General features: G+C 45.6%; 2 protein-coding genes, 1 long non-coding RNA gene and 1 pseudogene across 9 annotated transcripts; 2 read left to right on the plus strand and 2 right to left on the minus strand.

Moving 5' to 3' along the window:
* Positions 1 to 3,333: 3,333 nt before the first annotated feature.
* Eif2ak4 (eukaryotic translation initiation factor 2 alpha kinase 4) lies at positions 3,334 to 89,985 on the plus strand. 7 transcript variants are annotated; one of them, NM_013719.3, is made up of 39 exons: positions 3,368 to 3,603; positions 15,286 to 15,398; positions 19,798 to 19,900; positions 23,103 to 23,255; positions 25,634 to 25,714; positions 27,686 to 27,834; positions 31,978 to 32,093; positions 35,469 to 35,623; positions 36,714 to 37,249; positions 41,316 to 41,422; positions 42,579 to 42,736; positions 45,547 to 45,974; positions 46,962 to 47,031; positions 49,374 to 49,457; positions 50,914 to 51,036; positions 53,717 to 53,821; positions 55,913 to 55,970; positions 56,766 to 56,845; positions 57,876 to 57,977; positions 61,011 to 61,064; positions 63,027 to 63,263; positions 65,061 to 65,136; positions 66,163 to 66,284; positions 69,579 to 69,628; positions 70,527 to 70,695; positions 71,877 to 71,993; positions 72,577 to 72,642; positions 76,478 to 76,648; positions 76,975 to 77,109; positions 77,415 to 77,522; positions 78,697 to 78,825; positions 81,104 to 81,190; positions 82,913 to 83,025; positions 84,995 to 85,053; positions 85,587 to 85,684; positions 86,641 to 86,709; positions 87,393 to 87,437; positions 88,783 to 88,901; positions 89,754 to 89,985. In NM_013719.3, the coding sequence occupies exons 1-39, from the start codon at positions 3,460 to 3,462 to the stop codon at positions 89,809 to 89,811; spliced, it is 4,947 nt and encodes a 1,648-aa protein (NP_038747.2). In that variant the 5' UTR covers positions 3,368 to 3,459; the 3' UTR covers positions 89,812 to 89,985. The 7 variants fall into 7 exon arrangements, with proteins under 7 accessions (XP_017174398.1, XP_006499688.1, XP_006499689.1 ...); XM_017318909.2 differs by lacking the exon at positions 25,634 to 25,714 and having other exon boundaries at positions 3,334 to 3,603; XM_006499625.4 differs by lacking the exon at positions 19,798 to 19,900 and having other exon boundaries at positions 3,335 to 3,603.
* A 608-nt stretch (positions 89,986 to 90,593) lies between these two features.
* On the minus strand, positions 90,594 to 94,447 carry Srp14 (signal recognition particle 14). Its single transcript, NM_009273.4, has 5 exons — positions 94,342 to 94,447; positions 94,129 to 94,201; positions 93,672 to 93,784; positions 91,578 to 91,610; positions 90,594 to 91,058 (listed from the first exon to the last, which is right to left on the minus strand). Exons 1-5 carry the CDS (start codon positions 94,363 to 94,365, stop codon positions 90,969 to 90,971), a joined length of 333 nt encoding a protein of 110 aa, NP_033299.1. The 5' UTR covers positions 94,366 to 94,447; the 3' UTR covers positions 90,594 to 90,968.
* A 3,441-nt stretch (positions 94,448 to 97,888) lies between these two features.
* Gm13983 (predicted gene 13983) lies at positions 97,889 to 98,997 on the minus strand (annotated as a pseudogene).
* Positions 113,628 to 116,155, plus strand: Gm32684. The gene is made up of 3 exons (XR_374913.3): positions 113,628 to 114,209; positions 114,867 to 114,977; positions 115,797 to 116,155. It is a non-coding gene; the product is annotated as a predicted gene, 32684 (long non-coding RNA).
* Positions 116,156 to 116,600: the final 445 nt, after the last annotated feature.

The raw sequence follows: 116,600 nt of genomic DNA on the forward strand, positions 1-116,600 counted from the left end.
AGTAAAGTAATGCTGGATAAATTACAATCTGTATGTGTACAACATTGAACCCTAATATAATCTATGAAACTTAAAGGCAGCCTCTAGACAAAAAATCCCACAGCTCCTGCCTTAAAGGGAATAAAGGACAGTTCACTCTGAAGCTATTTTCAGTGGTCATGGCCCAGGAAACCAGTTCTAGGTTGTATGTTCCAGCTGGAAGCTGTTTCCTTGTGTTTTACTGAATAAAGAAAGCCATAAGTCACAAGTTTTAAATACATTGATGATAATCAGAGAGGTCATTACAGCAAGACAGGGGAAGGTTTATAGGCGTCAGATGCTATCTGATGGCATTCTTAGCTCGGCTTAGTTGTCTACAAAATTAATAGATAAGAATTATCTATTAGTCACAGGATACTAGTTCTAACATAGACCTGGGTAAGGAATGGTATTCATGGCGCTCAAGCTAGCCCCAGATGAGATAATTAGCTTCTGGACTTGAAACAATTGAACCTCACATCACTGCAGTTTTGACCAGTCAGTCTCTGCACATACAGTTTCTATCCTGGGATTCTATATATTCAATAGCAACACTAGATGACTGTAATAACAAAGTTTGGGGAAAGCTCTGGAGGGAGAGAGCGTATGGGCACTCTCTAAACTACCTACCTGAATGTCTGTAAACTTGGAAAAAATAAGGTTGCTTTTTCAAACCAGTAAGTTGAAACATTGCTGCACCTCTGTTACAATGTTTAAAATTTAAAGACTAACAAAGTTCCTGTCAGGGTCAAGGACCAGAACTTTGGGACACTAATGGTAACACAAAATTTCTACTTTGAAATACAGTTGACAGTTTCTAGTTTCTTATTTTGAAATTGTGACATTAAATTAATTACAAACTTATATTAGGGTTGCAAGAATCACTCAAAGAACTCACATGATCTTTCACTTAAACTATCCCATGGTCAACATTGGATACTTATGGACATTTGTGTCATAGATATATGGACAACAAAACTCTCTTCATTTTGAATTACTTGGTAGCAAATTGTTGGTTTAACATTTCTATTATCCATTAATGATACAGTGAAATTTTCTTAATAAGCAGGACCCTTTTCTACATGTCTATATGGTCACTTGTTCTATGAGTTCCCTCTGAATTGAAACATCACCTCCAGGTGAGAGGCAGATGCTCACAATCCCAGGAAATAAACAACCCCCCTCCCCAGCAGTAGAAAAAAAAAAAAGGTGAACAACTTCTAGGGAGAAGTCTCTGGCCTGGGTAACTCTCAGAGATACTAGGACTGTGGAGTGTGGGGCTCCCTGCAAGCTGTGCAGGTAGCTCACAATAGTAGCTTCCAGGGTCTTCCCTCTTGCTGGGGTGTGCTTTTTGCTGGTGTAGCTGCTTTTAAGTCATCCCTGCTCCTTTAAGTAACTCCTCACCCACATTTCTATTAGTAGCACCAATAACAACCCCAATGGTTCATCAAGTTATATTGGTGCATTCGTTACTTTGGGGTAAATTGTGTGTGTGTGTGTGTGTGTGTGTGTGTGTGTGTGTGTGTGTGTGTTGTGTCACCCCAGGAAAAGACTGTCACACAATAATTATTGTTTTATTAAATAAAAGTATTTTTACTATTTTGCATTTTTACTATACAGATATTAATAACATAGAAAGTGTTACACTTTAAGGTGTAATGGGTTTCAAATGTCTTTTTCTGTTACACACATGCTTCTTTATAAACAAAGTCCACAATATTTGATATTTAAAGCATTCCTAAGGATGGAGAAAATGAAACAATACTGGTGACGACATCTGACATTGTGGACCTGGATGACAAATACCTGGGGTTATTATAATGTTTCCTCTGCTTTTATGTTGAAAAAAATCCGTATTGAGTTTTTCTTTTGTAGTAGAAGAAGAGCAGTTGGAAACTGGAAGGATTTTAGAGATTAGTGTGGCCATATTCGTGATTTAGGAACTTTACTTTGGCTACAATAGGAAGAGCTGCTTAACATGGGGCAAGGATGAAGACGGCCGAATAGAGAGCCAGTGAAGAGGTGGTAAAAATGGGCTGCAGCTTAGGGGGAAACTGAGGACATGATGACAGTTTGAATGTGAGAGCTGAAAAAAAAAAAAAAAAGGCAGCACTCAACAAATATCTTCACTGTTTGTTGAGTTCTGCCATGTATCCAGGCAGGGGTCCCTGGAAACAGAACAGGTCTCCAGCTGAAGGAGGGAGGAGGTGGTTTCTAAAAGGCCTTTGTGTTACCTTGTCTGATCAGAGTGGTCTGAAGGTGAGATGCCTAAGTCAACATTACTAAGTGAACAAGATAGATGCAAACAAGATTGACAGAGACATGTCACCTAACCTAACTCGAGGCATGATAGTGCATTTTTTTTCTGAATTAAGCTACAGCAGGTAGACAACAAAGCAATAGCAATGTCTGAATAGATAGGTTACTTATATGCGTGAAAAAAAAATATGGTCAAATAGGGATGGTGGCACAGTCTCATGATCCTAGCGCTGAGAGGATAAAGTAGGAAGATTACTATGAATTCAAGGCCAGACCATGCTGCAGAGGGAGACCCTGACTCATATGGACACAAATACATCCCTTAAGTATGTAAAGTAGGGTGCAACATTTTACATGAATGTGAATGCTCAAATTTACATTAAATGAACTGGTCGGATAATTCTCTTTGTGGGATTTGAAAATGCAAGGAGAGAATTTCAGAGAGTCCAGAGAGCATGCATGAGACATTTAATTAATGATTCAAGGGTAACGAATGTGGGAAACAGGGTTTACGGTTTTTTCCTCCCAGTAGTCTCATTCTGGGAAGGTCAGGTAAGATAAACGATTTAACTCATGACTGCGCTCTAAAATTTTCCTCTCTCTAGCCAGGCAGGGTGAAGGAGTTCCAGCGCCTGTTTCTGCTACATACTTGTTTTGTGAAAACTAATATGTGTTGTCACTTTGACCTAAGAGACTGGCTCTCCAAAGTGTGTTGGCAATTCCTGACTCAATTTCTCCCCTCAGGAAGAAGGCAAAGCTTTCCCCTACTCTTGTTTTATTAGAAGTCTTGGGCCATGAGAAGTTGGAGCAAAACCCCGCCCACTGGCCTTCTCCGGAGTGGGCCAAACGAGTCAGCCGCGGAGAACCCCGCCTTCAGACCCGCCTCCTGGCCTAGGCTCCGCCCAAGGCCCTCTCACCTGCTCAGAGTCACGCCCCTAGGTCGGTCTTCAGCTCGAGACTCCGCCCCCAGGTTCGTCTCCCGCTGGAGATCCTGTCTTTAAAGCGCCTCCCCAGAGCAGAGCCACACCCCCTAGACCTGTCATCAGCTCGAGGCCCCTCCCCCAGACCCGACTCCGACTCGAGGCCCCGCCCTCAGTTCGGTCACGGCGCGGGCTGGAGCTCCCCTACCCACCCCAGAATCACCGCTACCTCGCCTAGGCCGCTGCGCCTGCCCCGGCCGCCATGGCTGGGGGCCGCGGGGCCTCTGGACGCGGCCGGGCTGAGCCACAGGAGAGCTATTCGCAGCGACAGGACCACGAGCTGCAGGCCCTGGAGGCCATTTACGGCTCGGACTTCCAGGATCTGCGGCCGGATGCGCGCGGACGGGTAGGAACGTGGTTGGTCTGGCCCGGTGTTCTCCAGTCTAGGAACCCAGCCAGACGCCTCCAGTCTGGGGCGACCACTTAGATCCTAAAGGCTTTTCATATTGCAGTTCCACTACCCTCACTTTCTGCCTCTGCGCCGCCACTGGTCTTGAGAAGGCAGCACCTGGCCTGAATTCTCTTTTTTCCCCGGTCGGGCTCCTCTCTCTGCTGTGCTTCTTATTCCCACTGACGTCCCCTAACCACCCTTCGTCCTTCCAACCATTCTTCCCCACACTGACTCGCCCCAGGCCTCGAGGTGGGTTGTGACTGCACATTCATAGTCACTCATTGCTACTTTGTGCTGGGGATGCTTAGGGGGCGTGGGTCCAGGTCTTGTGCTCTCAGCAAACAAACTCCCAGGTCACACTGTGTAAATCCCGTTTCCTGTGTGGAAGAACTTTTTGTACCTTCCTCCGAGACTTTTGAGGAATAGGTATAGAACATGTTTATTGTCGCTGTAATGCAGTGTTTACCGAGTTCTATTTAAAACATCACTTTCCTTTTTTGTGTGGAAGTTAAGCTGAGGGCAGTGACAGTCTCTCCCTATCCTTGAATAGTGTATCTGCCGAACTAAAATGTTCCTGAAGTTTGAAAGTACTTCTTTCCTCCATCTGCCTTACTTCTTTAACTCACAATGTCTGTCTTTTCTCTATATCTAGTATTTCTTTAGGAAAAGGCTTTACTTAAGCTGTCAGGGCCAAGATTCTCCCACTAAACCAATATACTTTTTAATTTAATGATTTAGACGCTAGGAACACAGTCATGGGTAAAACATGCACAAAACCCCTGCTGCCGGCGGGAAGCTTACTTTTTTAGGCCTTATTTGTAACTTTACATACAGTTATACATGCTTCTTGTAAATAGTAAGATAACCTACAGGTCATCTGGCAACTTCTCTGTTTCCAGGGAACCAGGAAGTAGGGCCTAGGCCACCAGAATAGTGTTACAGAATGTGCAGGGGACTCAGGGAGACCCAGCTGGCTTTTTTTTTTTTTTTTTTTTTTTTTAGTTTTTTTAGTTTTATGTTCCCAAGGTGCAGGAAAATGGAAGGAAAACCATCAGCCACTTTTAGGTAATGATACTGATAATCCTAAGAATTTACAGCTGATCCCAGTTAGCCCAGGAATTTACAGCTCACGGTGGCCTTTATAACCAAGAAGACTTAACCCAGAGATAGTGTAAAAGGCAGGTAGAGTTATTCAGTAGTAGACTCTGGCTCTGGATCACAAGCAATATCACCAACACTTTCTTTCATAGGCCTTTCAGGCAAATAATTGATGCTCAGTCTGATGAGTCAGAGGTTACGCTTTGAACAAGCTCTCATTAGCACCCGCTACTTGCCTTTCTTCAGGGAAAGGTTATTCGGTGCCACTATCCTGAATCTAGAACCCTTGAGGCCTAGTAGTTTTCAGAATACAGAAGTGTTCTTACACATAATCCGGGGTGTATGTTCCTCCTCCTTCCATGCCTGTGGGGGTGTGTTCACAATGTAAACGCAATGAAATAAATGTATGAATATGCAAATGTCAGCCTGAACACAGTGAGGACAATGACCTCTTCTCATTTCAGGTCAAGTTTACTGCCAGTAAACTCAGATCACTTTTTTTTAACTTTTGGGGGATATGTCATGGATTAAATGTCAGTTTTGAAACATTTCATTCATGGATAGTCAAACAGTTCAGAGTGTATATCAAAAATTAATTTACACATTTAAAAGTTTGGGTATCAATCATTTAAGATATAGTTTACAATTCAAGGACATTTAAAAAATACTACTTATTTATCTTGTCTAGCTTTCCGTATCAGCAGAGGGTCTGCTTCCTCCCTTGGGAGGCATTGCAAACCCTCCCTCCTTCCTTCTGTCTCTGGGTCCACTGGTTGTTTATGAGTGCACTTATCTCTTTAGCCTTTGTCAACATTGCATGCTCCGTCCTTTCATTTTGACAGTAAATGAATGAAAGCTGTCCCATCTAATTTGTATTTCATTGGTTAGAAACCATGTTCATGGTTTTTCTTTTTCTCTGAACTGTTTTTTGTTTGTTTGTTTGTTTGTTGGGTTTTTTGTTTTGGTTTGGTTTGGTTTTTTGGTTTTTCGAGACAGGGCTTCTCTGTATAGCCCTGGCTGTCCTGGAACTCACTCTGTAGACCAGGCTGGCCTCGAACTCAGAAATTCGCCTGCCTCTGCCTCCCGAGTGCTGGGATTAAAGGCAAGCATCACCACTGCCCAGCTCTGAACTGTTCTTATTCATTGATTTATTTTTCTCTTCTAAGGTCTATTTTCTTACTCAATGGTAAAAATGTAGATGTATGTTAGGGAAATTTTATTTGTGGTAACATGAAACAAAAATTTTCTCCTAAATTAATCATAGACATATTTATGTAATTTATGCAGTTAAAAATTTTTAACAGAATCAAAATGAACTACTTGTTTTCTGAACCACATGGCTATTTTATCTCCCTCTTCCCCATCTACAAAGCACTTCCCCATCTGAGGGCGGGTGCTCGCCTAGCACATCCTAGGTTTGATTTCTCAGCACTAAGAAACAAAAGTGGGGGGAGGAAAGACCCTCCCCCTGTTCCCGTGTTACCATAAAAAAAATAGAAGGAAGAAAGAAAGAAAAGAAAGAGGATAAATCGTCAGATGTTTTGTTTAGTTATTTAAATTATTTAACTATTTCATGACACACACGAGCACCACCTGACTCTAACTACTGAGTGTTGGGACTAAAGGCGTGTGCCACCACACCCAGAGACTTCATGTTTTTAAAGCTTCCATCAAATAAATGTAGAAATATCTTTTTCAAGAGGGTCTAGATCATGTTCTCCGGGTGCTGTCCATTCTCACAGTCTGAGAAACACGTGAAGTTTCCACTTCTGCTGCCAATCTGAAGTGCTGCCTCTACACACACACACACACACACACACACACACACACACACACACACACACAGGTTGCTAACCCTTCCATTTCAGTGCTTGGTATAAAGCTTTCCAAAGTTGATATTAGCAATTCCCAAATGTATTTGCATCTATTCCTTGCCACCATCTCTTTAATTTTCAATGCTGTTATAACATTGTTTTAAACTATTATAAATTCTTAACAGTCCTCGGTGTTTAACATTGTTGCCATTCACTGTACCGAATTTTCCTGTTTCAGTGTGAATGTTTAAATGGCCTTGCCTGATACCTTCTTCTTTCACTTTCTGCTGCTATAACATGCTACTACAAATTGGAAACTTTATAAACCAAAAACAAAGCACAATTTATTTCTTACAGTCCTAGAGCCTAGAAAGTCTAAAATCAAGGGGCTATACCTTGTGAGGACCTTGCTGATCATAAATAGCAGAAGGCATGGCATGCCAAAGGAGGGTATTCCTGTGTGCTTGTGTATCTCTTTGTCATCTTATAAAGTCACTGATCTCATGATTATGGCCCCTCTTCTAAATATCAGACTATATTAGGATCGATTAGTTTTCTAATACTTTTGAGGGACACATTGAAACTATAGTACCTGGTCCAATCCTGTTCGAATTTTTATTAAAACAAATTCTGAATGTTGTGATGTTTGTTCAAAATGGAGCTGAAGGTCATATTAAATTTTAAAGAATCTAATGTTTGTTTGTTTGTTTGTTTTAATTTGATGAGCAAATGTTTGAGAAAAGATAAACTTGGTCATTATAAACAAAGTATTCAGTTTTAGAGATGGAGGAATGAGGGAAATAAATATTTAAGGCATTTCATATAAATCTAGAGGAATGTTATCTAATTCCATTTTCTGAGCACTTGCCATTAGTATCTTTCTGGCTATTACTGTGTTCATTTTTTTTCCTGATATGATGTGTGTGTGTGTGCTTACACACGCACGTGCATGCATGTGTGCACGTGTGCATACTTACAGTGTACCGCAATATGTGTTGAGTCCAGAAAAGGATATCAGGTATCTTTCTCTGTTGCTTTCCACTTGTAGTCTTTTGTTTGTTTGTTTGTTTGTTTGTTTTGTTTTGTTTTTAATCGAGACAGGATCTCTCACTGTACCTTAAGCTCACCATTTGACTAGGCTGCCTCCACTTATCTCTGCCCTCCAAAGCTTTGATTATTGGCACACATAGGCATGTGGATACGTATGGGTTTTCTGTGGATCCTGGGAATTCACTCAGGGCTTCCTGATAATACAGGAGGCCCACCTAGCCATTCTTCCAGTCCATTGTCTCCGTTTTTTGGTTCTGTACAGATTTACAAGCAGGCTGCCCAGATTATCTCCCTTCCCCCATGGCTCTACCCTGGTCTCAAGTAGGCTGCTTCCATCTGAATGCTATTTCCATCTGGAAGAGAAAAAAAAAGAAGCTATGCTGATTAAAGTTTACCTTCAAATGCAAGGAGGACAGATAGCAGGAAACTAGGTAACAATTCTAGACAGATACCTCAAACTGGTTAAAGTGTGTGCCTTTTTTCCTTAACAATTATGATAGCTACATATGTATACACAGTAACTACTGACTCGTAAGTGTACTCAGCAATTATTCACACTGGGTTTGATGGACATTTATATAACAAATTAATTTCCCAAACCTCATCCTCACTTTGGTGCCTGTTTTATAACCCAGTGAAGTCTAATGATGGGACTGTCTTTCCATACCTTTGAGTCTTGGAACCTGAAGATTTTCAGCTTCATGAAGTTAAAATATTCAGCTTTTAAGGATATTGACCCTTTCCTCTAGTATGTATAACAAGCAAGTGTTTAGGAGACAAAGGCACCTGAGAGAAGCTTTGTTAAGCAGCTCTTTTAAAAAGTAAAAAGATTGGGTCTGGAGAGATGGTTCAGTGGTTAAGAGCACTGACTGCTCTTCCAGAGGTCCTGAGTTCAATTCCCAGCAACCACATGATGGCTTATAACCATCTGTAATGGGATCTGATACTCTTCTTCTGGTGGGTCTGAAGACAGCAACAGTGTACTCACATACATAAATAAATACATCTTTAAAAAAATGAAAGAAAGAAGATTTAGCTCAGCACAGTTGTAAAGCTTTTTTTTTTTTGTCAGCCACCTTTTGCTTTGGGGTCTGTATTGTTAGTCAAGGTTCTCTAGAGTAACAGAATTTGTAGAATGATTATCTATCTATCTATCTATCTATCTATCTATCTATCATCTATCTACTGTCTATCTACACACAGAGAAGAGGGGTATTAGAATGACTTAAAAACTGTGGTCCAGCTAGTCCCACTATGGCTGCCTATGAATATAAAGTCCAAGAAGCCCGAAGTTGTTCAGTCCACACGGCTGGATGTCTCAGCTGTTCTTCAGTACATGCTGGAATCCTGAAGAAGTAGGCTCTAATGCTAATGAAGGAATAGACTTGCTAGCCAGGGCTAGAGCAAGCAGGCAAAGAAAAAGAGCAAGTTTTCTTCTTCCATGCCCTTTATATAGGCTGCCAGCCAAAGGTGTGGTACAGTTAGAGGTGGATCTTCCCACCTCAAAGATCTGAATGACTTCTCACTTCTAATGGTTTAATTAGAAAAATAATCCCTCATAGGTGTGCCCAGTCATGTAGGCTTTAGTTAATCCCAGATGCTGTCAAGTTGACAACCAAGAATAGCCATCAGAGAGCCTTTGTCAAGGCAGTGGCCCATTGTGAGATATGTATGTAGCAGAGGACCTTTCACTTCATGGTCGTACAGAGGAAGAGAAGGGCTGTATATATATGAACCCTGGAAAGTGGGAAGGGCTTCTTCTTAGGGTGAACTTTCAGTTGTTGAGGTTTAAGGTTCTTTGTGTCCTGAACATACCTTACAAAAAGCCATTTCCTGTCTTCTTGAGTGAAACCTAGGAAATATTCTGGTCTAATCTCTGAAAGAACTCTTCATTGAGTTATTTCATTATTTGAGTTCTACATTATTGTTTTTGACATTTTTCTTTCAGTAAGTTGGTGGTGGTTAGTATTAAATTAGCTACACATGAAGAGAACCTAACAGTGATATTTATTACATAAAAGCCTGGGGCTCAGGAGCTCTTCCTTCTTGCTAAGGATGCTCTGTCCTTGATGTGCCCTTGTACTCTAACACTGTTATCTGAACTCCAGCCTTCGTAGCTTTATTCCAACCTGTTTGAAAAAAAAAAAAAAAAAGGTGTAAAGAAACTGCATATGAAGTTGGGCACAATGGTACAAACACATAATGCCAACCCTCAGAAGGGTGAGACAGAAGGATCTTGAGTTCAGGGCTAGCCTGGGCTATATACCAAATCCCAGACAACAGCAGAAACTGTTGTATCCTTTTCTTTTGTTTTTGTTGTTGTTGTTTGTTTGTTTGTTCCATTAACTTATTTATTCACTTAACATCCTGATTGAAGCCCCACCTCACCTCCCAGTACCCCCCTCACCCAGCCCCTCCACCATACCTACCCTTTTCCTCTGAGAAGGGGGAGGTCCCCCTCTGGGTACCAACCTTCCCTGACGCATCAAGTCACTGTAGGACTGGGTACATCCTCTCCCACTAAGGCCAGACAAATTTTCTCTTAAGATAATTTTCTCTAAATTTCACATGATCATTCTTTAAAAATAAACAAAACCCCAAAAAAGACTTGTGGTGCAGGGGACTAAAATCAGGGGACTAAAATCATGTGCCAAACAACAGCTCCATCACTAGCCCAGCATATGACAGATCTCGATTCTCTTAATTTTCCAGAAATTAATTCATTGGCTAAACCTAGCTGCAAAGTAGCCTGGGAGATGTACCCAACTAAACTGTCCAGTTCTATTGCTACAAAAGTAAAGGAGAGATGGATAATGAGGATAACTAATAGGCTTTTCTGAGAAATACCCCAAAGTCTGTAATCTGTAGGGGAAATACTACAGGAGCCATTAAATTCTGTCAGCCAAAATAAGGACCTTAAACATAGCCAGCCTGTTGCTTCTGTGGCCTGTTCTTCCTTCTTTGGGTCACCCTCACTTGGAACTCACACTGTGGCAAGTTGTTAGGCTTCATCTCAGCTTGGGTCATTCCTAAGTGGCTGTGGTCTGTTCTTACATCTGAACCACCATCACTCGGCTCTTGGGCTCTGGAAGTGGAAAGCTTTATGCCAGGTGTCTCCTCACTTCAAGTCATGTTCTATCCTGGTTTCTAAACATTGGTTTTGGTGTTAGCTACCCTGGCCCTTTCATCCCTCGTGGTTCTGTGGTGTTGCCGCACTGTGGAGTTATCTAGACTGTGACCTACCTGGGGCTCTGTGGCTGCTCCATCCAAGGAATATTTACTGGATATGTTTTATTCAGCCCAGAATTCTACAGACCATTACCGTTCCATGATCCCCAGTGGTCCTGGGAGCTGGCTCTCAGAAGCCTCTCCTCTAGTTTTCGAGCAGTCCTTACATGGATTCATTTGTACTTCATTAAGTGCAATCGTGTCTTAGTGTTGTATAGTTCTCCAGTGAACTACTGCCTCCTTAAGTTTGCTTCCTGCTTCAGTGACTCCAAGCATTTAGCCATGGCCTGCAAGACCCTTTCCCAAGGAGGTTAGTTACATCCAGATAGACTCATTTTCTGTGTGATAGAGATTGGTCTGAGCAGCTAGAGCCAGGCTCACTCCAGGAGACCTGATGGCCCCAGTGTTCTAGGGAAAGTTCTGAATGTGCAGTGCTCTTCTCCATCTCAGTGGTCTCTATCAGCTTTGCCTTCACTGTCGGCCTGGTTCCAGCGTAGTCATTCTGAGGAACTCAGAAAGGTCAGCATGACTTTTCACAAAGCAGACAAGACAATCCTTGGCTTGGCCATCATCAACAAGAGTGCCCTGGCTGGGATGCTCTAGCCATGCAGGCATGTGCACTCAAGGGATGTTGTGTGAAGCACCTTCAGCACCACACAGTCCAAAAAACCTAAACAATTCAAGTGAAAGCTCTTTGAAGGTGATTTTATAACTGGAAAGTTCATTTTGTAAGACTTAGAAAAATGCATTCTTAGAATTGTTCATAGTGTGGGATCTACAGTGTTAACTATAGATGTTTTTTTTCCATGGGTAATCCAGTATAGATGCCAAACCCTTCTCCTTCCTACTCAGTAAGAGGACCAACCACAGGTATGCTGTCTGTATCAGCTAATAAGCATTGATTCAGCACTTGTCAGAAAACTGACAGGAAGGAATGTTGATCTGCTTTCAGAGATAACTTAGTCTGTATACCATCTTCCTGCTTCAGCATCCCAGAAACTAGGATTAGAGCCGTGAGCCATGGTTCTTGGCTCTCCCTTTGGTATTAAAATATCTGCCCTCGGAGGATAGCTCAGTGGAGAAAGCATTGGGCCTCGAACTTGAGGACCAGAACTTGGACTCCACAGGCATGGTGGTTGCCTGTGAACCCAATACTTGAGAGACAGAGACAGGGTCCCTGGGGCAAGCTGTCTGGTTAGTCTAGATGGAATTGGCAAGCTTTGAGTTCAAGAAACCCTGCTTCAATAAATCTAGGGTGATCAAGAAAGATACCCTGACATCAACCTCAGCATCTCTATGAAAATGCACACAATGTGTTTTCACTCCCCCTTACACACACACATGCACCCATACATACACATGAACCCATACACACACATGCACCCATACATACACATGTACCCATACATACACGTGCACCCATACACACACACGCACCTGCTCATCTCACACATACTAAAAAAATTCTGTATTGTAAAGTACTATATATTAGAAGAAATAATTTTTAAGATTTATTTATTTAAAAAAAAAGATTTATTTATTGTATGTATATGAGTACACTGTAGCTGTCATCAGACACACCAGAAGAGGGCATCAGATCCCATTACAGATGGTTGTGAGCCACCATGTGGTTGCTGGGAATTGAACTCAGGACCTCTGGAAGAACAGTGAGTGCTCTTAACTGCTGAGCCATCTCTCCAGCCTCCAAGAAATAATTTCTTAACAGAATGTTAATTGGTGATTGTAATGTCTTTTCAAAGTTTATGTTCAGTGAGATAATAGTTTATAAAGATGTGTCTTGATGTAGAAAGCACAGGTAAAATTTTGACTAGCTTTCTCTCCATGTGTCTATCTCTAAAATGGAGCCGAATAATCTTCTAACTTTGCCAGACTCTTGTCAGAAAATAAATAATAATATAGGTAAAGAGTGATTGATAGGACTTAGAATAAGCTAGGCAGGTAAGAGGAGTAACCTCAGCTAAAAGATTGGCTGTAAATTGGTAATTGTAGAAACTGTATGGTGGGTACAAGGTTCTATCCTATCATTATCTCTACTTACCTTTGACATTTTCCCTAATTAAAAACTTCAAAAAGAAAGAGAGGCTATTTGGGGCTCAGCCAAAGGACCTGCACTTCCCAGCCCAGGACTGCCTGTAACTACAGCTCCAAGGGGGTCCAACACCTTCCTTTGGCTTCTTTAGTACCTGCCCACAGGTGGCATACATTCACATAAACACACACATAACACAGCTAATTTTTGAAGTAATGATGAGAACTCCTTGAAATGTAGCTGTGTAAGAAGAATGGTCACATATCCTCAGAAGCATCAGATAGCCACTTTCTCCCTATCAACAAAATAACTCCTGTGCCAATTCTCTTGGCATCTTAAGCCACAATGCTGTCCTGCTGTGGTGGAGAGTGGTTCTGCCCCACCCTCTGGGCTCCTCTAAGGAAACCCCAGCCTCTCCTCCTCACTGTCTCTCCTTTTTGACTCCCTGGATGCTGACCTTCCCAGCTGCCTTGCTGGATCCAGGATCCGCACTACGCCAGACTGCTCTTCCGGCTGTTCCCACCAGCACCCTCATGGGCTTTAGTATCTTTCCTATCTTTAAAATCAAAACACCACCAACAACAAAATCTCTCCCTTGAGTTCATATCATCCCCCCTCTCTCAATCACTCCCAGCCCACCCACCTCTGCCGTGTTCCCTGTCCCCATTCACATTCAGCCTTGAAGGAGCTGTCTGGGTTTGCAGTGTCCACTTGTTCACCTAGCTGTCACTCCTCAACATACTCTCTTGTGTTTGATGCCCATAACACTGATGGTCAAGATCACTACCTGTGGCCTCCATGGCCCCAGCCATAAAATCTGCTCTCATCTTTCACTACCTGAGGGATCAACGGGCACAAGACCCTTCCTCTCCTTTGTGTCCTTCATTGCCTGATCTCTCTTAGCTTGATCTCAAATTCATTTTCTCTTCCCCCTCCCACACTCCCTCCTTCTGTGGATGTCCAACATTGGCTTAATCGTTATAATGATTTTCTTGTTCGTTTGAAATTTACAGTGCTGGGAATATAACCCAGACCCTTATACATGCAAGGCAAACACTCTACCACTGAGCTACATCCCCAGCCCTGTTCGTTTTTATTTCTGCCTTCAGTCTTCCCCATTCATTCCTTATTCAACAGCCAGAGTGTTTTTTTTAAAAGTGTATATTGTATCTTATCATTGCCCATCTTTAAATCCTGCCGAGTTTGTTGTCTGGCTGACCTTTCTCAGTACACCTGCTTTCCTTGATCGCCCTTCACACATATGCCCCAGGCCCACTGGCCTCCTTTTGGCCTTTGGGGGCACCCATCTCTGCTCAGGATCAGCTTATCTGCCTAAACCTTCCCCAGTGACCACATCTGAGCATGTTCCCTCATGCCTCAAACACATTAAATGATCAAAGTGCTCATGTAAGAGTCCTGTAGAGGCAGGAGCTAGCTTCTTGTAAGAAGTACTAACAAAAAATTGCCCATTGAGACAACTGTAAGCCGCTCATAAATATTTTTGGTGAGATCAGGCTGGGCCAATTCTGTTCAGATTTCAATCTAAATACAGGATGAAAACATCCAATGTCTAAAATATGAATTCTAAAGTACTCCCCAAAGAAAGTTTTAAAAATCTACAACTATTTCAAAATCTAAAACCTCTACAATATGAAACACGCCCCAGGCATTTCAGGCAGGTATGGTTGACCTGTGTCCCCTGCTCATGAGGTCTTTTTACCGTACCTGTTCAGGTCACTCAGCCCTGCTTCCTTTGCGGCTCTCCCCGTCCTTTGCCTCTGATCATCTGCCCTCTAGTCTGTATGTGTTTGATGGGGCCAGGTCTGTCTAGATTCACCTCCCGCCTCCAGGCCAGCACCTAGCACATAGTTAACCAGTAACTTCTAAGGAGTGGAAGCCCAGTGGGTGTTTTTCTTCAATCCTTTGATACCTTTGACAGGAAAATGTATTTTTTTCTGACATTTTCACTTTTAAACCATGCTTTTGGAAACATGACAGAATACTTCTGTAAACCATAAGTACTTTCAAAACTTGGGAATAGAACTTTTCAACTAAGGTGATCATTATCATTCTCATTAAGATTGTTTCTCCAGGGGATAGAGAAGGTGGTGCAGTGCTTGTGAGCACTGTCTTTTCTTCCAGAGGCTCGGAGTTTGATTCGAAGCTCACAGCTGTCTGTAACTCCAGTTCCAGGGGATCTGATGCCTTCTTCTGCCTCCACAGGCACCAAGCACACATGTAGTGCACAGAGATAGATGAAGGCAGAACACCCATACACATAAAATAATAATTGGTCCTCCAATTGGCTGGGACGGTGTCAAGCAGCTGTAACTTAGTGTACAGGGACAGGTGGGGAGAAGGAAAAACCCTACGAGATGTGTTCTTTTTCTCTTTTAGGTGAGAGAGCCTCCTGAAATCAACTTAGTTCTTTACCCTCAGGGCCTAGCTGGTGAAGAAGTATACGTGCAAGTGGAACTGAGGGTTAAATGCCCACCTACATACCCAGATGTGTGAGTACCTGTATAAGAAGCTTCCGTGTCATTTCGCTTTTCTGTTTTGACAGCATAGGAATATTACAGTTGGGAGCATTTCCTCTTTCCTTCCTTTGTCTGCCAATGTAAAGTTTCATTTCCCATCACCTATATCTCAGTAACACTATATCCGCCCTAGACTTTTTGCAAAGCAGCCTTTAAGTCTGCATATAGCTGTAGAGTGCTCACTACCGATGCTAATATTCACTCATTGACCGGATGCTAGTATTTACTCATTGACCACCTTTTTGCTTTTGCAACTTTCATGCTTATTTAATTCTTTGTAATCTAGAGAGAAGGAAGGTCTATACATATAGGATAAAGATGTGGCGAGCATTTAAAGTGCTTCCTTTATAGCCATTGGAGATGAGATGACCTGACCTGCCCGGCCTTTTACTGCCTGGAATAAAGAGAGGAATGGAGCTACTGTTTTTCTCAGTGGAGCAGCATAAGTCTGACCAGGTGGTACAGGGTTGTCCCCTGTGCTCCAGGGCTGTCCCCAGCCCTTCAGACCTTGACCATCCGAGCCCCTCCCCACCAATACCTTGAGTATTCTCCAGTGGGAGAGGCAACCAAAACTACACATAGATGTAAGCACTCAAGAAGCTGACATCACCACTGGGCATGAAGCTAGAACAAAAGCATCTCCATGAGGACTCAGCGGGCTCTTCTGTAAGCATCCCCAGGACCTCCGATTGGCTGGGACAGTGTCAGGCAGTTCTAGCTTAATGTGCAGGGACAGGTGAGGGGTCGTGGGGAGGGTGGCAAATGGAAGGAAGTGCTCCTTTCCTCAGTGGGTGGGGCATGAATGGAGGCTGTGGATTTAAGAAATGTCGAAGAAGAATCTCATCGATTCAGTCTGAGCTTCCTGAAGTCAGTAACTCCCGTGCTTCTTGAGAGAGCGTGCATAGATGCTTGTGGGAGGTTGACTCATGAGAAATGTAATTAAGTTTATGAAATAAAATTAAGCCAGTGGCTCTCTGGCTTTTGTTTTGTGCTTCATGGTGCGGTATACATGGTGTCTTTGCTGACACTGCGTTAGTGCAGATGGCTTAGGTCAGGGCTCACTTTCTCAAGAATGTTATTGCTTAAATGCCAGGTACAAGCCCCCATGCTCTCGACGTATAAGTTGTGGTTGTAAACATGAGCATTCTCACAACCTCCTTAGATTAGATAATTTGCTAGAATGACTCACAGAACTCAGAACAAGTAATTTTCTGGTTTGTTGTAAAGGATTTGATCTAAAATAGCCCAAGAAGGCTGCATAGGCCAGAGCATAGGAAGGGGTATGGATCTGAGTGTCCTCTCCAGGCCACCATCCTCAGCTCTTCCACATGCTTGGCAGCTCACAGTACCCTTGAGCCCTGCTGTTCAGGGGGCTGGGCGAGGTTTTGCTCTCTAGGCATGACTGAGCAGTAATTAAGTCCATGTAATTAAGCAGTAATTAAGACCATGGGCGATTGAGCTCAGTCTCTAGCACCTCCTTCCTCCTTAGGGGACTGGGGTATGGTTGGAATATCTCATCCCATGGTCAAGGCTGGAGCTATCCTAGCCACCTTCATCCTCACACTGTGCTGGCACCCAAGCAAGCATTAACCCTTCCTCATAAACTCTGCTCTGGCTGAAAGGGTTCGTGATGAAGAACATAATATGCTCTCCTAAGCTCTGCCACTCAGGAAATTCCAAGGGCAGTGGGGCCTTTGAGCCAGAAACTGTGGCCAAAGATCACAGGTAACATATTCTTTATTGTGCCATAGACTCAAGCACTCAAATGTTTGTTCTTGAAAAGTCAACATGAAAAGCCCAGATATGTGCGTACTGAAATACTAATTATAGCGTAATTTCTGAAAGCAAATAGACTAGAGCCAGGCAGCAGGCCCATGCCTATAGTCCCAGAATTAAGTCAGGGAGATTGTGAGCCTGAGACCACAAAGGAGAGCCTTTGAGCACAGTTTCTTGCCTTGGAGCTCCTGTTGGGTTAACAGGAGATGTTTGTTAGTTGAGCTCTTCTGTGCATGATGGAAGGTTGAGTCACAATCCTGACTTGCCTGTTAAAAGCTCGTTCCTGGGCTGCGATAACCTAGAGTCTGTAGATCTCCATAAATGTCACCTGGGAAACTAAAACTCCCCTGGTCGAAAAGCTACTTCAAAGAACTAGGCAGACAGATTATATGTCCATTTGATACGAACATGGAATGACTTGGGGCTGGAGAGATGGCTCAGTGGTTAAGAGCACTGACTGCTCTTCCGAAGGTCTTGAGTTCAAATCCCAGCAACCACATGGTGGCTCACAACCATCTGTAACAAGTCCTGATGCCCTCTTCTGGTGTGTCTGAAGACTTCTACAGTGTACTTACATATAATAAATAAATAAATCTTAAACATAGAACAACATAGAAATGCTTAGAACTTAGAAAGTTTAAAAGTAATCTCATCAACCACACAAAACTATCATGTCAAGGACATAAAGTATTAGTATGATACATGACAAGTTTGTTCTGTTAATATTGCTGTATAGTTTGTTTGTTTGTTTGTTTGTTTTTTGAGACACGATCTCGTTGTGTAGCCCTGGCTGGCCTGAATTCAATATGCTGACTACCTAGCCTCAAATTCACAGAGATCCACCCACCTCTGCCTGAGACTGAAGGTGTGTATCACCACGCCTGGCCAAAGAGGAGAGGCTGGAGAAATGTCTGAGTAGTTAAACACACTGGCTGTCCTTCCAGAGGACCCACATTCAAATCCCAGCACCCACAAGGTGCTCACAACTGCCAGCAGCTCCAGTCCTAAGCGATCTGACACCCTCTTCTGGCTTCCATAGATACTGTGGCATACAGACATAAATGTCAGCAAAACAACCATCCATACACATAGCATAAGAATAGATCATTTTTTAATTATGTAAGTGCTGGAGGGATAAATCAGTGCTTGAATAAGCACAAGAACCTGAGTACTTGTTTCCAGCACATAAATAAAAAGCTGAACATGCTGGTGTGCATGGTATTCCCAATGCCTGTGTCCCCTGGAAGTGCTGGCCAGTGCTGGGACTCACCTGATGAGGGAGTCCCAGGTTCCAGCGATAGAGACTGTCTCCAAAATCAAGGGGGACAGCTCCTAGGAAGCAGTACCTGATGTTGGCCTCTGTCCTCTACAGGCACAGACACACATGCACACATTCACCTACACACATTCACCTGCACAAAGACACACACAGAAACAATTGTGTAAGGCTTGATTCTAGGGACTGCTCCAGTCAGTTTAAAATAATGTGATATAGGAGAACACTTATGCACAGTGGTCCTTGATTCCTCTGTGTGAGAGAATCCTGGGTGTGGTAGGCCATCTGTGGACTCGACATATTGGCATTACTAAGGTTTTTTTAAAAAAATATAGAACCTGAGTACTTGTATCTCCCAGATTTTATCTGTTCAGGAAGATCCTGACTGTAGCATCCTGTTCTACAGGGGGGTAATAAAGCCTTGAGAGAGTGCACACTAGGTGAATTCGCAGGAAGGCTTCACCAAGGTAAAATGCTAGGAACCCCTTAGAAATGCTTAACAGGAAGTGATGAATCACCTTCTCATCAGGAAAATGACGTAAATTCTGTTTAATCCCAGAGAGCTATTAATGGATGTTTATTGGTTAGGAATAAAGGAAACCCGGAGGCTGACTGTGTAATTTCCTTGAGTTTAAAGTGTTTTCTTAGATGAACTCTGAGGGATGAAGCAGCATGCAAACTGTGGGATAGGCAGGTTTCTATGATGCACTCGACTAGTGTTCAGGAGGCATGCACACGTGAGAGCACACACACACAGACACACAGCAGAATGGAGTGACAGGTGTGGACCATTGTGAGACTCCAGATGGATCATGATGGCTGCACTCATCAGGCATTCTTGTGCTTCCTGCTGGAGCCCAAGGATGTGCAGAGAATTACAGTACAGAGGAGCACATAGCCAAGTCAGCAGTCAGACAAGGAGCAGAAGGAGCAGGACGCATGCTGTGGAGGGCATCGGAGTCAGCAGCAGCAGGGAATGGTGCTGGGGCATCTTAACCAGATCGTTAAAAGACTATCAAAGCAGATGAGTTGGGAGCAAGCCTAGTTAGGGGCAATGGGGCTTTGTATATTTGGGCCTTCCCACTTCTCCATAGGGTACAGGGTTCTCCATGCCGAGCACTGTATCAGCTGGAATTGTTGGGCGTGTAGTTGAAGGCCTTCTGAGGTTAAAGAGATGCATGGCTGGTCACAGGGGAGTTTCAGCTAGGAGGTCTGGATACCGGATCCTCAGGTGCTCAAACAGGGACCCTAGCAGACCTTAAAACAAGCTGCAGACTTCCTTCTCAAGTAACTTCTTTCTGTGTGTGTCTGTTTTTTCAGAGTTCCCGAAATAGACTTAAAAAATGCTAAAGGCCTGTCGAATGAAAGTGTTAATTTGTTAAAATCACACCTGGAAGAACTGGCCAAAAAGCAGTGTGGAGAGGTAAGGGTGGCCAAGCTGGAGCTTTGGAAACAAAACAGAAAGATCCCACTCACCTCTGCGCAGCCTGCCCCAGTAGTAACACTCACAACACTGAGTACATGATCACAGCCTCCATCCTGACAGTGATGCTTGGGGTCAAGGTGGTGGGTAACTCCATCCCCATAAAGATCTCAACGCTATGTCCTTCTTGGCCTCTTCCCAGTTCCCTTACTCTCTCCTTCATACCTGGCAACCACTAGTCCATCCTCCATTTCTATAATCTCATTTGAAGATCTTTCATACAGTATACAACCTTAGGAGAGGTTGGTAATTTTTTCAGGTTCTCTGAAGAGTTTCCCAAGTGGTTAAATATAACAATAATTGTTACATTTCATAACTGAATAGTATTCCACCTTGATGTTCCTTTAGCCATTTACAAGATGAAATACATTGAGTTTTCCAGTTTTTAGTTATTATAAATAAAGTTGCTATAAATACTCCCACACATGTTCTTCAAGCTAGAGTGATAAACCTGTCCTGAGTAAAAAGGGTGTACTCATCCTACAGAGTAGCACAGCCTAGTCACATGGCTGCTTCCCTTTGTGATCGCGCACCAGCCAGGGAGCTACAGCGTCTGCTCCACCCAGTATCTCAGCTGTCAGCCACAGGTAGTTAGGCCAGGAGGTCAAAGTGCAATGTAGTGTTGTCCAGCCTTACATAGGAAGGGAATTCTGACATTCACCACAACGTAGTGCAACCTTAAAGAAGTTGGAATAAGTGAAATGAGCTGGCTGTAGTAAGACAGGTACTCCATGACTATTCCAGATAGTCAAACTCACAGGACAGAGAGGAGAATGGTAGCTGCTGGGGCTGGGAGAGCAAGGAATGGCAAATTTATTCAGTGGGAATGGTTTCAAGTTGGAAAGCCTTGGAAGTGGGGGCAGCGATGCCTGTCAGTCACGGTTGCCAGGCAGCATTTCTGCATGTCTCAGTAGTGGACAGAGTGCTGTGGGAGTCTGCCCCAAAAACTGGAGGAAAAAAAGCTTACGGGAGCCATCCTCATGGGAAGGGGTTGGAGGGGCATAAAGTGTGGGACTGTGCTGTGCAGGTCCAGCCTGTTTATCAAAAGTTTGTCTTCATAGCTCTGAAGTCCTGGCAGTTAAAAATACAATTCTAAAGAATTCATTTATGTTTTCAAGTAAAATGGAGTGTAATGAAACGTTAGCATAAGCTTAGGGACTGGCTGTGGTAGGGTCTTCCCTGAAGGCCGCCTGTTAAAGTACCGAGGCTTCATTCTCTACACGGAGGAGCACCAAAAGCAATGATTAGGAACATTCACCTTTGCCCCAGTGATGTTTTGGGGGATGAGGGGTGCTGGGGGACAGAGTCTCACTAGATGGCTCTGGTGGCCCAAATCAGAGGTGTGTGCCCACATGCTCAACACTCCTCTGAGTGACTTTTGATCTACATTAGTAGATCTTGGTTGGTTGGTTGGGTTTTTTTGGTGGGGGTTGGGGAGTGGAGGGTTGTTTGTTTGTTTGTTTGTTTGTTTTTGAGACAGAGTCTCACTATGTAGCCCTGGAGCTCACATAGAAACCAGGCTGGCCTCACAGACATCTGCCTGTCTCTGCCTGTCTCTGCCTCCTGAGGATTAGTCAGGGAGTGCACTACACATCTGGCTGTGTGTTAGCAGGCCTTTATTAGTCGTGGAAAGTGATCCAAAGTGTACCAAAGATTCTTTTTTTTTTTTTAACTGATAAAATCAAACTCCTGGGTTCCTCCCTGAGTCAGTCAGAAGTTATTTACTGAACATCTTATGCTGGGGAACTATGGTGTTCAGACAATTTGGCCTCCATGAGGGGCACAGACAAAGCATTGTCTAAAACCATGGCCGACTGGAGACTAATGCTCTGGAGAATCATGATGAGGTGTCCAGAGTGGAAAGAGGGCAGGAGAAGCCCTTGAGCAGCATCTGAGGCCAGCCCTGGATGGACAGGAGAGAAGCACTCAGGAAGACTCACTTTGGAATATGCTTGCTTTTATGCAGTCCTACAAATTGTATCAGACTTCACTTGCTCAGAAAGTGCTAATAAGTTAAATCAATGAGAACAAAACCTTGACAGTTGTGGTCTTGCCTGGTTCTGGTTTAGAAATGGTCTCTGGGAGTGGTGGGAACATCTTGCTTTACCCAATGTTATTTTAGCCCTTGCTTAGCCTCTAGACTGACATTACTCAACCCTAGGTCAAGATATATTTAGTAAACACCACCGCTTCTGGTATAATAAAAAAGTATATCACCTCTACCGAGCGAAGGCTGCACTTTCTTAGCACATACTTCTGGGAAGGCCAACTGTGAACAGACTCACAGCTTCTCGAGGAAAGCGTCATCAATGCTCAGGCCCCTTAGAAGCAGCATGAAAGAGTAAGATGTTTAAATGCTCTCTGGTAACTGTGGGGGAAAGCGCCTCGGTCCACATTCTTCACTGACAGAAGCAGCTTGGCTATGGTACCCTGGGCTGGATGCCAGTCAGTGTGGTCTCAGAACCCCTGAACTATTGATTGCCACCCTACTGTGGCTTCTGGCTTAGCCCAGAGGCTAGAAAGGTGACTTTCTCTGTTCCCCTATGGATGTTTGAGGTTGCCTTCCCTTCCTGGCTCTGTCTGGCTGATTCCTTACATATTGACCAGCCTCTTGCTTGTTCATTGCCAGAAGGGAGGGAAGGAGAGGTCTATAGACTTGCTTCTGGGCCTCTGATCAGTGTGCTATCTGGACAAGTGACAGCACTGATTGATGCTCATGGGACCGTTCTGTCCAACCGTCAAGTAAACAGGCTCTCTACTTGGCAAGGTAGCCACTCCCTTTCTACAGTTGTACATAGTTTTCAGCTTTATTTATACAGATGATTAGATGTTAGGAAAATGACAGTATATTTGAGTAGATCTTACCCACACACACATACACACATACACAAGAAGAGACACTTTTTATTTATCTCAGCAGCGATGTATCTTGATCACAGACTCAGTGAGCCCTCTAAGCGCTTTTTCTACTGTGACTGTGTCATATACCTAATTCCAAAGATGTCAGAGCAAAGTGACAAAATGCTGGCACGGCAGGTGAGTCTGGCTGCCTGCTCATCGTGTTGCCGGGTGGCAGTCCCTCTCCAGGCCCTGCCCCTTGCCATCAACTGATCATTTGTGGTTGTTTTGTTTACATGTGTAGGTGATGATATTTGAACTGGCACACCATGTGCAGTCGTTTCTCAGCGAGCATAACAAGCCCCCACCAAAGTCTTTCCATGAAGAAATGCTGGAAAGGCAGGCTCAGGAGAAGCAGCAGAGGTTGCTGGAGGCCAGGCGGAAGGAGGAGCAGGAGGTGAGAACCAGCTGTTAGTGCTGGCCCCAGCCTGGAGGCCTCCATGTGTCTATTCCCACTCTCACTATGAGTATGTCTGTGAGTCTTACTCATCACTTCATTCAGGAAATGTGCATTCATGTGAGAGAAATCACTACAAGTCACTGAGCAACACTACCCAGCTCTCTCCCTGCAGCCATCACTGGCTTGGAGCCCTTCTCTAAGTGGCTCATATGACTGGACTTCCTGTGTCGCTAAGCCTGCCAACCTGTACAGGAGTTCACTGAATCTGGAGGCTTTTTCCTCCTGACTGACAGATGTGGCTGATGCCCAGTGGGTAGAAGAGCCAGGAGTTAAACTTACTTTCATGGTCACTAAACAGCTCTATTCTTCTGTTAACTTCTCCTGAGCAGGAACTGCTTCCTGACTTTTAAAAATCCTTTAAGATGTTTTATACCCTGGGTTTCCTTCTTGATTTTTAACTTAAAATTGTTTTCTTTTTAGCCCCTTGATCAACTTAGTAAGTACTTATGTGGGTGCAGGTTAAAAAAGAAAGAAAGAAAGAAAGAAAGAAAGAAAGAAAGAAAGAAAGGAAGGAAGGAAGGAAGGAAGGAAGGAAGGAAGGAAGGAAGGAAGGAAGGAAGGAAGGAAGGAAGAAAGAAAGAAAGAAAGAAAGAAAGAAAGAAAGAAAAGAAAGAGGTGTTTCCCTAACACATTCCACAGCCATTCCTCATTCAGTGATCTGTAGGATTCCTCTAAAACAGTAGTTCTCAAGTTTCCTAATGCTACAACCCTTCAATACATTCCTCATATTTTGGTGACCCCCCATCATTAAATTTTGTTGCTGTTTTATAACTGTAATTTTGCAGCTGTTATGAATCATGATGTGGATATCTGATTTGCACACCCAAGTTGAGAACCACTGTTTTGAAGTGTGTCTTAATTGCTTACCTATGCTAGAATCTATGGGGAAATTTAAGTTCATTTTCTTGAGTATTCACATGCTCTGATTTTTTTTAATCTTTGCATGTTTTTAATATTTCACAGGCCAACCTACCCTTCCCCGCCCCCTCATCTTCCATTATTTTTTCTTCCATTCTGTTGCTCTTCATTTTCTTCCCCAGCTTCCTCTCCTCTCCCTCTCTTACCTTGGTTCTTTTTCCCGAGGCAGGGTCTTACTGTGTATCCCAGTGTGGGTATCACAGACATGTGCCATGTACCAAGTGTCACAGGTGAACTATGGAATTGTCCCTTCAGATTCTACAAAACGGATAAGCCTCCTGAGATTTTTGACTGATTAGAGCAAATTTGCATATTCTTTGGGGAAGAATTGGTATCTTATCCATACTAAACTCCCATCTAGGACTGGGTTTATGTTTATTTCTTGGTATGAAAGTCTGGTTTTCTTTCTTGCTATAGATATTACTACTCATACTTCAAGACTTGGATTTTCTCCCACTTTCTTTAATGGTAATATGTCTCCTAGTGGCATTTTATGCATACACATGACATACTTTGATCACATTCACCATGCTGCTATCCTTTCTCGTCCCTCTCCTTCTCCATCCTCTGGCACCTTTCCTCTTTCCAAATAGCCCCTTCCTGCTTTTAGGTGCTTACGTCTGGTTCTTGTTTCTGCCTCATTTTGTCCACCCTATGCTATACTAACATCCTCTGTGTGTTTTCTATAGCATGTTGTTGTTCTTGACAGGGCAAACATTCTCCATCCCTCATATTCCATTGAGATGGATCTTACCCATATTGCTTGGCTCCTATTAAACCATGTCAAGTCCCCAGTTAGAGTGCATAGTTGCTCAGTATTAGATGTTAGTGGGCCTTTAACTCACAGTCTTTTTTGGTATACTGCTGTAACTACCTGTAAATTTAGATTATGTTTTTTTGCATTTTATTGCTATTTACATTTCTGATGACTTAATACTCTTGATAAAATTTACAGTTGTAGGGAACTAAGAACAATTGACGAAGATCAAAATAACTTAATACTCAAAAGGATGATGTGAGAAGGCATATTAAGGTCATGGTGGGCTGATGTGATACCTGGGCCTTTGCCACCCTAGGCCCAGGCTCTGAGAACGTCCAACTCCACCACACCTGTATAAGTTCATGGAAGACAACAGCCCCTGCACCCAGCCTCTGCACATGGGCAGATGTTGAAGCTAGAAGAGTGAAAAGGAAGACAAACCCAGTACCTCACAGGGAAGCCTGCTGCTCAGAGACACTGGCAGCAGACATGAGCGTGGCTACTCCAAGTTTTCATGTGTAGATCTCAGGAAATGAGGGCCCTGGCATGGAAATTGAAAAGCTATGTGAGTCCAGAATGGACCTGCTGGGTGCCTTCTTATATAGATTGGTGTCTGACCTGGTCTGATTTATTTCAGCAACGTGAAATCCTCCACGAGATTCAGAGAAGGAAAGAGGAGATCAAGGAAGAGAAGAAAAGGAAGGAAATGGCTAAGCAGGTGCCGTCCATTCTGTACCAAAGGATCTACGTGTCCTCTTGTAAAAGCCCTAATGTCCACAGGAGACATCTTTCCCTCTCATGTGCTAAAGCTAAAGCTCCGGCCTTTCATTTATTACGTTTGGGGTCTGTTTCTTTTGTTTTCTGATTTGTGGTAAAAGGGGCTTGAGACAGGGTCTCACTATGTATCCTTTGCTTGCTTTGAATTCATAATATGACATAAGCTAACCGTCTGCTCTTGGAAGTTCTGCCTTAGCCTCCCTCGCTCTCAGAGCGCGAACATAAAGAAGCACTGGGCTCTGCTTATCAAGTATTTTTAGATTTCCAAAACAGGTGACAAAATCCAGCGTTGTCTATTGTCTGTAAATAACTTTGGTTTATATAATTACAGTAATTTATCAAATGAGTCCAAAGGCAGGAGATTGAAATTTTAATTAACCTGGAATAGAACTTTTATTAAACAAACAAAACAGTTTGTTCTTACTGAAGAGCGAATGGGAACCTTACATACCTTCCTAAAACTCGATTTGGTGATAGAAAGAATGATTCGCCATCAAATTAAAGAACAAACTGGATGTGCTGGGGACATTCCTCATTCTTTTCTGGACATTGCTGGCAGGGTCCCACGTGGTACAACCAGAAACAACACCCAAGCAAAGCTTTCATGTTTCTGCTGTCCTGCTGTAGCCTTAGAGGTGACACTCTTCTGTGGCTGTCTTTCCGAATATCAAAACAAAGGGACTGTAGTGCCAGTCTGCCCTGGGTAAAGCTGAATCCAAATCTGACATTTCTGTTGCCTCCACCCTCCCATCTTACCTCTGCACTGCCTCCTGTCAGCCGCTCTTCTCTCCTCAACCACCCAGTCTCTAATCATCTCCAGTCCTGTCTTTTTAACTTTCCAAGCAGATTCTAAGCTCTCGCACATAAAAATCTCATGCTCTTAAAGCTGTGATGTGGACTTCACTTGTTGACCTAGAGTTGGCTTGGGTTGATGCACTCTATTGGATGTGTACACTGCCTTCACGCACACAGGTGGAGGCTGAGGTCGACTGCCTCAATGGTTTGCCACTGTTTCTATCTGTAATTTGTAGTGTGTGGTTTTCATGCTTGCACATCCATGTGCCACAAGTGTGCAATACCTGAGGAGGCCAGAAGAGGCCATCAGATCCCCTGGGATTAGAGTTAGAGACAGTTGTGAGTTGCCAAGTGGCTCTGGGAATCTAACCCAGGTCCTCTGAAAGAGCAGCCAGTGCTCTTAACCCCTGAGCCCCTTCCACTTTATTTTTTTGAGATAGGGTCTCTTACTGTGCAGGGTCTAGACTGGCTGGCCAGTGAGCCTCCAGGACCATCCTGCCTCCTTGGTGACACACACACCACCACATCTTTTTTTTTTTTTTTTTTTGGAATGTAGGGGATCAAAATTCAGCTCCTGTGCTGCTCGTTCAGCTATCCCCTGGTGCACATTGCACCTTTTAAGTTGAGTCTGGTTGTTACACTGTAAGCTGTGATAGCTGTTATTGTCAACCTGACACAACCCTGAATCACTGGGAAGAAACTCTTATGAGAGATTGTTTACATTAGGTTTGGTGTGTGGTGTATCTATAAGAGAGAGTCCTGATTGCCAGATAACATGGGAAGGCCCGGCCCACTGTGGGCAGCATCAATCCCTAGTTTGGGGCCCAGGACTGTGTAAGAGGAGGAATCATAGCTGGTATGAGGCATGCTCACCTCCACTTCTCTGCTCCTGACTGTAGGTTCGTGCTCTCCTCCACTGTGGCCTAACCACCTTGGTGGGCTGTGGACTTCTCCCCTAAGCTGCTTCTTGATCCAGTATTTTTTCACATCATCAGAAATGACACTAAAACCTCCCGATCAAATTAAACATTTATTCTGTACTGAGAGGGTGATTCCAGCTGAGCGTGTCATCCGCTTGTATGAGCAGCTAATGTGGATTTCATTCTCCCTTTCCTAGGAACGTTTGGAAATCACTAGCTTGACAAACCAGGACTATGCCTCTAAGAGAGACCCAGCAGGGCACAGGGCAGCTGCCATCCTCCATGGAGGCTCTCCTGACTTTGTAGGAAATGGTAAAGCCCGGACATACTCCTCAGGAAGGTCCAGGTGAGTCCCTCAGCCTTCTCGCATGCAGGGTGGAAGATGGGGAAGGATAAAATGGCCTGCGGCGAGCGGCAGGAATGCTCAGATAGAACCTTCACCAACGGCTCAGCACGTCTATCTCCATCTGTTAGCTAACTGTATGAAACCAAGTCTTTATTTAACGCTTTCTAAGTACCGTCACATATTTGCTGTGTGGTGCTGGTGTTTGAACCCAGGGCCTCACACATGCTAGCTAAGCTCCACCTCAGAGCTACAGCCCAGCTCTCTGTTTCACTTTATTTTGAGGCAAAAATCTTACAGCCCAGACTGACCTCGAACCTGTGATGCCCTTGGTCTTAGCCTCCCACAGGGATAGATTAACAGGCATGCATCGTCATGCTTGCCTCCCAGTACCTCAGGAAGCCAGTCATAAACCACAGAACAGCCTACAACACTGCACACTCTCACCTTCAGTACAATTTGATTTGATTCAATGATTTAAATTTTTTATCCATCTGAATCATCACTATCAATTCAAATTTCACTTTTCATACTGTGTGTGTAACTTCTTTTTGTGCAGTGGTGGTGGGTCTGAGAAACAGGGTTTTAGATAATGTAGACTGACTTCAAACTTGCTCTGCAGCCAAATTTGCCCTGCAGTTCCCCTACCTCTACCATGTAAGTGCTGGGATTACACCTGGCCTGGTTTACTGGGTTCTGGGAATTAAATGGAGGGCTTTCTGTATTCTGGGCAAGCACTCCATCAACTGAGCTGCACGGCCTGCTATAGTTAGGTACAAACATAGACAGAGGTGTGGGATTTCCCAAAGTGGATTCAGTATAAAATACCCATTCCTAGAGGAGAGAGTCACACCCTCTGAGGTAGGCTCCTAGGTCCTCTGTCACCAGAGGGCACTGGAAGAACACTCCTTCCTCCATATTCTTACTACTTAGAGATTGTCTCTATCCATGTGAATTTGAGTGCAGAAGCCATGAATGGAGAGGTTATTAAATATTATAGGTTCTTCAGCTCATTTTTAATTAAAGTTTTATTTATTATTGGGAATGTGTGTGTGTGTGTGTGTGTGTGTGTGTGTGTGTGTGTGTGTGTGTGTGTGTGTGTGTGTGTGTTCTGTGCACAGTGGGACATGTGGAAGTCAGAGGACCACTTCTCAAGTGTCATTACTGTCCTGCTACCAGTCCCACGGCCCCATTTTATTTAGGGCTCCAGTGAGTCAGCACATGACAGTGGAAATGTACAGCACAGCAGCCTGCTCACCTCACAGCCAGGCCACAGGAGGAGGGATGGAGGGGCTGAGGGCCCTCTAGGCCCTGCCTTAGAAACCACCAGTGCCCAGTAGCACAGAGTGAGGAAGCCTTTAGCACATGGGACTTCTCGTGCATCCTGGTTTAAAACTAGTGGCCGCTCTCAGCCTTGGTGGTGGCAGATCTTGGACAGCCGTGAGCACCAATTATTTTTTTATTAGATATTTTCTTTATTTACATTTCAAATGTTATCCCCTTTCCTAGTTTTCCCTCTGAAAACCCCCTATCCCCACACCCCTTCCCCTGCTCCCCAACCCACTCACTTCCATTCCCAGTCCTGGCCTTCCTCTATACTGGGGCATAGAACCTTCACAGGACCTAGGGCCTCTCCTCCCATTGATGACTGACTAGGCCATCCTCAGCCACATATACAGCTAGAGCCGCATGTCCCCCCATGTGTTTTCTTTGATTGGTGGTTTATTTCCAAGGAGCTCTGGGGGTACTGGTTAGTTCATATTGATGTTCCTCCTATGGGGCTTCAGACCCCTTCAGCTCCTTGGGTTCTTGTCTCTAGCTCCTCCATTGGGGAAGTCTTTCCACCGTCTCTTCTACAGTGGTCTAGGGGAGAGGAGAATGTGATATAGATGTCCATTTAGGGCTGAGCATTGTGGTCACTGATGCTTTGTGCCTTTGTCAGTTGTGGCTCTCTGTGCTAATTAGCATCTATTGCAAAGAGAAGTTTCTGTCATGATGGTTGAGATATGTACTAATCTGGGTATAGCCCTGTTGATAGGAATTGATTTACTATTATGTCCATTTAGCAAAATCTTGATCCAACAGTGGTGCCAGGTATGGGTGTCATCTTGTGGAGTAGGACTTAAATATAGTCAAAGTAGTTGGTTACTCCCTGATGTTGATGCCACTATTACACCAACATGTGTATCTTGGCAGGGCTGACCTTATTGTAGCTCACAGAGTTTAGATGTGGGCAAGATCAATGGTGACTTTTTTCTCTGGTAGCATGCACAGCTTCTCCTAGCACTCTGAAAGCTAGCCAGGTTAGTGCCAACTTAATACCTCTGTGTTCTGTGACTCAAGTGTGTGGTGATGAATATTCTAAAATACCTTCAAACCTGTCCTCTCCAGGACATTGGGATGGGTTGGACTAAGAGGACTGAGTAGCACCATTTGCTGGCTAGGGCAGAGCTCATACCAAGGGCTGCTAGATTCTTCATGTGAGTCTAGCATATGGTTTTGAATCTTTGCTTGTATTCTTTTCTCCAAAAATCTCATTGTGTTCTTATTTATACAAGAAGCTTAAACAGAACTATAATGTAATGATTATGCCCCAGCATTTAGAATATGTGGGACATGTGGGTGGCATAAGAGACCCACGAGGGAAAAGGTTGAGGAAGGCTAGAAGTCTCGGGATTGGAAGCAGAGACACTGGGCTATGACTGAGCAGTGTCTGTATGTAGGAGAAAGTTGAAGGTGTCCAAAGTTGAAGGCTCCTCTGGATGGGGAGCTAGTGAGGAGATGTGGGGTGGAGGTAGGGTATATAGGACTCATAAAACACAGTAGGTGATCATGCCACCAACTAAATTCAAAGAACCACAAGAAAATAAAACTGAAGTTGACAGTGGAGGAGGAAGGTATTGGTTTATTTTCGCTGCAGTGGTAGAGACATGAATGATAGAGGCTGGACTGAAAACACAGGGCTCTAGTTTGAATATGAAGACCCAGAGTAAGTGTGTAGAGAGTGCAGCCTGCAGTGTGGGGATGCAAGGAACAGATTGAACATTGAGGATGGAAGGACTAGCCGGTGGGCCAGTATCTGGCCAGCAGGTCTGTAGGGGATGGAACTGAGGCATTGCCTACAGTCCGTCTTCAGTGTTGACTTAAAGACTGCTGCCAGCACCAGACACCTATGGGTAAGACTGTAGGGACTGGGAACTTCCTTCCCTCTGTGCTCCTTGTTTTCAGTAAAAGAACGGGTCTCTTCTCCTAGAGACCATGCAGATCTCCTGCAGCAAGCTTCATCAGAGCCTTTCCAAGGAACGTTCAAGCATAATGAGCTCTGTCCTTCACTGCTCACTGTATGCTGTCCCCCAACTTGTTCATTGCTTTTGCAATCTAGTTTCCCAGCGTGTGCTCCCCATCCATGGCAGGGGAAAGAGAGGAGAGGAGAGAGGAAGGCAGGGAAGGGAGAACAGAAAGGAGAAACAAAAATATAGAGAGGTTAAGTGTTTAGGGACAGTCACAGGGAGTGTCTGTCAGAGACAGTGAGAGAATGAATGGGCACTCCCTGGCTGAGGCCCATGCTGGGACAGTGAGGACTCTGAGCCCCTGCCTCTGAGTGTTCTGCAAATGCACCTGTGCCTGGGAAGTGAGAAGCTATGGGGTCAGTGAGGGGTGAATGTAAACTGCCACGGCCAGCTGAGCTTGCTACTGTGATGGACAGCCAGTAGAACTTGCTGCAGTGATGGACGGCTGAGCTTCCTATGTAGATGAAATGCTGTGTCTCTGCTGTTGGTGTGTGATTGTTTGGAGGTCAGCTATGTAAAGTCAGCTTTTTCCTTCCATGTTCCAGGGATCAAACTCAGGTCGTCTTGCTTTTAAGACAGCACTTTTAGCGGCTGAGCCTTCTTGCCTGACCAGGATCTGAATTTTAATTTCAGTGTAAATAGGAGTGGTTGGTGCATACCACTCTGAATGGAGTTTATGGCATTCATATGTAAAAGGGAGCAATGAGAGTGGGCAGGAATTCATTTTCCCATTAGCACCTTCAACTCCATCCCCCATAGAGACTGGACTCAATGGGCTAATAATTAGGAGGGGTGAGAATTTCCTGTGTCAAACTGTAAGTTAAAGGAAAAAACATTGTCCACATTTATTTTTCAGGCGAGAACGTCAGTATTCTGTGTGTAGTGGTGAACCCTCTCCTGGCTCGTGTGACATCCTCCATTTCTCTGTGGGTAGCCCTGATCAGCTCATGGTGCACAAAGGGAGATGTGTTGGTGAGTAAACTAGCCAAGGCCATTAAGTTGGTTTAGTGACAAACGTTAACCCTGATGTACCAGAATGGACTACAGGTTGACATCTCAGCCAACACAGTGTGAAGAGGACCCTCATCCTAGCAGGAAGCTGTAATTCTGGGCCCTAGGGTGAAAAGCTACTCAGCTCCTGTAATGTAATATGGAAATACAACTGTGCTCTTGGAAATATATTAGCGGACAGATAGTTCTAAGTATTGCGTCATGTGCATCTGGTTACTGAGAAAGTGTGTATAAACAAAATGAGCCCTGATACTTGTGATCTTTGATAACCAAATCTCTGCTTTTTCCTTCCTGGTACTTACTAGGGATTGAACCAAGATCCTTGTGCATACCAAGCAAGTACTGAACCACTGAGTCCTATCCCAGCCCCCAAATCTCCTTAAGTTACCTACTGTCCGTCTGCTTGGCGTTATCCTACAAGGCACATTGTGCCTGGCCGGAAAAAACACCTTATTTTCTCTACATCTTAATTTGGCAGTTGTCTCTGGTGGCTCCTTGAAATGAACCGTTCTCTGCAATTTGGGATTTTAATTATTTATTGAAAAATCTAGTTTTCTAAATTGACTTTCTTAGCCATCTAGATGAGCTGCTAGGGCTTGCTGCTATGTAGTGAATTGAACAGTTAACTTCTATTTTCAATCCTATAATTGCCAGAATTAATGGATAGTATATCGGAGGTCAAGCTCACTTGCTTTCAGCTTTTTTCCTCCTTTTTTAAGGTGGTACAAATAAACCAGAGAGCAGCTAAGGAGAGGGCAGCAGATAAAAGGGGCAGAAAGCAAACATCTGAAGAGCCTCTGGTCTGGACACTCAACCTGGGACTGTGTCTAGCGGCCTAGACAGACTAGGATTCACAGACAAAGGGCTGACATAGGCCCCAGCAGAGGTGGTTGGCCTTGGACTTGAGATTGTCCTTGATTCAGACATTCCGAATTTGTGAGCTGGCAACATGAAACTCCCGCTTCAATAACCTGGGAAATCAGAAAGACAGTACCTCAGGCTTAGTCTCACTGTGTGCTTATCAGTTAGATGCACCTTTTTAACTAAATTATTTATTTTCTCATTGGAAAATAAAATTTCCAATTGGTCTGGCGTTGGAAATAGACCCTAATTTCTATGAAGTATCTGGGTTTTTTTTAAACTATTAACTAATTAATTTTTTAATATCCAATAAGACATTTCCATTTTGAGAAGCAATATATAATGTTTGTTTTTCAGTTGAAAGTTGTAGTTTAGAGACTAGAGGATGTTTCTGGCTGTAGGTGAGGTGCTGACAGCTGTCTGGATAAGTAACTGTTGCTGGCTCAGCACAGCTTCAGTCTGTGTCCTGTTCACACTTCTTCAGCCTCAGCATACTTGCTCTCTGGGTTGCCTCCACCAAGAAAAGGGTGATATGAAGGTAGCAAAATGAATTTATAATGTAAAAGCCCCAGCAATTATAAAATGTCAAGCTGTTTGCACACAGTGCCGTCGAGGTAGCTTAGTGGATAGGGGCACTCACCTAGCAACCTGAGTGACACCCAGAAGCTCCATGGTAGAAGGACAGGATCAACTCTCAAAAGTGGTCTTGTGACCCACACACAGATGCTGTGGCATACACCCGTAGGTGCACACACATATTACATGAATGTTTCATGTAAGTATAAGTGTTATACATACATGAATGAATGCCAGTGCACTGGGATCACACATATGCAGTGAGACTTCATGTGAGCCATGTTCTTCTTCGTCCATCCCATAAATTCTTGGTGTCACCATCTCCAGTGAGCTACTCAACACATGATCCTAAAGTTGCTTCCCTTAGCTGACAAGTTTTCAAACGTAAGGTCTTAACCGCTTAGGCTAAGACTTTTATAAGTCATTATGACTAGCAGATAACTAGGTTGTTTTCATTAAAATCTCTAAATTGCCAGCATTTCCCTGAAGTAAAAACTGCCTGACAAATGCAATGTCTAGGTGAGCAAATTCAGCCATAATTCTCCAAAGTACTTTTGCTAAAACTGTCTTATATATGCAGGTTATTTTTGTTCTGATTTTTCAAATGGAAAATGTAATTATCAACAGCTCTTAAATTATTTGTCTCATTAGGAAAGTGAAGCAATATCATGAAAAACTAGACTTTTTGTACTAAAAGGGTACAGCTGCGGAGATAGCTCAGTGCTTGTGAGAAGGCGTGACTCCAACCCCAGAACCCACAGTTAAAATAACAGAAAGCAAAGCTTGATGGCATGCGCTCGGAATATAAGTGCTGGGAAGGTGGGGCAGATTCTTGGAGCTCACTGGCTAGACAGCACTGTGAGGCAGGAAGAGATCCTACCTGAACAGCAGCTGGGAACCAGCACCCAAGCCATCCTGTGCACACCCATACACACCCATGCACACACACATCATATGCACACACACACACACACTCACACACACACACATCATATGCACACATAGGGCTAGATCACTATATTATTAGTGGTTCCAAGCTGGAGATGAGTCAGTAGCCTGGCATCATTTGGTGATACCTGAAGACTACTTGTTTTCCATGCTGGGGACTGAACCCCACACCTAGCACACACTTATCCAGTACTCTACTACTGAGCGCACCCAGTCTACAGGCGTGTTTGACAGTTGATGCTGTGGTAGGGGTGCTACTGACATCTAACTTGTTGACAGCGGGACACAAAGTGTCCCCTACAACTAAGGTCTGTGTGGCCTGGGCACTTCAATGCTACGATGAGACAAATTAAGAAGAAAAAAGCATGGAGGAAGGAAAACAAAGTAAAATACAAGCGATGCTTTCTTCTTTTGCTATTATAATCTTTAATGGCAACAGAGAATTTTGTACAGCGGGGTTTAATGTTATAGCAGTTCTGATCCCCAAGGAGAAAACGTGCCTGATAGTTAACTAAGTGCACTGCTTTCAGCCTTAGCTCTCATTCTGGTTCTTTCCCTCTAAAACACAGGGCAGTGGGCTTTGCTGAGCATATACAGAGTTTGTGCCTCTGATGAAGCCACTTTTCAAATTAGACTAAGCTGTTGTGCTGTGCACACTAATCTATGTTAGTGGGATGACAGGGCAGCTGTGGTCCCCAAGGGTGGGCTGCAGAGGAGAACGACACTGGAGGTCCAGTAAGATGCTCTTCTCTCTCTCTCACCCGGTGATAAATCTCATCATCGGTTCTGAACTTTCTACAATAATTAAGATTTGAAGGCTTGGGTTATGTTGATAATTGTTAAAAAGTGCTTACAAATGGACAGGTATTGCAGTAAATGTTTCTTTTCATAGTTAGCATGTAGTACACACACAGTTTACAAGCTCTGGTGATCTTTTCTGTCTGTCTGCAGGCAGTGATGAGCAGCTGGGAAAGGTGGTATACAATGCTTTGGAAACAGCCACGGGCAGCTTTGTCTTGCTGCATGAGTGGGTCCTTCAATGGCAGAAGATGGGCCCTTGCCTTACCAGTCAAGAGAAAGAGAAGATTGACAAGTGCAAAAGGCAGGTAGGTAAGCCTGCGTGGTGGAACACAGAGTGGGAAGACCAGATCAAGGCCAGCCTAAGCTACATGGCAAGCTTGAGGCCAGCCTGGGCTGCAGAAGCCCCTGTCTTAGATTCAAAACTGAAAGAAAAATGTCAGTAAGTGTTTGTCATGGCTGTCCAAAGGCCCAATCTCAAACTGTAGATAATGAAGCAAAAAGCCTGCCCCCATTGGCTCCCACAGAGTGTGAGGACCATGTGACCCTCACCTTCCCCAGGCCTCCACTCTGCTCCCACTTCTGTACCCTGCCCCAGCCTCGTACGCACCCTCCTGTCTCGGCCCCTGTGATTTCTGCCTTACTGGTATTAGTTACCGCTTCAGAGCTGGGCTGTTTGCAATTATTTATATCTTTTCTGCTCTTTTAAAATGTTGCTTTATAATGACTTTTGAGGGATCAGAGGGATTTTTTTTCTCTTTTGTTTATGTGCAGTGCTGTTAATGAGAAAAGAATTTTATATGAATTAATAATGCTGGACTTGGGAACACTTAACATTCTATTTATTTATTCTTTGCTTAATAAAGAAGTTAGAAAACAGCCAAGCAAGAGAACTTTAAAGCACACCAAAATCAGTAGTTAGTTTTGGATGGTGATCATATAATAAGTCTAAGGATTTTTTTCCTTTGTATTATATTATATTTAAATTTATATTTTTCAGTGCTGGGAATTAAACCTAAGGTCTCTTGCCTGCTGGATAGATGCTCTACCATTGAACTACACATCCATTGTTTTTACAATAATTTTTAGTAGAAGATTCTATTTTGAATATGTTTCTTTTTTTTTCTGCTAACCATATCACACACATACCCCAAAATTTTGATTTTTAAAAGACACAGCGATTTTATGGTATTTGGATACCCTGTTTTGGCATTGAAGTTGATAATTAGCTAAACTTTCTTGCATTTTTATGTACTGTCAGGTTGATTTATCAGTTTAGGGGAAAAAAATCAAGACATAGTATCCTATTTTCCCATCTTTGAAAGTGTATTGTCTATCTCACACCTTACTTTTGGAGTGAAACACCAGCTAATGTCATTTGCCTAATATCCTACTCAGATTCAAGGAGCAGAAACAGAATTCAGCTCCCTAGTGAAACTGAGCCATCCAAATATCGTCCGCTACTTTGCGATGAACTCCAGAGAGGAGGAGGACTCCATTGTGATCGACATTCTGGCAGAGCACGTCAGTGGCATCTCTCTGGCTACACACCTGAGCCACTCGGGCCCAGTCCCCGCCCACCAGCTGCGCAAGTACACAGCCCAGCTCCTGGCAGGCCTGGATTACCTACACAGCAACTCCGTGGTGCACAAGGTTCTGAGCGCGTCCAGTGTCTTGGTAGATGCCGAGGGCACTGTCAAGATAACAGACTACAGCATCTCTAAGCGTCTGGCAGACATTTGCAAGGAGGATGTATTTGAGCAAGCTCGAGTTCGTTTTAGTGACAGTGCCCTGCCTTATAAAACAGGAAAGAAAGGGGATGTGTGGCGGCTCGGCCTCCTGCTGTTGTCTCTCAGCCAAGGACAGGAGTGTGGGGAGTATCCGGTGACCATCCCCAGTGACCTGCCAGCTGACTTCCAAGACTTCCTGAAGAAGTGAGTGACAGGGATCGTTCCGTCCTGCTTTCCTCCTGTACAGCTGAGGAGCGGGGAGGCTGAGATGTGAGGAAGGGAGTCAGGGCGAATTCCTGCCCAGGCTCATGTGTTCTCCTTCCTTAGTACAGCCTTCCACCTTCTCCTGAACCCACTTGAGTTTAATAATTGATTCTCAAACTACTTTTGGGAGGCTGCCTGGAATACTCTAGAATTTTTTTCCCATTCCTATCTACCCCAGAATCGTTGGCAGTGGTAAGAAGTGGCCTAGGTGTGGTAGACTTCCTCTGTTACTTTGCTGCTAAGTCCTAGGAGACCAAAGAGAAGGCCTCAGGAAACCAGTCAAGAAGTGTGGTTCTGCCCTCTCTCTTCCTGACTCGTCCTCCAATGACCAGGTCAGAGGACCAATCCACCACCTGTTTCTAGACAGAGGATTTTTCACTTGTGAATCACAAGTGCATAATCGTTACAAAGCCAGCTTTTAAAAAGTAAGTGTGTGTGTGTGTGTGTGTGTGTGTGTGTGTGTGTGTGTGTGTGTCCATGTCTGTGAGAGCAAGAACCCATTGACGTTTGTGTCAATCAAACCGAGGAGAGGGAACAGCTTTCTGGAGTCTTCTCTCCTTCCACAGTGAGCTCTAGGGACTCACTCAGGTTGTTGGGTCATCAGGCTTGTGGGGCAGCCTCCTTCTCCCTTTTCATCTCTCTGACTCACAGCCAGGCTCTCTCCAGTTTGAGGAGTCCTTAATAATGAGATTTTTCTTGGGCCTAAACTATTTGTCCAGGACTTTCCCCTCAGTATTTTCTACCTTCACCCTGAATGTTCTCAGTCTAAGCCAGCACTACCCCTCAGTCTCTAATAAGAAGAGGTCTGAGCATTCAGTTGTTTCTGGCACCCCTCTGGAGCAGCCTCCTGCAGGCCTGCCCTGTGCTGCTGCTGCTGCTGCTACTGCTGCTGCCTCTGCTGCTGCTGCTGCTGCTGCTGCTGCTGCTGCTGCTGCTTCTTCTTCTTCTTCTTCTTCTTCTTCTTCTTCTTCTTCTTCTTCTTCTTCTTCTTCTTCTCCTTCTTCTTCTTCTTCTTCTTCTTCTTCTTCTTCTTCTTCTTCTTCTCCTCCTCCTCCTCCTCCTCCTCCTCCTCCTCCTCCTCCTCCTTCTTCTTCTTCTTCTTCTTCTTCCTCCCCCTCTCTCTCTCTCTCTCTCTCTCTCTCTTTCTCTCCTCACCTTCGTTTCCCTAGTCACTCACCAAGTCTCTTCATCTTCTCTCTTGCCTTCACATTTCTGTTTGCCTGTGACCTGACCATAGCGATCCCCGTCACCCACTAGTTCGCTGGTCACTCATATGGCAGTCTCTGAATCTGAGCAGTCCCTCTGCCACACATCAGAGTTTCACTGGTGATGGACTACGCAGATGATGGCAGCCACGTAAGACTGGCTGTGATATTGGAGCTGAGTTAATTTATGCAGCGCATACTGTAATGAAGATTCATTCTTGCGCTGTGCCCCTGTCTTTAAGCAACATAGAGCATTTAAATGAGGCTATTGGTGTGTTGCAGAAAGTAGCCATGATACTTTCCTCATTTGAGGAAATGGGTCAACATTGAGTCTGTGCAACATTCTCTCCTTAAAGTATATAAACTTTTAAGTTCTTTCTAAAAGTCACTTATGATTTCTTTTAAATGAAATAGAACTTTTCTTAAGTTTTTTCTTTATTTATTTTATGTTAGTACACTGTTGATGTCTTCAGACACACCAGAAAAGGGCATCAGATCTTATTACAGATGGTTGTGAGCCACCATGTGGTTGCTGGGAATTGAACTCAGGACCTCTAGAAGAATAGTCAGTGCTCTTAACTGCTGAGCCATCTCTCCATCCCCCAAAATAGAACTCTTTAAAAAAATGGATTTAAATGCACCCTACAATGAGGGTGGCTGAGGTGACAGATGGGCTGATGAGTTACTATGAAAAGTCTCATTTCCATCCTTCCCATGCCCCCTTGAACTCTCCCCGCTCCTCACTTCAGCAGCCGGGCAGTGGCCCAATCAGCAGCCGGGCAGTGGCCCAGTCAGAGGCCTGAGACTTTCCTGGTTGTTCCTTAGAGGAGCAGCTCCCCTCTGTCGCTTCTGAAGGTGACTCTGTTAACATAGCTGTCATCTGGGATAATGTGTATATGCCTCTCTTCTGGGGTGGGGCCTCTGATGGCCGGCTTAGTTGGGGTGGGTGACATTTGGTTTAGGTTGTTAGCCTTGCTGTCCACCCCAGTTAGCAGAAGAAGCAAACAATTCACAAAAGCAGAGTGGATTCCTCCTGTGATCCCCATCGTACTTAGTTGACACCCTTGGGAAGTCATCTGGGAGGTGGCTAAGAGTTCAGGTGTTGGAGCCAGATGGCAGATCCTGGACTAACAAGGTCCTGGTAGCTATAACTATCTGAAAACACAAGTCATTCTCAGTAGGTGCTAGCGTTTTCTGATCCACATCTGTTGTCACAGCAGTCACATTAATGTCACAGCTGAGCCAGAATTGATAGTGCTCTTCAGAATCTAGCACAGCATGTGTGAGGTGTGTGTGTGTGTCTGTGTGTGTGTCTGTCTGTGTGTCTGTGTCTGTGTGTCTTTGTGTCTGTGTGTGTGTCTGTCTGTCTCTGTGTATGTGTCTGTGTCTGTGTGTATGTGTGTGACTGAGGAACAATCCCAACAGTAAGAGAATGCATTGTAAATAAATTCTGGCAGTTCCCTGACTCTTCCAAGGGTTGAGTGAGTTCCACCTCTCCGGCGCTGGCTGCCCCTAGCCCCTGTTGCACCCAGACTGCAGCTCTCAGCGCCCTCAGCAGTAAGAGCTGTGGAAAGTTCCGGGCCTGCTATCCCTTCTGGTCTCAAAGCTGAGGCTAACATGGCCTCTGCTGCTGGTCGCCACTCTACTGCCAAAATGATGGGGTCTGAAAATGTAATCTTAACAAGCAAGAGCTCCTCAAAGCTGCAGTTTAACTCTCGGCAGGCTTTAAACCTGTTTCGATCCAGATCTGTTGTGTCAGTCACAGTAATGCACGGTGGTAGACTTAGAGTGGATAGTGCACTTTAGAACTTAACACAGTGTGTGTATGTGGTCAGTGCAGTGGGTATGTAGGACTGGAAATAACCCAGGAGAACCAGAGAATATACTAGGAAATCCCAATGGGTCCAAGCTGATGTAGGAGTTTAAAAGGATCTTTACTGACATAATTGTCTTTATTGACATAAAATGTAAAGACATGGCTGAAAGGCCACTTGCTAAAGGCAAATAAACTCAATATCCTCAATAACCTATTATGACTGGGTTGTTGTACACTTGTAGATGGAAGCAAAAAAGGAAGGGTCTGTAGCGATGCACATTAAGAGATTAAGAGATGGCCAGACGATGGGAAGCAGAGGCAGATGGATTTCTGTGAGTTCAAAGCCAGCCTGGTCTATAGAACAAGTTCTAGGACAGCCAGAGCTACACAGAGAAACCCTGTTTCAAAGAAAACAAACAAAGGGAAGGAGGAAGGGCAAGAGAGAACTTCTATTATTTATGTATTCATTCATTTTTGAGACAGTCTCACTTTGTAGTTCTAGCTGGCCTAGTGTGTAGAGCAGGCTGGCCTTGGTCCTGTGACTTTTTAGCTGTGCTGCTCAGTGCTACCATTGTGTTTCTGGATCCCCAGCATCTGATTGTTATCTTTGGAAAGCTTGATTTAGGTCTGGTCCTCCGCAGGCTTAGTTCAGCAGGGCACGTTACTAAGCTGTGAATGGAAGTGGCAATCCAAACCTGATTTATATGGCCTGAGTGTATTTCAGATCATTTTATGCCTCTATAGTTAACAAAATGTTGTTGGTTTTTCTTTTCTCTTTTCAACTTGAGCCCAGTCTACTGTGGGATATGCAAACCATGAAATGGTGTTTATTCATTTAAATTCACTTTTAAGTATATTTTCTTCCAAAAGTAACATGAATTTGCCAATGTGTGTTTAAAAAGAAAAGCAGGCCGATAGATAAGCTGGGTAATGAACTAGAAAGGCATTTACACTGTGCACACTGAGATTCTTCTCCTGCTCTGAGGTGTGTCTGCCTGGACGACAAGGAAAGATGGAGCCCTCAGCAGCTGCTGAAACACAGCTTTATAAACCCTCAACCAAAGCTGCCTTTGGTGGAGCAGAGTCCTGAAGGTGAGTTATCGCCTGCCTGCCTGCCTGCCTGCCTGCCTGCCTGCCTGCCTGCCTGCCTGCCTGCCTGCCTGCCTGCCTGCCTGCCTGCTGTCTGCCTGCCTGCCTGCCTGCCTGCCGCCTGCCTGCCTGCCTGCCTGCCTGCCTGCCTGCCTGCCTGCCTGCCTGCCTGCTGTCTGCCTGCCTGCCTGCCTGCCTGCCTGCCTGCCTGCCTGCCCGCCTGCCGCCTGCCCGCCCGCCCGCCCGCCTGCCGCCTGCCTGCCTGCCTGCCTGCCTGCCTGCCTGCCTGCCTGCCTGCCTGCCTGCCTGCCTGCCTGCCTGCCTGCCTTTTCTTGTTTTTTCTTCTTTTCTTTTTTTGCTAGGGTCCCACTGTGTAACCCAGGCTAGACCTCTTGGTCCTCCAGACTCTGCTTCCTAAGGGCTACGATTGCAGGCATTGCAGGCATGCCCTACTACACTTGACTACTTCTATGATGATGATAAAAACACAGAGCCTGAAACTGAGAACGTCTGCCTGAAATTTTTTTCCTTACCTAGGCCGGGCCTCACTTAATCCACTTATGTGCAGGCCTTGTGTTTATGAGACTGCTTTGTGACCCTAGTTCTTCCAGCCTCTATAGATGGAGTGGGTAGGGCATCCCCTTCCTGCTGTGTTACCCACATCGCCATGTTATCTTAGAAGAGCTTGGCGTGGACTAGGAAAACTGAGTTTGGGTTCTAGCTGCCTAGTTCAGTCACATTCTCTCCATCCCTGTTACCCTCACCTGTAAAATGGGCCAACTGTATATTCCTGCCTGTTTTAAAGATGACCAGGTGAGAAAAGATGTCAAAGGATTTGAAGTGCTTTTCAGACCACTAGTTGGGGCACCTTCCTCTCATACTTAGGTTGTTGGCTCCTGTGAGCTGTCTGCTTTTTTTTTATTATTATTCTCATTTATGTGTGTATGTGTGTGTCCATGTGGGTATGTGCACATGTGGATACAGTGTCCAGAGAGTCCAGAAGAGGCCATTAGGTTCCCTAGAGCTGTAGTTACAGGTAGCTGTAAGCTGCTCAGTGTGGGTGCTGGGGACCAAACTGCAGTCGTCTGCAAAGACAGTGTGAGCCCTCCACCATCGAGCCATCTCCCAGCCCAGTCCTCATGCCTCTGCTCTCTCTTAGACTCTGGGGGACAAGACTACATTGAGACCGTCATTCCCAGCAACCAGCTGCCCAGCGCTGCGTTCTTCAGTGAGACACAGAAACAGTTCTCCCGGTACTTCATTGAGTTTGAAGAACTACAACTCCTAGGGAAAGGAGCTTTTGGAGCTGTCATCAAGGTACGACAGGGTTGTCCCCAATCCCCTTTAAGCTTTCTCTTTCCTTTCCATGGCCTCACAGGCTTGGTTTCCATTTTGGGAGTGGAAAGGGAAGTAAATAAAATAAGACTCTTCGAAGCTGGGAGCACTTTCACCTCCCGGAGTTAAAGGCTTTCTTTAAGGCCACCCTGGACTCATTAAGAATACATTGTTCCTGTGTCCTTGGTTGGCTCAGAACAATGACATGAAGAAAAAAAAAAAAAAAAAAACATTACTTACAAGCATCCTTGAGCGGCCAGGATCTCTGCGTGAAGACCATTTCCCTGTGCTTGGATCAGGAGGGGAGTTGACCTCTTCACCTACCCCAGTGTTGTCAGGGAGAAAAGGATTCCAAAGTTAGAACAGAAATGGCATTCAAGCTGGGAGACCGTCTTGATGCCTCATTTTCTAGCCTAGGAAGATGGAAGATTACAAGCACGTCTTAGGGACTGGCACTCTTAGGCCTCTGCTCACTCGGCCTGGGTAAGTGTTATTACGTAATGTAGGAAGAGGCTTCTGCTGTTCTTATATAACTTAAATGTTTTCTAACCCACTAGAGATGCAGGTGAGATGCAGGTTAGAAAGTGTGAAGAACAGCTGAGGTGCGTGCCATGGTTTACGTATGAATGTGACCTCTATCCATGAGGCATGTATGTGTTTGGGATTCTGAGTGTATAGAGAAGCAGGCAGCACTCCTGTGTTGGATGATTTTTGTGTGTTTTGGAGGGTTGTTTTGTTGGGTTTTGGTTTTGTTTGTTTGTTTCTTTTGAAACAAGGTTTCATGGCGCCTGAGCTGCCTGGAAAACACAATGTAGCAGAGATGGCCCTGAACCCTGGTCCTTCTCCTGACAGCTGAGTGCTGGGACTTCAGGCCGGTGTTCCCATGCCTGCTTGATACTGTTCTGGGGATCAAGCCCAGAGTTTGTGTGTACTTGGCAAGTACTCTGCTATGTGAGCTATATCCCTGGCAGGTTTTTGAGAATTATATAGCCCAGGCTGTCCTCAAACTCAGTGTGGCTGAGGATGACCGTAAGCCTCTTGCCTCCATCTCCCTGTGTTAGTGTTTCATAGCCCTCTTAGAAGTGTCTCTCTTACTGCACAGGCCTCTCAGCCAAAGCGACAATTCATCCATCTTCCCACAGTAAAAGAGAGCCAGGCTTGAGCAAGGCAGGTATCTGACAAGAAAACTCATCGTTCTAGGAGGAGTTACAATTCAGTGTCATTTTTATTAACTATATGTCTTTTTTTGATTCTTGAATTTATCTTATCAAACTTTGTTTCTTTCTTGTCTTTTTTTTTTTTTTAAATTGGACAGGCCCCTTGCAACCTTCCTTATTTACACGATCTTAAAGATGGCTAGTGAGCTGCCGTACCAAGGGCATCTTCATCTTCCAGGCCCTCCTTTCTCCTCTTGAGATGCCCTGGCTCTCGCCCCCTCTGCAGACTTCCAGCTGAATTGAGCAGCCTGTTTCACCGCCCCAGCTTCTTTAGTACTTGCCCTTCACCACTTGAGCACTTCCTCATTTGGACGAATGAACTGCTAGGCGTTTTTAGTGCATTGACTCTTACGGAAATGTGAAGGAAAACCTGGGACAGTTTATTCTGTCAAACCAGGGGAGCCTTCAGGGAGGGGTGGTGTGTGAGCACACTGGCCGTGGAGATGTGTTTCTGTTGTTTCGTCATGTTCCTATTTTTATTGCTTGATGTTATATCATCAATTTTGAATCTTAGTTTGGTGACAAAAATCAATGGGCAGCATGCGTGTTGATGGTGACTGCTGCTGTTGGTTGGGCACACCTCCCTGGAGCTGGGGGAGTCTTCTTTCTCCATATGCTCTCATGTATTCCTTATTGTCCCCACTCAGACTAGCAATGAAAATGGATAAATGCCATGTAGGTAAGAAAACTGAGTCTCAAGGAAATCGAATATCTCCCCCCCAGTTGACTTGGCCTTAGAAATTCTTCGTAAAATAAATTTTCATTAAAAAAATTATTTTAGATTTGTTAAAATTTCTGGAGTTTCATCATCCATCATTAGTGACTTCAAATATTAAGAAAATAAAATCAGCAGATGGAAACTTATACTGGCTTTAGAAAATTAATTTTGCTTTAAAACTAAAATGTATTTTGATACGTATTTAGCCTATATAACAACAGAAAATGGGAAGTAATTGTCATGAAATTAATAAAACTTATGGCTCAATATGTTAACCTAATTTTAAAGAAAATGTTACACTTATTAATAAATAAATGATTAAGACAAGCATGGTGGTCCATGCCTGCAATCCCAGCACTCAAAAGATGGAGGCGGACGATTGCAGAGTCCAAGGTTAGCTTTATCTCCATAGGGAGTTTGAGGTCATCCTGGGCTGTAAGAGACCCTGCCTAAAAACAAGAGAAAATGTGTGTTCCGGTAATCCAGGTCTGAAGTAGAAGGATGTCAAGTTCCAGACCTGGCTACATAGTGAGATATTTCCCCAAAAAGAGAGAGGAGAAAAAGGAGGGAGGGGTGAGGGAAAAGGGAAAGAAACACGGAGGCAGAGATGAAACTCATGCCCTCCCCAGTGTCTCCCAGCGGAATCCGCACATCGGAATTTCTTGAACATTTCCCTAGTTTGGGGGCATCCGAAGCTTTCCTTGGCTTGAATTCAAACTTTGTGGCTCTTAGCTATTATTATGGGTTCTCAGACTACAAGTTCTGTTGGGGCGGAAATGGGCCATTCGGTGTAAATGCCAGGGTGCAAGGTTCTGGGCTACAAATCTGACCAGGTCCTGTCCCCTACTGGCCCACAGGTGCAAAACAAGCTTGATGGCTGCTGCTATGCTGTGAAGCGCATCCCTATCAACCCTGCAAGCAGACACTTCCGCCGGATCAAGGGCGAGGTGACACTGCTATCGCGCCTGCACCATGAGAACATTGTGCGCTACTACAACGCCTGGATCGAGCGGCATGAGCGCCCAGCGGTGCCAGGGACACCGCCCCCAGACTGCACACCCCAGGCCCAGGACAGCCCAGCCACCTGCGGGAAAACATCAGGCGACACTGAAGAACTGGGCAGCGTGGAGGCTGCAGCACCGCCACCCATCCTCAGCAGCTCGGTGGAGTGGAGCACATCTGCAGAGCGTTCTACCAGCACCCGCTTCCCAGTCACGGGCCAGGATTCCAGCAGCGATGAGGAGGACGAGGACGAGCGCGATGGCGTCTTCTCCCAGTCCTTTCTGTAAGTGTTTGGGGAGAGGGCCCCTGGTCCCTAACCCAACGGGCCACACCAGGGGTACTCAGAGTCCCAGTGTGTGGACCCTGTTAAGAGAGAAGCAAACTGATGGAAACTTCTCCTTCAGGGAGTAGCCAAATGCAACCCAGAGGAATTTTAAAGATTCCCCATATCCAAGGCTGGAAGAAAGAAGCAGGCGTGATTTCCAATACTTTATCTTGATACATTTAAGAGAATTTGTCACAGGGCACTGCTTTAAATCACAGCTTCCAACTCTGTGGACCACTTAAGAGTCTGGATAACTAACTGGCCTTGAGACTGAAAATTATGACCCAAGGGCAATTGTCTTAGCAATTTACTTCATTGTACTCAGTTGGATAGAATTTATTACAATTCTTAGCCATTAATTACTTTGTGGATAATGGAGCTCGTTCTTAAAGAGGTCTCTGTTGGAGGCTGGAGAGAGGGCTCAGTGGTTGAGAGAGTTTTTTACTCTTTCAGAGGAATTGAATTTGATACCCAGCACCTCCATGACTGCTAGCCATATGTAACTTCAATCACACGCCCCCTTCTGGCCTCCACAGGCGCAGCATACGTATGGAGCACAGACAATGCTGGCCAAACACCCATGCATATAAAATAAAGACTTAAATAACTAAACAAAAGTTCTGTATTTAGGTAACAGAAAAGAAAATGCAACAGCCCAATCTGTATTGGTGTTGTAGAGTAGTGGTGTGTCTTAGTTACTGTGCTATTGATGTAAAGAGACGTCAAAGCCTATCTCAAAGATGCAACTCTTCCAACAAGCCACACCTCCTAGTCCACCAACTGGAGGCAAAGTATTCAGTATATGAAGGAGCTGTAGAGGCCATTCTCTCTCAGACCACCCCATGTAGAGTGCTCGAGCTTCTTGGATTTTCTGGTGAACTAAAAAGAATGTCAGCTTTTTGCTAGGTTTGTTTGTTTAATATATCTTTATTTCTCTTTTTAAAGACCTGCTTCAGATTCTGACAGTGACATCATCTTTGACAATGAAGATGAAAACAGTAAAAGTCAAAATCAGGTAAATATGTAAGTAGAAGTTCCCTAGCTTCCCTCAGCGTGCTATGTAAGGAAATGACATCATCGAATGTTATAAACACAGGCAGAATGTCAGAGCCTTAGTCTGGTAGGTGGATATCAGTTTAAAAATACACCCAGTCATTTAAAATACATCCTATTTGTGTTTTGGGCTTTTATTCACACCATAAATTCATACTGACATATAGAAGAAGTAAATTGGCATGCCGTACTTTTTCACATGGTGGAAAGTTTCCCGGAGGGGCTAGAGAGTCGGCTTAGCAGTTAAGAGCTCTTACGGCTCTTGCAGGCCTGAGCTTGGCTCCCATCCCCCACATGATAACTCACAACACCTGTAAACCGAGTCCCGGGGATCCAGTGGCCTCTGCCTCCACGGGCATCTGTGAGATAAACCATCTTCTAGAACAGTGTTTTAACCAGGTAGTGTGAGCCTGTAATGTCTGGTGAGTAAACATAAAGGACCACCGCGCCTTGTTTTATTTCTGATGTTGTGAACAAGAGGAGAGAATGCCAGAATGCACCTTACTTTTAGTAAACGTAAGTTTTGTTGCTAGAGCTTGTCCTTTGCAGGGGCTGGAAAGATGGCTGGAGGGGGTGGGGGGGTTACGAGCATGCACTGTCCTTGAAAAGGAGCTGAGCCCAGTTCCCAGGTCAGGCAGGCAGGTCGCAGCTCCTGTAACTCCAGTGCCAGATGCTTACTAGATGTGTACTAGGTGTGATGTGAAGCATGCTTCTCCATATGGCTCATGGCTTTAAAAACTTGACAAATATTCTGGACCCTCAGATCCCATGTAGCCCTGCTTCCTTCTCTGGTCAGGATGCAGAGCCACAGGCTGGTGCCTCAAGTAGGAACGGTGAGCTGACAATTGTGACTAAATGTGGTCTGTAATAGCTATGTTACTTGGAATAACAGGATAATCCCTGGCATTTATGAGCTCACTCACAGGGTGTAAACATGTAGACACTGTTTGAAGATTTGAATGAATTAGCCAGTATGGTTTTAATAAGTATTGTTAATTAAAAGCCACTTATGCCCCTTTGCTTTCATTTTTTAATATAAAGTTAGCTACAATAATAGCATAAGTAATCTAAACTGCTAAAGCAAAAGTTATATTTGCTTTAGTGTTCGTTGTGCATTTAATTATCAGGGGCATCAAATTTATGCTTCCAGTTTGGTTCAATTAAAGACGACATCCCATGAGCATTGTAATTGATGGGTAGAAACCTCAAGGGCTTAATAATCTCCACAGACGCTTCACAAAGAGTGTAAGTAATTTAGTACTTGAATCCAGTTATTTCCAAAGTAGAACTTTTTAATTTTCTTTGAAAAGGGAAAATATTGAAAAATGTTCTTCCTCATAAAAACTGTAGTCAGGGGACCAGAGAGCAGTTAAGAACATGAGGTGTTCTTCAGAGCACTGATTCCAAGCAGTGTCTGCTGGCTCACAGCTGCCTGGGTCTCAGGAAACCCTGTGTCCTCCTGTAGCCTCCACAGGCACTGGCCCTCACACATACACACCCACACACAGGCATGCACATAGAGGCAGAACTAGATAAGATGAAACCAGAAGAAAGGCTTTAAAACCTAGTACAATGCATCTGTATATGCTGCTGTTTGAGGTTATGCATACCATATGCACTGCCCCATGGAGGCTCTAGTTGCCCTGGGGAGGCTAGAGGGCGCTGGATCCCCTGAAATGTAGAGTTAGGTGGTTGTGAGCGGCCTGATGTGAGTGCTGGGAATGGAGCCCAGGTCCTCTGCAAGAGCAGTAAGCACTCTAAAACCACTGAGCCCTTACCATTTTCTGGGCTCTCCAGCCCTAGAAAAGACTTTTTAAAAGATATTAGAGAGAAAATTACCTATGGGAGACAAGCAAATTGGCCTTGTGAGGAAGGAGGCTGCTTATCACGTGCTATGTGAGTGGCAGGTAAGATGTGTTCAGGGTGTAGCTCAGAGGACACTGAACCTTCTGACAGTGTGAAGACATCTGTTAACACAGGCTCACCCTGTATTCATTCCATCCTTCTTATCAGTAGATCTCAAAGTAAGGCCTGAGCAGGAGTCTGTGTATTGCACATCTTACCTATCTCCTATGGCTCCCAGGGTTGTGTGTAAGCTCTGCAGAATCTGCTCACACCAGACTTTCCCTTTAAGTACTCCAAGCTCCTAAAGGGTGGTGGTTGTACTCTGCTCTGCTGATGTCCCCTAAAGCGATGGAGGCCATTGCACAGGAGACTGGGGCCTTAGACACAAGTTCTTGAAGGTGATGATGCTCTTGTTTAATTTCAGCCCTCAGTTTGAGTTCTGTGTTCCTCTTGGCTTAGGATGAAGACTGCAATCAAAAGGACGGTAGCCATGAGATTGAGCCTTCAGTGACAGCTGAGGCTGTGCACTACCTTTATATCCAGGTGAGACGCTGGTGGACAGCTCCGGGATGGAGTGCCTCTCACTGCTTGTGGCAGTTATGTTTTTATGATGGACTGTAAGGTTATGGACAAAAGAGGGCTGATTGGCATTGCTAAAGAGTAATTGGCACCAGGCAATGATAGCACAAGCCTTTAATCCCAGCACTTGAGAGGCAGAGGCAGGCGGATTTCTGAGTTCGAGGCCAGCCTGGTCTACAGAGTGAGTTCCAGGACAGCCAGGGCTACACAGAGAAACCCTGTCTCGAAGAGAAAAAAAAAAAAAAAAGAGCAATTGGCCAGGGAAGCTGTAACATGGAAGCCTTTCCCCCAGCCTTGAACCTGTTCTTTTTGCAGTGTTTTCAGGAGGCACCATGGGGCAGCCCTGGACTTAGGCTGGGCAAGTGCACATCCTAGATCTACCTGTCGTCACTGTGTGAGCTCAGATGAAGTGCCTCAGTTTCCCACAGATTAACTAACTATTGATACTTCTCAACCGTGTCTGAGTCCCGGGAATGCAGGAGTGGGCAGGCCTTAACTCTCTGTATGTGCCCTTTCTCTAAATAGCCCTGTGACGTGGGTGGGACTCTTGGGAGTTGGGCCCTGAGTGAGACCTGGAAGGTGACTCAGAATGGGCTGGGGATTCTGAGGATGAGGATGAAGGCTGAGGTGTAAAACAGAGCAGCACTTCTGCCTGAGGAATTTCCCACTCTGGCCCTGGCTGGGACCCTAAGCTAGTTTCACACATTGACCTTAGACTTAAATGATGCTACAGTGTTTTCTCTCTTAATACACCAAGAAAGGGTGAGACAGAGCCCCTACTCGAATGTGTCCATGCTTGTAATGTTTTTCTCTAGATTCAAAAAGCATTTGTTATTCGTGTACAAATAAATCCGAGGACATCATTAGGCTAATTAGCTATTCTTGGAAATTTGAGATTGGAAACAATCTTGTAACATAATAACATCTTATTGCAATCTCTGTTTTCATGTTTGTGACAAGGGTTTTAAACAAAAAAAAGGATTTTAAAAACAAGCAGCCAGCATAGCATGCAAGTGGTCCTGGCTCAATCCCACCGCGGGGGACTGGGGAGAGTGTTATAGTGCCTGCTAATATTATGTATATCTGCCCTAATATATTCTTCAGTATTCTTGGTTATTAATATTATTATTAAACACATATATGCTTCTATAGGTTTTAGGGGGTGTTTGGGTGCTGGGGATGGTGCTTCGTGCATGCTTGTAATGTGCTCTATCATTGAGCCAATTCATATGCAAGATGGGTTTTTTCATACTGTCATTTGTTTTATTTTTTTAGCATTAAAAAAAAGGTAGCTCTTTCCAAGACTTTTTAAAATCCCTGTTATAAGTTTTACCATGAGTGATTGTATTGACCACAGCTCCCCTCCTTTATCCTGAGCCTTCGCTGTGATCGGCTCGACCTGGTTTGTTCTTCTCTGTAGATGGAGTACTGCGAGAAGAGCACGCTGCGGGACACCATTGACCAGGGGCTGTTCCGAGACACCAGCCGGCTCTGGAGGCTTTTCCGAGAGATTCTGGATGGATTAGCTTATATCCATGAGAAAGTAAACTTTATAACGTCTCATGTCTCATACCTCTCTTCACATAAATTGTTCATTTATGTTGCATGATTTGTGCATGTGTTGTGGGAATTAGGGATACACTCCCCATGTACTTGTGGATGTAGGTGGGTTGGATGAGAACAGCCCCACAGGCTCATATTTGAATCCTTAGTCTCCAGTTGGTGGAACTGTTTGGGAAGGATTAGGATGTAGGGACTTGTTGGAGGAAGTGTGTCACTTTGAGGTTTCAGAATGTAAGCTCTCAGCTACTGTTGCAGCGTCATGCCTGCCTGCCTGCCTGCTGCCGTATTCTGTACTCCCAGCCTTGATGGGCATAGACTTTAAGTCCAGTTTAACTCTTTTTTTCTGTAAGTTGCCTTTATCAAAAGAAAAGTAATGAAAACAGGTGTCTTCTTTTGTTGCTCTTTGTTTTGTTTTGTTTTGTTTTGTTTTGAGACAAGGTCTCTTGCTGCACACAAGCTTGCCACTTGAGCTAAGCTGGCTGCACAGCCAGCCCTCAGGGTCTGTTTGTCTGCCAATCTCTGTGCCCAGCTTTTATGTGGATGTCGAGTATCTGAATTCAGGTCCTCAAGCTTTTATAGCAAATACTCTACCTACTGAACCATCTTCTGGCTTACAGAAATTATACAAACGTAATAAACTTATATTAAAAATCAAACAGAAAATGGAGAATAAGCACACAAAACAAAACAAGGGAGGAAACTATGGATATGATCAAATAGTCTTTTACAATTATTTGTATATTTGTATATACGTGTGTGATCCAGTGAATGCCACTGTGCACATGTGGAGGTCAGAGGACAATTTTCTTTCCTTTTACCATGTGAATTATATGAATTAAACTCAGGTTATCAGGCTTTGTGACAAGGACCTTTGCCTGCTGAGCCACCTTGCTGGTCATGGTGTCTGTCTTATCATCACATAGCCTAAGAGCACCAAAATATTCGCTCACTGACCCTTTACAAGACGTCCACTCTGTAAGGAAGGCATTTGGATGTACAAAGTGTTGAGGATGATTGGAGTGGTGAATTAGTTAACTGCTTTGGCTCCTGCCGCACTGGTGGCACACGCCCTGCCCCTGCCCAAGAGCTCTCTGGATTCCTGAATGACAGACACACACACACCGACTAATTTTGTTATGCCTTGACTAGCTCAATGGTGGGCACTTCTAAACCTCCCTGCAGCCAGCACATTCCCCCTGCGGCATTCCTGACTTAACACCTCTTCAATCTATGTTTTATCTTGTTACCCTGGCTCCTTCTGGGTGCCCTCATTATCTTTGCTGCCCAAGACGCCTCTGGGCAGCCCTTCTGAGGCCACTTTCCTCGTGCCTACATTTCCTCCATTGCTCCCTCTGTTCCTTCTCTGCCTGGTCCATCCTATTCCCTTCTTCTGGCCGAGAGCCTTTCTTTCTTCTCCTGGGAACATAGAAGTCCCACCTCTCTCTCTCTCTCTCTCTCTCTCTCTCTCTCTCTCTCTCTGCCCAGCCATTGGCCGTTGGCTCTTTATTGATCAATCGAAAACCAATTGGGGCCAGGGCCCTTCAGCATTTGGACACGCAGATTCCCGGTTTGGGCGCATTAGAACTAATCCCCAGCAGATGATCCTTTCGACGTTCCGTGTAGGGTGAGAATGTGGTTCATACATACAGATCTGGTTCCCGGTGACCTAATGCTGTGCTTCCTGGGAACCTGGAGGAACTAGGGATCTGCCTAGCAGAGAGTAGTGGGGCTCAGTAACTTAGCTCAGCTGTGTGTAGGAATGGCATTTTAAGGCTAGAAGTTGGCTGTTCAAGGTGAAGGCTCTCAGGCCTGGCTCCGAGGTCAGACAGTGCTCATGTCTTAAACATGTAATTATCTAATGTTGGGGCTTTTTCTCCTCTGCCTCAATTTTTTGGAACTTCAAAATGTTTATACTGTGCCTTGTTAATATTGAGAAGCCATGGAATCTACATGGCATAATTTGCAAGGTGGAAAATAAAAGGGAATTCTAGTGGGCATCATTGGGCCTCTCTCTGTGCATCACCTACATACACAGAGGCACAAACATGCAGCAAACCTGTGCTTGAGAGGGACGCTTGTTCTCAGAGCCAGAGGAGTATATACCATATGGTATATGCCTTTGTACCATACAAAAGACCAGAGAAGCGTTTTTATTACATTTAGCATCTTCTGCATAGAACAGTAAGCATGCTGAGCCCTTCCGAGGAGGAGAAAGCAGGATTCCTGTGATGTCATCATTGAGCTCCTGAGAGCTGGTGGCATAGACCTGAACTGTTAGAACAGTGTGCCAGGCTCATGAAAGAGGCAAAACAGGGAGATGTCGGTGCAGCTGGAATGAGAGGACAAGTCCAGGAGTGTGGCAGGCAGAAGTAGTGCAAAGGAAAACGGCAGAGGAAGGAGAGTAGGGCCTGAGCAGAGCACAGGGAAAGCCAGCAGGAGTCTCTGGGGAGCCAGGGAGCAGAGCCTGGGGGTTGCCCCTGCTCAGGACCACCAGCAGAGAGGTCAGAGGTCACAGGACGGACATTCCAGAGACCAGGAAGTCCATGGGAGAAGACTCATCCAGTGGTCATCACAACCCTCTTCCTTTAAAGTCGGGAAACAGAGTGCTGAGTTCTGTGTGGGAAGAAGCAGTGGATGGACTCTTCATTGTCTTCCAACAGGGAATGATTCATCGCGACTTGAAGCCTGTCAATATTTTTTTGGATTCTGATGACCATGTGAAAATAGGTGACTTTGGCCTGGCAACAGACCATCTGGCCTTCACTGTGAGTTGTTTGTTTGTTTGTTTGTTTGTTTGTTTTATTTTAAATTAGGCTATGCCTGTAAATGACTTGGGTACCTTAATAACCCTGGAAACACAGAGATGGGATAATGATCTCCTGTTCTCCTTCCATGTCTTCCTCTACTGTGAGGCAAGCCTGAAGGGACAGTCTGCAAGTGTGTCTTAGGTTCTGAATCTTAGGGATGTAAAGTTATTGGTTTATGAACAATGTTTAGGTAAAAGGCATATGATGCTTTATGAAATAATTTGGCAGTTGGGTCTCCTTACTGGGCATTTGACAAGCTCTTGCATCTGAGGAACTTTCCACTGGCTTGCAAAAGTAAGTCTCAGTCCTGGACAAACACTGGCTCTGACACTACTGATTAGTTTAGCATACAGAGCTAATTAATGTGAGGGGTAAGAAACAGTGAGATGAGAGTAAGGAGAGGAGGAGATGTGTGGCCATGTGGAACAGGAAACATTGTAGACCCAGTGCTGTAGCACTGGTGAAGTATTTAATCAGTTAAACCCAGGTGTTCAAGACCAACCTGGGCCACATAATGAGACCCCCATCACCCAAAGGAAAATAAAGACTGCATACAACAGTGGCACTCCAGATGGACCCTAGAAGGTCAGTGGGAGTGTAGCAGGCCAAAATCCAGGGCAGGGCACAGTAAAACCAGGACAAGAATCACCAGCATGAGCTAACAGCCAAGGTGAGCAGACTCGGCTATGTGAACATCCCATGTTCTGACTGGCTGAAACTGTGAAGTGTAGAAAAGCTGATGTATAAAGAGGAAGTCTTTGGAAATTGGGCAGCTTTGAGGGCCAGGGCCCTATTTAATTATCATAAGCTAGCTTTTAGGTCCCATGATCTGTAGTAAGTGTAGCTCATTCCAAGACTGGTCAGAAAAAGAAAATGGAATTTAGATGGTGACAAGATGGACCGCCAGGGCTAATTTCGCAGATGAAGTTAGGAGCGGAGAGTGAGGAGGTAGAAAAAAGCTGGAAGTGAAAGTAGGTGCCTGTCCTCCCAGGACTCAGAAGGCAGAGGCAGGAGGACCACAACAAGTTCAAGACCAGCTTAGGTTGCATAGCAAGTTCTAGGCCAGTCAGAGCTGCAGAGTGAGACCCTGACACCCACCACAGCAAAGAAATAGAAGAGGAGCAATAAGGACTGGGTCCTGAGCAGAGCAGATAAAGTGTATTGAGAAGTGCTGAAACCAAGCCCGGATGACATGGTGAGATGTTGTCCCCAACTAAAGAGCTCAGTGAGGTGTTGGGAGTAGAGGAGAGGCTCTACAGTCTCAGCAAGCTGCACACAGCCTTATCCCTGCCCTTTGCCCAGGCCTTGTCAGAACTCATGCGTCGGCTATAAAATGTGTGCATTTGGGACCTGCAGCAAAGGAGAACAAAAGGCAAGCGACAGCACCCGGAACATGTCCTCCTGCAAGACCACATCTCCTAGGCCTCCCCCAAATAGTCAGCAACTAGAGACCAAGTATTCAAATGCCCAAGACTTATGAAGGATATCCCATTCAAACCTCTAGACTTGGTTTAGGGTGTGACCATTAGAGCTGTGTGAAAGAGGGCAAAGCAGTCCAGTGTGTGCTTCAGCAAGGGACAATGGGGCCAAGTTAGTGACCAACCTTTAGGGAAAAAAATAGCAAAACTGACATGGAAGAGGCTGTAGTACTAGGAAAGGTAGAGCAATGTTTGTCACTGTTTTTAATTCTCTTGTGCTTCCTGATAAACAGCCTCTATTCCTGGAGTTTGTGGGATGAACATAAGTTGGTTTCTCTAAGAGTCTGGGTATTTCAGTCCTGAAGAGAGCTGTCCACTGAATTCATTCTCCTCTTGCTTTCTCTGGGTTTCCGTTGAGCCCTGCATGAATGGGTTAACTAAATATAAAAAATAAGTAAATGTGTTAAGTCAAAAAACCAGGTAATAATTATTCTGTGGTCCCTGTTAGCTTTTCAGTCTTCACTTAGAAACAGGTGAGCCATTGCCATGAACTGCTGGAAGGCTTTAATCCATCCTCGCTTGTGTTTAATCTGTATGCACTTGTGATTAATCCATCTTCACTGTGTTCTAGGCTGAAGGTAAACAGGACGACCAGGCAGGTGACGGAGTGATTAAGTCAGACCCTTCAGGTAAGCCTTTATTTCATCCATGTGTTTAAAAGGAGACCATAAAACTTCTCAACCTGAAATCTGCCTTTTACTTATAAAGACTTTATTCTGAAGCAAATTGAAATTATCCTTTAAATAGTCTTTATGGAAGTTTAAGGTTTTTTTCCTTTCGCTATGTTAATTATTCTTAAGAAGCATAAGCTCTGTCATTAGTAGAACAACGGTGATGATGGTCCCCTGGGGGCCCAAAGTGTTGGTGCTGTAAGGTTACCTCAAACCCAGCCTTCCTGGGGCTTTATCCAGTCCTAGCCTTCCTGTGTAAGCAGAGGCCTGTATGTGAGGCCGTGTGGACAGTCTAGGGTGTACAAAATCATCCGTACAGTGTTCACTTTCCTCCTGGGGGTAGGGGGATGGCAGATAACAGATCCAGCCCAGCCTCACTTTTATAAAGAAGCTCTTTTGTTCTGGGCCAGCGAGACAGCTCAGCAAGTAAAGTTGCTTGCCACTGAGCCTGATGACCTGAGGTCAGCCTCTTGAGCCCACAGAGTGGAAGGAGACAATGAACTCCCACAAGTTGTCCTCTGACTCCCACATACATGCCACAGCGTCCACACATCCACACAAATAAATAAATATAACTAGGAGTTAGGAGGAAGCCCTTTGGTTTTAAGTTTACTCTATCTGGAGCTAGGGGTGTAGCTCACTGCCCCTCACCGGCATGCACAAGGCCCTGGGTTCAGTACTGAGCACTGTGAAACAGCAACACCAGGAATAACTTAGTCCCTGGCTGAAATGCTTCCCTCCTTTCCTCCATAGGCCATTTGACTGGCATGGTTGGTACTGCTCTGTATGTAAGCCCTGAGGTCCAAGGAAGCACCAAGTCTGCATACAACCAGGTACAGTGTGTGTGTGTGTGTGTGTGTGTGTGTGTGTGTGTGTGTGTGGTGGGGTCTCAGAGTAAGTGACAAGTGTGACCATCAGGACTGTACCATGTAGGGTTTAGTGACCAGCTGAAGTAGGAACAGTCATTCTAGGCAGAGCATGCAGCAGTGCCCCAGGGCAGCAACGGAAGCTGGCATCGTTGCTGCAGAAGTTGGCAGTTCCTCTATCCATTAGGACTATGGGAGCTAGCCTCTATGCTGTTCCCCTCCCCCGTCAGGTACATAGGGAACAAGGCAGCCACCGGAGTAACAGCTGTGTACAGGAGGTCAGAGAGCTGACCCAGTGATGGCGAAACCCATGTTGAGCAGGAAGCAATGGAAGAGAAATGCCCTAAATTAGGATGAGGCCTGTGAAGAATGGAACTGAGTAGCAAGGCAGTAGTGGGGCCTGGCAGGCATTCAGAATTGCTTTCTTCTGCTCTGGGCATTCAACTCTAAGGGCCTTGCACATTCTAGGCGGTACTCCACCATCAAGCTACGTCCTGAAACTCATACAAGGATGCCATTTAGAATAAATAATGGACAAAGATAAGTGAGGGCTAGGGATGTGGCTCAGTCGGTAGAGCACTTGCCTGGAAAGTGACAGGCTTGGTCCTATCAGTAGCACTGACAAGCATGGATAGAGCCTGCCAAAGAGGGGAAAGGCTGAAACAGTGGAATAGCAAGCATCAAAAAAGGGTCGTGGTAAGGTGAATGCATTCTGTACAATAAGTTTAAACAGCGCAAGAGACTAGATCTCAAATGTTATTACCAGAGAGAGGGAGAGGAGGTGGGAGGGATGGCAGCTGTGCTAGCAGATAGACATGTTAGCTTCACTGTGATCGTCATTTCTCAGTGAAAATTTTGGATGATTTGCTTTTAAAATTATAGGTCTAAAAACTTGTTTCAGAACAGATCTTCGTATTTCTCAACTAAACCCCCAAGCTCCTGGAAATGCCATTTTGATATCAGAACTCTCTAAAGGCAATTTCTGTTTTCCCCACAGAAAGTGGATCTCTTCAGCCTGGGAATTATCTTCTTTGAGATGTCTTATCACCCGATGGTGACTGCCTCAGAAAGAATTTTCGTTCTCAACCAACTTCGAGATGTGGGTGTCAGATATATTTGATGAATACATTTCCAGTATCCTCAGTGTCGTATGGAGATCAGAACTCAAGGACTTTTTCCTGATATTTATAAAATAGAAGAGGCTATCAATTGTTGATTTAAAAAACAAAACGGTCTTAGCCAGTAGCCCAGGCTAGCCTGAAACATGAGATTCCCCTCTCTTATCCTTCTGAATGCTGGGATTGCAGTGCACGGCCCCAAGCCTGGCTGCCTCCTCTAATTTCAATGACTCATTGTCCAATTCATGATAAGCTGATCATGCTGTCGTTTTCAGTAAAATGTCTTTGGGACAAGGAGTGTCACCTCATTTAAGTTGCCAGCATAGTGGTTTTAGTAACTAAATTTGTCAGCCTATGTTGTCCTGTGCTCTAGTAAGAGAAATCACACCCCTGTCAACATGCCCAGTGATGAGGAACAGTTTGGTTTATTTGAGGCGAGCCAGCCTAGGCTACATGACATTCCAGACCTTATCTTCTCACCCCCTCCAAACATAAAGGTTTATATTGGATGGATCTGGTTTTGTAAAGCAAATCTGAATGACCAGAAGTTAAAGTGGATCTGAAGTCTGGAGCCAGGTCTCTGTGGTAGAGACTTTGCTAACCCTGGCACACACACATGTGGCTCTCAGCAGTCACTTGAGCTGTTTTTCCCAGTGAAATTCCCACTCATGTTTTTGAGATAAACCCTTCCTCAGTTGCTGTTTGTGCTCATAGGGGTGAGTGTTACAGGGAGCCCGGACAAGGGTGCCCATGACAATGGGGCATTAAGAAAGTAGAAAGTAAAGTCTGGGCAATTTGGACTGTTACTCATGAAACAGGTCTGGAGAGCCTTTCTCATCCTTAGGGAGCAAAGGCAAGCCTAAGTATTTGTTAAGTTAAATCACATAGAACAAGCCAGGCATGGAGGGGCATGCCTACAGTCCCAGCATGTAAGAGAGACAGAGCATGAGTTCAAGGCTAGTCTGGACTACACATGAGCAAGACCCTGTCCACATGGCACTAATAGACCACAGCAGACAAGTGAGTTAGTGAACACACTGAGGTTGCTCCTGAGTCAGCAGTGTACACACTGAGGATGTTCCTATGAGTCAGCAGTGAACACACTGAGGTTTCTCCTGAGTCAGCAGTGCACACACTGAGGATGTTCCTATGAGTCAGCAGTGAACACACTGAGTATATTCCTGAGTCAGCAGTGCACACACTGAGGATGTTCCTATGAGTCAGCAGTGAACACACTGAGTATATTCCTGAGTCAGCAGTGCACACACTGAGTATATTCCTGAGTCAGCAGTGCACACACTGAGGATGTTCCTATGAGTCAGCAGTGCACACACTGAGGATGTTCCTATGAGTCAGCAGTGAACACACTGAGGTTTCTCCTGAGTCAGCAGTGAACACACTGAGGATGTTCCTATGAGTCAGCAGTGAACACACTGAGGTTTCTCCTGAGTCAGCAGTGCACACACTGAGGATGTTCCTATGAGTCAGCAGTGCACACACTGAGGATGTTCCTATGAGTCAGCAGTGCACACACTGAGTATATTCCTGAGTCAGCAGTGCACACACTGAGGATGTTCCTATGAGTTAGCAGTGCACACACTGAGGATGTTCCTATGAGTCAGCAGTGCACACACTGAAGATGTTCCTGAGTCAGCAGTGCACACACTGAGGATGTTCCTGAGTCAGCAGTGCACACACTGAGGATGTTCCTATGAGTCAGCAGTGCACACACTGAGGATGTTCCTATGAGTCAGCAGTGCACACACTGAGGATGTTCCTATGAGTCAGCAGTGCACACACTGAAGATGTTCCTGAGTCAGCAGTGCACACACTGAGGATGTTCCTGAGTCAGCAGTGCACACACTGAGGATGTTCCTATGAGTCAGCAGTGCACACACTGAGGATGTTCCTATGAGTCAGCAGTGCACACACTGAAGATGTTCCTGAGTCAGCAGTGCACACACTGAGGATGTTCCTGAGTCAGCAGTGCACACACTGAGGATGTTCCTATGAGTCAGCAGTGCACACACTGAGGATGTTCCTATGAGTCAGCAGTGCACACACTGAGAATGTTCCTATGAGTCAGCAGTGCACACACTGAAGATGTTCCTGAGTCAGCAGTGCACACACTGAGGATGTTCCTATGAGTCAGCAGTGCACACACTGAGGATGTTCCTATGAGTCAGCAGTGCACACACTGAAGATGTTCCTGAGTCAGCAGTGCACACACTGAGGATGCTCTGTGGACACTTTGGGGAGCAATCTGTATTTTGGAAAGCAGTGTGTGGGTAGCAGTTGCTAAGGCATAGATGGACCGAGGGTGTTTCTGCATGCACCTTAGCTGGGATGGACCTAGATGTCCTTGAGGAAGCCCCTTTCTGTAATCTGAAATTGCTTTTTCAATTCAGGAATATGTAAACTATCGGTTACTCTTGTAGCTGAGGTCCTGCTCATCAGAAAAGCAGGGACTCAGAGGAATTGGAAGTGGGATTTGGAGTTGGTGCTAACTGAATTTGCCCGTTGCTTTTGGCTTGTTTGTTTCTAAGTCAGGCCTTATGCAGCAGCAGCTGGCCTCTGACTTGGCTGTGTCTGAAGCCACCTGTGACCCACCCACCTCCGCCTCTACCTCCCACCTCCTCTTAGGTTGATGATTTCCTGGAATCTTGCCTTTCTTCACCATGTGTTTCACTAAACTGCTTTGTGTTTCTGTGCAACCCTTACACTTAATTTATTCCTTATGCTGACTTTTATTGACAATTACAGTCATGGCAAAAATCTCTTATTTAAATTATCTTTTATTTAAACTTAAAGGAGGTGATTTGCATAACGGAGGCCATCATTTGGGTAACGTCCACATTAATAGACTGTGTACTGAAGAGTGAGCACAGGGCGTGGAGAAGGTGTCATGTTAGCAAATTTTAATTTGCTCTTTGGTTATCTTACTGTGCTGAATAAAAGCTTTGCCTCTGGCAGCCTGCCAAGCGCTTGCTGATTTGAATATAATACTCTTTTAGCCCACATCGCCCAAGTTTCCAGACGACTTCGATGATGGAGAACATACAAAGCAGGTAATTTGCTGAGGCTTTAATTGCTGGTCTGCAGCCTTGGGTTTTAATTACTGTTTCTCTTGGTTTTCAATTAGAAATCTTCTGCCACTCGTTCTCTTGTGTTCACGGAACACCGTGGGGAAAATAGCAAAAGATGGAGGAGCTCTTAAGATGTTACTAGGCTTGAAATGCACTATAAAAAGGCCAGGGTCTGAAAGCAAATTAACCCACTCCAGAGCTCTTTGTGTATTCAATTGTGCCTTCAAGTGTTACTTGGACCGCTGGCTTAGCTGGGAAGAAATGCTTTTACAGCAAATTGCTTTAGATAAAACTTAGGACATACAGGCAAAAAATTATAATCTCTGTTTTATGGGTGAAGTAACTCAGGTTGTACAGAAAGGACTACACTTTCCAAGTGGTCTGCTGTTAGAAGGTCTTGGGATTATTTGGTTTTATAGCACGGGGGAATCAAACCTAGGTCCTCCACATGCTAGGCAAGTATTCCACCACTGAGCAGTAGCTGTTACAGTATTTCAAGCATGGACATTTCTCACGTACACCATAGCTATCGGGGACAGGGGGGCAGGGAGATGGTTCATCCTACGCTAACACTAGCACCCAAATAACATGAGAGACCCTAAGTGAGCTGTGTACCATTCTCTGGTATTCCTTTCTTCTTTCTGATAGTTGTTTGCTGTGGTGAAACCTTCACTCGTTAATACTCAGGTCATAGGGAAATTTCTTCCTTACACTGACTGTTATTGACAGTGATAGTCAGGGCAAAAGTATCTTCTTTAAACTATCAGCATTGAGAACAGGAACATAAACAGAGCATGTCAACATTTGCAACTTCTTATTGGCTGCATGTCTGCATGGCCATTCCACTGCACATCTATAAGAGTTAGGGACTGTTAGTGTCTTTTTATTTCTGTTTGAGTAAGTCTCTATACTTCTATGGTGTTTAGTATGACACTGTTAAAGGCTAACAGGGCTCATTTGGCCACCTCTATTTAATTAGTAAAGAAGTATTAGAAAACAGGCTGTTACCTGTTCTATTTATCTTGTTAGCTGCTATCTTCCATTTGAATTAGTCATTCGCTGAATTTTTGAGTGTCATAACTATAAATACTCACTTCATAGATAGGGTCTCTCTACATACCCCTAGTTGTCCCAGAACTCACTATGTAGACCAGGCTGGCCTTGAACTCATAGAGACCCACCTCTGTTTCCACCACACCCACCAGAAGGGTATTTTAAAGATACATTAGAGATATCTTATGAAATCCATCTAAAAATTGAAAATTTCTGTTCTCAAATATTCTGCCAATTTTTTTATAAATTCTTTTTCTAAGCTACAGAGTTAAGAATCATGAAGGAACAGGTGTGATGGCACGTATCTTTAATCCCAGCATTCAGGAGACAGAGGTAGATGGATCTCTTTGAGTTCAAAGCATGGTCTATATATTTATTTACTGAGTAGACTGTTTAAAAAGAAAAAGGTTTAGGGTACCTTTTAAAGGCTTGTGCTGCTTCAGAGGGCTCTCCACTATGGAGGCATAACAAACAGTGTAAAGCAAGAGGATTCCAGGGAATAGACTCAGTAAAGAAAAGGAGGGAGAGCGAGGACCAGTGTGCTGTGCGGTAGAGGTGCTGCTGTGTGCTTATGTAAGTACTAACATTAGGCATGGGCTCTATGGTAATGTCTAGATATCTCCTTTTTATACAGTCCTTTGTAGTCATAAGACTAAGCTCAGCTTTCGTGTGCTTTGTTAAGGATATGTTTGATCGTTGGTGACAAAGGGACCTTTCCCTTTCAAGAATGCTCCAGTTACATTCATGCCCAAGTCACAGGGTCATGGGTCACTAAATGGCATAATCAGAGATCTCGGAAGTGCCAGCTAAGCATAAAAAGTGCCCTGAATGACCGCCTATCTGAGTTTCATCTGCTGTCTCCTTACCAACTATGTGCCTGTCACGTTGCAGAAATCTGTCATCTCCTGGCTGTTGAACCATGATCCAGCTAAACGGCCCACGGCCATGGAACTGCTCAAGAGTGAGCTGCTCCCCCCGCCGCAGATGGAGGAGTCCGAGCTGCATGAAGTGCTGCACCACACGCTGGCCAACATAGATGGGAAGGCCTACCGCACCATGATGAGTCAGATCTTCTGCCAGCACATCTCCCCCGCTATAGACTACACCTACGACAGTGACATCCTGAAGGTGGCTGAGTCACACATAGCGGGCACTTCTCTTTACTCTTTGATAGTTTTTATGTATGTCTATGATACATTCTGATCAAACTCATCCCTCTGCCCTTTCTTATCTTCCTCCCACTCCTAATACCCTTTCTCCTACTAAATGCTTATCTAACCTCCATGTCTTACATTTTTATAGGTTTTTTAAAATAACATTTTATGTAAGGGGGTGGGACATGCACATGTCATGGTACACGTATTGCGGTCAAAGGACAACTTGTAGGAATTATTAGTTCTTTCTTCCCACCATGTGTGCCTCAGGGATTGAACCCAAGCTGCCAGGCTAGGCAGCGAGTGCCTTTACCTGCTAAGCCATCCCATGTTCGTATCTCTTTATTTTGTTCGGGTTTTACCTTGTGATATTCCGGGTCTAACCAGCTATCCCTGCGCTGTAAGTTCTTGGCTTAAATCCCCCAAAGCCCCAAAAGCACAAAGCATGCACAAAGCATGCACAAAGCATGCACAAAGCATGACTGCTTAGTTCAGGGAAGAGCCATGCTAGTAATCACTTATTGATTTTGACCCTTCCCACTCCATGCCCTTCCAAGAGACTGAGAGACAGAGCCCATTTCAGATTTCCAACCTGGGACACCCAAGGGGTCAGCTCTGTATGTGGAAACAATGGCTCCCAGCACCGGCCAAGGCCCAGGAAGCCCAGATGCAGGGTGCCCTGGCTCCTCAGATGCAGGATGCCCTGGCTCCCCAGATGCAGGGTGCCCTGGCTCCCCAGATGCAGGATGCCCTGGCTCCCCAGATGCAGGATGCCCTGGCTCCTCAGATGCAGGGTGCCCTGGCTCCTCAGCAGCTCTGCGGCCTCAGCTGGGAAGCATCTTGAGTCTCTAAAAGCTTCCAGATGGTTTCTGAAGAGTTGTCAAGGTGCCAGTCTTGGTAACCTTTATTATTTCATTTCTAAAAGTTAAAACAAAACCAAAAACACAGAAGCACCTGAAATAATTTAGAGAAATGTTTTGTTTTTCTTTTCTTTTATTGGATATTTTATTTGTTTACATTTCAAATGTTATCCCCTTTCCCGGTTTCCCCTCTGGAAACCCCCTATCCCATCTCCTCTCCCCCTGCTTCTATGAAGGTGCTCCACCTACCCACCCACCCACTCCTGCCTCCCTGCCCTGGCATTCCCCTACACTGGGGCATTGAGCCTTCACAGGACAAGGGCCTTCCGCCTCCCATTGATGCCTGACAATATATGCGGCTGGAGCCATGGGTCGCTCCATGTGTACTCCTTGGTTGGTAGTTAAAGAGTTGAGTGAGTAGGTAACCAAGGCTGGCCATCCATGCTGTCTACTTCTATATAGTTAAGCTGTGGTATAATCTTAGAAGATGGAATTTAGAGAAACTGTAGATTTTAAGTGTATATGATCATGCACACCTGTGGCCTTGCAAAGACTGAAGAGGATTGTGGCCAGGCTAGCCTGGGCAATACAATGAGACCCTGTCTCAGAAATAAGAGCAGAGTTTGACTGTCTAATAAGAATCAGATCTGTTTGTAAGACTACAGGTAACTTTATTTTGTCTTTTTGCTTATTTTTTATTTCTAAAATTACTATAATAAAATGGAATGAAAAGGAAACACCTTAAGCAAATATCCATGTCTCTCTAAATGTGTTCAAAGAGACAGTTGCTCAAGACCTCTGCTGAGATCCTGACCCTGGGCAGGGCAGCACCCAGCACAACTGCAGACGAGCATTTTAGAGGAACTCTTGAGTTAGGCTTTGCTGATGACATTTAATCGGTCTCATTGTAGGGCAACTTCTTGATTCGTACAGCCAAGATCCAGCAGCTTGTATGTGAAACCATCGTCCGCGTCTTTAAAAGGCATGGTATGTCCTTCTCTGAAAAGCACTCCTCTGGCAGTTTTCTAAAAGTCATTAGAAAGTAGAGTGCTTGCACACAAGCACAGCAACCTGAGCTCAGTCCTTAGCACCCACTGAAAACCCCGCCATGCCAGCACACATCTGTAAGCCCAGAACTGGGACAGGGCCACAGAGACAGGAAGATCCCCAAGCTCGGTGGCGACAGCCAACTCAGGAAGCTCAGGCTCAGTGAGAGCAACTGAGACACCTGGCATCAACCTGTAGCACAAGTGCATGCATACGTGAGCAAGCCCATGCACATGTGCACATACCAACACAAAATTATACCACGTGGGTATACACACACAGAAGAAAGAAAGAAAGAAAGAAAGAGAGAGAGAGAGAGAGAGAGAGAGAGAGAGAGAGAGAGAGAGAGAGAGAGGGAGAGAGAGAGAGAGAAGAAAGAAAAGAAGAAAGAAAGAAAGAAAGAAAGAAAGAAAGAAAGAAAGAAAGAAAGAAAGAAAAGAAAGAAAGAAAGAAAGAAAGAAAGAAAGAAAGAAAGAAAGAAAGAAAGAAAGAAAGAAAGAAAGAAAAGAAAGAAAGAAAGAAAGAAAGAAAGGAAGGCCAGGTATGCTGTACAAGCCTGTAATTTCAGCACTCAGGAGGCTAAGGCAAGGGGTTTGAAGCCAGCTGAGGCAATATAGTGAGACCAGTCTCAATGAAAGAAAAAAATTGCTATTGGTGGATTTTGGTATGACTATATATTAAAATCCATTGATAAGCAGTTGGCCCAGCTTGTTGAGGAGAAACTGTTTGATTATCCCAACCTTGCTACTAAATACGGTTGACTCATGGAGTCCAAAGTCTGACTAAATCAACAGACTTAGCCCAGGTCAGCTTTCCATGTATCTATCCATCTGGAACATTATTAGCCAATATTGGGAGCCAATGTTGGCTCTCAGTGCCCCAGCGGCAGCTCACTCACCTGTGTGCTTGTGTGCGTTTTGGGTTAAGAACCTGAGGCTCAGCGGCTCTCTCTGTATTTTGGTATAGGCGCTGTCCAGCTGTGCACCCCACTGCTGCTTCCCCGAAACAGGCAAATATATGAGCACAACGAAGCGGCTTTGTTCATGGATCACAGCGGCATGCTGGTGATGCTTCCGTTCGACCTGCGGGTGAGCTGGGATGCTGCTCCGTTAAAGACTCGCCCCTCCCAGACACCCCCACTTCAGCCTTATCCTGGGGAGCCACATGTAGGAAATACCTAATCAGAGTAAAGGCAGTATTAGAGTTCAGCAAGTGTCTGACCCCATATTGCAGTGCTGAGGTCCACAGAGCACCCTACAGCAAGTCAACCTCAACTCAGACAGAGGAATGTCGTTCACTCGCCAGCTAGCTCTTCAGTAAAACCCCAAATGTCGCTGTCTAGAGAAAGCAATGTTAAAACAGCTAATGGCTATGCTGAGTTTTGTCCATGTTCTCTTTCTTGTGATCCCCAAAGCTTTCTTAGCCAGCAACAACTTTAGTCTTTCACAGCCTTAACTGCTAGCAAGCCCACCCACCATTTTCCTCTAGACCTGAGGAAAACGTGCAGTGAGTATGAGAGTCGGGGTTCTGTCCCTAATGCACAGAAGGCACTTGCAACCAAACTCGAGGAGAGAGCATGTACTTAGCATGTGCAGTGCCCTGGGTGCAATCCTCAGCACCAAAACATCTTTAAAGGTACAAATGGAGGCATAAAGGAAGCATACGGCCAGGCGGTACATAGACAGGAAATGAGTAACTGTTTGAGGTTATGGCAAGATATATGTGCTGTGCATACATGTTTAACTTTACTTGGAAGGTACAAAAATGTTTATATTATTCAGAGATGACCAGGGCTGTTGAGACTACTAATGGCTAACTTTTTAGAAAAGTAATAAAAGAATGAAATGAATGAAAATTTACAAATTTATTTTTTTAAAAAAATGTCTCTATGTGTATCTATGTAAGTGTGTGCTACATGTGTGCACATGCCTACCGAAGCAGAGGAGGGCATTAGATCCCTGGAGCTGGAACTGTCAGCATTGTGGATCATCCCTCATGAGTGCTAAGAACAGAACTCAGGCCCTCGGAAAAGCAAGAAGCCTCTTAACCACTAAGCCTTGAAATTTTTCAAAATTTGATTCTCATTCCATAGTCCATGAAATGACAGTTCCACCTTTAGGGTTTTTTTTTTTTTAAGTAATACAGTATATGAATCTTAAAAGGATGTTTATGTAATTGTATCAAAAAATGAAACCCATCATGTTTATCTATAGGAGAATGAGTAACTATATGTCATGATATTAAGGAATATTAAGAAGCTATTAAAAATGTAGCTGGGCATAGTGGCCTACACCTGTAATCTCAACAGTTGGAAGTTCAAGCAGGAGAATCACAAGCTTGAGGCAAGGCCACATTATGTACTGAGACCCATTTTAGACAAATAGGGGAGCTGGGGAGATGACTCAGTAGTTAAGAGCACTTAATGCTCTTGCTGAGAACCTTGATTCAGTTCCTAGAATCCACACAGAGTAGTTCACAACTGCCTATAACTCCAGTTCTGGGGTATCTGACACCCTTTTCTGACTTCCGTGGACTTGCACTCTGGGACACACACATACATGTAAAGTAAATTTATCAAAAGACTACAGCTAAACTTGTCTGTATATCAAATATTCATATATGTAAGGGTGAATACTCACACCTATTAGTATATCTTATCTGTAAACATGTCCATAATATATTGATAGCTTAAGAAAAATAAGTTCTGAAGGAACTCTAAAATCCCACTTTTTTTGTAAAGAAAGGTTTCTAGAACTGAGAGAAACTTGGGCGTGAATGAGTTGCTGTATGTGTTGCACGCACTTGGTATATGTGATCAATGAACTCACTCTTACTCATGGGTGAGCCACCATGCACATCAGCCTGTCTTGGCATCTCCAAAAAGTAGGGTGTCAGGGAGTATCTCAAAGTCCTAGGAGGAAGAATACAATCAAGGCATTTGCCTTTTTGCTTTTCTTTTCTTTTTACTTTTTATGGCTTGTTGCAAAACAACTTTTGCTTTTAAGATGTAAGAGAATTTTTTTCCAAATAATTATGTGCATGTGTGAGAGAAATGTGGGGGGAGAGGAAGCAAGGGAGAGAGAGGAAGGGAGAGGGGAGGAGGGAGGGGCACTACTCATGGGTGAGGGGTGCTCGGAGTGGAGCGCAGGACCTCATTTATAGGAAAGCAAGGATTCTGCTGGTGAGCACCACTCCCAGCCTCTGCTGGTGAGCACCACTCCCAGCCTTCCTTCTGTATTTTTGGCTTCTGTTTTTCTTTTAAATAAGCAAAGTAGCTTGGAATTATTGCTTGACAGAGGTGAATAAACAGCCTATCACCATTGGGCTGTTGGGAAAAGAGTAGCAGTCCGGAGGACACGTAGCTGCACTGATTACTAGAGGGTACTAGGGGCGGGGCGTTAAACATGAGCTCCCTTTCCATAACAGAATTCCTTGGGCCGGAGAGATGGCTCAGCAGCTGGGAGCACTGACTGCTCCTCTAGAGGACCCAAGTTCAATTCCCAGCGCCTACGTGGCAGCTCACAGCTGTCTGTAATGATAGTTCTAGGGGATATGCATATGCATGCAGACAAAAATAACCATACATAAAATAAATAATTTCCTCTAAGAGACCGATATGGAACTCAGGAACTTAATTCACCATAAGAGAAAGCACTCACTCATTTTGACTGTTATTATAAATGAGAATTTTTAAAAATGTACTAAAGTGTATGTGAGAGAACGAAAAAGAATTGTGTAGAAATGTGCATATGGAAGCCAGGAAACAGCTTTGCCCGGCTGGCACACCAGAGACCAGCCCAGGAAGGAGAACATTATCCACGATAGGCTAGGCCTCTCCTGAATCAAACATCAATCAAGAAAATGGCTGAACCTGTGTCCACTGAAAACTAGCCAGCATGCATGACAAGTCTTACTACCCTCTAAGCCATCTCTCTAATCCATAAACTACATCTTAAAAATCACAATAAACCAATAACCTATGCATATTTCAAATGAGCATGATAAAATATGACCATGTTTTCAACAAAAAAGGAAGAAGAATGTTTCGCAGCCCTCAGAAATGCAGTGAGCAGAGTCTGCAGTAGAGCCTACTGCAGCTGAAGCACACACGAGCACCCCAGTGTGCGTGCTCTCAGGGTACGGTCACGTGCTGCTTAATGGCTAGGGTATACTTTTTAAAGAAATGCATCGGCAGCTATTTCATCATTGTGCTGACATCATAGGGTGTGCTGGCTGGGCAGTTGGTTCTGACCTCACTATTAAGTGGGTGCCTGACCTTAAAGTGATGTGTGGGTTCTAGCCCAGCAGAGCTGTTTTAAAATCGAAAAGAATGTAGTACTTTGCACCTCATGATGTGGGTCTTTAAAACTTTCTTCTTTCAGGTCCCTTTTGCAAGATATGTGGCAAGAAATAACATACTGAATTTAAAACGGTAAGGTGTATTGTGCACCCTGCATTTGGTAGATGTGGGAATGAAATCAGACAAAGGTGGGTGGGAGGTTTTGTTTTTTTCTTCTGAAACTTTCATACAGGAAAGAATTCTGGGGTTGAAGTGTTGAGCAGCATGTGTCAGGGAGCCCAGCCCCAGGGCTCCCTTGTCCTCAGATGACTAGAATGTCATAAGACATCTTTAGAAGAAATGAAGCAATCATGTCTCCTGACAGGCCTGCTGTATATTCTGTGCTTTCTACATGGCCCCAGGCAACATAACTAATGATGCTTTCAAATAGTTACTTGGGGAGGGAGGATCTGGCTGTTTTTGATCTCAAATGGCTGCTTTTAAGGTTTAATTGGAGGGACAAATGGCCAGTGGTCTCTGTGAACTCCTTATGCAGGTAACTAAATGAAAGTTCCTTGTAAAGAATGGGGTGATCCAGCAAGAACAGCCAGTGCCGAGACCTTGGCACTTGGCAACAAGGGTAGGTTCAGATACTGCAGGGGTCAGACTCTCAGATCGTCATCAATTACAACCAAAATGCTGTCAGTGGGGCACACCATGTCACATTTCTCTCTCTATGCTCTATGAGGCCACAATTACCAGTCAGTCCTAAAGCATGGACAGTTCTGTGTAGAAAGCCATCACTTAATGTCATTTGGTGTAATTTCTTTTTCTCTATCAGACATATGTAAAAAAAAAAAAAAATTAACAGTACAAGGCTGGAACCTGGGGTATAGATTATGAGGCAAAATTGGTTGGGTTCAAACCTGACTTTGAACTGTCAAAGCACAACACAGATTTTTTTTTTAACTTCATTTCTTTGCCCAACAATTCTTCATACGTATTTATTTCCAATAAGCAGCGATCTAAGAAAGCTGGTTCCTTCCTCCAGATACTGCATAGAGCGGGTGTTCAGACCTCGGAAGTTAGACCGATTTCATCCCAAAGAACTCCTGGAATGTGCATTTGATATCGTCACTTCTACCACCAACAGCTCTCTGCCCACTGCCGAAACCATCTACACCATCTATGAAATAATCCAGGAGTTTCCTGCACTTCAGGTTCCTTCCCGCTCTGTCACGTGTTGCCTTGTCCTGCTAGCGGAGGCGGAGGGACCCATACCCACTGCTGCCTCTTGCTGAGTGCTGGAGCAGATCATGGCTTTTCTGAAGCAACTGCAGAGTTTGAGGGTGACGCTTTGAGCTTCATCTTGGACTCGGGCTTCTACCCTGACAGAATTGGTTTGTTGGGGGGGGGGGGTGGGCCAAGTTGTTCTCTACCCATCCTTACAACGTTCAGGAATGAGGCTGCTTCCTACCATGCCCTTGGCGCACTCCTGCCCTGGTGAGGACCTCGGTGCTCCCCCTCATCTCACTGTCAACTCCTCAGTGTCCCTTCCCACCAGCTCTTCCTCTCCAGCTCTAATGGGGACTGCTTGCCGCTCTCCTCACAGGCCTGCCATCCCCGCTGCTGGTCACGGATGTTTACATTCTAGAAAGTCTTCTCTCATCCAGCCATGGGTCAGACCTTCTCCCGGGAAGCCTCCAGGGTTGGCTGGCTGGTCACACTTTAGTCTCCACCCTCACAGCTCTTGACATGAGGCAGCTATGTGATCATTAATTTTTTTTTTCTCCAAGCACAGTGTGCTCATTCAAGGTAGAGCCCCTGGGCCACTCCTCCCTGTAGACAGCTGTCCCAGCACACCTGTGAGCACTCAGTAACTCACTGCTGTGGCCAAAGGGAATGATGACCGTTAACAACCTTCTGCTTGCCAGTCGGTTACCACTGATCTGACTCCTTGTTTCTCCATCTGTGTGCACTCTTTTAGGCTCTTTAACTTAGTTGAAGACCAACCCGTGTATTTTTATGAATATTATAAAAGTATTACATTCTTCAACTGTAACATTGAACATAATGGATATGAAAGATAAGCCAGACTGTAGTGACAATTGACTTTAATCCCAGTACTCAGAAAGCAGAGGCAGATGGATCTTGGTGAATTCGAGGCCGTCCTGGTCTACAAAGCAAGCTCCAGGACAGCCAGGGATACACAGAGAAACCCTGTCTCAGTAGATAGATGAATAAATGGCCAGGAAAGAAAGAAAAATGAACCAGGAAAGAGGATGCTATACTTTAGCTCTCCTGTGGTGGTAGGAAAATAAATTAATTACCAGATTTCATTTGGCCACATACTTGTAGTGCTTTTATAATGAAAATAATAGTATTTTTCTCTCTATTCTAGGAAAGGAATTACAGCATTTACTTGAACCATACGATGCTTCTGAAGGCAATACTCCTACACTGTGGGATCCCAGAGGACAAGCTCAGCCAAGTCTACGTCATTCTGTATGATGCTGTGGTGAGCACTTAATTTCTTTGACTCGATGTTGAAGGGTAATAATAATACTAGCCCATGACTATTCTCAAGCAACCATAAAACTACATGGAGAATTTCATCTCTCTTCATCTTTGCTCTACTGTGACACAAGCAATTGTGTTTAAGATTTATTTTTATTGTTCCTAATTATGTGACTGTGGGGGAGGTAACTCTGTGGACGGTCTGTGGTTAATGCAGAGTGAATTGGGACTTTCATTATTGTTATTTTTTTTAATACAGGGAAGCCTTGCCTAGTTTTCATTCAGATTGGCTTCGAGGGTTCCGACTTTACTGGCTGTTTTCTAGGGGTTTGTTTCTTCCTCACAAAGTGCTGCTGCTGTTGGGCCGTGCTGGGTTCAACAGAATGCAGATGGGGCACTGGCAGAATACAGGGACTGGGAGGGAAGGCTGGAGGTCACGTGTATTGCTTTTGTTTCCAGGAGGGCTTCTGGGTTTTGAGACAGGGTCTCACTATGTTTACCAGGCTGGCCTTGAACTCACAGAGGCCTGCCTTGGCCTCCCAAGAACTAGGCATCACTCATGTTCCCTTTCTCTTCTCCATCAGACAGAGAAGCTGACTAGGAGAGAAGTGGAAGCTAAATTCTGTAACCTGTCCTTGTCTTCTAATAGCGTAAGTACCTTCTGATGGCGTGCTTGCCACTGTCTCTACCATTTTACGATGTCAGAAAATGTCACGACGTTTCTGTAGCAGTGCGGTAGCAAGCAACACACATCTGCTGCTCACAGATGCAGCTTCTCCCTTGAGTGTTGGTGCCATGGCAACCACTGGGATTGGAAGAGAGAGACTGGTGCTGTGATCAGAGTGTGTCCTTCTGTGTGTCCTCCACATGCGGAGTCCCGCTCTTCCTTGATTACTGGGTTCTTTCTTTCACATCCCTTGTAAAGCCTGTGCTTGATACAGCCTCCTGCAGAGCAGGCTCAGCTCTACGATGCCTCTTCCAAAACAAGTCATGTGGAACCAGGGTATAGATTTCTGCAAATCCTTCTAAACAGCCTAAGCTCACCCAAGGTCTTCTACTGTTCAGAACAGAATTGTGGCTCTTACCTTCCTAGAAAATTTCCTACCTCTAAAATCTTCTTGGTAAACAGGCCAACTGTGTTCTCTCTACTGATGTCATTTAATCCAAATCTTTGGCACAATGGCCCACACTTAACAGAATGGCTAAACAGCAGAAGAAAACAGAATTTTGTGTATTTTCTCCATATTTTTTTAGGTATTTTCTTCATTTACATTTCCAATGCTATCCCAAAAGTCCCCCCATGCCCTCCCCCCCAACCCCCTACCCACCCACTCCCACTTCTTGGCCCTGGCGTTCCCCTGTACTGAGGCATATAAAGTTTGCAAAACCAATGGGCCTCTCTTTCCAATGATGGCCGACTAGGTCATCTTCTGATACATATGCAGCTAGAGACACGAGCTCTGGGGGGTACTGGTTAGTTCATATTGTTGTTCTGCCTATAGGGTTGCAGATCCATTTAGCTCCTTGGGTACTTTCTCTAGCTCCTCCATTAGGGGCCCTGTGATCCATCCAATAGCTGACTGTGAGCATCTACTTCTGTGTTTGCTAGGCCCAGGCATAACCTCACAAGAGGTAGCTATATCAGGGTCCTTTCAGCAAAATCTTGCTAGTGTATGCAATGGTGTCAGCGTTTGGAGGCTGATTATGGGATGGATCCCCAGGTTGGTTTTAATTTTCTTTTTTTCTTTTTTTGTTTTTTGTTTTTTGTTTTGTTTTGTTTTTGTTTGGTTGGTTGGTTTTTCAAGACAGGGTTTCTCTGTGTAGCCCTGGCTGTCCTGGAACTCACTCTATAGACCAAGCTGGCCTCGAACTCAGAAATCAGCCTGCCTCTGCCTCCCAAGTGCGCCACGACTGCCCAGCTTGGTTTTCATTTTCTTTTGTGGTGTTAAAAATTCAACCTAGAGTCTCGCATACTAAGCAATTACATTCTTCACTAAACCCAGCCCCAAGAAAAAAATGTTTTTATGTTTCAAACTTTTCCAGAAGCAACTGGGCATGGTGATTTATGCCTTTAATCCCAGTACTTAGGAGACAAAGACCTTAGTTTGAGGCTAGCCTGGTCGACAGAGCAAGTTCCAGGATAACCAGTGGTACACAGAAAAACTGTCTCCAAAAATTAAAAAAAAAAAAAAGTAAGTTTAAAAAATTTAAGTAGCTGTGCAGTGGTGGCGCACGCCTTTAATCCCAGCACTTGGGAGGCAGAAGCAGGTGGATCTCTGAGTTCAAGGCCAGCCTGGCCTACAGAGTGAGTCCCAGGACAGCCAGGGCTACAGAGAAACCCTGTCTTGGAAAACTAACTAACTAACTAACTAACTAACTAACTTTCCCAGAAGCTTTACAGCCCTTCCTTGATCTCAAACTTCATCCCATGATCTTTGGTGGTAACAAAATTCACAGGTTCAATAAACTAAAATATGATTGTGGACAGGGCAAGTAGAGTCGCTTACTCCCTAGACAGTTACTGTATGGCTGGCACGGTGCCTGGACATAGAAGAATAAGAAAGGATCTTCACAAATATCTGCCCTCAACTCTTTGAAACAACTTTCACAGGGCTCACATAGACCATGGTTGGAAGAAACACCCACATTCATTTAGGGAAGATGTTCTACTTGTCGTTCTGTTTTGAGATGACCACCATGACCAAAAGCAACTTGGAGAGGAAAGGGTTGACTTGGCTTACACTTCCATGAAGTCAGGGCAGGAACTGAAGCAGAGACATGACGGGAACCCTGCTTACGAGCTCGATCCCCATGGCTTGCTTAGCCTGAGAGAGGCAGTTCCTTGATTGGGGATCCCTTGCCCTGGGAACTCTAGTTTGTGCCAAGAATCTGGTTGAAGCTGTCCAGATCAGTGACTCTATACCCAGAAGTTTCTTTGAATTAACGCCATATTTGAAAATGTCTCATAGATACCGTGCTAAGATACTGTACTGCTGCTAAGATATCGACATCTCTTTGTGATGCTGAACAAGAAGTGTATTTGACTAGTTTTAAAAGAAAAAAATGGGATCTAATGACATTTGAATCTTCATTATTTTAAAATGGTGCCCCAAGTATACTAGGGAAATGGGGGATGAGGGGCAGGAAGGTTCGTGTCCAGCCCCGTCTTAGTTCACAGTGACATCTTGAAACCCAGGAGGCACTGAGTTTCATCCAGTTATGTGGATACAAAAGCTCCCTCATTGCTCCTGCCAGGTATTAGCCAGGTAACTTCATGGAAAAGCTATTGGGAAAAAATGTTCTCTTATTTTGAACTAACTAACCTCCTCACTTCCTTTGTACTAGGAATCAAACCCAGAGCTCCAACTACCTGCCACAGAGCTACACTGCCAGCTCTAGGAAGGAAAAATTAAGTCGAAAGTCAAAAACATGATTTTGTATTTAAACCTTTTTATCTTTAACTTAGTTAGAAGATTACAAAACAGCCACTTTGCAGTACACAGTGGCACACACCTTTAATCCCAGCACTCGTGGGACAGAGTCAAGAGTCAAACAGATTTTTGTGAGTGAGGCCAGGTCTACTTAAGGACTTCTAGGGCTACATAGCGAGAACCTGTCTCAAAAATAAAGAGTAAAATTAAAAGGGAGAGAAACTAACTCTTTGGGATTTAAAGTGCAAATGACTTATGGTTAACTGATTACGTTAAGCTGAGACTTCACTCAGCTCCTAGGTTTTGTGTACCAACCTATAGGTGGGCCAGATACTGCCTACATACAGTGTGGCATAGCTGGAATTTTGGTCTGATCTCCAGCTTGGCTCCTGGTAGTTTTCTCTTGGGCACTGTGTCCATAGTTACTCCTCCTTCCTCCTGCTGCATGCTGGGGACTGGGGTCAGCCAGAGTTTGCCGTCCCCAGCACTGCTTTTCTCAGGAGCAGACATGGCAGACACAGAGTGACTGAGGGAATAGGGGCTCCAGAGGTGGTGCAGGGGGAGGCAGCCCTGGGCTCCTCGTGGGGATTACTCGGGCAAGGGGAGAGAAGAGTTCCCGGCTAATTCTGTGAATATCTGAACAAGTCTGGCGTGGCCTGCCCCTCTCATTTGTGCACCTGCAGTAATGAAAATGAGGGTGTGGATGGAGGAGGGGATCACGGTTTACAGTGGGGACAACGCACAGCAGAGGCTCAGCCAGTGTCCAGTCCACTGCCAGTACTTACCACTAAGTACATGTCTGTCTGTCTCAAACATTCTGTGAGCTGCTTCAGAGCAGAATTTGGGGGGAAAGGATACTGTGTAGGACTAGCAAAGGCTAGGATTACCTGTGACCACCCAATGCCCGTTCTTGGGGCTACACAGCGCCCTGCAGGCCCCGCAGCATGCGGAAGCACTGTGCATGCTGTCCCTGTCCCATCTCGGAGCAGCAGCTGTGCATGCTGTCCCTGTCCCATCCTGGAGCAGCAGCTAACTGTGCCTCTTTGCTTTCCAGCTGTGTAGACTCTACAAGTTCATTGAGCAGAAGGGGGATTTGCAAGACTTAACGCCAACCATCAACTCACTAATAAAACAGAAAACAGGCGTTGCTCAGTTGGTGAAGTATAGCTTAAAAGACCTCGAGGACGTCGTCGGGCTGCTGAAGAAACTTGGCGTGAAGTTACAGGTTTGACAGCTGTTCTGTGCTGGCAGTTTGGGCCTGCAGTGATAACAGCGGCCCCAGGGGATGGGGCTTATTTCCCTAATGTTAGTATTGTATTTCTCCAGAGCTCAGGATTTCTTTGCAAGCGGCACTGTTTCTATCACACACACCCACTCTGTGGTGCGTGCCTCAGAGAGGGTGTTACTGTCAGAGCTTGGAGGGTTTCTGTAAACAGTTCTTGCCCGATCTTACTGAAGGGTTTTGTTTATGGAGAATAATTGAGACAGAGTTGTAGTCCACATTCCACAGCTGAGGCTGCTGCCCCATATGTGTGGCGATTCCCTCCACAGGTCTCCATCAACCTGGGCTTGGTCTACAAGGTGCAGCAGCACACTGGCATCATCTTCCAGTTCCTGGCATTCAGCAAACGCAGGCAAAGGGTTGTGCCTGAGATCCTTGCCGCCGGTGGCAGATACGACCTGCTGGTAAGGGCAAGCCCCGTGTGTTGACTTGCTTTGGCCTACTGCTAGTTCCTCTAATTCCTCAGCTCATTCCCCTGCCATGATGCAAAAAGTTAACCCAGTAAATCCTATGGGATCCCTGTAGCATTTATCTAGGAATATAAATGTATCTTCTTGCCTCTGCTCCCAAGTGCTGAGATTACAGGCATGTACCACGCCAGGCTTGTGAGGCCTTGCTTTTTTTTTTTTTTTTTTTTTTTTTTAACTGTTGCTTTCCCCAGAATATATTTCTTTCCTGTTTCATAACCTGGCCTCCGGTCTATCCACAGATTCCCAAGTTCAGAGGCCCACAGACTGTGGGGCCAGTCCCCACTGCTGTCGGTGTCAGCATAGCCATAGACAAGATATTTGCTGCTGTCCTCAACATGGAAGAGCCTGTAAGTCCTGATGCTTGCTGGCACGCTTTGGGGCATCCCCACTCCTCATGTTACTTACCTACCTTTGGAGCACAGCCTGCCAAGTTATATACTCACTCCCACACTCCAAGTAAGGACCAGCACGGCAGCAGCCACCCTCCTGAAGACAATGGCAGAACCACAGGTTGAGAGCTCAGTCCCCAAGTCGGCCCCTCCACTTTCAATGCCAGGTAGAAGCCCTTTTTCTTAGAGCAGGACACAGAACTCAGAGAAACCCTGTGTCGACCTGGCTTAATATAACCGACATTAACATGAAGAGGTGAGGACATGAAGAGCTTAGGCGCTTCAGGAATGAACACCGAGCCCTGTGTGGTGCACCATCTGCTGGGAGCCTCCTTCCAAAGCACTCTGAACCTTGCCCTTTGCTGTTTGGTGGATGCTTCATTATATAGCAGGATTGACAATGTCACCAGTGATCCACTTAGCCCCTTCCCCTCCCAGAACTGGGGCTGTGTCTGAAAGCTCCAACCCTTTATCCTGACTTAGTCTGCCCAAGGGCCAGGTCCCTCTCCCCCAACTCCGTCTCAGTTATTAACATAGAAAGACCATCACTTTGAAGAGTCTAGGATTTTAATAATCGGGAACAAAGGGCACATAGCTGCTTTGAAGACTTAAAAGCTGCAGCACAAGTGTTTTAAAATGACCTTTCCTGTGATCAAGCCGAAGAGTTGTCTCTTCCTTGCTTCTCAGCCCGTGCCCTCTGCTCTCTGGCTGCTGCCGATTCAGGCATCTCTCCTACTTAACTCTCCACATCTATAGTACACTATATAAAGATAAAATATTCTGCTTGTTAACACACTTTTGTCAATTCTCTTGCACAAAAACCCAGCTAGTCTACAAAGCTTAAAAAAAAATGGCTTTTCCCATTTTAGGCAAGATCTGTTTTCCCTGGGTGAGGGGGTGGGAGTGGAAATGTATCTTCCTAATGGCACAGGACAGCTGAAATTATGTCTGTAAAGATCTTTTTAAAATTGTCTTGTTTTCTGTTGTTTCGCGATGTCATTTTAAACCAAAGCCATCTGTACTGTGTGACTGTTCCCAATTTCAGGGGCACTCGTCAGCCCTGGGATGCTGCTCTCACCCCACAGCTGCAGTGTTCCCCACCCCCACCCTGTGTAACTATGTTTCCTATCAGGTTACAGTGAGCTCCTGTGACCTCCTGGTTGTCAGTGTTGGCCAGATGTCCATGTCCAGGGCCATCAACCTAACCCAGAAACTGTGGACAGCGGGCATCACTGCAGAAATCATGTATGACTGGTCCCAGGTAAGGGACAGAAAGCTGTGAATGACATGCAGATGGTTATGTGATCAGGATAGATCAGCCTTTCACAGGCATGGCCACCTGAGGCCACCTGAAGCCATAGGGCCCAACCATAACCCTACGCTTATTTAAAACGCTGAGATTTCTGTTGGTTTTGCTTACTTTTTGTAACTCAATGGTAAGTCTCTCAAGGTGAGCTTTGTAGATGATAATGGTGTACTGTGTAGGGGCCTTGGTTCACTTTCTCTGACAGAAAAAATCTCAAGCACAGCAGGGAAAATGTCAGACACAGCAAGGCACAGAGAGGGAGAAGAGAGACCCTTACCGGAGTGGAGGCCTCTGGAGCCTCACGTCTGGTCTCCTTGAGGATGGGCGTTTTAATGGTCTTTGAGCACTCTGTGCCCCCTAATTTAGGGTTGGTCAGGTTAATCAATCAAAGACAGGGAAGCTGTTTGGTCCAAAACATTGGGTATTTGTATGGTCTGGCCTTGAACTTGTTAGACCAGTTTACTGGCAGTGGTGCCCTACTGGTAGAAGAAGCCTGACAAGCCTTTAAGCCTTTGTCTCAGTTCAGGAGTGTGAGAAAGAAGCTGGAAGTTTGCCATCTTTCCTATCCGTTTACCCTCTGCCTGCCATATGTGTCCGCCTCTCAGGGGTCTGTGTAACTCCACTCCCTGTAGCAATGTCAGAAGGTTGGACAGAGGGGCTAGAGAGATGCTTAGGTGCCCTCGATGCTCTTCCAGTGGACCTAAGTTCTGTTCCCAGCCCCCCATGTCAGGTGGCTTACATCAGCAAGTAACTCCAGCTCCAGGGAGTTACTTCTAGCCCCTGCAGGTACATACACATATGTGGGTATGCACCGAAAGAGACATACACACACACACACACACACATATATATATATATATATATATATATATATAATGTAAAAACATTTTTAAAAAATTGGATGGGCCTGCCAGTCTACACCAGAGTCTGTCAAATAGGGTTTATCTCTGTGGGTGGAGTTACCTCTTGCGTTAGCATCTGATGGCTACTACAACAGATGGCCACAAGGCCAGTGTGTTAACAGTTCTGTTCTAAGATCCTGGAAGTCAGAAGTCAGGGTTAAGATGACTGGCAGGGCTTGTCTCTCCAGAGGCCCGAGGCATGGGTCTGTTCCTAGAGACCTCCTGCACTGGCTGGGCCCTTCCTCCTTTAAACTCAGCAGTGTGGAATTTTCTTCCCTGAGGAGGCTTCTTCTTCTTTGTCCTCAGTGAGACTTCTGTCCTTACCTTCTCTCTACCTCTGGCTACCTCAGCCCCTGTGATGGCCCAGGGCCACCATTGACAGGTTCCAGGGACTAAAATGAGGACATGCTGTGGCCAGCTTGCCACACTGAGGGCACTCTGAGCTTGTGTGTCTGTGGATCTGTAAGTCATCAGCGCTCCTCCTGTGCAGACCTGCTATCTGCTCTAGCTGTGAGGTGAGGAAAGTGTCACCCTGGACACCTGCCTGCCCTTCACAATTGGAGTTGGGAGCTTTAGATACCCAATGTCTGTGTTATCAGGCATGGGGGATGCTTGTACATTAGCTACACTAATGGCACCCCAGGGCTCTGCAATGACTGGAACCCACAGGCCAACTCTCCCACCATGAGCTTTCTGCAGCTCTGTGTGTTCATATAAAAACTGTTGTCAAGTTTTTAATCATGTAACTAAAAAGGCATCAATTTGCTTGCTTCATATGTTCTTAGAGAAGTGTTCGGGTGTTCAGTTTCCGGGTGTTCAGTTTCTGTTTTGTGAGACAGGATCTCACTGTAGCCCATCCTCCTGCCTTAGCCTCCTCCTGGGTGCTAGGATTATAGGCAAGAACCAAATACACAGCTTAATTCTGCTTTGTTCTAGCTGATGTTTTTTTATTCCTTTGCTTTCCTAAAATGCTGTGTGTGTGTGTGTGTGTGTGTGTGTGTGTGTGTGTGTGTGTGTGTGTGTGTGTGTGTGTGTGTGTGTGTTACAGAACTTGGCACATTTTGTTAAGGCTTGAAGCCATTGAAAACCTCTTCCTGTCACGGCTGCATTACTTGTTTGCCATCCTTCAACACAATCATGAAAGTAGTGAAAGCACAAGAGAATTCCTTCCTGGAATTCTGTGCTCCTCTCAATAGCATTCCTACCCCCTGAAGTCAGCGTATTTAGTATCTCACCTTGGGAATACAATTAGCAGCAGTTTTTTCATTGTCCTTAATGACTTGAAGGGGCTCCAGGCACACAGTGTCCATTGGTCTCACTGTTTGTTTCAGTCCCAGGAAGAGTTACAAGAGTACTGCAGACACCATGAAATCACCTATGTGGCTCTGGTCTCCGATAAAGAAGGAAGCCATGTCAAGGTAAAGAGGGAAGGGGAGGGCTGGAGATGGAGCTCTGTGGTTGAGCACTTATCTAGCATGGGTGAGTTTCTTGATTCAGTCCCTGCTAAAACTATACACACAGGCACACACACACACACACATTCAAGACCATTGGGAAATCAATTAGCATTTTCCACAAACTGTTGCCTGTGGAACCTCTAGTGTGCTTCAGCATGCTGTTTTCTCTTTTCTCTTCTCTCTTCTCTTCTCTTCTCTTCTCTTCTCTTCTCTTCTCTTCTCCCCTCCTCCTACCCCCTCACCCCTGCTGTACTGTTTCTATGTATAGGTGTTTTGCCTCAATCTGTGAACCATGTGTGTGCAGTGCCTACAGAGGCCAGAAGAGGGAATCTGACGCCCTCTTCAAGAGCTGGAGTTGCAGATGGTAGTAAGCTGCCACAAGGAATGAAGCCCAGGTCCTGTGAGAGCAGCCAGTGCTCTTAGCCACTGAGCCATCTTTCCCAGCCCCAGGCTCTTGTCTTAGGAGAGCTGTGCCTGCCAACAGCTTGCTTTCTGGAGTCTTCCTAAACAATTTTACTCTGTTGTACCTAACTAAAATTGTACATAAACCTACCACTTCATGACCTTTTCAAATATTGTTTTGAAAGAAAAAATTGTCCTTTATCTCTCATTCTCCTTATTTTCTCCTATAATGCTGTCAGGATGAGTTGGACATGTGTTTTAAGAGTTTGTATGCAATAAGGATTGCACCTCAAATGTGTGCATATCCTCATCATAAAATCACATGGCCCGGCTAGAGGTGGCTTGGGGGGTAAAAGCATGTACTGCCTTCCAGAGACCCTGTGAGTCCTCCCAGCACCCGCCTCAGGACTCAACTCCCTGTAAAGCCAGCTCCAGAAGAATGCAACCCCTCCAGCCTCCTCAGGCATCTGCACTAGCGTGCTCATAGCTATAGACACATACATACACATAAATAAAAAAAACAAACAAGGCCCACACAGGCCTACATACCCAGCTGTCCAACCACCTCTTTCAGGATAAGCAGGGAACTGTGTAATATGAGAGCCATTTTTTTTTAATTCTGTCATCTCTAACTATTCCTGAACAGTCCATGTATCTCAGCAACAGTTTCAATGTTTGGAGATTTGGTTCATCATTGCTGTATCCTTGACCTTGTAATAGTGTATGTCAAGATGTTGGAGCACACTCCACAGCTGTGACATCTAAAATCATCTCAGAGCCTGAGTCAAGGCCTTTACCACCAAGCCTGATGACCTAAGTCCACTCCCAGGACTCCCATAGTAACATAGTAAAAGGAAAGGCTCCACTCCTGCCAACTGATCCTCTGATCTCAGACAGCATGCATGCAGCCAAACACATCACAAAACTAATAAAATAAAGTTTTGGGCTTTTTTTTGGTTTGTTGTTGTTGTTGTTGTTGTTTTGGTTTTTCGAGACAGGGTTTCTTCTCTGTGTAGCCCTGGCTGTCCTGGAACTCACTCTGTAGACCAGGCTGGCCTCGAACTCGGAAATCCGCCTGCCTCTGCCTCCCAAATGCTGGGATTAATTAAAGTGCTACTTTAAAAAACAAAAGACTGCTAAATGTCTTCCAGAAAGCAGAATCCTCCCCAATTAAGACCCACTGACTCCAAACTGTTGACCCAATTGCTTCACTCGGGCACACTGAGCTACCATTTTGGTTTCAGAAACTTCCAAATGATAAATTATTTCATTCTTTCCAAGGTCAAGTCCTTTGAGAAGGAGAGGCAAACAGAAAAGCGTGTATTGGAATCGGATCTTGTGGATCACGTTATGCAGAAACTAAGAACCAAAGTTGGTGACGAAAGAAATTTCAGGTAAATTTATAAAGAAAACAAAGTAATTTAGCTGACAATTTGTGAAGCCAAAACTGAGCAGCCCCACCCACTTATTTCCTGGTGAAGGCCCCTTTGTGTGCACCATAACAAGACAGAAGAAGGAAAGTAAACACCACAGGCAGAAGAAACAGATCCATGGAGTGGCCTGGGCTTGTGAGAACTTACTCCCTAGGACAGGATTAATCTCCTGCAGTGTCCTGCAGCTGAAGTAGGAATAGTGACACATGTCTGTGATCTCACCACTTAGGGGACTGAGATTAGAAGATCACAAGTTCAAGGCCAGCCTGGGCTGCCAAGTGAAGTCAAGCCAGCCTGTACTACATAGTCACACCCTAATACCAATCTCAATTTTTTCAAAATCTATTAGACATTGACACTTAAACATTTAAAAAATACTTATCCATTTTAAGTGAAAGTAATAACCAAGTCATGTTAACCTAGATAATATATCTTAGTAGAATAAAAACTTTATTTTAAAAATAATAAGGAGGCTGGAGAGATGGCTCAGTGGTTAAGAGCACTGACTGCTCTTCCACAGGTCCTGAGTTCAATTCCCAGCAACCACATGGTGGCTCACAACCATGTGTAATGGGATCCAATCCTCTCTTCTGGTGTGTCTGAAGACAGTGACAATAGTACTTTTTAAAATAATAATAGTAATTTCAGTTTCAAAAGTGTTGTATTCAGAAGTCTCCAAGGTGTTGCACTTTGTTTATAATCTCTACAGGGCTTTAGTGGAAGAATGTCCGCCATGGAATAGAGAGTATTATGGGATAGAGAGTATTATGGCAAAATATGCAACTTACATATAGAAAACATCTGGAGGACTGTACAAGATGTTTGACTGTAGTTACTTCTGGGAGACTATAAAAGGGCAGTGGGGTGAGAAAAGGTCTTACATCTTCACAACTCATACATGCTCATATCAAAACAAACAGATCTAGGTATTATAATCCTGACAAATACCTACAATCCCAGCACTTGGGATGTCAGTTCAAGGTCAGCCCCTGCTACATAGTAAGTTCAAGTCCTGCATGGGATCCATGAAGCCCTGTCTCAAAAACAACCAGAAGACAGAAAACACTTAAATTTAAGGAGATGTCAGTAATTCTCAACAAGTAGCAGTTTTGTTCCCACTGGGACATCTGACAGTGTTTGGAGACAGGCTGTTGTCACACTGGGGTGCAGGTGTAATAGAGGCCTGAGTGCTGCTGGGACATGACAGAGCACGGGACTGATAGATGCACCTCCAGCAAAGAACATCTGACACCAAGGACCATGACTGCCAGGACTGAGGCGTCTCAGCTTAGAGAATACAAGGCTTGCTTTGCCACCTGTGCCCCCAGTCACCCCCTCCCCCAACACACACTTTCCATGACCACTTAGTTTCCATGAATTCACTGGCAGGCTTTTTTCAAGGAATGTGCTATTCTTGAAGTCACCAGTCAAATCACAGACAGACGTTCAGAAAATGAAAGAGAAAGAGCACTACCATGTCTCTTAAAGGTTATAAATTAATGTGCAGGCTTGAAAGAGCATCTGTGTACAGCTTTTGAAACTTCTCCTGTGGTGGTCACCAAGGCTCCTGGCTGAGTGCTGGTGGGGCCTGCTACTGCTGTTTCTTTGTATTGTAAGGGAGCGAAAAGAACACCCATTACATTTCATTAAATCAGCTGACTCTGTGGAGCCTGGATTTCAGACCCAGTTGGATGAATCAGGATGTTGTCTTAGTCTTTTAACCTGAATCATGTCCTTATTTTTTTTTTTACTTGCTCATGAGAAAAAGCATCACTAGGAGCATTTTCTGTTTTGTTTTTTCCTCCAATTAATAACTAAGAGGATCGTGGTTTTGTATTCAGTAGGAAGGTAGCATGCTCTAAGGGCACCCTTATCTGGGTTGCTTTTTGCCTCATTGACATTTGCTAACTGTTTGTTTGCTTGTTTTTAGAGACGCTTCTGATAATCTTGCCGTACAAACTCTGAAGGGGTCGTTTTCTAATGCTTCAGGTATAAGTACTAATTGAAATCCTAGCCTTAAGAATGCTGTGTCGTCTTAGGGCTAAGGCTGATGGATACCTTCTCACACCGAAAATACCTTTTAAAGGAAAGTGTCAACCAAGCTGTACATGAGATGTGTTCCAACGTCCTGGAAGCACTAAGGCAGCTTGGGCTCAGTCCAACCCTCTAATCCTAGTCTGTCTCAGTGTTGTATTCACACATGTGATTTAACCTTCGTTTTACTCAGTTCACTATATACATGCAATGCGGATATTTCCCTCATACAACAGACTAAAGAAAAGCAGCTCAAGCCAAATTTGGTGGCACATGCCTGTAATCCTAGCACTCAGGAGACTAAGGCAGAAGGATGCAGTGTGAAGCCAACCTGGTCTATAAATATATATAACTAGACTCCACCTCAAAGAGACAAAAAGAAGGCCGACATGAGTCACAGCCAGGTGTACACTAATAGACAGTTCTTTATGGAGTGTTCTAGAAACTGGTCCCAGGTAAAGACTTTAACATGAAACTCTGTGTCTCAGGTTTGTTTGAAATCCATGGAACTACAGTAGTCCCCAACGTGATTGTTCTAGCACCAGAAAAGCTGTCAGCCAGCACCAGGAGGCGACATGAGATTCAGGTATAGCACATCCACCTTTTTTTCTTTGCTTGCTTGCTTGCTTGCTTACTTGCTTTTATTTTACGTGTGCGGGTGTTTTGCCTGAATGTATGTCTGTGCACCATATATCTTAGAGACCTGAAGAGGGCATTAGATCCCCTGGAATTTGACTTGCAGTTTGACTATGCAGGAGCTGGAAACTGAACCTGGGTCCACTAAGCCATTTCTCCAGCAGCTTGTCCTTGGCTTTAAATATAAAGATCCTTTCCCTTCTAACCTGGTGGCTTCTGAAGATCTCATTAACAAAACTTCTCAGGTGCCATAATTCAGCCCAACTGTTCTCCAGAGATGTTAGTAAGCAGCAGCTGTCAACAGATGATCCGTTTAATCTGCCTACATAAGAGCATTTTAGACCAGCCACAAGAGTAGTTCTCATGGTTTCAGTGTCTGCTGTATGCCTGTACTAAGGCCATGTGTGCAACCTTAGAGCACGTGCAGTATGCAGTTAAAAAAGCAAGAGAAGTAACAGAATGTGTTGAATGTGGCAAGAGTGTGCCATGATCCTAATGAGAGATGATGTTAAGAGCATTTGATTTATTGCTGTTGTGATTTTTGTTTGGTTTTCCTTTGGTTTTTCAAGATAGGGTTTTGCTGTCCTGGGCTCTGTAGTCACTCTGTAGACCAGGCTGGTCTTAATAGTTGGGCTGGTCACCACCGCCCAACTATTAAGAGCATTTGTGTGGTGGTGTACACTGTAATCTCAGGTGCTTGGAAAGATCTAAAGTTTGAGGCCAACCTGGGCAACATAACAAGACTCAAAATCAGTTTCCCCTCAGCCTCCAGCTCTCTCCAAGCTATATCAGGAACAAAGCTTTATGTTCTGTTTGGAGCCCTTTCTAAGCTCTGGCTTTGTCATGCTGTTGTTTTCTAGAATGAGAAAAAACATTAACATGCTCTGAACTCCATTTTCTTATTAGGTGCAAACCCGACTTCAGACTACACTTGCCAACTTACATCAGAAAAGCAGTGAAATTGAAATTTTGGCTGTAAGTCATATGCTCTTTAACAATTTGAAGATAGCATCTGTCTGCATTGTCTAGTGTGGTCTCAGAATTCAGGGCTATTTTTGCTGTCAGCTGTATATGGTATCAACCTGGCTGTTCCTCATGTGAATTACAGGCAGTCTAACGCTAGAAAAAGCTGGGGAGAAAAGATGGTCATTTGTGTGTTTCTCTTTTTCTCTTCTTTTTTTTTCCTAAGGCCACACTCATGGTGAAGCCTTAGTAAGTGCACATGGCAGCATTGCACCTTTGAGGTGTCGATATGATCTGAACTCCAGCCTCCAGTGCTTGTTAGCTCACATAGTCCAGTTAAAGTCTGCTTTAGGAGCTGGGAAGATAACTACATGGTTTTAGGCACGTGCGGACTAAAGTTCAGGTCCCCAGAACCCACAATAAATGCCTATGATTCCAACCTCAGCTGAAGGAAGACACCAGCAAGTTGGCACAAATTAGGCATCAATTAGCTCTGGGTTTCACTCAGACTCTGCCTCAAAGAATAAGATGGAAGAGCAGCTAAGAATATTTCCAATATCAACCTCAGGTCTTCACACACATGCACGCATGTGTGCACTGAAAAAAAATTTATAGCAGCCCTGTTCTTCTCCACAGCCCCAGCCAGGGTGAGCTGCCTGTACTTCATACATGATATGCTTTCTGTGTATTAACAGGTGGACCTACCCAAGGAAACAATCTTACAGTTTCTATCATTAGAGGTAAGCAACGGCAACATCCGCACTGTGACTTTTACAGTCTTGTCAAAGGGAAACTAGTAAAAGGTCTTAAACTTCTTTAGTAATTATGTTTGTCTGGCAGCATCAGGAACTGAGCTAGTAACGTTGGTCCTTCTTTTCCTGTGTGTTATGGGCACTCCTGAATCAGAATCATACAGCCACAGAGGCTCAGGGCCAGGACTTGAGCCTAGCAGATAGCATAATCTAGTTTCTTACCCATAGTACCATGTGTTTCCCAAGCAAATCTTCATCCCAGTTAGGGAAGCACAATTACACAGAACATTCTGTTGTAAAAGACCCAAAGGATTGTTTACAGGTTTATACTTTCATACATTTTTTTTCAGTTTTTAAAATTTTCAAGTGTCCCATGGTAGTAAAATAATCATAGCTACAGGTGACTTCTATATTTATGTGAGGAAGAATGTTACCAGGTAGCCTGTCCTAGTTTGCTTTTTGTAGCTCTAATAAAACACTGACCAAAAACAACTAGAAAGGGAAGGTTATCACCTCTTATTACAGACTAGAGTCCCTTGCTGAGGGAAGCCAAGGTTGAACTCCAAGGCAAGAATGTTTCTACTAACTGACTAGCTGACTGGCAAGCTTGCTTTATAGACCAGGCCTGCCTGTCCAGGATAGCACCACCCACAGTAAGCTAGGCCTTCCTGCATGAATCCCTAATCAAGAAAAATGCCCCAGGGGCCAACTGCTGGAACCAGTTCTTCTATTACTGGTCCCTCTTTCCAGCCTAGTTTGTGTAATTAACAAAAACTAACCAGAATATAGCCCAAGCTGGCCTTGAACTGCGGTAATCCTCTTGCCTCAGGCTCCTAGGAATGGAGATGACAGGCTACAGGTTAATTTTTAAAGCATTTCATAACAAATAACTTTTTTTTGTCTATCCATACTGTTCAGTCATAGATTTAAAATAAACTGAATTAAGATTGGAATTGGAAGCAAGAGGGTCTTCAGTTGAGGGCCAGACAACAGTACAGACTAAGACCCTGTCTCCTCATTACTGTTAATCAAACAAGCACACAAGACTCTCTGGCAGTTTACTGACTTTTGATCCAGTTCAGTGAGTACACATGAAAGGCAACAGTGTCCACTATACACAGGAAATGTCCAAGAAAAGCAATGTACAGTCACATTCGAATACCCTGGCTATGGCAAGGCAGAGCAGGCTCTAACTAGATACCTGTAGTCTCAAAAGAAAATTGAAGCTTCAAAGGAAGAGCCACAGACTCCCCATCACCAACACTGCTGACCCACAAAGTCAGGCAGTAACCCTGCTGCTCTGCTCTGTCACATCTGGTCTCATCTTTCCTAGTGGGATGCTGATGAACAGGCATTTAACACAACTGTGAAGCAGCTGCTGTCACGCCTGCCAAAGCAAAGATACCTCAAACTCGTCTGCGATGAAATTTATAACATCAAAGTTGAAAAGAAGTAAGTTATAGCAGGTTTCATGTGGTTAAAATTTAGGGAAGGGTCTGACTGAGTGTCAAGGGTTAACAGTCAACAAATTCTAGACTGTGAATCACTGTGAGGATCTTGTCAGTAGCACTGTGAGCCTGAGCGTAGCATCGGGATATCGTGTGTGTGACATGTGGAGACATGGGGTTCATGCCACTTTCCTCGTCACCATTTCTTTTTGGGACAGGGTCTCTCTCTGAGCCTGAAGCTCACCAATGAGCTAGGCTGACTGGCATCACTGACTTCAGGGACACACATATCTCTACCCTGTCCAAGGCCACACTGTCAGGAACCACTCTGCCCAGCTTTTAACACTGCTTCTAGGGATCCAAACTCAGTGCTTGCTTGGCATGCACTTTACCAACTGGGCCATCTCTCAAGCCTCAGAAAACATTTACACAACTAAGTCAGGGATGATGGCATACAACTATAATCCTAGAACTTGGGATGTAGAGACAGATCAGGCATCCAAGGTCATGTTTAGCCTTATAAGCAAGTTTGAAGGCAGTCCGGGTTCCATGAAACTCAGTCACAAAAAAAGCAAATGACATTAAAAAACAAAACAAAAAATGACTACCTTTGCTGTGTATGTCAAAATGCCAGTCATTTATGTCACTGTTTAACTAAAGGACATCAAGGAAGTTGGTGGTGAATGGCAGTTTCTTCATCAGAACTTAATTGCAAACTGTCAATCACAGCTCCAAGAAAGTTTATGCAGTCTTTCTAGTGATCAATCTCCCATCATATTTTTAATTAAAACAAAGCTATGAAATTATTTTATCCCACTAAGTCTGCCATCGGTGTGCTTGTCCTTTTCTCTTGCAGGGTGTCAGTGCTGTTCCTGTACAGCTACAGAGATGACTACTACAGAATCCTATTTTGACCCTAAAGAACTGCTGCTGTATTGTTCAAATGGACAGGGACTTATACTGAAATAATGGAATGTTGTGCATTCATTTTAACTTTAAATTCTAATAAGCTGTCCTACAAAGCTGAGCTTTGTCGGGTTTTCATGTATAAATTTACCTTTTTGATATAATAAATGTTTTCATAGATATCTGCTGTTTTCCATTTGCAGTTCTGCCAATACTAGCCCTTATGTGGAGCTGGAGAAGAAAACAGACTTATCTTCCTTTGATCCTAAACACTAAGCACATAAAAATGTCCTAACATTTACATTCTCAGTAGATAAAAAGGCACAGAGATCAAACGTCATCCCTTGTGATCAGTTCTGCCTCTGTGGCTGGGTGGGAGGGCAGAACAAGGGTCTCACTATGCATCCCAGGCTGGCCTCAAACTCAAAACCAGCCTGCCTCCAGACCACGGAGATTACAGGTTATGCCACCACGCCAGGCAGGATCTTTATTCTTGATGATTCTCCAATATTTATCTTAATGTCCTTAAGCAAACTCCTGTTTGGCTATGAGAACTCAGACTAGCTGAAGGAATCGTATAAGATTAGATAAGGTCCAGGAAGACAGATGGCTCGGCATTAAAGATGCTTGCTGCCCAGCCCAAATACCTGAGTTCAGTCCCAGACACACATAGTACGAGAAAACCAATCGTACAGGTTGTTGCTGTGGCACAGAGCAAATGTGCAACAGACATACAAAATAACTAGATGCATTTTTTGTTGTTTTAAATGATACAACCAAGAAAAACAAACCACCTGTAGGATAACACAACTTTTAATAAAACTATTACAGTAATCTCATGACAAGGTAAAAATCACTTGAGTAACTGTACCATCTAGAGTTAGTAGTTACTGTCATAAATAGGGTAGGAAAAAAAGCAGCTAGCCTGGAGATTAATGATGCATAGCTCCTCAAAGATGACTAGAAACCTTACGGCTGGAATCTAAGAATATCCAGCCACACAGCACAAATCAAAAACTGGCGTCTTACCACAACTAGCCCAAGCCCATCCCAGTCCTTCTCTCTTAAAGGACCCTTCCGTGGAAACAGTTACATACAGAGGTGCTGAAAGCAGCAAACAGAGGAAAAATGCACTTGTGCAGCTGGTTGGTAGCAGCCACGCCTGTCACTGTGCTGGTTTGCTCTTCTTACTCTTGTTCTTCTTGTCCCTCTTCTTCAGCCCGTCCATGTTGGCTCTCAGTAGATTTGAATAGGCCTGAAAGCCAGAACAAGAAAAGGTACCAACTGGGGAAGCAGGTGACTTTCACACAGACTTGGAGTAGCTGGCATGAGAAAGCCTTCTGGGACACCTGTCCTGGCAACTGGTATGCCATCAAAGTCTTCACTCCTTCAGCAGCTGAGACATACTCCCCAGGGAGCTGCAGGCCGTGCACTCCCCAAGCAAAAAGGGAAAACTTCAGACAACTTCCTACTCAACAATATCATAGAGCATATCTGAAGTTTAAGAAAGAACTAGTCTTAAAGGGAAAGAAATCAAGGCAGCCTGGTCTACAGAGTGAGGACCAGGACAGCTAGGGCTACACAGAGAAACCCTGTCTCGAAAAACCAAAAAAAGAAAAAAGGAAAAAATAAAAATAAGGTAGGCAGGAGGGAAAGGAAACCACTGCTGAACAATATTCATAAAATGAAAGTGCGGGCAAACGGAGAGGTCAGGCTCCATCTTGGGTGGCACCACGCCCTCAAGGAGGACTGGAGAGCAGGGAATGGAACTTACCATCTGAAACTTGTTCACTTCTTTGGAGCTCACCTGCAAAGGGAAAAAGACCATCTCTTTTTATAGATATAGACACCACCTATTCACCCAAGAAAAGCCAAAATGTTCATCAAGACAACACCTAGGCCAGGCATGGTAGCCCACAAACACCTTTGGACCTCAGCACTCTGGAGAGAGGAGCAGACAGATCTCTGTGAGTTCTAAGCCAGCCTGGTCTATATAGCGAGTTGCAAGACCGCACAGAGACCCTGTTTCAAAAAGACAACAAAAAGACAACTAATCTTTAAATACTAATTCCCAACTTTCGGGGTCCCAGTGTACTCACAGCTGTCTAACCACCCTAACCTGCTCTCAAGAACAAGCAAAGCAGCTCTGTGCCTTCTTCCATATGACATCTGCAGCAGGATGGGAAGGCAGAAGTGGGCTCCCACCAAACTATTCACCTCTCTAAAATCCCTCAGACAAACCCACTCTGATAACCCCAACTGTGAGACAAAGCTGGGACGATCGTCCGGTACCACAGTCTTTAAATTTAAGGTAAAACAAAAAACAACCTTATACAGAGCCGGGCATGGTGGTGCACGCCTTTAATCCCAGCAGTTGGAAGGCAGAGGCAGGCGGATTTATGAGTTCGAGGCCAGCCTGGTCTACAAAGTGAGTTCCAGGACAGCCAGAGCTATACAGAGAAACCCTGTCTCGAAAAACAAAAAAAAAAAAAACAAAAAAAAAACCTTATACAGATGCCCCTACGTTTTTCTCTTTGGATTCTGAGCGATATCAGAGGACTTGTCAAAAGTGTTCATTTTATTATGCAAACTACATCCAAACTTCTCCCTCTGCTGAGCACGTGGTGGCTCTGGCCTGGAGTCCCAGTGCTCGGCAGGCTTGGCCTGAACAGGAACAAGCTCCAGGCCAGGATGGGCTGGATAAGCAAGGACCTGTCTCATGAAACTCTATCTTCCATTGATTCAGACTGATATAAGCACAATTCAAACTGTCATAAAAGAAATAATACCTAGGAAAAAGGCTGTTTCACATTTGTGGCAGCCAACCATAACGGCAATGTAGCCTTGCTTTACCTTGACAGTCGTCTCAAGAGAACATCAGCTACCGTCCGCAGTTTCCTGAGTATCCTGTACTACTGTCATTACAGGCTCGCTATAGAATTAAGAAGCATTCGCTCTGAATCCAGGGAATCTTTGTTTTGCATATTCACCCTTTCATAAAAAGATCATGGTTCTTGACTAGATATCCTCTGTAGTGCCAAGCCTAACCTGTAGCTACATTTGTTAAGTGAGCCACAAAGACCTGGAAAAAAACAGGTTAAAAATAATCATCTAATTCCCAGAACCTATGTACTGATGGAGCAGCAGAGAAAGAAAACACAGCCAGTCATGCTTCACAGCAACTCCTAGGAAAACGGACCACATGCTCACTACCACGGACTCCAGCAGAACAAGCATTCGGCCTCTACTTTCTGCCTAACAGTTTATTGCTGATAGTTTGTCCTACAAAAACAGGAACTGTGAAGGTGGTGCACACCTAGGATTCCACCACGTTGGAGACAGAGGCGACCTAAGGAACCTCAGTTACCCGAGACCTTATCCCAACCAAACAACCCACCCCCTCCACCAAAAAGAAGCAGAAGTAGATCCTGATCCCACAACAGCCTGGGAGTGACAGGCCAAAATGACAGGGAAGGGGGACCCGGACCTAATCCTGACATGCCCCTCCTCCCTCGGGGTGGGGGTGAGGCTCAACCCAGAGCGATGACTTAGCGGGATGAAGACCCTGGCTTGGGTCACATCTCCAACTTCACAAAAACCATCACTGTCATCTGTCTCAGTTGATGAGACACTCCTGTGACACCAGCACGGGCTGAAGCGCCTGGTGTGAGCTTCCTAAATCACAAGTTCAAAGTCAGCCTGAGTAGACTGCAAGACACTATTTTAATTTTTTTTAAATGTGTTCCCCTAGCTAGCACTGAGATAGGTTGCTCCTGTACCTTGGCTACTTGAGAGAAAACTGACTTTTTCTGAGTCGGCCAGGCCAACTCAAAAGAAAGCAGAGCCTTAAGAAAGGCCTCCAGCTCACCACGGTGCTGATCTTCCTTTTCCCATCCGTGGCTCTCAACAGACACTTGTTTTCTGCGGGCTCGAGGCCCTCCACAGAACTCTTCCTCGGGATAGGTTTGGTGCGACCGTCATCTGTGTTTAAGAAAAAAAAAAGTCCACCCAGGTAAACACCACCACAGGCGTTGCTTCTGGGTCCAAAGTGATGATCGTAAGGAAGGGTCCGCCATCACTCAGGATACAGCCAAAACTAGGAGCAACGACTCGCTCGATAAACACTGGGACCCCGAGGCATATTCTTCCTCACTAACGGAGCGGGGGCCGGGCTGCCTGACAACGGGCGTCGGACACACTTGGGGCCCCACTGTCACGGTGAGTGGGTGGCCGGCGCCGCACCGGCCACGAGCCCCGGAGGTGGCCGGTGCGGACAGGCCGGGGGCCGGGCTGTCCCCTCCCAGGCGGCCCCGGAGATTGCTTACATTTCTTGAGGGTGATGAACACGCTGCCCGACGAGCGGCACTTCTGGAAGAGCCTGGTCAGCTCCGTCAGGAACTGCAACACAACACGCCCCGTTAGGCAGCCTCCGCTCCTCGCCCCGCCGCCTCACGGCCCCGGCCCGCCCGCAAAGGGAGAACCGCGACCCGAGCTGACCCCACTCGCTCGAGTCCCGGGCCCTCCGGGGCCGCCGGTACCTGCTCGCTCTCGAGCAACACCATCCTGGGCTCCGCAGGTCCGACGCCGTCAGCAGAAGCCTCCAGCGGTTACAGCCGGAAAACTCGCTCGCGCTGGGCGGGACTTCCGCTTTAGTTGCACGTCTTCCGTCAATCCTCGCTTCGCTCGGGTTGCCTTGCGCCTGCGCGCTCGGCGCCTCCTCCCGCGTCTATCCAGGATGAGGAGTGACGCTTGCTTTCGGTGGTTGGACTGCGTTGTCAAGCTACACCGTAGGCTGTAGGAGGGAATGAGAGCAAAAGAAAGACTGGATAGACATATGCAAGTCACCCAAGAGTCCACTGACTCACTTTCCCCATTTTTTACACAATGATCTGGTTTCTCAGAACTTGCTGATGAAGATGAAGATGTGAGGTGTTTTTATAGATGCATTGTTTACATTTAGGAATAAGTGGCCAAGGAGCTCCAAGTTAAACTCAAAGCCGAAAGCTAAAACAGCAGAGTTCGCTGTTTCAGTATCTTTGTTTGAGGTATCTTTAGACAAAGAGTACTTGCTCTGAAGGCACTGTTGATCTATCTCATCGGCAGTGCTGAAGTCAGCAGGAAGCACAGGCTAGACCCCAGAAAAAGGTGCTTTTTTTTTTGTTTTGTTTTTTTTTTTTTGTTTCCAGGGTCCATAGTTTTTTCTTTCTATCCTACTTCAGAGGGTGGGAAAATATGTGAAAGTGATTGGAGAAGGAGCCGGGGATCACACGGGGCCTTTGCCACCGTTAGCAGGGCCCATAGCCACAGAAGGCTCAGATGTTGTTCCTGGTAGAAAGAGGGGAGTGGGGAGGGAGTGGCTCATCGGTGGAGTGTGAGTATCTGGATTTAAGATGTTTAAAAATCTTAAATTCAGACAAGAATGATGGCCCATGACTTTAATCTCAGCACTCAGGAGGCAGAGACAGGCAGAGGATCTCTGAGTTCAAGGCCAGCCTAAAGTGGAAACTTCTGGTTTCTTTGGTAAATCGGTTATATCAAAGAACATTTCGCTGAAGCAGACACAGGTAAAAGGATGTTTAGAAAGAATGAGAGATGAAGGATTCTTCGATAACAACATGCATGCATTGGTTCACCTTACATTGAGTAGCTGAGCTCCGTTTGTCATGACCCCATAGAGAGAAATGCACACACACACACACACACACACACACACAAAAACTTCTGGTGATATGCTGCAGTTTCTTGCCACTTCCTCGGACTCCAGCCAATTGGCAGAGTGATGTCAGCTGATACAGACTCATGGAGTTTTGCTAAGTCAGACTGAGGCAAGACCCTTAGAGGACACGTGATGTTTGGAGGGAGTATAAATAGGACTCAATGGACAGTGATGGGGGCTTGCATAGTTAGTTTTGGAGTGCTTCTCGGTCTTGCGTCTTCAATGATCTTCACGTCATTCAGAGAGACATGGCAGAGAACTTCTCCTGGCTTAATTGCTCCTGCTGGTTTTGGTGGAGGCCTGGCAGTTTCTGCTAGGTCATGCCACCACTGCTGATTCATGTTTGCCATCCCAACACTTCTGAGTTGGACTGCTGGGCTGCTTCTCGGTGTATTAATGAAGTATTTGCGAGTGGATGGAGCTGCTGCTACTGAACGCTATGAACTGAACTGCTGATTTCCTGACAATGGGGGTGGGATTTGCTCCAAAGAATAATTTCTAAACAGATACACTTCCCCTGTATCCTAATAACCTGTAGGTAGTGGGCTAGAAGGGAGGTTAGAGCATTTAGGAACCATTATTAAAAGTAGGGTTTGAGAAAATTCAAAAGTTACGCCAACCTGGTCTAGAGTAAATTCCAGGAGAGCCAAAGAAACCATGTCTCGAAAACCCGAAAAGCAAATCCAGAGAGAAGGTCTTGATAAGAATGCCGTACACAGACAATGAAAATCATATTTATATTTGAAAGATTCCCCCACCTGTGGCATAGAGAACACACTATAAAGAAGGCAGAACTGAGTGTATCTACACGTGCCTATAATCCCAGAGATAAGGAAACTAAAGTAGGAAGGTAGATGGCAAATTTGAGCCCTGCCTGGGCTACAGAGTGAGTTCTAGGCCAGTGTCTTAGGGTTTCTACTGCTGGGATGAAAACACCATGACCAAAAAGCAAGTCATGGAGGGAAGGGTTTATTCAGTTTATACTTCCAGAGCACAGTTCCATCACTGAAGGAAGTCAAGACAGGGACTCAAACAGGGCTGGTACCTGGAGGTGGGAGTTGATGCAGAGGTTATAGAGGGGTGCTGCTTACTGGCTTGCTCAGCCTGCTTTCCTATAGAACCCAGGACTGCCATCCTAGGGATGGCACCACCCACAGTGGACTGGGCCCTCCCCTACTGATCACACTTATTGATAAAATGTCTTACAGATGAATCTCATGAAGACATTTCCTCAACTGAGGCTTCTTCCTCTCTGATAACTCTACTTGTGTCGAGTTGAAACACAGAGCCTGCTAATATAGCCAGCCTTGGCTACATGGGGAAATCTTTCTTAGAGAAAGAGACACAGAGACAGGCAGAGAGAGAGAGAGAGAGAGAGAGCTATGCATGTTGATACATAGTTTTAATCTCAGCATGCACTAGGCAAAGGCAGTCCAAAAGCAGTCAGATATCTGTGAGTTGGATGCCAGCCTAGTCTATGAAGCAAGTTTGGCTAGCCAAGGCTACATAGTGAGACCTTGTCTCAAATAAATAAATAAATAAATAAATAAATAAATAAATAAATAAATAAATAAATAAATAAGAAAGCGGAAAGTGGGAGCCCAACTAGAAGATTGTGCTAGCTTCCTATTGCCTCCATACCAAGCCCCAAATCTCGCTTCACACAGCAGACATTTACTATTTTTCATCTCAGGGCAGCTCGAGGGATGGTTCAGTGGCCAACAACCCTTGTTGCTCTTGCAGGGGATCTGCGTTCCATTCCCAGCACTCACAGGGTGGCTCACAACTGTCCTTAACCCCAATTCCAGAGGACCCAACAGACAAATACTTGGTGCACAGACATGCATACAGGGCAAAACATTCATAAGTATAAAGAAAAATCTTTAAAACATGAAATTTTAAAAATTTATTCTTTTATACCTCTGGATCAGAAGTCAAGAAAAAACGGTGTGTTTAGAGGGCTGAATTCCATCTGGAAGCTTTCAGGAAGAATGTGTTTCTTAACAGTCTAGATGCTACTCACATTCCTTGGCTCATGGTCATGGCCTCTTCTTCAAATCACCACAAGCTCCATGTTCTCATGGTTACATCTACTACTAGCCATAATTAATGGTCTTGCCTTTCCCACCCCCCCCCACACACAAAAGCAGTTTTTATTTGAGGCAAGGAGAAATCTGACCCAAAGGATTACAGTTCTAAGCACTCACAACTTAACTGTTAGTGGCATTCCTTGGGCTATATAAATCTTGCTCCTCTTTGATTGGAAAAGGTGCTTGTGTTGAATGTCCTCCAGTTGGGTAAGAAGAAAGACCAAGAAAGGCTGGAAGAAACAGCTTAGCTACTGACAAAGCTCTCCAGATCTTACGTTCAACTAACACATCCTTGCTGTCTGATCTGCAAGGCACCACCCAGTGCAGGCAGGGGCCATGTAACACTTAAAAGGACAGATGCGGGCAGGCCATGTGACAAAAGGACAGACGAGGCAGGAAGAACAGGTGCACATTGCTTGGGGAGGAGCAGGCATCAGAGCTTCAGACTCCTGTGTGGAAGAGGTCATCCTTGTATTTGTCACAGCTCCTCAAGGCGCACACCCTCCATCCAGTTCCTGTTGGGGCTGAGTAGATTAGTCTCATCATTGACGCTCAGCTGGAAGTCAAAGACCTTTAAGCTCTCAACAATGTGTGCGGGTGTCACAGACTTGGGGATTGACACCAAGTTCTTTTTTGGGAGGAACCAGGTAGCCCCCGGGTTGTAGTTTCATTCTTGGCTGCAGTTGCCTTGGTCTTGGGATCCTCCAGGAAAGAAGGCTCTTCAGGCTTGGCCCAGGGCCTGTCAGGAGAACCAAGGGGACTATACGAGGTCACCCCAATGCCTCTTGGACTGGCAGTACCGAGTCCATTTCTCCTGAGTTAGGTGTGAGTAGCACTCAGTCTGATGAACCACAGGTTTCTATGTTAAGCCAGGTTTGGCTGAGATCCTCTTGATCTGAAGAGGGTTGAAGTCAGAGACACCGATTGCTTTCACCAAACCTTCATGCTCTAGGTGATCCGTGGCTGTCCGAGTGGTCCCCCAAATCAGTGTCACTGAAAATCATGTTTCCTGATGCATCCACAGGAAATAGTCAGGCCCAGGCTTGAAGCCTGCTGGCCAGTGAACAAGGCAGAGGTCCAGGCAGTAGAGTGGCAGGTCGCCGAGTGTCTTCTGGCAGGCTCCTTTCACCATGTCCCTGTCATGCACCGTACACCACAGCTTGCTGATGATGAAGAACTGGTGTGCCCTACCTGTTCCTTGAGTATCTCCTGGAAGACCACTCCCACTGCTTTCTCATTCTGGTGCACTGGGCACAGTCAGGGTGACGGTACCCAATGTCAATAGCAACCTGCACAGCCCTAGTCACTTGGCCAGGAGGATGTCCGGGTACCCAGACCCAGAGCTGGCCATGACTGCGGCATGTTACACACCCTAGCCAACAACTGTGATCCTGCCTTCTTAGGAGGAACACATGAAAGTATGATCAGAAACCTAGGCGTGGGCTGGAGAGATGGCTCAGCAGGTAAGAACACCTGTTGCTGTTGCAGAGGACCCAGGTTCAATTCCCTGCTCCCAGATGACAGTTCACGACTGCCAGTTCCAGGGATCCAATATCCTCTTCTGGTTTCTGAGGACCCCAGGCACGCATATAATACATAGACGCGCATGCAGGCAAAATACTTATACACCAAGACAAAAATAAATCCCTTTTTAAAAAAATGTAGGAGCCTAGTCATGAGCTGAGTGTGGCACACATGCCTGGAAGCGCTGCACTCTGGAGATGGAGGTGGGTGGGAGTTGCTGTTTTAGAGCCAGCAAATACCCGGAATAGCAAAACCCAGGCTCAAAAACAAAACAAAAATAGAGAGTGACCACTTCTGACTTGGCAAATTTGTGTCTCGTGTCCACCTGTCGGTGTCTGTAGACAAATGACTGGAACCTTGATATGGTGAATTATTTAATAAAAGGAAATGATGGTCATGGTTTTTGTTAAAATCTTCGTCATATCTTTTTGTCAAAATTATCATCACTAAGGGAACTGGGTAGATGTAACAACTCATTCAGAGGCAAATAGCAGACACATTTATAAACCAGGAATTCAGAAATGAGTTTGTAAGAGAGTTGCCCCTCCTCTCAACAGAGTTTGTCTGTCCAGGCATAAGAATCTCCGGGACTGCCTGCCATGTGGTCCTTCTCAGCCAAATGAAACGACAGGCTAGAACCAGCCAGCCCTGAGCAATGTCGACAGGAATGCTTTCCCTTGGAAAAAATACACCTATTCTTGTTCTGCTTTGGATTTAAAAAAAAATTTCAAAACTGTATATATATGTAACTATACGCACACACACACACACACACACACACACACACACACGCACACACGCACACACGCACACACACACCTTGAGAGACAAGTTACTTTTTTTTCTTATGAGTTTCTTCTCTGAAAAGCAGGATAGTATTGAAGGTACCCCGTAGCTGCCTAAAGGCCAACTGGTTGGCAGACGTACAGCCAGCCCATCACCAGCTGCCATTTTCTTTCAGATTGCTCTACCAGAGCAGAACATCTGCCCCACCCAACAAAGTGTGGTGTGACCATCTCAAGATGCAGGTCACTGCTAGCCAATAACGGCCAAAGGAAGCCACCGAAGAGATCACAAATCAACCAAGATTGGCAGGTTGGCCAAAGCTCAGGGTCTACTTTGGGTTTTGTATTCCTCTGCATGGATCTTGTTTGTTTGATCACATGCATGGTTTTCTGGGGGAACCAGGAATGGAGACAGGCTCTTAAGTAGCTCAAGCCAGCCTGGAGCTCCCTAGTGTGGAGGATGACCTTGAACTTCTGACCCTCCTGCTTCCACCTCCTGAATACACGCCCAGTTTTATGCAAAGCTGGGAATCAAACCTAGCACTTTACAGTCTGAGCTACATTTCTAGCTTCCTTTCCTTAGGTTCACTCTTTCTCTTCCCTACTAACCAACCCACCAACCCACTGTGTGTGTGTGTGTGTGTGTGTGTGTGTGTGTGTGTGTGTACACTAGTGTGGTGTAAGGTGAGGATTGTTTGTTTTCTTTGAATTTCTTTCACTTTCATCTTCGTTCCTGTCCATTATTTTGTTTATTCCACCTTTACTTGAATCTATAAGCACCTTAATTTTCTCAGCTACAAAATGGGGGTGTCAGGAACCATGGAAGCGCCTGCCTCCCTGGAGAAGAGTGCATGGTCTATCAGATCATGCACCGTTATGGCTCCAGTCAACCAGGCTGGAGGTGGCTGCTCTGGTTTCCCACCTGTAAAACAGAAGCACCGAGACTCACAGATGCTGTGCCTTACAGGGACTGTCCTCTGAGCCAGGGGGACTGTTTTCAGTTGTCTGAGTAGATCTAGGTTTCCGAGCTGCCTCACCCAGGATCAGTGAACTGAATTTAAAGTGAGCTGAAGATAAAGTGGGTGACTGAAAGGAAGTATGGAATGACACAGGGCTGGGCTGGACTCAGGGTGACAGAGGAAGTCCCAAGATCTGGAGACCTAGTGGGTCAGTGGGAAGAGATTAGCTCTAGTGAGGAAGGCACCCCAGGGAAAGCCAGTGGGAAAAAAGAGTGTGTTCGGAAGCCTGAGTGTTCCTACGAAGAGTAACCACACTGGCATGTTGGCACACACTCTGAACGCTGCTACTCAAAGCTGCTAATTCCTACTCTTCTCTCCAGTCAGTAAGTGTTGGTTGTATACATGTGGGAGACTCCCTAACTCTGGGGACTCATTGCCACCCTGCCCTCTCCCTCAGAATGGAGTGATACATTTTAATCCTGCCCCCAGTACCCTACAGAGACCATGTGAACAGCTTCCACTTGGGGCCAGAGAGTCTGGGGTTGCCCTGGTCCCTCATTTTTGTGTGAAACCTGGGTACATTATTTATGGGGATCATTTCCTACCCCAAAGGGTTGACTACCAGATGCACAGAGATAATTCCACCATCCCATAGGGGCTTACACTAATTCCTAAAGTCACTTCCACATCCGAGAACTGAGAGGGCATGGTTTCACGTGCCTGCAATCCCAGCACTGCAGAAGCAGAGGAAGATAGATGCTAGTTGGAGCCACTTTGATCTAGCTAGTGAGTTCCAGGTTAACAAGAGCTATATAGCCAGACGCTTTCGGAAGTTCAGTACCTGTCCCCGAAGCCCCTCCGAGGTTTAGGAAGTCTCTAGAGCCTCCAGACGCATGCCATTAGCACCGCCCTTCTTGCTCCCTTAGACAAAGCTGAGGAGGCCCCAGTGTCTTCCAGCACCCCTCTCCCAGCTCAGTCTCCCAGGGACCCACCTGCAGTACTCCTCCCAGCCAGCAGGGGACGGCATAGCATCAATGGACAGGTGCAGCGGTAGGCGCCCAGGATCTCCTAGAGCTTGGATAATAATTTACCGTAGACAGACAAGAATATCCTAGATTGTGGGCTTTATCTTTAAAATATGCTTCAGGAGGGAGCTTGGCTTTCTGTGGACCGTGGAATTATCCATTCGCTGTACAGGGACTAACCAGGCACCCTATGGTGCAAAGCACTCACTGTGTGGATATCCAAAACAGACCTGTTTCTGTTAGAGGGACTAATTTCATTGAACAGCTTAGCACGTGTTTACTGAGACGTTACTAAGTGCCAGGCTCATTTCTAGGCCCTTCCCTGTGTTCTTTCGAGTCCTCCTAACAGTCCTGAGATTTGAATATTTCGTGCCCACTGTCACTAAAGTACCAAGAAAGGGATTAAACGACACCAAGAGGAAGTAGGGACTGGACCTTTAGGGCCCGGTGTATAATGTCCCTGTGTCAGGAAGAGTATATGGATGGTTCCAGGATGGAACACACACCAGGGACTGGGCCTTTCAGACATCCACGGAGTCGGCCATAAAGATGGCAGAAGGGAAAGAAGAGAGAAAACTGACCAGCTCTGGTACCTCACTCTCTTCCTGTCATCTTCCCTCTCTCTGGGTCTAGACCTGCATTCCAAGGCCCTGTTCTCCCTTACACTCCAAGGGAAAAAGAAAATCCTGTCTTCAGAATCATCAAATCCTTAAATTCTAGGCTCCACACAGCACTTTCTAGTTGTGTTTCCAAAAGAAAGTCACTTTTTAAAGAAGAATTTTCTGTGTGTGTTTATGAGTGTTTGTCCTGCAGGTAAGTCTGTGTAACACACATGCAGCGCCCACAGAGGCCAGAAGAGGGCATCAGATCCCTAGAACTGGAGTCACAGATGGTTGTCAGCTGCTGTGTAGATGCTGGGAATAGAATCTGGGTCTTCTGGAAGAGCTAAGAGTGATCTTAAGCGACAAGTGATCTCTCCATCCCACGAAAGCCACTTTTATTTCTAAGAACTTCCATCTCAACTGGAAATGGGAAGGTCTTCCTCACTAGGGTGAGTTAAATGAGACCTGTACAGAGACATCCCACAAACGAAACCCAGAGAAGCCAGCTGTCAGTGTTCTCACACACTCCTACTCAAACAGTACCCAGAGCACAACTAATTGGTCCTCCCAAGACCCACCCCTCCCCCTACAGAAACGGTTACCTCACCTCACCTCTGTGCCTGTAAGCTACCTCACCTGACCCATTCATCATATGTCTCACACACACCCCGCCCGCCACTTTTTTAAAAAAATTTTTTATTGTAGCTCATGCTTGTAGGGATCAGAGGAAAACCGAGTGAAACCCTGACTGAATGAGTAATGCTGACGTGGGGTTAGCCACTCAAGGATTATAGCCTCAGACCCATGGAAAAACAGCAAAGTCTCCATCTCCTGCCAGGGTGGGGCTCAGAGGGAACCCGGAAAAGCCTTCTCTTCTGATCCATGTGTGGATGTAGACAGAGTGTACAGAAATGTCTGTCATAGCTTTATCCCACCAACACTGCCATGTTTAGGGACTAAAGAATACTCCCCTAGAGACTGTACCTACCACATTAGCCAAACCTTGATCCAGTATACCTTAATCTTGCCTCCCTGTTTATCTGTCTGTATTAACATCTCTCCTTGTTCAGCTGTATACGGTAACTCCCCCTTCCTCTTCAAGTCTATATAATAAACACTCAGCTTCCAGGATGCTGTGGTTTCTCCATCCAAGAGCCTAGTCCACCCAGTCCCAGCTTCCTGTATGGTATGTCTGTGTGTCTGTCCTTTCTTCATTCCCTTGCTGTCCACCTCAGGTCAAGCTCCAAGGACTCAACACATGCTTGTCTTGAACATCATTCCCCTGCCTCTGCATTCTGAGTGCTGGGGTTACAGGAGTGCTCTGCCGAAATGTTGAGTGAAGGCTAGATTTTAATGTGGCACTTCAGATGCCAGAGACTGCACCCCATAAACATCCCCTGGTTCCGTGTGCCTTGTGCAGAGGTGGGGGTGGGGCAGCACTATTGCAGGGTGGACCACGCACTGTACAAAAGGAAACGGAGGACAAGCCAGGGATGCCTGGTTGTTATGCAAGCAGCCCCATCCAGAGTGCTATGTGAAGGCTCTTGTTCCCCTCCTGGCCTTTTTCTCCCTCCACTGTTAGTGGGTGGGAGTCGGAGTTCTCTATTTATGATGATTAGGGGTACCAAGTTCGTTTGTTTGTTTTCAAGACAGGGTCTTACTGCACAGCTCTGGCTGTCCTGGAATTCATTATGCAGAATAAGATGGCTTGAAACTCACAAGAGATCTAACTGCCTCTGCCTCTTGAGTGCTGAGATTAAAGGTGTGTGACACCATGCCTAAGTGTCCCAAGTTTAAACTTTCCAGCTTGGAAGTAAATGACCAGGAAATAATACAGTGAGGATTCCAGCAGAGATCGCCTCCCCAGGCATCCTAACTCCCAAAGTGAGAGATACTCTCCTGTTATCACTCAATCTCCATCGACGAAGGAGCCACTCTACCACTCTGGGAGGTGAACAAGGGAAACAGACACAGAAGCAGACCACCCATCTGATGGGGCAGTTATGTCAATGGATCATGAACAAGTTGAGTCACAAGATGGAACCAGGAAGGCAAAGGCCCCTGAAGATCTTTCTAGTCTGACCTTCTAGTTATTCTTTTGGTGGTGGTGGTGGGGGCGCAGAGGTTGGTTAGCTTGGTTTGTGTTTGTTCTGTCTGTTTTGCTTTATTTTGTTTTGTTTTGTTTTGAGACAGGGTCTCACTAGGCAGCCCTGGCTGTCCTGGAACTCACTCTGTAGACCAAGCTGGCTCTAAACTCAAGAGATCCGTACCTGCCTCTGCCTCCCAAGTGCTGGGATTGAAGCTGTGGACCACTTTCACAGCTTCCTCCTTATTCTTAAGAAAACAGAATGGGATAAGGAAGGGAAAGCAGACACTGGGAGCTCGGTCACAGGTAATTCCTACCCACGAATCCCCACCTTCTTAAAGTAGGCAGGATGGAGGCTTAGACACCTTTCCATTACCCAAGGGTGTCTCCTGGCAGGTGGGCTTGCATGTCAGCCTCGGCCATCACTGGGAAGGGGAAGAGTAAGTTGCAGGCCTCACACCCCAGGCGCCAGGCCACAGATTAGAGGCAGCTTCCTGCTTGGCTCTTGTCCAAGGCCATTTCACAATTGCGGGAAGAGTGCCGGGTTGAGAGTACCAGGTTACTGCTCTCTCCACCCCCACTCCAGCCCTCCTAACCACCCCCCCTGCCCCACCCCGGTAGGGAGTACGAGCCAGGCCCTGCTGCAGGTTCAGAGGCTGAAAACATTTGCTGACCCTCAGAGTGGGATGGAGGTGGCCATGCTCGGCCACCTCGCTCCCTCCTCCCTCACTGACCACCTGCAAACACTTACACAGCAGAGATCCTTTTAAGGGTGGAGTGGTCAGCTCAGGTCATTCCCATAGCAACTCTAATGCTGAGTCAGAGGGGGCCTGGAAGGCCAGGGGGCCACAAGAGCCACAAGAAACAAGGTCATGGTCAGCTTCCCATTAGGAGACCAAGTGCCTGGAAGACAGCATGTTCCACAGAAGAGCACAGTGCTTCATTTCAACATGCCAGTGTCTGAGGCAAACTGGCTCTGCTGACTAAATTCAGACAGGAACCGAGAGAGACACAGAACGTGTGCTCAGGAGTCATTGTACCGGTCACTTATATGGCCAGTTCTGACTGGTTTGAAGTAAGGAGGTAGTGGTAAGGGACCCAGAGTCTCCTGTCTGTCAGTCTTCAGGAAGAGACAGAACAAACCTGGGTGAAATGTCAAACCACAAGACAAGGCAGGGGGAGGCAGGGCCCACACTGGCATGCTACACGGTCAAGGAGAGCCAGTGAACACACACACACACACACACACACACACACACACACACACAGAGAGAGAGAGAGAGAGAGCGAGAGAGAGAGAAAGAGAGAGAGAGAGTCTGTGTGCAGACCTCGGGAAGAATGAACCTGAGGAAGACAAACAGAGAATGGAAGACAGTCAGGTGCAGAGAAGACAAAAGAAATCTTTCACACTAGGCAAGGAGACAGGACTGAGTGAGCACATTTGGGGACAGGGACCTGCTTCCCCAAGGGAGCTGGTAAGTCTTAAGAGCATAAGCAGCTTCTTCACTGAGACTTTCCGTGTGTGTGTGTGTGTGTGTGTGTGTGTGTGTGTGTGTGTGTGTGTGTGTCAAGGCCAGGGAGACCAGTCTCTCCATTGCAGGAAGTGCTCTGACAACAGGAAGCAGCTGCATCAGGCTCCAGGGTCCTACTAATGTCTCTCACTCGCCTACACTGACTGCTGTCCCCCCCACCCCCATCCCTCCCCCCACAGAACAAACTGTTCTATGAGAAACTCTGGGGACAGAGGGTTCACACCTGCTCCGAGGTCTGTTGGGGGCAAGTCCTCAGGAGCCAAGGCTGAGAGCCCAGTAGAGCCCGTGGCTCTGCACAGCTTTTCTCTGCCCCTACCTCCTCCCACCCCAGACCCAGCTACTGTCCACTGGGGCAACGAAGCCCAGAACATTAGCTCTGGAAAACGGGAAGGGTCTCTTCAGTAACAACTCATCCTGGGACTTTCAATGATGTCTCCAAAGTAGGCCCTAGACTCCAGGCCTCAGCCTCTGGAGTGGGGCTGCTCAGCTGTGAGAAAGAATTGAACACTGAGTTCTAAGCTCCACTCTCATTAATCAGTCCCATGATATTGGACCAGTCACTTCCTGTCTGGCTCCTGTTTCTTCCTCTACAACATGAGAGATGGAAATTGATGGATTCTAGGGTCCCTTTCAGTTTTAAATTGTGCAGCTTGGATGTTCTAAAGCTATTTCAGGGTGCTCAAAGGGACTGGAGCTAGGACAGCTAAGGGTAAGACTCCAGCTAAGGTCCATGTAGAGTAGAAATGGCCTCAAGGGGCTAAGAGCCCTCACTACTTTTGGGCTTAAGAGCCATTACTACGCTTGCAGAGGACCTGAGTTCAGTTCCCCGCACCCACATCACATCAGGTGGCTCACAGCTGTCTATAGCTCCAGCTCCAGGGAATCTGACACCTCCAGAACCCCACAGGCAGCTGCAGTCACATGCATATAACCACACACATAGACACAAATGTGTTATATAATTTAACATATTTTTTAGAAAGTTAGAAAGTAAGAAACTCAATTCAGAACTTCATATCGTCACTTAAAGACAAAGATTATCAGGGGAGTTGGCAATACTTGTAATCTCAGCTCTTAGAACACTAAGGCAGGAAGATTTCTTTGAGTCTGAGGCTGGTCTGGGCTGCACAGTGAATACCAGGACATCCTAGAATAAAGTGTGAGATCCTGTCTCAAAAAAAAAATATATATATATGGCAAGCATGATGGTGCACATCTATAATATGAGCCCTGACTACTCTTGAAGACAGTACATATATAATTCCAGCACTTTGGAGGCCAGAAGCAGGAAGATCAGGAATTCAAGGTCAGCCTTAGCTATGTCATGAGTTCAAATTCAGGCTGGGCTGAACAAGACCATGTCTTCAAAAATAAAATAAAACAGAAAAGAGAGACAGAGACTAAAACCGACATGGGCCTCTTGACTTGAGAATTTCTCTCAAGAAGAGTAAATTAGGAGGGGGCCAGCAAGACAGCCCAACAGGTAAAGGCACTTGCCACCTGAGCCTGGCAGCCAGGATTCCATCCTCAGAATCCATGGAAAGGTGCAAGAGGAGAACTGACTCTGCAAGGTTGTCCTCTGATCACAAATGGTTGCTATGACATGCGTACCCCCCACACACATAATACACATGCACACACAGTGATAAATTAAATAATTCGATAGTAAAAAAAGAACTACCTGGGCACATAGTAGCACAGGGCTGTGACCCAAGTATTTGAGGCTAAGGCAGGAGGATCATTGTGAATTTGAAACTACTCTAGGCTCTATTGTGCGTTAAGCCCAGCCTGAAATATATAGCAACACTTTGTTTGTTTATTTGTTTGTTTGTTTTTTAAAAAGAAAGATGGAAGAGGCAGAGAGAGAGAGAGAGAGAGAGAGAGAAGGGAGGGAGGGAGGGAAAGAGGAAGGAAGGAAGGAAGGAAGGAAGGAAGGAAGGAAGGAAGGAAGGAAGGAAGGAAGGAAGGAAGGAAGGAAGGAAGGAAGGAAGGAAGGAAAGAACAAGCTGTAGTTTTACTGAAAAATTCCAAGCTCTTGGTATAGAGGAGCCGGGAGGCTTCCGGATGCTGGATGTTCTTAGTCACACACACAGGACTGGGAAATGGGGGAGATCTGAGGGAGGGTCACACTGGCCAGAGAAGAGTGGGGTTCAGTAATAGCTGGGAAGGACAGACACCAGCCTTCCCAGCTCTGTGTCTCCCTTAAGTGTCTCCTTAAAATGTCCATTATAAGTTTTCCAGTTAGTGTAGGAGAAAAAGAACTTGCCCTCTACCTTCCCAGGATTTAATAATTAAGTTACGCTGGCATTGGATGAGTGTGTGTGTGTGTGTGTGTGTGTGTGTGTGTGTGTGTGTGTGTGTGTGTGTGTGTAGATGTGTTCCTCACAGGAGGGAAGGGACCAATAGCAAGTAAGATCTAGAAGTGTATATGGCTTCTTCTAGGGAGGGGAAGACAAAAGATTTAGGGAGAAAATGAGTGGGCTCTCAGGAGAACAGGTGACAATGCCTGTCTGAGCATGGTGAGGAGCTCCAGACTCATCACAGAGGAGTCACACCACTCCAGCGTCTTCTAGAGTGTTTACCTTAAGGCCAGTAAGCACAGTCCAGAGAAAGTCCCCCTACACCCCCATACATAAGCTGTTCTCCAAGTCCTTCAATCTGAATCGGAATCTTTTATTTTTTATTTTTTTTAAAGATTTATTTATTATTTATTATATGTAAGTACACTGTAGCTGTCTTCAGACACACCAGAAGAGGGCATCAGATCTCATTACGGATGGTTGTGAGCCACCATGTGGTTGCTGGGATTTGAACTCTGGACCTTTGGAAGAGCAGTCGGGTGCTCTTACCCACTGAGCCATCTCACCAGCCCCGGAATCTTTTAAATTGGTTATTTTTGTGTTGTGCATATAAGTGTTTTGTCTGCACGTTTATCTGTACAGCAGAAGAAGGCATAGGATCCCATGGGACTACAGTTACAGATGGTTGTGAGCTGCCATGTGGGTGCTGAGAATTGAACTCAGGACCCCTGGAAGAGCAGCTAGTGCTCCAAACCATGGAGCCCAGAAAAGGGAATCTTTAGGGATGGCAGCCCCTGAATTCCTACAGCAGTTATAGCAAAAAAACAAAACAAACAAAAAACCAAAAATCTTGGCACCGCTATCAAGTCCCCATGATGATTTAAAGAGCTAACATTTTGTCTTCTAAGCCTTGGGGTATGCTTAAGAGGGGGTAGGAGCTAAAGGGGGGGGCAGGAGGCAAAGACCACAGGAACCATAATTCTTCTGAAAGAAGAAGGGAGGAGGGAACAGAACTCATGCTAGCTCCTCAGAGCCACAGCATGGGCAGTGATGAAGGAGGGAGCTCGGTCTCCTAAACAGCTTCTGTGTCCTTCTGAAGTTCTCAACCTTTCCCTTCTAGGCCTCAGCAGCCCCAGGGAAGAAGAGTCAACTTAATGTCTATGGCTGGTTGTCGTTCCAGTGTGCAAGAAGAGACCGAGTCACACTGCTCTGCGGTCTCCTATCAGCTTACCCAGGTGTCCTAGGCCAAAGGAACCCAAGAGCCATTTCAAAAGGAGTCACAATCCTAGGCCCTTGGAGGCGATTTCAGGGCAGGAAGCAGTGTTGGAGGTTGAAGGGTGGACGAAGGTGTGGGAGAAGGGAACAAGATGTTCCCCCATGGCGTTTGGTCTGAAGACCTGCGCTCTGCCAAATCGAGTTTTGGCAAAAAAGCAAAAGTAGAGAAGAATGAGGGTAAGCCTGTGTAGTGATTCCCAGTTGTAGCCCAGGCAGGCAGGCCTGGGGCTTGCTTGTGTGCACACGGGAGGGTGTGTGTTCGTCAGCCTGCGTGAGCACCTGCAACCTCAGGAGAGGTGTCAGGACCTCAGAGTCAGAGGCCCCGCTCCCACCCTTGCCCATCCCAGGCACCGCCTCTCTCAGCTAACAGGAAGTAGAGAGGTGGAGGGGTTTCACCTTCTAGGGGTACTCAACCTTCCTTAAGTCAGCAGTTGTCCTCGTCCAAAATAACCTTCCCCTCCTGTCTACCAAGCAGGCAGAGGGCTTTGTGAGCAGCTCCTTTGTCTCAGGCACTCAAGAAGTCCTGGGCCTCTTTCCTCAAAAACAAAAACAAAAACAAAAAAACCTTACTGCCTAAAAGAGTCAAGAGTGATGTATAGCCCTCGGTTGGCGGGGGTGGGGTGGGGTGGGGGGGGGGGTGGGGGGGGTCCGGACCTATGAGTTCTAGGGCAGCCTGGTCTACAGAGTGAATTCCAGGGCAGCAAGGGCTACACAGAGAAACCCTGTCTCAAAAGAGATGAGGCGGAGGAGAGGGGGAGAGGAAGGTATAAGACAGGGTCCACGGGTACGGCTGCTCCCACATAGTGAAGAAGGCAGACTGAAGAGAAGAAAGACTCGGAATGAGGGGAACCCTGGACATTGAACTCCCAGTCTTTCTGTCTCTCTCCCCAGTGCTGGAATTATGGGCATGCATCAGAATGTCAGGTTTACGCCACGCTGGGCTAGAACTCAGGGCTTTGTGAATGTGAAGCAAGTACTCTTCCACCCGAGCTGCATCCCCAGCCCACCTTTGTACACAGATGACAGCTCTGTAACGCCAGCCTGTGGGTCCACACTAGCTCATACTGTCAGGTCCTAAGACGTAAAAGGCAAAGTCTGCCTTTACTTTGGATGTTGGATGCAAGTGGGGTTTGCTAGGCTACCTGCACCCCTCTCTGATGTGGGTACAAATCCAGAGGACCACACCACCTTCCTAACATCACTCAGAGCTGAGCATCCTGGCTCATGCCTGCCATCCCAGCATGAGGAGGCTGAGGCAGAAGTATCAAAAGTTCAAAGCCAACCTCAGCTACCTAGTCAGTCAGAGACAAGCCTGCAATACAAAAGACTGTCTCAGAAACAAAAAGGGGCAGGACTGGGAGGCGAGGAGGGAGGGGCTGAGATTGGGATGCAATGTGAATAAAAAAATATGGAAAAATATTTTTATTCATGAGTGGGGTGCAGAAGCAGATTTGGATCCCCTGGAATTGGAGTCGCTCGCAGGCTGCCATTAGCTATTTGAAATGGCGCTAGGGGACAGACAGGACAGCCGTAACACTCTTAGCCACGAAGCCATCGCTCCTGGTGCCCTCCCTACCCTAGTTTTTGTCTTTATGCTTTTGTTTTGAGATAGGGACTTGCTCTTTAGCTCATTCTGGACAATAGTGTTTATTGTAAAACAGACACGATAGCATACACCTATAAAACCAGCCCTTGGAGGCAAAGGCAGGAGGCACTTGAGTTGGAAACCAGCCCAGGCTATGTAGCCAGCAGTTTTATAATTTTTTTTAAAATTATATGTGAGATTCTGGAACTGCCAAAGGGAAGAGACACGCAGGGTGGCATCTTGAGTGGAGAGGCCCAGAGCTGAAGCCCTTTGTGGGACACTCTGGCTCCCTCCCAGCACCCCTACATTCCCTGACAGGAAGATCCTGCCACATCCATGCCCAGAGCTTCCAGCTGGGCATCGCTGACAACAACTGGCTACTGGATGACCTCAGTCTGGAACACCCTCCTTCCCTTCCCAGAGGTTCGGAGTGTGGTAGGACACAGGCTGGAGATGACCGGTTTAACCTATTGGTGACATTCTTGGTCTTTTGGACAAGGCTAGGACCACCAAGAGTCTCCTCATTAGCATAAAATTGGGTGGGGTGGATTCCTAAGAACAATGAAGGATATTTCTATCACTTAGGAAATCCCAGATATTTCTGAAGCTCTATGCCAAAAAACGGGGACAGAGACCAAGAACATGGGTTTTCTTTATTAAACCATAGACTGGGTTGGACAGTTCTTGTAAGGAATAGTGTTCCTGAGGACAGAAATGCAGAGTAGGGAAGACTGATAAGGTCAGAACTGATGGTATTGAGGCTCAGCAAACATCACTCCAAAGCCCAGCAGCTGAACTAAAAGGACTAAAAACTGGAGCCCTGAGGCATCTCTGACATCCCAGCACAGCCCTGTCTCTTCTCTCAGTCCTCCCCCTCCTAAACACATAGCGAGGCTTCCACCAACGATCCCTTAAAACCAGACCAACCAAGGAAGAATTCAGTATTCTTCAGTCATTTTACTGAAATGCCACTAATCAAGAAAGACTTAACTCTTCAGTATTCTTCAATCATTTTAATGAAACGCCACTAATCAGGGAAGATTGAACTACCAGAGGAAGAGACTGGAAAGCAATCATCATATTTAGGGCGCAGAGGAACCTGGTCCCAAACCATTGTCTGCTCTTCAACCGTCCATCTCTAAGATTTGTCTGCTTTAAGTATTTCACAGTCTTCCCTATGGGTAAGGTGGTCGAGCCCATTCATATCGTATGGATACAATTTTCATACTTATGTTTCATACATACATACACGCATGCACTCATACACATAAGCCAAGAAGGAGAATCTGTATTCCTTTCTACATGCTAACCCTCTGTTTAGTCCATCAGACTCACGTATGCAGCCTCCAGGGAGAGTTTAAGCCTCTTTTGGCAGTGGGCAAGGGATATGGATCAAAGTTGTCCTGGAGGAGAGGCAGGTGACCTCTTTCAGGGTCCTGGCAGCTGGTCTTTCTCTGCATGTGTTTTATTCCAGGTCTCCTCCCCTGGAAGAGAGGCCTCCCCATCTCTGCATCTGTGCCAGGGTCCCCATGACTTCAGTCTGCCTTCCTCCAGCGCTCTCTAGTGATATCCCCCAGTCCAAACGCCTTCTCCCTTTCTAGTAGACTTCACTGGCCGAGTCTAGTGGCACAGGCCGGTAATCCCACCTACTCCAGAAACTGAGGCAGGAAGGTCACAAGTTTAAAGCCAGTCCGAGAAATTTAGTGACATCCTATCTCAAAAGTTTAAATAAAATGAAATGAAACCACAGAGAGAGAGAGAGAGCGCACGCGCTAGAGGGGCAAGGCCAGCAAGATGCTTCAGTTGGGAAAGGCACTTGCTGCCAAGTCTGACAACCTGGATTCGATCCCTGGAACCTACATAGTGGAAGAAGAGACTCCTGCAAGGTGTTTTCCCATCTCCACACACAAGTACCATGGCACGTGCAGGTGCAGGTGTCTGCACATAGACGCCCATAACTAATTAATCAAACATCAGTTTTAAATGTACTGCATTTTCTGTGTATGGATGCTTTGCCTTCATGTGTGTTTGCCCACAGAGGCCAGAGAAAGCCTTGGATCCCCTAGAACTGGAGTTGCAGATGCCTGGGAGCCACTTAATGTGGGTACTGAGAAGCAAATGCCCACCTCTGTCGGAGTGCTCTTAGTGGTTACTAAGCCTTCTCCCCAGCTCCCCTCCCCTCAGCGCTGTAACCCTTGGCGCCTCACTCCAAACAGACAGCCCTGACTTTTGTGAAGCATCAGTGATCTCTCCATCCCTTCTCAGCTGTCCCTCACAGTCTGGGTTCTTCTGAATAGAATGTGACTAGCCGACCTGTGTTCCTTCAGGGAAAAAGCAAGCGACTGTGTACAGGAGTACAGGCCGGCACACGAGTGCCACAAATAGTCCTTCCTAGAGAATATCACCCTTCTCAAGTTTAGGCAAAATAAAGAGTAGTAGTGGTAGGGACTATGTCTCTACTGGGACTAATGAAAAGAACTTGGGAATTGAGGTAGGACTCTACACCAAGGTCAAGGCTAGCTTCTCCCAGGACCCCAAGCTTCCTGGCCACTCTGTTAAGACTGCTCTTGGCAGATGCTCCGCCAACAGGCAGGTGGATTGACAAGATGAGAAATCTAACCAATGTGATGGGAGCAGGCAGCTGGCAACACTAAGCAGCGTAGGAGCCTCTGGGGACAGGCCCAGCTGAAAAGAGCTGTCTGGAAGCTGTGTGGAAAGCTCTCCCTCGTGTGGTTTCCAGCCCATGACAAGCCCGGAGCACAATCCAAGTCCTGGCGAGCAGAGAGTTGCTGGTGCACATTAATAGTATCATGGGAGCCCAGGCAGAGTGGGAGCAGCGAGCTCGGCCACCTGCTGCCTTAGGAGACTTGGCCCACAGGCCCTTGAGAGACTCTCCGAAGGTCCTCAGTGGGTAGCTCCAGGATGAGGTGAGTGACGCAATCTGAAAAAAACGAGGCTTCCTTTTTCCTCCCTGCTTGGCAAGAGATTGCCCAGGCGAGAAGTAATCAGACACATGAGGGGACGTGATGCTGAAGTTTCTCAGTGGTTTCCATAAGGTGCCCTGCATCTGAAACGGGGGGGGGGGGGTTGACTCTCACACCACTGGGGCCTGACACTGCTACTGGCTACCCTAGCCACACTCCCACTGCTCATGATCCCTGCGTCTGGGGTGAGGGATGGGGCAGCCATAGTTTGGAAATGGAAGAAATGGAAAAGGCATCCAAAGAAATAGTTAATTGTCTCCCCTTCCCCCGGGCCCCTGCACCTGCAGGCTGCGGTGTGTGGTTTCCCACAGCTGCAGCTGGCTCGCAGCAGCCCCCTCCCTCCAAGGGAACCCGAGAGGCCCCGGAGTCTGAGGCGCCTGCAAGGGGCTCCTGGTCCTCCATTCAGGTTCTAAGGACGCACATAGGATGCACTTAGAGCCTTCTAAGAGCTGCCACTGGGAGTGTTCTGATGGTGTGTAGCCAATTTAGGGTCCCAGCTTGGGGGCCAAAGGCGGAGATTCTGGTTTGGAAAATAGAAGGGGTTTCTTGAATAGGAAAAATAGCTGTAACGAAAAAAATAGCTGTAACCTTTCTCCATAGGGTCTCTTAGCGCCGCCCTACTCTGCTGACTTCTGGAAGAGGCTGATTGGCCTCCTAGTCCTGGTTTCCTGAGGTGGGACACCTCCAGAAGAGCTCCAGAAGAGAGGATAAGTGAGTGAGAGACTGGAGTGGAAAGAGAAGCAGGAAAAGTGAGACTGAGCAGGCGCAGATCTCAGCTGGTCCCAACAGCTTTGAACCCAGAGAGCTGGGCCTCTAGCAAGGCCTGTTCTCTATTCCAGCAAAAGACCAACCTGCCCCCCAGGGTCTTGGCTAAGTACACAGCTGCCCTCTAGGCCAGATACAGGGCTCCAGGGATGTCTTGAGAAACAGGCCAAGACAAGGAGACGATGTACTGGGGTGTTCCCTCTGGGACATCTCCTTGGACCAAGCACTGGCTGGACCTGAAGTTCAGTCTAGCCTATTGCCATGCCCCCATCTCTGGCTTACAAATCACAGGCTCAGATCCTAGAGGTGTAGCTGGCTAATGACACCCAGGGTGCCACTTCAGGGCACAACCAAGGAATACATTCTTGGACCTGATGCCAAAGCCAGGGAACTTGCAGGTGAGAATGTGAGAGGCCTGGACTATGGAAGACAGGGTCCAAGGCTCTGACTTCTTTTGCATCCAGCTCTAGGCAGACTGGAGCACATCTCCCACCAGACCCATTGACCTCAGGCCCAGAGCTTCATTTGTCCCCAGTTGCAGAGACCCTTTGGCAAAGGAGACTTGAGAGCAAATAGAACTGCTCTTGCCAGTAACCCCTAGGTCAGATGTAGGAAGCAGGGAAAGAGAGGCTGGCTAAAACTACAATTCAGGAATAGGTCCGAGGCAGGGTGACAGCCAGAGCCTGGGAGAGGCAAAGGGGCATGCTGGGTAAGCACAGGGCAAGCTTTGCTCTTGACTTCTACCTATTATCACCTTCCTGTCAGGATACAACAATGTCCGGCACCAGACCAGGCCCAGTGTCAGCAGACCACTGTGTGCTCCAGACCACACTTAGCTCATTCACAGCAGTGCAACCTGGCACACCAAGACTACAGAGTTCTCACTGAAAGGTGATCGGAGTTCTGATTTCTCTCCAGGTGTACAGAGTCAAAGACGTGTAAGAGAGAGGGACTGGAAAGATCGCTCCACTGAGCACAGGGTGTTCTTCCAGAAGATCTGGCTTTAATTTTCAGTACCCACGTGGTAGCTTGCAAGTATCTATAACTTCCATTCCAGGGGGATCCTGGTGTCCTCTTCTGGCCTCCACGAATGCTGTGCACACATGGTAGACACACTCAGACACACACACACAACAAATGCATATTTTTAAAATAAATATAAATAAAAGTTCTGGAGAAGCAGATGCCCACGATGAGGTGACTGCCCACATGAGTTTCACGGTTATTTTTACTCTTTATCCAGTATTTATTCATTATGATCTTGAGAACTCACTGTCAAGAAAAACAGAGAAAGCCTACTGTTGGGAGAGCTACTGGCCAGACCTACAGTGTACTTTCTGGCCTTCCCAAATCTCAGAGACACCAATTTTACAGTTTTATATCAGCATAGGCCCTTTGCCAAGATGGGCAAGGTGGACAAGTCTGGGATACATGGAGCTCTGTACTAAAAAGAGCAACCACAATACACATATAATACACCCATATAAAAGAATAGAGGACAAATGTAAAGAATAACAACATGGGTTTTCACCAGACCTGGGGGAAAAGTATTACTAAGTATCTCACTAC

This window comes from Mus musculus, chromosome 2 (assembly GCF_000001635.26).
Source record: "Mus musculus strain C57BL/6J chromosome 2, GRCm38.p6 C57BL/6J".
In the NCBI taxonomy this organism is placed as follows: domain Eukaryota; kingdom Metazoa; phylum Chordata; class Mammalia; order Rodentia; family Muridae; genus Mus; species Mus musculus.

Coding starts and splice junctions, on each gene's coding strand:
- Eif2ak4 (NM_013719.3), top strand. CDS start 3,460: ATGGCTGGGGGCCGCGGGGCCTCTGGACGCGGCCGGGCTGAGCCACAG. Junction 27,835..31,977: donor TACTCCTCAGGAAGGTCCAG/GTGAGTCCCTCA, acceptor TTTATTTTTCAG/GCGAGAACGTCAGTATTCTG. Junction 55,971..56,765: donor GATTAAGTCAGACCCTTCAG/GTAAGCCTTTAT, acceptor TTTCCTCCATAG/GCCATTTGACTGGCATGGTT.
- Srp14 (NM_009273.4), bottom strand. CDS start 94,365: ATGGTGTTGCTCGAGAGCGAGCAG. Junction 93,785..94,128: donor GTTCATCACCCTCAAGAAAT/GTAAGCAATCTC, acceptor TCTTAAACACAG/ATGACGGTCGCACCAAACCT. Junction 91,611..93,671: donor AAAGGAAGATCAGCACCGTG/GTGAGCTGGAGG, acceptor TTCCCTTTGCAG/GTGAGCTCCAAAGAAGTGAA.